At 40.5% G+C, this 144,179-nt stretch overlaps 2 protein-coding genes across 6 annotated transcripts; both read left to right on the top strand.

Moving 5' to 3' along the window:
• The first annotated feature begins 30,004 nt into the window (after positions 1 to 30,004).
• CHFR (checkpoint with forkhead and ring finger domains) lies at positions 30,005 to 69,454 on the top strand. Its single transcript, XM_031956428.1, has 17 exons — positions 30,005 to 30,548; positions 33,211 to 33,310; positions 38,126 to 38,235; positions 40,746 to 40,805; positions 40,941 to 41,153; positions 43,914 to 44,084; positions 49,246 to 49,405; positions 49,788 to 49,942; positions 50,056 to 50,218; positions 56,347 to 56,489; positions 61,006 to 61,128; positions 61,381 to 61,464; positions 62,421 to 62,491; positions 63,646 to 63,733; positions 66,598 to 66,705; positions 67,595 to 67,667; positions 68,873 to 69,454. Exons 1-17 carry the CDS (start codon positions 30,449 to 30,451, stop codon positions 68,913 to 68,915), a joined length of 1,965 nt encoding a protein of 654 aa, XP_031812288.1. The 5' UTR covers positions 30,005 to 30,448; the 3' UTR covers positions 68,916 to 69,454.
• A 5,378-nt stretch (positions 69,455 to 74,832) lies between these two features.
• GOLGA3 (golgin A3) lies at positions 74,833 to 115,582 on the top strand. Of its 5 annotated transcripts, none has more exons than XM_031955738.1 (25): positions 75,094 to 75,165; positions 76,655 to 76,855; positions 79,206 to 79,587; positions 82,359 to 82,640; positions 84,889 to 85,001; positions 86,231 to 86,913; positions 89,014 to 89,125; positions 90,168 to 90,474; positions 91,032 to 91,234; positions 93,893 to 94,030; positions 96,669 to 96,830; positions 97,246 to 97,614; positions 100,395 to 100,472; positions 101,264 to 101,527; positions 101,933 to 102,027; positions 102,540 to 102,756; positions 103,387 to 103,530; positions 103,893 to 104,090; positions 105,341 to 105,457; positions 105,696 to 105,835; positions 106,657 to 106,789; positions 106,952 to 107,074; positions 107,923 to 108,087; positions 108,845 to 109,005; positions 111,617 to 115,582. In XM_031955738.1, exons 3-25 carry the CDS (start codon positions 79,455 to 79,457, stop codon positions 111,822 to 111,824), a joined length of 4,545 nt encoding a protein of 1,514 aa, XP_031811598.1. In that variant the 5' UTR covers positions 75,094 to 75,165; positions 76,655 to 76,855; positions 79,206 to 79,454; the 3' UTR covers positions 111,825 to 115,582. The 5 variants fall into 5 exon arrangements, with proteins under 5 accessions (XP_031811654.1, XP_031811598.1, XP_031811715.1 ...); XM_031955855.1 differs by having other exon boundaries at positions 82,359 to 82,517; positions 111,617 to 111,824; XM_031955680.1 differs by having other exon boundaries at positions 75,151 to 75,165; positions 76,754 to 76,855; positions 111,617 to 111,824.
• The last annotated feature ends 28,597 nt before the right edge of the window (positions 115,583 to 144,179 follow it).

Genomic DNA, 144,179 nt, shown 5'->3' with positions numbered 1-144,179 from the left:
GTGGATCCTCCTCCCTGGAAGTTCTCAAGCATAGGTTGGATGATCACTTGCTCCCAGGTACGTCAATGACATTCTTGTTCAGGGACCAGGCTAAAGGGGATTCTTAACTAAGAAATAAAGGGTCTAGTTCTGGAATGCTTTGATGTTGTGAGAAAATTAGCTCTAAAGACGACATCATTTATGGGAACCCCAAGAGAGAAGCAAAGAAAAAGAAGCCCAGTAAATGTTCCTTCGGTCACAGATTAGAGCTAGAGTGGAGAAGGGATCCAGATCAGATATGGTAGCCTGCAATATTCTCATAAGCTGTTTATGCTGAATAAACTCTGTCTCCAAGAGATAACTTGGTATATAATAGATAACACCTTGTACTTAAAGTCAGGAAGACCTAAGGCCAAATGGATTGCTTTCATTCTATGTGACCCTAGCCAAATTATTTTATCTCTAAAATGAGGGGACAGGGCTTGATGTCCCCAACACCTCCATGCATACCTTCTCCACTCAGGGCATCCCTCCTGCTCCCTCTCCTCCAGAAAAGTAGAATCAACCCATCCTGGAGCATCCCTGGGCTTTAGTAAAAGACTTCTGTCTTACCTTGCTTGGTTCCAAGCTCCCACAGTACTCATCAATTCTATGTGTGTGTGTGTGTGTATATATATATATATATATATATATATATATTTTCTCCCCAACCTTTCACTTTCTAGTTCTTTTCTAACTCGTTTTCTCCTCCAATCAGAATATAAGCCCCCTTGAGGGTAGGGGCTGACCTAAAGTGCTTTTGTTTGTGTTTCCAGCACTTAACACAATGCCTGCCCTATACGTTGTATTTAATAAATGTATTATCTGTCTCTCTAAGATCCCTCCCAGCTCTCAGATCTGTGACCCTCGACATGAAACTGCCTTTTTGACACAGACCACTCTGTGGGAAGTTGGCTCGGTGTTTACCTTAATCACAGGCGTGGTCCCAGTGTGCTCCGGAACAATTTGCAGCCTGGGGCTTTGGTCAGTGGGAAAAGGTCCCTCCTGTGCTGCTCGGGAGTCAGGAAAATCTGGATCTTGGTCTACTTCCATTGCTGTGGCACATGCTGGGTAGGTCCCATTGCACAGCAAGCTGTGGATGAATATGGAATCAATCATCAATCAATTAATAAACACTCATTAAGCACCTACTACAAGCCTGGCATTGGGCTAAGCAGTGAGGATGCAAAATTAGGCAAATCTTGCCTTCAAGGAACTCACAAACTAATGGGATGTTCATCATGATAGCCCAGATTTCTTACAGAGATTTTCCCTGCAGCCTCACAAGAAAATATTCTTACAACTAAACCAAATTGGCTCCTTATGTCCAATACTATAAAACGAGTGTTAGAATCTGAGTACTTTGATATGATTTCTGGCTCTAGCAAATCATTTCACAGGGTCTTCTTCATCTTCAAAATGGGAGAATTAGACTAGTTGGTCTCTCAGATCCCTTCCAATTCTAAATCTCTGATCCCATCCAGACAGACTGATGGTACAAAAAGACAAATCCCTTACCCTGAAGTCAAGAAGAATTGAGTTCAAATCCACCCTCAGACAACTAGTGTGACCCTAAGCAAATCACTTAACTTATGCTTACCTCAGTTTTCTTATCTGTAAAATGAAATGAATAGCACCTCCCTCCTAGGATTGCATGAGGATCAAATGATATATATATATACATGGTACTTTGCAAACCTATTAGCCAGACAACACCAGTTCAAAGGATTCTCTCATTTCATCTTTTTGTTTAGTTTTGTTTTGTTTTTGTGAGGGGTAATTGGGGTTAAGTGACTTGCCGGAGATCTGAGGTCAAATTTGAACTCAGGTACTCCTGACTCCAGGGCTGGCACTGTATCCACTGTGCCATCTAGCTGCCCCTTATTTCATCTTCTTATCACAAATTCAGGGATTCTTGATTTTTTGTGGGTCTTCGCCTTCCCAGAATCATGTTTTTAAATGCATAAAATTAAATACGTAGAAATTTAGAGGAAACCAATTATGTTGAAACAGTTATCAGTATATATTTTTAAACATTTCTACATAAGTTATGTTGTCAATGAAGACTCAGAACAAATGGGAGAAAGAATCACAAGAAAAAAAATGAAAATAGTATGTTTCAATCTGCATTCAGACTCCCTAGTCCTTTCTCTTGGGGTGGATAGCATTTTCTATGACAAGTCCCTTAGGATTGTCTGGGATCATTGTGTTACTGAGAAGTGGTAAGTCTCTCATTGTTGATAATTACACAATGTTGCTATTACTGTATTACTGTATTCAGTGTTGCTGTTACCGTATACAGTGTTCTCTTGGTTCTGCTCACTTCATTCAGCATCAATTCATATAAACCTTTCCATTTTTTTCTGAAATAATCCTCCTTGTCATTTCTCATAAGCATAATAATACTGCATCACAATCATCTACCACAATTTGTGCAACCATCCCCCAACTGATGAACACCAGCTCAATTTCCAATTCTTTGCTACTGCAAAAAAGAACTGCTATAAGGACCAGGAGATCATTATATACTTCAACAAAAATACCATATGATGATCGATTCTGATGGACGTGACCCTCTTCAGTAATGAGATGAACCAAATCAGTTCCAATAGAGCAGTAATGAATGAACCAGCTACACCCAGTGAAAGAACTCTGGGAAATGACTAAGAACCATTGCATAGAATTCCCAATCCCTCTATTTTTTCCCACCTGCATTTTTGATTTCCTTCACAGGCTAATTGTACAATATTTCAGAGTCCGATTCTTTTTGTACAGCAAAATAACTGTTTGGGCATGTATACTTATTTTGCATTTAATTTATACTTTAACATATTTAACATGTATTGGTCAACCTGCCACCTGGGGGGAAGGGATGGGGGTAAGGAGGGGAAAAATTGGAACAAAAGGTTTGGCAATTGTCAATGCTGTAAAATTACCCATGCATATAACTTCTAAATAAAAAGCTATTAAAAATTTTTTTAAACTGCTATAAACGATTTTATAAGTCTATTTTTAGGCTTACATGATCTGATGCTAAGTGAAATGAGCAGAACCGAGAAAACATTGGACACAGTAATGACAAGATCAATCATGATGGACTTGGCTCTTTTCAACAATGAGGTGATTCAATGCAATTCCAATAGACTTGTGATGGAAAGTGCCATTCACATCCAGAGCGAGAACTATGGGGACTGAATGGGGAACAAAACACAGCATTTTCATCTTTTTTTGTTGTTTGTTTGCTTGCTTGGTTTTTTTCCTCTTTTGATTTGATTTTTCTTGCACAGCATGACATATATGGAAATACGGTTAGAAGAATTCCACATGGTTAATCTATGTCAGGTTGCTTGCTGTTCTGGGGAAGGGGGAGAGGGAGGAAAATTTAGAACACAGGAGTCTGCAAACTCTTTTTGTTTGTTTGGCAAATAAAAAAAGAGTTTAAAATATTTTAAAAGTTCACAAACCCCAGATTAGAACTCCCAACTCTATTTCTTTATTTAATTAAAAAAAATTGTTAAGCATTTACAATGTGTCAAGTATTGTTCTAAGCCCTGAAGATTCAAAGGAAAAAATGAAATGTTCCCATTGGCCATCCACACTGTATGATGTATGATACACCTTGCATGATGTGCTCCTCAGGTGTCATGAGTCCCAAAGGATGAACAGTGTGGCTCAAAGGAAAGAGCCTGGAATACTGAGTCAGCGAACCTGGGTTCCCATCCCCTCTCTGCCGCTCATTCATTGCCTGAACTCAAGCAGGTAGTTTCCTTTCTCTGGACCTCAGTTTCTTTCTTTGTAAAAGGAAGAACTGGGGGCAGCTAGGTGGTTCACTCCATAGAACACCAGCCCTGAAAGTAGGAGAACCCCAGTTCAAATCCAGCCAAGACATTTGATGCTTACTAGCTGTGTGACCCTGGGCAAGTTGTTTAATCCTGATTGCCTCGAGGGGAAAATGGGGGGGGGGGGAAAATTGTACTGGAGAAAAGCCCTCAGGGCTCTTCTCATTTACACAGCGAGATGACAGTTATCTAAAGGGAGGAAACCAAAGCCAGCGGTTGTGCTGAAGTTGTGGTTTGAGATTCTAATTGCTAACTTTCATCTTTTACCGGCATCAATAATACATGCTACCCAGCCCACATGTTCTTTCACCACTACGGTTATTAAAGCAATAAAGCAATATCAGAGGGGTTGTTACCAGGAGCTAATGGCACCTCTGGGGGATTAGCAACACCCAGGAGACATGTTAATCTTCTATATATGTATAAAGCCCCTGCCCCCACCCCTTCCCCTCCCATCATTTCATGAGTTCATTTTTTGTGTCTCCTAACGGCAGTTTCTCTCCGAGTGCCTTCTGAGAACAAGGACGCCGGGTTTGCTGGGAGTTGCTCTGCAATCAGTAAAAAGAACGCTGAATCTAGTTCTAGAGACCCAGGATTCAAATCCCATTCTGTCCCTTCTTTGTTAGTATGATCATGTTTCCTCCTTAGAAAGCTAGAAGGGAAAGTACCTTTGATGGGATTTGAACCTCTCTCTGGGCCCGATAGGTGAATTCTGTTTCCTTTCGGCATTCCCTCCAATCCTAAAAGCCAGTGGCTAAGAAGCCAAGCCCCTCAACACGGACTCTCCATTCCCTGAAAGCCTCTTCTTCACCCTGGCCATTTTCTGTGAGCTGCCCCATAAATCCCCTCCTTCTCTCTCTACCTCTCGCACTGGTCGTTGTAAATCAATCAACAATACCATAATCGACTGCAATATTGTTCAACTCCCAGTCTCTGTGACAGTGTGACCTCTGGATGTCCTTGTCTAGAACAGGGGTGATGTCCTAGGCATCTTTTGTACTTGTATCCCTAGTGCTTAGCACAAGGTTTGGCATGTAGTAGGTGCTTAATAAATGCTTTTCATTCATTTATCTATAAAATGATGACGTTTGGACTAAATGTAATCGGAATATAGAAATCAGAATATAAACATGATTGTACATGTCTAACCTATATCAGACTACTTGGGGATTGGGGAGGGAGAGAGAAAAATTTGGAACTCAAAATCTTACAAAGATGAAAACTGTTTTTACGTGTAATTGGGAAAAAATAAAATACTATTAATTGAAAAAAAATGAACTTGGAGTTAGAGATTCAAATCCCATCAATGGTACTTTCTATTGTTCTAACTCTGAGCCAAGTCATTTCATCTTGTACCTCAGTTTCTTCATCTGTAAAAAAAAAATGAGGTGAGTCCACTTGGCCTTTAAGATCTCTTCTGGCTTTATTATAAAATCAGGGGTTGAAAGTGGGAAGAGAAGAAATGCAAATTAAGACAACACTGAGATACCACAGCACACTTTCAGATTGGCTAAGATGGCAGGAAAAGATAATGATGAATGTTGGAGGGGATGTGGGAAAACTGGGACACTGATGCATTGTTGGTGGAGTTATGAATGGATCCAACCATTCTGGGGACAATCTGGAATTATGCCCAAAAGGCTATAATATTGTGCATACCCTTTGACCCAGCAGTATTTCTACTGGGCTTGTACCCCAAAGAGATCGTAAAAAAGGGAAAAGAACCCAAATGTGCAAAAGTGTTTGTGGCAGCCCTCTTTGTAGTGACAAGGAACTGGCAGCTCAGTGGATGCCCATCATTTGGAGAACAGCTGAATATATTATGGCATATGAATGTTATGGAATATTATTGTTCTATAAGAAACGACCAGCAGGAGGATTTCAAAGAGGCCTGGAGAGACTGACAGGAACTGATGCTGAGTGAAATGAGCAGCACCAGGAGATCATTCTCAACAATGAGATGATTCAGACCAGTTCCAATGATCTTGTGATGGAGAGAGCCATCTGCACGCAGAGAGAGGCCTGTGGGAACTGAGTGTGGAACACAACATAGCATCTTCTCTATTTTTGTGGTTGTTTGCTTGCATTTTCTTTTCTTTTCTCATTTTTTTCTGGTTTGATTTGATTTTTCTTGTGCAGCAAGATAATGGTATAAATATGTATGAATGTATTGGATTTAACATATATTTCTACCATATTTTAAAAAAATAAAGTGGGAAGAGATTGTCAAGGTTATTTACTCCATATACATACACACACACATATCACTTTACAAAGGAATCAGAGGTCCTGACTTCTGAGGTCACACAGTAATAATTGTAACTGCCATTTCCATAGCTTGCAATACACAATTACATTTGCTTCTTTGGAAGACCCTATAGGTAAAGCACTATCATTATTATTATTATTATTATTACAATCATTTTACAGAAGAGGAAACTGAGGCAAGAAAAGATTAAGTGATTTGCCTCATAGCTTGTAAGGAACCAGAGGCAGGGTTTGAACCCAGATTTAAGTCTGTCATTCTATTAATACCACTCATTCGTAGAGGTAGTAGAGCTGGCATTCAAACCCAAGCTCTTTTACTGCTCTAGGTTTGACACTGTGAACCAGTACTGAGGATTTCTAAAGGCAAGAAACAGCCCTAAGAAAGAGAGTGGGGGGCAGGAGGAAGGTGGTGACCTCCACCATCAATCTGCTTTCTAACCAGTCCCCAGGATTTCTCCTAGAATCTGGCCTCCCATTCATTCCCTAATCCATTCATTCATTCCAACCGTTTTAAAGAATCTGCTACAAAGGGCCACACTAGGCACTGAGAAGACACAATGATTATTAAGACATTCCCCCCTCCTCCTCCCCAGAGCCAGATGGTAATGGTGAGGGCTGGGTAATTGGGGGGAGGGGGCTCAGCTACAGGTCCAACTGTAGGCCCAGAGTAGGTCAGTTAGAGCAGTATATTAGAAAAGTCAGCTTCTTAATGGAAAGAGCCCTGGACTTGAAGTCAGGGGATCTGGATTCAAATCTCAGCTCTGCTACTTATTAGCTTCTCTCATTTTCTTCTTCTGCAAAGTGAAGTTGTAGATATAGATGAGGTCCTTGAAAGGTAAAAGGTAAAAAAAGTTAAAAAAAAAAAAAAGGAAAAGAATAACATCTAATAACCATATAATAAGAGTAATTTTTATAAAGTACCTGCTCTGTGTCAGGCACTGTACTATGAGCTTTACAAATATTATCTCATCTGAACTTCACAACAAGCCTTCGAGGCAGGGGCCACTTTGTTGTATTGTTTTTCAGTTATGTCTGGCTCATTTGAGTTTTTTTTTTTTTTTTTTTTTTGTTTTTTTTTGGCAAAGACACTGGAGTAATTTGCCATTTCCTTCACCAGCTCATTTTACAGATGAGGAAACTGAAGCAAACACAGTAAAGTGACTTACTCAGGATCAAACAGCTAGATAGTATTGTCTGAGGCAGGATTTAAACTCAGGGCCAGCACTCTACTGCACCATCTAGCTGCCCCAAAAGTCCTTCTTTTCAAGGAACCTGGAGGGATGTGATGTGGACACAGGTAAGAAAGAATATACATAACATTTGATGGAGGAGAAAAAAAGCATTGCTCACATAGGGAATCAAGAGGGTGGTTTGTTTGTTTGTTTAAGATTAAACATGGAGGTTCAAGGAAGCTAAGCATCCTAAGAGAAAGGGGAAATGGGGAGGGTGAGAGGAGGCAGTGTGCATTCCAGGGAAGCAGGACACCCTATATTAAAACAAGGTACCAGCAGTTACTGTGCCTTGCTCAGAGAATACCAAGGAGCCCCATTTGTCTGCAATGCCGTGCATCTAGGAGAGTGACGTGCAGCAAGCACGGAACCACAGATTGAAGCAAGATTGGGAAGGACATTAAATGACAAGCTGGTGAATCTGGGTTTTATCCTGGAGATAACAGGAAGCCTTGGAGGTGCTTGAGTGGAGGGATGGAGCCACACCTGTTTTTTAGGAAGATGATTTTGGCAACAGGACCAAAAAAGAGAGAGTCCAAATGAAACATGGTATGTTCAGTGCAGGGAAGAAATAATAAAAAGGTCTGAACTAAAGTGGAGGCTGCATGACTGTGAGACAGATATGAGACATAATGTGGAGGTTGACTCAACTCCACTTGGCATCTGATTTGATTTGGGGGGTGGAGAAGAGGAAAGAGTCAAGGATGATGTTGAGGTCATAAAGTGGGACAACTTGGAAGAGGGTGAAGCCATCAACCAAAGTAAGGAAGTTTGGAGCAAAGGTGGGCTTAGGAGGCAGGGGCTAACGAGCTCTGGTTTTGCAAGTTGAGTTTGAGACACCAATGACATTCAGCTAGAGACATCCAACATGTAATTGGTGACTAGAGCTCAGCAGAGAGATGAAGGTTGGCTTGACAGACTTGGGAGCCATCTGCATAGAGATAATAGTTGAACTCATGGGAGCTTCTCTGAGTTATCAATGGAGTATACAGAGAAAAGCAAAGAGAAGCCAGGATACAGCTTTTAGAAGTACTCAGGATGGAAGAGAGATAATAAGAGATAATAAGAATAATAATAAAAGAGTCTGAGAAGGAGCATTGAAAAAGGTGTGACTTAGTGTTAGAAGGCATCTAGTCCAACCCCTTCACTTAACAGCTGGGAAAATGGAAGCCCAGGAATAAGACTTCCAACCAAAATGGACAGCTTCCTTATCAGACCATCAGGATTCAGCAACTAGCCCACATTCACTTCCTCATTCAACTGGTAAGCTAGAAAGGGATCTTGGAAGCCATCTGATCCAATGCCATCACATTACCAATGAGGAAACTGAAATCCAGATTGGTTCATTAACTCATCCAAGGTCACAAAAGTCCTAACCCAAGTCCTCCGACTCTTGGCTCTGCAGAGCCAACATTCTGTCCACTGCCAAGACCTCAAGACAACTCTGCACAGCCAGTTCTATGATCTTTGTTTTTTGGATAAGTCCCCTGGGGTATAGATGTTCAAGGAAACTAAAGCTCCTAAGAGGAGGAGGGCTACAGAGCTCCTAGTCCATGATTAACTAGCTGATAAATCCTAACCCAGATTCTTCCCTCCAAGCCCAACACTCAACCCACTCCATCACACTGCCTCTCCTGTAGCTTCTCATTGAATGCATTCCCTTCCTAGGAAAGCAGAGCCGGCTCTCTCTGCTTTTCCACAAGGCAGCCCGTGTCACCTCCTTCTCCCGCTTCTCAGTGTGCACAGCAGTCATTTCCCTACCTCTGACAATCTCTCTTGTCTTGGCACCCCTTGACACTCCTTGGCAACCCTGAGAATCCCGTTTGAATCCCGTTTGTTTAATCCTCCCCATGGGGACTTAAGCCTGAGCTATCCATTCAGCACTGGGGGAGCCACTGAGTTACCAAGCGGGCCTTCATTTGAGATAATAATGCACAAAGAAGAGGCTGCTTTATTCTCTCTCTCTCCTACATTGGTTGGGTCACACCTTCCCCCACTATCAACCAGCCCAGCGAGGGAAAGCCTGGCCTCTCTTCAATTCTTGGGGGCATCCTGGCATCCTGCAGAGGAAGCAGGAGATGCCTGAGGGTTCCCCCAGCTAGGCAGAGGAGAGCTCCCAAGAGGGCCAAGTTTCTTAGCTTTCCTGTTTCAGAGGATGCCAATTTAAATATTATAAAAAAGGGAGGCTTGAAACCAATGCCCAGGGAAGTGTTCTCTGTGTAACTGAAACATCCCTCAAAATCCTTTCCTACAAGGGAGCCATCCTTGAGCACTTCTTAATAATAACTCCTTAGACTGTTTAGACACATTGACATTTTTAAAAATGCTTTCTCCCTTTTGCAAATGAAGAAACTGAGATTCACTTATAAGAATAGGTCCCATTCAGATAATGCTTGGGCAATTAGGGAGTGTAATGGATAGTTTGATGGAACCCAAATCCAGAGCTTCCTAGCTATATAACCCTGAGCAAATTAATTAACCTCTCAGTTTCCTTCTCTCTTAATATGGTAATAATAATAATAGCACCCAACTCCCAAGAGCGCTATGAGGTTCACATGAGTTAACTTTCTCAAAATCCTACATCAATATTAATGTTATCCCCATTAGAATATAGGGTTCCTTGCAGGCAGGGACCCAATTTCAGTCTCTTTTTTATTTTCCCCAAGCTTAGCACAATATCTGACACATATTAAGCATTTAGTCGATATTTATTGACTGATTTGTTGACTGACCAGCTGACCTTTGCAACTTGACCTATATTAGGATTCGATATTAATGAAATGTTTCATTTCTGTCTTTGCATCTCCCCGTGCTTTGCATACTTTGCCCATAAATAGGTGCTTAATAAATGCTTATTTATCATTTAATCATGAGATCATAGATTTTAAAGCGAGAACCTCCTATTTCACAGACAGAGAAACTGAGGTTTCCTTAGGGTCACACAGGCCAAACTGAGGCTTCAACCCAAAATCTTCTGACTCCAAACCTAGTTCTTTTCCCATCATACCATTTGACCTTAGTTCACATTCAATTCAGCTAGCACTTATTAAGCCCCTACTGTATGGCAGGCAACCTGTTCAGGAGCAGGAATATGAAAACATAAAACAAAATTGTTTTCTCAAGGAAGGAAATAACACACACAAATAAATAAACACAAAACATACACAAGTTTATTTACAAGCAATAAGAACCAAGGGATATGATGCTCACAATTTTTTGCCTCAGTTTCTTTAGCTAAAACAAAATGAGATAATTAGTGAATTGTCATATTCCTTTCCAGCTAGAAATCTATGCTCTTTCTGTCTGTGAGAGAAGTAACTGTGTTAGATGCTTGACTGGAAGAACCAAATCTTCCAAATCTAAACCCAGGAGTCCTTGTTTACCAAATGCTTGCTGATTGATGGGCCCATTTTACAAATGAGGAAGATTAAGACTAGCACACCCAAAGTCACATAGGTAGTTCATTGTCCGACTGGGACTTTTAACCAGATCCCCTGATGCGAAAAATCCTGTAGATCCTGCCTGGAGCCCAAGCTGTGTCTGGTAACACAAGGAGCCAAGATGGTGCCTCCTTAGCCTATCCCAGCATCTTTCCAGGTAACTGGGGACTGGGAGCAGAATCAATATAGGTCAAAGACCCGGTCAGATTCCGTGAATGACAACTTCTTCCACCAATCAGAGCACACCCAGTCTGTAAATCCGTTCTGAACCTCCTCGGGGGTCAGAAATAGGTTTTGGACCTGGGTTTTCTGATTGCGGGTCCTTCGGTAGCTTCACTCTGCCTTGGGGGGCTAAGATAAAGAAGAAAACCTATGGAGAGAGAATTAATGGGGGGAGGGGGCGCTAGAAATCAATGCTGAGGTAATCCACCAATCAGGGGCTGAGATGACGAGCCACCTGCCTGCCTCCCGACCAGCCTCTCTGATGAACGGTCCTGCCCTGGACCAGGACACCTAAAGGCCAACATTGCCATCTAGCGGCCAGATTTCAAAAGCATACCTGGTCAACCACCTCGGGGTTCGCTCTCTGAGCATTGACCCCGTTGGCCGTCTGGAGTGGTCGTGGGAAGGGGGGGGGTCTGTCCGTGCGCGGACAAATCAAACGTGGCGTCCATTCTCTGGACCCAACCTTTCCAGAAGCAATACCTCCAAATTCCATCATCTATTCCAGTGGTCCTCAAAGTGTGGTCCAAAGTGTTGTTGGGGTCCCTTTCAGAGGGTCCGCAAATTTAAAATCATTTTTTGTCTCTAATATAGTAAATAGCTATAAATATAACCCATGTGGACAAAAACTCTTTGAACAGATCCTCGCATAGTTTTTTTAACAGCATGAAGATCCTGAGAACAAAGGTTGGAGAACCACTGGTCTATTCCAAAGCTTCTTAAATTGTGCTTTGAGACCCCATATGGGGCCATACAACTGAATGCAGAATTCTGACATTATGAGTAAATGTTTGATTTGTATATCTATTTTATAGTCCCAGACACCCAAGGTCACATACTAATTTCTTGGACAAAAAGGGGTCTTGAGTGGAAAAACTTTAAGAAAGCCCTTGTCTATTCAATATCCATTAGTGTTTATGGGGAATTTTTTTTCTTTTTTAAATTTAATATACTGAGTTCCTCGTCACTGGAGGAATCCAACGAGATTTCTATTTTGTTTTCTAAAATGGTATCCTAGAAGTTGCTGACACAAAAAGTCTCCTAAGGTTTTAGTTCACCAAATCAAACATGGCATCCATTCACTGAACCCAAACTTTTTCAGAAGCAATATCCATTCGTGTTTATGGAGAATTTTTTTTTCTTTTTCAAATTTAATATATTGAGTTCCTTGTTACTGGAGGAATCTAACCAAAGGCAAAATGGCTACCTGTCAAAGGTCTTTTAGCAAGGAATCATTCATGGGCCACGAAGTGTACTAGTTAACTTTTAGGATTTGTGCAAAATCTAAAATCTGTAAAAAATATATATATATATATATACATATATATATATGTTTTTTCCTTTTTCATAGTTTTTTTTCCCTTTTGTTGTTTGTTCGCTTGTTTTTTTTCTTTGTCATTTTTTTCCTTTTTAATATGGAAATATGTTTAAAAGAACTGCACATATTTAATCTATATCAGATTACTTGTTGTCATGGGGAGGAGGGAGTTGAGGGAAGAAGGAAGACAAATTAGGAACACAAAGTTTTACAAAAATGAACGTTGAAAACTATCTTTACATGTATTTGGAAAAATAAAATACTATTGAAAAAATGTAAAACATGTAAAATCAATTTATAGGTTTTTAAAATTTTGACTTTTAAATTCTCTCCCTCCCTCCCTTTTCCCCTTTTAAAGAAGGCAAGTAATTGTATATTATTATCCATGTATATTGCCATATTAGTCATATTGTGAAAGAAAGACCAAAAAAAAAAAGAAAAATTTTAAAAATATAAAAATATATATGCTTCAATCTGCAGCCAAACTCCATCAAAGGCAGAATATGTACCTGGACTAATTTTAGGAAAAGGTCTTTAGTGATCCCATTGTCCACTCCACATAGATTCTGTAAAATCATGGAATCTTAAGAGATCTAAGATTTTCTAGTACATTTCTCAAACCATGTATGAGGAGTCCCTTCTCTAGGACCCTTGACAAGTAATCATTTTGCCTTTGGATTCCTCTAGTGACAAAGAACTCAATGTCTCATATGCGCATGACGTGGTTTCAGGTCCTCTGATCTTCCTGACCACCTTCCTCTAATTTCTCAATGTTTTCTCTTAAAATGTTTGGTTCTTAACTGAATACTACATCCCCAATGTAGGTTAACCAAGGCAAAGAGGTTCAGAGTACTGGAATGAGCAATTCATCAGAAGTCAGAGAGACCAGTTTCAAATCCCATCTCTACCCCTTTTTTTCCCTTTTTTTGTGAGGTAGTTGGGGTTAAGTAACTAGGAAGTATTGTGTGTGAGTCTGAATTTGAACTCAAGTCCTCCTGACTAAACACTGCATCATCTAACTATCCCTCTACCACTTTCTGCTTGAGTTACCTTGGGCAGGTGACTTAGACAGGAGTCTGGGTCCCCAACTATGAAATGCTGATTGCTCTCAGAGGTGCTATTCGGGTCTGTCATGATCCTCAAAGAAGTATTACTATATGTTTTTCTACACTCCCGAGTTGAATTTTTATCCTTGTCCTGAGACATGAAGCAACACAGATGAGTGAGTCAGGAAGCCCTGCCTGCCAAAAAAAAGGTCATGCTGATTTATAGAGAGCCAAGCCATTCTCATAAAACAGCAATCAAAGGGATGAAAGGATTGTAATGATTATCAATCAATCAATCAACAAGCATGTGTAAAACACTGAGCTGAGTGTTGGGGATACAAAGGCAAAAAAAAAAGGAACAGAACCTGCCTTTATTTTCTAATGGTGAGAAAATATTCATAAGCACTGCTCTTTTGACATACTGTCCTTTCATATGGAGTAGTTTGGCACTAAAAAGAGTGGGCAAGTTAATTTTTTATCAAGAAAATAGAATTAAATCAATGGCTACAGTAAAGTATTATCTCTTCTAAAGGTGAAAATTTGATGCCTGAAAGGAATGAGGAAAGAACTTTGGTTTAATTAAAAAACAGGTAATCCATGTGGAAAAAATAGTCTTCACGTGGCCTTTGAACAATATGGAGCAGAAATTGAACTGTGGCAAAAATATTTAAAAAATCAAGTCACTGTGAAGTGTACAAGGTAATGCCTCTTTTATATGCAAAAAAAGTTTGATGGCTTAAATGGGCAGAGAAATAATGTTTATTTATTTTTTAAAAACCCAATATGGTATAAATGAGGGGGGAAAGCAGTTTCCAAGGAAACATCATGTCATAGAAGATCATTTTAAGAACCTATAACTGGGGTTGAAGGATTTTTTTTTGTTTCCTCAGCTCATTTGTATATAACAGCTTTAAAACTTAAGAGGACAAAACATAGAAACTGAAAAATAATAATACACTGCAGACAAGAAGTGATTAAGTAAAGACTGCTGATTTCATGGGAGATTTTGTGAGTTTTAACTTTCTAAGTGAAAGATAAGTACCAGAAGACTCTGATTAAACCATTGAATTAGTTAGCAAGAGTTGGGGTAAAGAAAATGATGAATTTTTTGGGAAAAGAAAGACTCGGTAGGAAGTCAAACAGCAGCTCAGCAGGAACTATTTGTAGAAACCAGAAGCAATTACTTCTCTGGAAGAAAGCTTCAGTCACACCTGCCCTTCAAAGCCATTCATTTCAAAACAGGTGATGTCTCACAGAAGTACCTGTTGCTCTCTGCCTCTCCCCTCTGATTTGAAAAAGAGCAGAAAAGAGACAGTATACAATTATGGGAAAACATATGGAAGTCTATTTGGATGACAGACTGGTGGTCAGTGAAAAGATGGTGGGATTGGTTTGCCTTACCCACAGAGTTCATGTGGGCTTTTTTCCCTTGATCCCCAACTGGAAGATGGTGAGAGAAGAGTTGGCTGATGTGGTTTGTAGGGCTCAGAGAGAGCCAGCCTAATGAGCTTGGAAGATTTCTGATTTAAAAGGTTAACATTTTTCCTACCCCTTTTTAAGGGTGGTTGTTGTAATTGAAAGATCTTGTAAATGCTTTATGGATTTGAGAATAGAAGAGGATTTGTCTAGTCCCAACAGTTAGGACAGAAGTGGCTTTGTGTAGATCAAATGTTCCTGAATGGACCAAAAAACGTCAAAGCCTGCAATTCAGATTTTTAAATTACCCTGAACAAATGGGTTTTCCTTATTCATGTATTTACCTGCTAGATTTCTAGAAGTGTTTGCCCAGTCTCCCCAACAAATAATCAGTGCATTAGAGGGATAATACGAACCAGATTTATGTATGGAGCGGGATCTATTTATTGTTCCTTTATTTGCTTTAATATATGAGTACCTGTGATGTTATTTTTTTGTCCTATTGCTCAGTAAATGTCATGGTTAAGATCTAAATATGTGATAATTGGAAGGGACTGATTTTAAAGTCAAAATATCTTCTGGCTCACCAACTGGGCTTGGGCATGTCATCCTGCTGATGGTCACCTTCTCCTACATAAAAACTCCCTTGACATCATCAGTCAACTCCAACCAAGAAATCAGGATCTTCAACCTCTTAAACATAGAATATCCCATTGTTCAGTCACTTATATTCAGGAAAGAAAACACATGGAAGAATTTACAGTCAACAGCTTCAAGATCCAGGTTCAGTTTACTTTTCTCAGGGTTTGGATTGGCTGCTACTTGGAAGGAGTCAAAGTGAGGGAAAAGATGTACTCTCCCCTTGCTCCCAAACTCTATAAAGGCTCAAATAATCCTGACACAATCGCTGAGAGGAGAGGAAATGACTAAAGATTGGGTCATTTCTTTTTAAAGAATCACTGAGACCAGTTCCAATAGGCTTGTGATGGAGAGAGCCATCTGCACCCAGAGAAAGGACTGTGGAGACTGATTGTGGATCACAACTTAGTATTTTTATCTTTTTGTTATCGTTTGCTTGCTCTTTTTTCTTTCTCATTTTTTTGATCTGATTTTTCTTGTGCAGCATGATAAATATGGGAATATATATAGAAGAATTGCACATTTGACAAATATTAGGTTACTCAATACCTAGGGGAGGAGGAAGGAGAAAAATATGGAACACAAGGTTTTGCAAAGGTGAATGTTGAAAACTATCTTTGTATGTATTTTCAAAATAAAAAGCTGTAGGGGCAGCTAGATGGCACAGTGGATAGAAAACCAGCCCTGAAGTCAGGAGGACCTGAGTTGAAATCTGGCTTCAGATATTTAATACTTCCTAGCTGTGTGACCCTAGACAAGTCACTTAATCCCAATTGCCTCAGCAAAATGAAAAATAAAAAGCTATTATTTAAATATAAAAATAATTTTAACAAAGAACCACTAAGTCAGTTACTACTCCCATTTAGTGGCTAATATGGGGGATTGATTTGTCATCCTCAAAGTAACCAAATATCCACCCACCCCACCATACCATGTCTCTTCAGATGTCTGGACAAGAAGGAAATTTTACTTTATTTGAGTAAAAGAAATTAATCTAGGGATAATATAAAATATGGGCCCAAACTATCAGAGAGGTAAAGGAAAAATTCTGGTTCTGTCCTCACCCTACAGCTGGGAAATTTTCTAGTGCAGTCTGACATTCTTTGTTTGTAAGACACGAGCAATTGACTTTGCTGTGTCCATCTAGTTTATTGAACATAGAAAAGGAAGAACTCAAAGAAACCATCAAGCATCCCATTTTTAGGAGAGACTTTATTTACACTTCCTCCTACATAGCCTCCCATTTCTTCTGGAGTCCCAAGGCATGGATCGGTACAGTCAGCTCTTTACACATTGCAGCAGAATGAAAGCACCTTGAGAATGAGGACTATTTTATCACAATTTTGACTTTGGATTTCCATTGTCTGGAAGAGTGCCTGGTGGTACAAAGTCACAAGATGGGAGATTTAGAGTTGGAAGAGAACTCTGAGGCGATCTAGTCCAACCCCTTCATTTTATAGGTGGGGAAAAATGTTCCAAAGATTGAGCCAAGGTCCTTCAGAGAGCAAATGCTTAAGTTTATAAGACTAAAGAGCTCGTTCCTTCCATTGCAGTTTGGAGATCCTATAATTCTGATAAAAATCACCAAGAGTGAGAGTGAAGAGAAAGAAGAGAGAATCACAGGAGAAACCAAGAATTAAGGTGTAGGGCCTGGAATATAATCTAGCTAAGTGCACCAGGAAGGAATAGTAAAATAGAGAGAATAGTGTCACATGAACACATTCAAGAGAGGGTGTATAAGACTAGGAGGGGCTTCATGATGACAAATGTTACAGAGGAGTCAAAAAAGATGGGGGCTGATCCTCTCTGCTGTGTTGCCCTGCTTCTTAAACTGTGGGTTGTGACTCCATATGGGGTCATGTATGTGGGGGTCATGAAACTGTGATAAATTATCAATAAATATTTCATTGTTGAATTATATTATGCTACAACCCACCAGAAACTTCTAGATCTTTTTTGTGATAAAATGCAATCTAATCTGTGTCCAAACCCCTATTGTTGAAATTGATTTTTTGAGCCCAAAGACATCTCCATTTATTCCTTTTTATCAGATTAAACTAAACATTCTATTCTCATCCAACAAATTGAACCAAACGGGGTAAATCTCCAACTCTGAAATTTGAACCATTTATATCTTAATTGGTGAAAAAGAGAAAAAAAAACTTAACAAAATCAAATCAAAAGATTGAAAAAACTCAATACATTTCATTGGTGTCTCCTCCTAAATCAGTGCATTTCGGTAATGTCTGATTCTTCATGATCCCATTTGGGATTTCTTGGCAGAGATACTGAAGTAGTTTGGCATTTTCTTCCCCATCTTACAGATGAGGAAACTAAGGCAAATAGGGTTAAATGACTTACCAAGAATAACACAGCTCATAAGCTGAGACCAAATTTGAACTCAGGAAGATGAATCTTCCTTACTCTATACCCAACACTCTATCCACAGCATCACCCAACTCCATTTATTAAGCTGCATGACCTTTGGTTTTGTTTACTGAGGCTCTTTCCCTTAACCTTTCTTGCTCATCATTATGTACCTTATGTTTATTTAATTATATGTGTATTCATTGATTTTGATACCTCAACAAAGTTTAAGTTTCTCAAGGGAACGAACTATTTTTTTTCCTTCCAAATTATGCCCCCCTCCCCACATGGCTGATTGACGTGGGAGCTGCTTCTCTCTAGAAGTGCCATTGACCCTCCTCATCCTACCAGCTCATTCATGATGGAGTGCCCCTCTGAAAGGCCTGTCTGCCCTTCCTTCTCCCACTGATGAGTTCCTTCTAGAGCTCTATTTTATAGACAGGCCCAAGCTGGTTGACTTTCATTCTCCCATTTCTTTCTTCCTCTGGATTTCAAAACTATTCATTTCCTCCACCACCACCTTTTGGCAAGTTCATTTTTGTGTATTATCTTCTGATATTAGAATAAACCGTGAAGAGGGTAGGGAATGTCTTTCTGCATCTTTTTGTATTTTCAGTATTTGGCACTTAGTAGGACTTAATAAATGCTTCTTTCCTTCATTCCTAAATTATACCCAATATATAGAAGATCCTTAACAAAAGGTTTTTGAGTTTGCCTTCCACTAGGAAACATAGGAAGAATAGCAACACTGAAAGGTTAATGATTAATTTTAGACCAATTCCCACCAGAATATACAGTTCTAGATCTAGAACTGAATGGGACTAATCCTCAGATGATCAAGCTGGGCAATCTAAGCTAAACTTCATTTTACAGATGAGGAAACTGAGGTCTATTGAGATAAATTGACTTACTCAATGTCACAGAGGTGATAACTCTCAGGAAAAGGAAATCCGTTAATTCTAGAATTCTTTTCACTGTCTTATGCTCCCATCCTATAATCAGTCCATCAACATTTATTAAGTACCTTCTGTGTCAAGCATTGTGATAAGCATTATAGTACAAAAAGAGTTAAAAGGCAGTCCCTTCAAGGAAATCATACAAGCAAACAAACATGTACAAACAAGCTATGAGCCAGATTAAATAAGAAATAATTAGCAGGCAGAAGGCACTGAAATTAAGAGGGATTGGGAAAGGCTTCCTATAGAAGGTGAGGTTTTACTTAGAACTAAAGAATGGAAGAGGCCAGGAAGGTCAGTAATTGGAACAGAGAAAGAGGAGAGCTCCATAGGGAACCACCAGAGAGAATCCCCAAGATAGTGTTTTAGCAAACAGCCAGTTCGGTGTCATTGGACACAAGAGTATGTGTTTGACAGTAAGGTGTAAGGAGACAGAAAGGTAGCTGGGGACCAGGTTATGAAGGGCTCTGAATGCTAAACAGGGCATTTTGTCCTTGATGCTAATAGGGAGCCACTGTGTCAAGGGGTGTGCTGTGTCAAGCCTGCACTTTGGGAAAATCACTTTGGACTGAATGAAGAATGATTTGGAATAAGGAGAGAAGAGGCAGGCAGACCCACCAGCCGGCTGGTGCAATATTCCAGGTGTTAGACAATTAAGGCTAGCACCAGAGGGCCAGCGACATTAGAATGCCATTTTTGTACATGTGAATCCTTTCCTTCTTTTATGATCTCTTTGGGAGATTGACCCAGTGACAGTCTTGAATCAAAGAGTATGTACAGTTTTATAACTCTTTGGACTATAAATTCTAAATTGCTCTCCAGAATGGTTGGGTCAGTCTACAATCTGACTCTCAGAGAAGAGAGAAAGGGACAAATTTGAGAAATGTTGCAAAGGTAAAATCAATAGGCTTTGGCAACAGTTTTCTTGGTGGACAGGGGGGAGGAGAAATAAGAGACAAAGAAAAATACAGGATGACTCCTAGTCTCAGGGACTAGAAGGATGGTATTGTTTTTTACAGAAATAGGAGTGGGAGAGGGTTTAGGGGGAAAGATAGATGTATCCTGAATTTAAACTGAATGAATATATTTCTAATAATATATGTCAGCAGAACAATACAATTTAACAGATAGTTGTTTTACAGATGACTCTAAAAATGGAACAAAATGAACAAAAATCTACTTACTCTATATTCTACCTCTTCCAACCCCTTATTGGAAAGAATTTTAATAAATATGTATAATCAATCAAAACAAACACTAAAAATATATGTCTCATTCTGTACCCTAAGTCTATCTGTGTTTACAGGTGGCTTTTCAAGGATGTAACTAGAGACTTTGTCTCTGACCACAGGTCTCCAAAAGAAAGCCGAGCAGCAGAAAAGTCCTAGACCTTCTTGAACAGATGCTTCCATACCACCTGCCATCTGTCTGATCTCAAAGAGGGGTTCTGGGAGTCCCTGCCTGTCCAGAAGCTCTGAGAGAACATTGCTGACAGACATCAGAGGCAACAAATTTAGTGTGATCACATCGTGTCCTCTGATGTGACTAAGGACGGGAAAAGCCAGCTCTGTAATAACGTGCGAGAGAAATAGAGAGCCCAAATTAGATCCAGGAGGAAAGGTATTCTGCAAGTGCAACTGAGTTTTTATCTTCCTCTGCCTTCATTCTGACACTACATTAAGGAGGCTGACAACCAATGTCCCTGGCGGTCCAAATCCAATTTTGAACCAAATGGAAAAGATCAGCTTCTGAAGATGGGGAATGAATTGGTTCTGCCAGAAGAAAAATTAACCCTGAAACAAGTTTATCTCCAGCCAGTCTCTTAGGATAACTGCCTGGTGGCTGTTTAAAGGGCCTGTTGGTCTGATTTTGTTTGTGTCTTTTCTGAGCTGACAGAGTTCAGAGATTGAAATGGCCAAGCTGTAGAAGGCATATATTCCTCTCTCTGTTCCTCACTTATACCCTGTGTGACTCCTAATCAGGATTAGTTAGTTGGAATTGAGATGGAATGTTCCCAAGTAGCTATTTTCTACAACCCGTAATGCTTAAGCCACAATCCATAAAAGACCAAATCAAGATGGGAGCCCATTTGCCATTTCAATTCCTTTTGCCTTGGAGCACAAGGGTGGGAAATGGGGGTTAGGGAGACCTTCTTCTTAAAGCCCACATTCTCCACTGAAATCCTTCTCTGGTGCTTTCATAATGGAGTAAACCCTGGGTTCTTACACGCTAGACGAATATGGATCGTAAACTGTGACAGGTATAGACAGCTGGAAGGGTTTCAGGTCCAGATTTGTTTTCCAAGGACAAATTTCTCTAAGATCAGAAGGATTCTATCCTCCAGGGGACTATGGGATGATGAACTTTCCAGAGATACTCTCATAAATTGTCTACTAAGTACAAGAGAGGTTGTAATCTGCAATGGCAGAGGGAGAATCCATACCAACAAAATTATAGCTTCTTGAAAAGTTGAAGAAGAAGATATATTTTGTTTTGTATTTCCCTAAAGGCTCCACAAAATCATGCACTGGTTCAAGAAATCCTATATGTTTTTGTCTAATGAACAGCCTAGCCCAGTTCAGAAAGGCTCCTCTCTAGGCTGACTGGGGGAAAGTGAATCTATAAGCCAAAGCAACTCTCTAAGATTGTCTAAGTCAGACAACCAGTATTTATTAAACACTTACTATGTGATACCAGAACTAAGTGTTGGGGATGCAAAGAAATGCAAAAACCAAAACCAAACAAAAACAAGAAGCTCCTTTTTTAGTTAGGGAGGGTGGGGAAGGCAACATGCAAGCGATTATATAAAAAACAAAACACATACAGAAGATAATCAGTCGAGGGAAGGTGTTGAGATTAAGGAGGACTGGCAAAAGCTTCATGTAGAAGGTGGGATTTTAGCTGTGATTTGCTGGCAGCCAGGAAAGTTAGGAAGACTAACATGTGAGGGAGATTGTTCCCAGCATAAGGGGCAGCTGCTCTGAGTGAAAATGATTGAGAGTTGCTGTGATCTTTTAACAGAATGGGAAAGTTCACTGAAAAATACAGATCTGGGAGGAATTGAAATATAAGTGAAATTTTTGTTCAATCATCCAACTGCTGGTCCTGGAAGAATGTACTATTGAACATGAAGATACTTCTTGCAGTCAGAAGCTAAGGAATCCACACAGTCCCCATCAGTCTCCTGTCAGATCTGAACTTGTGAGTTCCCAATATTCAGAATTAGAAGGGATCTGGAATGTCAGCTCATTATTAGGAGAGGAACAATTTAGGCCTCTCCACAAGAATATAAGACAAAGATCATCAGCTCTGCCCATACCCACTAGGCTTAAATTATTGTAATTTTCATTTTGTATGGATGTTTTTTATACTTAGCTCACATTTATCTCTGAATATATTCCTGTCCTCTTCAGAGAATTATTCCTTGTTAAAAAAAAAAAAAAGTTTAGAAAAGAAAGAGGGAAAAGAGCAGCTTAGCACAACCAATCAATACAACAATGGTGTTTAACCGTCTGTTCATGTCTGTTCATGTCTAATGGTCTCATTCCTAAAATTAGAGAATTGAGTCAAATTTATAAGAACACAAGTCATTCCCCAATTGATAAATGGCTAAAGGATATGAATAGACCATTTTCAGATGAAGAAATTAAAGCCATCTATAGTTATATGAAAAAATTAGAGATTTAAAGAAATGGAAATTAAAACAATCTGAGATACCACCTCACACCTCTCAAATTGGCTAAGATGACAGGAAAAGATAATGATAATTGTTGGAGGGGATATGGGAAAACTGGGGCACTAATGTATTGTTGGTGGAGTTGTGAAGTGATGCAACCATTTTGGAAAACAATTTGGAACTATGCCCAAAGGGCTTTCAAACTTTGAGATATCGGTGCCATTACTGGGTCTGTAACTCAAGGAAATCATAAAGAAGAAAAAAGAATCCACAGTGATAGCAGGGTTGTATGATTATCAACTGTGAAAAATTTGGTTCTTCTCAGTGGTTCAGTAATCCAAGGCAATCCCTGTAAACTTTGGATAGAAAATACCATCTACATCCAGAAAGAGAATTATGGAGATTGAATTGTAAATCAACAATGCAATGTTCACTTTTTTCTTTTTTTTTTCTCATGGGTTTTCCCTTTTGTTCTGATTTTTGTGTTTTATATATATGTATGTATATATATATATATATAATACATGTTAATATACATGTATTGCCAGAAAAAAACATTTTTAGAAAAAAATGAGACGTTTATAAGAAACAGTGACAGTTAAAATTGTTTCAGCTTTCTGCTTCTCTTGGCTGCATTGGTTTTGCTTGTGCAAAAAACGTGTTAATTTAATGTAATCAAAATTATCCATTTTACATTTCATAACATATTTCTTGTTCAGTCATAAATTCTTCCAGAAGTTGCATTTCCTTAACTCTTCTCAGAACCAGGCTTGGAAGCAAATCAATAATCAATAAACATTTATTAAGCACCTACTATGCCAAGCACTGAGGATAAAAAAGTGGCAAAAAAATAATCTCTATTTTCAAGGCGCTTATCATCTAATGGGGAAAGATTATACGGTGTTGAGTTTTATTCTATTGTACTTTTCATTTACATTGTTGTAGATAATGTACCTTGTTTCCCTGGTTCTGCTTATATCACTCCTTATCAGTTCTTGTAAGTCTTCCTAAGATTCTCTGAATTTCTTCATATTCATTTTTTCTTCTAGTAAATTTATTTTTTTCCTAGTAAACATTTTTTTCTTATGGTCAGTAACATTCTATTATTGTGTATAACAACTCATTGGAAATGATGGTGGCAAACATAAATTCTCCGACACCTGTCTAGCAACTGTATCTGTAGCTGAAAAAAAAAAAAAGATTCTCTCTTCATCCTAGAAGGAAGCCAACATTTCACAAAAAGCAAAAAATATACATCGTTCTCAGGGTGAGATGGAATTTTGTAAAAGCAACTAGGAGGGAAGCAATAGAGGCACCAGGGGGCTCAGGACCACTATTATCATTTCTAATGCTAACTTCGGTAAGGGCTGAACTATGTAAAAGTTAATGAACAAAAAAGGTTGCTGTTATCTTGGAGGAATGTTTTTCCCTTGTTTTCTCCCAAGGCAGGTTCAAAGGAATTACTATCATAAAGTATATATTAAATATGAAAAAAAGGAATTACTATCCCCCATAAAAGACAGAATGAGGGTCCTAAGGGAAAAGTCATTCTCCTGACATGTCAAAGGGAAGAGTAGATTAAAAAATGGCTCTACCAGTATGGGGATGAGGGCCATCGTGGTGGTAGTAATTAGCTTTTCTTCTGACCCTAAAAATTCCAACTGTCAACCATTTGCCAAGTGATGAGCTCCTACTTTTGTTTCCTATGTTTGCTACCACTTAAAAAAAAAGTTTCCCTCTGGATATTTTGAAACTGATTAGATCTTTTTATCTGTCTTTTATCTTCTTGTTACAACTCCTCACAAGTCTTATTTTGAAGTTTCTTCATAATTTACGTACCCCTATTATTGTGGCCAGAAACAAGGGCAGAGTTGAAAAGAATAAACTCATCCCAGCATAACAGGCAGGGTTCCCGGAGTTGATGGAAATAAAAGGGATTAAAAAAAAAATAGATTTGGTGCAGTTGATAGAGCACCAGCCCTGAAGTCAGGAGGACCTGAGTTCAAATCTGGTCCCAGACACTTCACACTTCCTTGCTGTGTGACTCTGGGCAAGTTACTTAACCCCAATTGCCTCAGAAAAAAAAAATTGAGGAAATTTTAGCAGGCAAGGCATAGCTGTAAGCCTAAATCACAAGTTAAAATATTTGGAAGCAATTGGAAAAGCATGCAAAAAAAGCCAATCAGAGGATATTTATTAAGTATGTCAGGCTTGGAACAAGGCACCAGGGATAAAGAGATTATAATCTGCACCCCCTCAAATGAAATCATAGGCTGTTAAAGGGTTGAAAAGATTTTTTTTTCAAATGAGTTTCTAAAGTTTCCCTGTAATCATGTGCTCTCAGGAAATACAGTGAGCCTGTTATTTAAGGACCATCCAAGTCAACATCAAAAAGAATCATTATAAGGCTAGGTGACTAATTTATCACTCAGAGAAATTCTCTCAGACTCCCTTCTAAATAACAAAGGACTGTAAGTAGTCAGTGGAAAGAATACAGTTATTGATGAAGTTACGGATGCCTGTACTGTGGGAAAATATAAGTAAAAATGGTGTGCCGTCATTCAGCTGTTATTATATCATTTCAGTATGAAAGTAGGGGCTTAGTTGGCTTCTGACCAGTTTATTTCTGCCCCCTCAGTTGATATAGTTATGGTACCAATAATGTTGTGTTCTAGTAGTTCTTTCAATCGTGTCTGGCTCTTCATGACCCCATTTGGGGTTTTCTTGGCAAAGACACTGGAGTAGTTTGCTATTTCCTTCCCCAGTTCATTTTACAGATGAGGAAACTGAGGCAAACAGGATTAAGTGACTTGCCCAGGGTCACACAGCTACTAAGTGCCTGGATTTAAACTCAGGTCTTCCTAGCTGCCCATTGATCCCTTTATAAAGTATAAACAAGTCCCTTGGCAGATTTAGGAGACCCCAAGACTTTGGCCAAACAGGTATTTTTTGATTTGTTTAGCCTTTCTTTATGTCTTCACTACTTAATTCAGTGCCTGACACTTAGCACATAGTAGACATGTAATAAATGCCTACTAAATACTAAATAAATTGACTAATTGATTGAAGTATCAACCATCTTCAACTGTAGAGTTGATCTACAAACTTGTGAGCTTCAAATCGAGGACTCTAGCCAGAATGATACACTGCTGGGGCTTTGTGCAGGATATATTTGGAGCCCTCATGTATTTATAGGGACACACCATCAAGATTCTCCTTCTTGGATACCTTAGTGTAGAGCTGGGGAATGTCTGACCCACGGCCATATAAGGTCCATGAAATCATTTAATCTGGCCCTGCCAAGGCATCTGCAGGTGATGATGAGCAGAAAGCTAGATACAACAATCTCCCACTGCTTGAGTTTTTAATCTGATCATTTTGTATGGCTCACAAACAATGGTCCTTGGTGGGAAAAAAAAAAAGGTTCCCCATCCCATCCCTAGTGCATCCTTCAAGGATCCACTAGAGAAAAGAGCACTTGCCCCTTCTTTTGTTTTAGACTGTAATTGGGCAGTTCATTTTCCAGTATGTTTCCTTTACAAGTCAAACCAGTCTCTCTGAGATAACTTTTGCATGACAAAACCATTACTATATTCATTTTGAAGGTAGAAGCTGATATGCGCAGTGGGGATGTTGAATCCCTATAATATTAGTACCTAATGATTCACCTAGAACACACTGTGGCAGCTCATCCATGTTAATTTATTTTTCGTATTTTGCTTTTGAGTAGACCTAGGTTTCTTGCCTTATTGTGACATGAATCCAAATATCTTCTCTGAAATCTTTACAGCCCACAGGTCCAAAAGAGAAGGTTTGCCTAATGGTGCAGAAATCCTGAATAATCAACTCCAAGAGCTTCATCTTTTCTGGGGAGTCCAATACCTCTTTGAAACCTTTATGAGGTTATTTGATTTCCATTTAAACTAGCCTGTTGCGCTAGTGAGGCATGAATTTGAATCTTTGGTTGGAACGACCTGTGTGCTGTCCGGAGGTCCATTAAGGGGATTTCAGATGCCCTATGTGTATTTCAGGAATCCAGTGTAATTTTCATTCAGGACAGTTTGATTTCTCATCTAAAGAGTAAGGGGTTGACTTCCAAGTATCCCCAGGAACCAAAAACTCAGGGGGAGAGCCTTACTTGTTCTGGGAACTCTGTAAGAACCAGTCTTTCTTTCTGAGGAGGGAAAATTCGATTTTCTTTTCTCTATTGTCTGTGTCTTGGGGCAGACATTGGGAAGCCCCACAGGTAACCTATGAGAAATTGATATAATGGCTTAGTATCCCCCACAGCCCTGGAGGGCCCTCTCAAGTGTGAGGATAGGGCTTGTAACTTTCGCCTCCTTGGACCCAACAGGCTTATGTTGTTACATAATAACAACCTATAAGAATTTTGCAAAATGATACTTCTTTTTTAAAATAATAGCCTTTTAGTTTTAAAATTTTTTAAATTTTAAAAATACATGAAAAGATAGTTTTCAACAAACTTGAAAAACTTTGTGTTCAAAAATTTTTCCCCTCCTTTCCCCCCACATCCCAGCAAGTAATCCAAAATGTTAAATATGTACAATTGTTTTATGCATATTTCCATTTATCGTGCTGCACAAGAAAAATCAGATCAAAAAAGAGAAAGAATGAGGAAAAAAAAGCAAATAACAACAAAAAAAGATGAAAATATTATTTTGTGATCCATACTCAGTCCCCACAGTCCTCTCTCTGGATGCAGATGGCTTTCTTCTGTCATAAGTCTATTAGAATTGACCTGAATCGTCTCATTGTTCAAAAGAGCCTCTTCCATCAGAATTGATCATCATATAATTTTCTTGTTGCTGTGTACCATGATCTCCCGGCTCTGCTCATTTCACTCAGCATCAGTTCATTCAAGTCTCCCCAGGGCTCTCTGAAATCATTCTGCTGATCATTTCTTACAGAACAATAATATTCCATAAGATTCATACACCATAACTCATTCAGTCATTCCCCAACTGCTTAGCATCTACTCAATTTCTAGTTCCTTGAATTTACAGAAAGGGCTGCTACAAACATAAAATGATATATCTTAAATTATGTTATCATATATTTTGGGGGATGAGTATAATCCCCAAACTCATTAAGCCATGGCAGGTCTCTACCTTCATTAATTTCTGGAAAGTTTAATTATCCTAGTCAGTCAAGAAGAATTTAGAACTTACTACGTGTCAGATACTGTGCAATTAGTATTGGGGATACAAAAAGAAGCAAAAGACAGTCCCAGACCCCAAACAGCCCACAACCTAATGCTAGGCTTTCCTATAGCGGGGATAAGCATGTTAGCAGATAATGCTTGAGCCTTCCGACATGATTGAAAAAGAGCCATCCAGAATACTTGAACCAGAAGTGACCCAGTTGATTTTCTGGGCAGAGCAAATGTTCAACTGGCTGGGAGAGAAGTTGGAGAAGTTGGTCTCTAAGTAGTACATGGAATACATATGGAGGAATAAGGTATAATAAAACTAGAAAGATAGGAGGAGAGTAGGTTATAAAGGTTTGAAAGACAAACTAATTTTGTATTTAATCCTAGGGGCAATAGGGAACCACTGGAGTTCATTGAGTAGAGGGTGACATGGAACATGGAGATGGGAGAAGGAATGCAAAAGGAAAAGCATGAAGCCTGGTTTAGCTGGGTCAGAGCACCCTGACAAATACCTCCAGCACCTCACACCTGGATTATTGGAATACCTGGTGGGTCTTCCTGCCCCAAGTCTCTCCCCACTCCAGTCCATCCTCCATCCTGCTGTCAAAGTGATTTTCCTTTAGTATAGATCTGACCAAGTTACTCCCTCTTCAAGAACAGGGTTCTTTATCAACCCCACGATCAAATATAAAATCCTCTGTTTGGCATTTAAAGTCCTTCATGACCAGGCCCCCAGCCTTGACCTTTCCTGTCTCCTTCAGGACGTTTTTCTCAAACCCTCTTAATTCTAGTGCCTTTTCTCTGTTGATTTCCTCCAATTTATTCTATATATAGTTTTTTTGGTACATAGTTATTTCCATAGTATGGACCCCTTTAGAATGGGATCTCCTTAAGAGCAAGTATCTTTTGCCTTTCTTTGTATTCTCAGATCTTAGTACTTAGCATAGTACCCAGCATAAATGTTTTAGTCAGACAGTAAATTTTACTATTTGTTATATAAGTATTTATTATTAAATATATAATTTATTGTTAGTTGTAAATGTTTATTATACAATAGTATATCAGTGTAACTCATATCAATAATTTATTAATATTATTTATCTATAATTATTGTGCATGGATAACTTTAATGTGCAATTATACAATACTATATTGTCACGATAGTTTATTACATAGAATGTATTAATATCACTTATTTTATATTTCATTATGCACTGATGTTTATCATCTATAATCTGATGCATTGACTTCTATATAACCAGATATAATTACATGGTACCATTTCATTTAAAATTTCTGTATTATCACATATAAAACAATTAATATTTTTTATTACTGCACAAGCCCGGAAAGATAGGCTGGAGTCGGATTGCGGCTCTGTAGTTTGCTCCCGGGGCCTGTACTTTTGCAATGTCTCTCTGGACAGATTGCAGAACGAGGCAGCTACAGATCAGACCGGCTTCCAGGCAGCAGGATGGTGCGGTGGATGAGCAGCAGGCCTGGAGTCAGGAGGACCCCAGTTCAAGTTCGGCCTCCGACATGTATGTTGTGTGACTTAACCCCAATTGCCTCGCCAAATTGGACGTGACTGCGTAATGACATCAGAGATGCTCTGACTTAACCCCAATTGCCTCATCAAATTGGACGTGACTACGTAATGACATCAGAGATGGCTCTGACAACCCCAATTGCCTCACCAAATTGGACGTGACTACGTAATGACATCAGAGATGCTCTGACTTAACCCCAATTGCCTCACCAAATTGGACTGACTACACAATGACATCAGAGATGCTCTGACTTAACCCTAATTGCCTCACCAAATTGGACGTGACTACGTAATGACATCAGAGATGCTCTGATTTAACCCCAATTGCCTCACCAAATTGGACTGACTACACAATGACATCAGAGATGCTCTGACTTAACCCTAATTGCCTCGCCAAATTGGACGTGACTACGCAATGACATCAGAGATGCTTTGGATTTGGAGGAACCAGTTCTAGGTTCTCAAATTATGGCCGTGACTTAGGAGTCACGTGTAAATCTGTAAACAGCCTTCCAGCCCTACTGTGTGCCTATAGCATTCCTACTCTGATACTGGCTGGCCTAGGTTCATTCGTGGGGTCCCATGTGCCAAGGATTTTCTGAGCTCCTTCTTGCCCCCACCTCCCTCCACTGCTCCAGATTCTTTTATACTTGCCCTAATCTAAAATGGCCACCGTCCCGGCTTCAGCACCGTAAGCCAGAATGAACAAAGCAAAAGAGGCTCGTGCCCAAAACAAAGATGGCTTCCCACGCTCCTTCTTCCGCCCCAACCGGAGGCATGGGGCATTTTCTAGCATCCTCGCCGCTCATCTCTATGCCCAATTCCGTGCCCTTCTAGCCGCCGCTCTCTCATTAGGCCTCCGGGCGGCGGGGGCCCAATCGCAAGAGGTGTTTTCAGGTTGGCCCCGCCCCTCGTCGGATCAGCTGATGGGTTTGGCGATGTCTGTTGACAGCGGAGCTGGGCAGAGCTCAGGGCAGCCGAAGTACAGGCGCCGCAGCCCAGGCCCGAGCAGGAGCGCAGCCTCGGGGGCCCCGGGCTCGAGCCAGAGGCGCAGGCGCGGTGCCCGGCGCAGGCGCAGACCCAGCTGCCGACCCCGACGCAGCCTGGCTGGACCGAGGCCGGGCCCGGCCCGGGGCGAGCTTGCGAGCCGGAGCGAGACGGCAGAGGGAGAGCCCCGGGGCTGGCGGAGCAGAGGCCGAGCCGGGCCCGGGCCCGGAGCTGAGGGAGGGAGCCGGGGCGGACCCCGGGCCGGCAGCTAGGGGGCGCCTCCCTCTTCGGGGCCGATGTGAGTCCCGATGGAGCAGCCGTGGGGGAGGCTGATACGCCTGGGCGCCGCCGAGGGCGAGCCCCCCGTGCTGCTGCGGAGGAAGGAGTGTACCATCGGGCGCAGGAAAGGTAAGGATTCTCCCACTGGGGCCTCTGGCGCGGCCGCGAGCACTTCTCGGGCTCCTGCTGCGTGCGGGGGGAGGAGGAGGAGGAGGGCGCGGACAGAAGCCGAAAGAGCGAGCCCCTTCCGGGTTACCCGGTCACCCGAGCCGCGCATTCACCCTTAGCCTAGGCTGACGGCGCCTGCTCCCAGGGCGACGAGTTTCCAAGCCTGAGGCAGGTTTAAGTTGAGAGCCCGCAGCGTTATCCCGAGGCCGCCCAGATCCGCTGTTCCCGCTCCGCACGGGGCTGGCTTTGTGTGCATTGTCCGCGCGCCGTCTCCGGGCGGCTTGCAAGCTCCTCGAAGGCAGGGACTCTTCCGCCTCTCTCGCCGCGGCGCACCCTGCTTTGCAACAGACCGCCCGTTGTAGCCTCCTTCAGGGGGCGCTTCCTAGTAGCCCCGAGGGGCGGCCCTGCGGAGACAGAGGGGAGTTTCTAGCGCAGCTACCGGGCAGCCCCCCCGGGGGGACCCCAACACCGAGGGCCCTGCTCCCGGGACGGCGTTCCAACCCGCGCGGACAAGCGCACGTGTAGGAAAGAGAAATCGGGGTTATCGCGCGCTCCCTTCTGAGCTGCTGTTACCTGCGCCCAAACTCCATGTCTACCCATGATGCACTTGGAACGAAAAGATGCGGATTCCCAAAGTGACTTCTCCCTTGCTGTGTGAATGGGATGGGAAAAAAGGCACTTGGACATGTCACACGCAACACACGTGAAACCTATTTGTGAAACCTGTTTTATTCATTGTTATGGCTGGTAAATTTGGCCTGTCGAGGGAGCCCTGAAGCCTTTGCTCAGATCTTCCCCTTCCCCCCTTTTGCTATTTTCAGTTAATTGGCAGATCACATAACTATGGACTGCAATCCTTGACTTGCCTTAAGAATTGTCATCAGGCCCAGAAGCCGCCTGCCAGGAGAGGAAGCTTTTCCCCTTAATCATTCAGCCCAGTTAACTAACTAGTTTTTGGAATTCATTGCTTCCGATGTCTAAATCAATAAATCATAGACCAGTTATAGGAGAGTCGTCTCTCACTCACTCAAGGAGACAGTCCCTACTTGCAAGAAGCTTACTCGCTTACTAGCTTGCAAGATAAGAACAGATGGAGTGTAGCTACAGGTAAGAAGTACAAACAGACATAATTAGGAAGAGAAAACGCTCAACCAGCAGGTGATGCTTGAGCTGCATCCTAAAAGGAGGAGAGCAGAGGTAAGAAGGAAGTGCTTTCCAGGGTCAGAGGACATCCAGGGAAGCTTGGGTGCCAAGGTCGTGGAAGACAGTTGAGCTGGATCTCAGAGAGCAGGAAAGGGAGGAATCCTCAAGGAAACTGGTTGGGGCAGGCAATATCAAACTCTGCCTGGGCTAACAGAACCAGAGTAAGATGTACTTGGGGAAATGCTTAAGAAAATAAATAAAAACATAATACAACATAGATTATATGTCTTCGTGGTTTTCTGAGTCAGTATTATTTCTCTCCCCCCTAAAAAAATACTTTTTTAGGGTTTAAAAATTCAGTGGAGGAGTGGAATAGAGTCTTAGAGGCAATGGGAAGCTGTTGCAGTTGAGTAGGGGAGTAACTTGTCACATCTGTTCCTAAGGAAAATTATTTTGATATCTGAGTAAAAAAATGAACTGGAATAGGGAGAATAGGGAGAACTAGAATAGACAGGACATCCAATTAGGAGCTTGTTGTAATAAACTGGGTAAGAGGTAAGAACTCCTAAAGGCAGGTAGTGGTCGGATGCTGGGAGAAAAGGAGTCACATGAAAGGATGCCTATAGAGAAGCAGCAGGTTGGCCATTAATTGGATGTACAAGGTGAGGAAAATGAGGAGTGTGGATAAAGCCTAACTTAGCCAGGGAAGGATTTGGAAGAGGTCAGGCTTTATGGGAACAGTGGTTTTAGTTTTAGCCATGCTGTATTTGAGATGGATCAAGGTTAATTGTTGATGTGATAGAGCCAATTACTACATGGACTATCCCGGAGATAGCTTTATAAGCCTAACTAACCTTCTGAATACCGACATTTCTCTCAACACTTCAGTGGGTCGGAAAACAAAACAAACTCAGAGAAAAATTTGGAACTCCCAAGCCCAGTGCTCTTCCCACTCTATAACATGTTGTAAGATAGAGGAGGAGAAAGGAAGAGAGGTAGGAAGTTATTTGGATTTCTTCCTTCCTAGCAAAGGGAACATGAGAGATAAGTTCTCTTCATAAGATCATGTTTGTGTCTTGACTTGTATAATTTGGAGTTGTGTCCAACCATGTTTCAAACACTAAATCATTTCCAAAGAAGTTTCATGTTCAGAAGCTTAATCTAACTTGAATTTTGTGCGGTCATTTTGTTACAACTAGATTTAATGGGAAGTTTTGAAATTTGGAACTTTAAATCACTAAAGAAAAAAAATTTCAAGTCTAGCTTTAAAAACTAAATAATATACTAACCTTTTTACTTTTTTTGTAACTATGAACTGTTTGGTATTCTAACATACTTGAATATAAATATTTTCCTACATCCATCAAAGTAGGAACTTCCTTCAGAATCACATACCTTGACTGAAAAAAGAACATTTTATAATTAATAGCAATATTAATAGCAGCTTTTTCCTGACCCCCTAAAACAATCCCTATTTCAGGTTGTGACCTTTCATTCCCTGGTAACAAATTGGTGTCTGGAGATCACTGTAAAATAGTGGTGGATGAAGAATCTGGTCAGGTCTCTCTAGAGGATACCAGGTGAGCTTTCCTCCTCCCCTAATTCCCCCTTGAACTCTTATCCTATCTTAATTTGTGTGGGTTCTGGAGTATCGTTTAAAATAGGCACACTCAGTATGGACATTAAGAAAGGAAAGAAAATTCTGTATTTTCTCTTTTTTAAGAATTTTAATTTCCAGGAAATGCAGTTTTTTTTTTGTCCTATCATCTAATATATATTTTGTGTAGTTTGTTAAGGTAACAAAGTGAACTTTCAGGGTGAGAGCAGTCAGGAAGGCAAGGCAAGAAATTTATGAATGAAAACAAAATTCTGTTAGCCAACCCCTTGTAATCAATATTTAGTCTTTCTAGCTTTCAATGAAGTTTTTTAAGGAAGCAATGGTCTATATCAACTACTTCCCAAAAGCCTTCAGAGTAATTTATAGGATAAAATGCATACTTTTTAGCTGGAATTTTAGTTCCTTCACAATTTGACTGCCTCTCACCCTTCCCAACCTTCTCTCTTGGCACACATTATAGTGTTTGACTCTATATAATAATCAGTCAAACCAAAACTATAGCTCTCACTTCTGTTCACATGGGCTTGTGCTTCCACAAGTCTCTCCATATCTCTCCCTCTGAAAATATTTATATTTCTTCAAGGCTTAGCCCAGATGCTATCTCCTCCCTAAAATCTTCCCCTCATTGCCATTTTCCTTATTTTCAATTTTATCAATATCTCTCTTGATTTTTGGGATTTCCAATATTCAGTTTTGTAAGATTTTTGTGTTCCATATTTTTCCCCTCCCTTACCTCCTTCTCCACAAGACAAGCAATCTGGTATAGGTTAAACATGTATCTTAGTATATTTTCCTAGATTTCTTTGGAGATCTCCTTTCCCCTATTCCATTCTGTTTTCTAATTTCCTCCAATAAAAATGTATACTCTTTGAAAGCAGAAGTTGTGATTTTCATTTTTCTATCTCCCATATCCAGAACAGTGCCATATACATAATAAAAATACTTCATAATTGATTGTTGAATTGAACTTGGTTGAATTTTCTGGGTTTTGAGCTCTTCTAGGAAGATGATGTTCTGATAAAGAAGGAAAGAAACTAGCATTTATTAAGCACCAAGCACTGTGTTAATCCTTTACAAATAGCTCTTTTAATCCTTTTTTTTTTTTTTTTTTTAATTTAATAGCCTTTTATTTACAGGATATATGCATGGGTAACTTTACAGCATTAACAATTGCCAAACCTCTTGTTCCAATTTTTCACCTCTTACCCCCCCCCCCACCCCCTCCCCTAGATGGCAGGATGACCAGTAGATGTTAAATATATTAAAATATAAATTAGATACACAATAAGTATACATGACCAAAACGTTATTTTGCTGTACAAAAAGAATCAGACTCTGAAATATTGTACAATTAATAGCTCTTTTAATCCTACCCTGGGAGGTGGATGCTGTAATTATCCATCTCCAAACCTGAGGCAAACAGGTTGATATGTCTCAGGTCATACAGCTAATAATTGTCTGAGGCTGGATTTTTAAAAAAATGTTTACAAATACATGCATAGATTTTAACATTCACCTTTGCAAAATCTTGTGTCATAACTTTTTCTCCTTTTCTTCCCTGTCCTCATGCATAGATAGCAAGCAATCCAATATAGGTTAAAAATGTGCAATTCTTCTAAATATATTTCTATATTCATCCTGCTGCACAAGAAAAATCAGATCAAAAGGTGAAAGGGGGGAAAAAAACAAACAACAAAGGTAAAATGCTGTGTTTTGATCCATATTCAGTCTCCATAGTTCTCTCTGGATGCAGATGACCCTTTCTATCACAAGTCTATTGGAATTGTCTTGAATCACCTTATAGAAGAGAGCCAAGTCCATCACAATTGATCATCACATAATCTTGTTGTTGTGTACAATGTTCTCTTGATTCTACTCACTTCACTTAGCCTCAGTTCGTATAAGTCTTTCTGAGCTTTTCTGAAATCATCCTGCTGATCGTTTCTTATAGAACAATATTATTTCATCACATTCATATAGCATAACTTATTTAGCAATTCCCCAACTGGTAGGCATCCATCAATTTTCAGTTCCTTCTACTACAAAAAGGCTTGTTACAAACATTTTTGCACATCTGTGTCCTTTTCCTTTTTTAATGAACTCTTTCCGATAAAGACCCAGTAGGGTCTTCGAGAAGGCAAGAAAAACAAAACCCATTACAGATATATACAATGATGCAAAACAAACGTCCTCATTAACCATGTTCTTCCCTTTCTTCCCCCATTTCCCCCTATTTTCTCTTCTCCTTCCCCTCTCCCTGGAGAAAGGTAGAAGGAAAACTAAATATATTTCTATCTGAGTGCATCACTTCTCTGTCATGAGGTAAAGAAAAATAAACAAATAAAATGTTCTCCAAAATAATTGAACCAGTTCACAGCTCCAACAACACTACAATAAATTACCTATTTTCCCACATCTCTAATATTTGTCATTTTCTTTTTTTTTTTTTTATCTTGGCTAATCTGATAAGTGTGAGATGGTGTCTCAGAGTTGTTTTAATTTGCATTTCTTTAATTATTAGTGATTTAGAGCATTTTTTCATCTATCTATTAATTTGGCTTAGATTTCCATTTATCAATTGAGGAATAGCCCATATCTTTGTAAATTTCACTCAGTTCTTTACATATCTTAAAAATGAGATCTTTATTAGAGAAACTGATTGCAAAAACTTTTCCCCCAGTTTCCTGTTTTTCCATCTAATTTTAGCATGTATTCTTTCTCCCTCCAGTTCTCCCTCATCCATTGAGAAAACAAGCAATATAACCATTATACATGTGAAGTTGTGAAAACATTTCTATTATCAGCAATTTTTAGCTGATTTGTGTAAAAACTTAAATTTATGAAAATGTTCTGTTTTACTCTGTCTCTTGCTTGTTCGTTAATTCTTCCCTCTCCATAGAGATGAAAGGTAATTTCTTCCTTGCTCCACTAACTTACTTTGTGATATCTCCCTTCATGTCTAACTCATGCACTTACTTAGAACATACCTTCTGAGCTTATGTGGGTGTGGGATATTGGTGTTTATCTAGTTTCTACCAAATTACGTTCCAGTTTACCCAACAGTTTGTGTTGGAGTTCTGCCCCATTGTCCCCACTTTGCTGGGACTTTTGAGTTTATCAAACGTTAGGTTACTCTGTTCATTTGCTTCAGTTTAGTATTTCCCTAATCTGTTCTACTGTTTAGTTTCTCTTATTTCTCATCGGTGCCAGGTTATTTTGAGGATTATAATTTTGTGGTATAATAATAGCTAACATTTATGTAGCACCTACTATGTTTCAGCATTCTGGTAAGCACTTTACAAATATTGTCTTATTTGATCTTCATGACAAATCCGAGAGGTAGTTGCTATTGTTCTCCCCACTTTACAGATGAGGAAACAGAGGTAAACAGGTTAAAATGACTTGCTGACTTGCCCAGGGTCACACATCCATTCCATGCTAGGGTGGATTTGCACCTGACTTGTCTGCAGGCTTAGCACTCTGCCCATCGCACCCCCTTGTTGTCCCCAGGATAGCTTGAAATCTAATAATGCTTTTTTCTTTGACTTCCTGAATATTCTTTACCTTTTGCTCCTCTAGATGAGTTTTATTACTTTTTTCTAGTTTCAAAAAATAATCCTTTGGTAGCTTGATATGGTGCTAAATGAATAAATTAATTCAGGGAGTATTGTCATTTTTCTTACATAGACTTTCACCTGCAAGGGCTCTGTGCTTCCTTGCCCTCTGCTCTGTTCCCTGCATCTCTCAGTCCTGGAGATTGCCTAATGATGAGCAGGGAATAGTATAAAAAAGTTGCACCAGAAGCATAGCTTATGGGGGAAGGGGAAGTCAAGTTTTCCTAATAAGTGGGAAAAGCTTGATTTCTCAACTGTCGGGTGACAGACCGTTAAACACGACTTTCCACACTCTGGCAGAGTAAGAATTTTTCTCTTCTCTGGTCAGATAAACTGGAGACTCTATCCTGAACACCAAGACTGATCCAGAGAACCTGGTTATGTCCCAGCTTGGCTCTAGGTATTTGCAGGTCCTTGGAGAGCATCTCTGCTGAACCTGGTGGGGAGAAGGTCCCCTGGTGCTCTCCTCCCTGTTCTTGCCTCTTCAACATTAAAGCTTCTTTCTTCCCTTCATCCTATTAGTTGTCGAGCCTGGATTTTATCCATAGTCTCTCTTGGCTGTTAAATCCCTTCCACCTTTGCAATTCCTGCCCTCATCCAAGCTCCATTTTATCTTAGCTGGATTTTTATTCTCACTTCTAGGTCATCTCCCTGCCTCTCACCAACTTGTCTCCACTGCCAGGTCTGACAGGGGATATAAAGTTACTATAGAAAGCTGGCAGGGCTGGCCACAAGCCTATGGCCCAGGATGTCCATGTTGTCACCCCCATTAAAGTGTGAGCTCCTTTAGGACAGGAACTCCCTTCTTTGTCTTAGTGTCCCCAGCATTGATCCCCCGCCTCCGTGCAGAGGGAAGTTTGTGCTGAGCCTGCTGGAAGGAGGGCCAGGTTCAGAAAGGGAAAAAGTTGCACTGATGGGGTCTGATTCTCAGCTGGGCAGGAGTTAGCAGGAAGCTGAACCTGTGAATTGATGGGGTGATTCTGGATGTAAAGAGTCAATAAGAGAGGAGTAGTCAAGTTACTGTTGGAAGAGAGTGATAAGGAAATAGTTGTTGGATGGCTTTCTCCAGGTGTAACATTAATGCTGACAGCCCATGCCCCCAAAGTTAGCGTCCTTCATATTGGGTTTTAGTGTTCCCTAATTGTACTTTGTCCTCTTTACAGCACTAATGGAACTGTAATTAATAAAGTGAGGATAGTGAAGAAGCAGTCATATGCTTTACAGACTGGGGATGTCATCTACGTGGTTTACAGGAAGAACGAGCCAGAGCAAAGTAAGTGGTTTGTGCTTCAAGGAAGATTTGAACCAGGTGGCCAACCCCGTGGAAGGGACCGCCGAGAAGGGACTGCCAAGGAACGACTCCAGGACAGCCATGGCATTGGTAGCTCTTAAGCCATCCTGCAGCCATGTCAGCCTTCGGGGCTAGAGAACGTTTCTTAAACATGGCAATATTCCCGAACTTCTTGGGCTCCAGGGGCCCCTGGACTGAATATTCCCTCTACTTTGATGACCTTAGACTTCAGGATCTTTATCTGTCAGACTGAAGAAATGAAAGTAGCAGACCTCTAAAAGGAAGGCAGGCAAAGGAACAAGCATTTAAGTGCCTACTGTATGCTAAGCACTTTGTTTTTCTTCTGAGATCCCTTCTTTGATCCCGAGACAGTTAATGACTTTTGCTAAAAAACCCCTTCTCGCAGACAGCTTTCCCTTTTCCACAGTATTCAGTCTTTGCATGATTCCTTTCCTCTCTTGTTGACTGAGATGCACTCAGTCTCTACTAGTGCTGTTCCCATTTACATAATTATTACTTCATTCTTTCCAGTCCACCCTATTAGCATTTTCTGACCTAATGAAAGAAAAATGTCATTAATACTCATTCCTGGCAGCATGAGAGCTTCCCAGAGGCTTTTATGAGCAATTTCATGATAATGACATTGAAGCCTTCCCTCATCATGCTAGTTGGAAGAGAGTTTTCATGGGCTTTCATCCCAAGAAGACCAGTGGGTATTTCATTGATCTGGGTCCTTTTTATCACCCCTGCTAAATGATATGACTTAAAAGGATAGAGTTGATTCTTCATTTGTCTTTGTCTCTGACTTTTTTAGATGAGACACTTTATGATTCTGTGTCATCTCTGTGAAGTTAGGAAAGGTGATCTTGATCCGCCTATTAAAGGGGAAATGGCAGGCTTGAAGTCTGGACCCAAAAGATAGTTAATAATGATTTTGTCTTTAATTTGGTAGACCCATTAGGTGTGTGCCCCAACAACCAGTCCCATTTAGTCATGATTTTATTGGCTCCCTGGAGAGGGTGGAGAAGCTAATGATCAGTAAATTATACTAGGTGATCACTTGAGTTGATAATACTCTCCAAAATAACTATAAATTACCAAAGGGATTGATTTGAGAATTGGTTCCCCCAAAGAGATATAATCCAGTAGAAACAAGTACAAGATGTTCCTTGTGGGGACAACCACTACACATATTGATGGGAAAGGATTCACTAGCTATGAGTAGAAAAGATTATCATCCCAAGGAGCCAAATGGACCACAATTGTGACTTATTAAAGGGGATATGACCCACAAGGACCAAGAAATAACCTTCCATTCTACCTTGCTCAGATGTGGAGCGGTCGAGTGTCAGCAGACCTCCGGTCAGACCCTTGGGATCTCATTTCTCCTCTCTCCTTGCCCCCATCTCTTGGCTCTGCGTGCCATGAGTTTCTCCCAGCTCTGGTCCATCCTGCCTTCCATTGCCTGCATAATCTTCCCACAGCAGCAGATCTCATCATGTCACCCCCACCCTCAGCAAACTCTGGTGACTCTTCTCACCTCAGGAGCAAAGAACACAATAATCTTTGGTGGCACCCCCGCCATATACATACTCCTTCCTAGTTTTACTGTAAAGACTCTTGGTCATAAAGGCCTCGGTCTACCCCTGCATCCACGGCCATCTCGTCATCCTGATCGAGATCTGGCCACTGGTCCCCAATGGCTCCAGAGGGGAAAATGAGGCCGGGGACCAGAGCTCATGGAAACCTAATGCACTGCATGTCAGGGCATCTCCTCCCTGATGTCACAGCTTCTTGGAGAAGGAAGGACAGACCACATCCTGCACCCCAGTATCTTGTGTCCTGGCTGTGCCTCCATCTCTCTGCTCCAGGCATTTTCTCAGGCCCCCCCCACTCTCCCTCCTCATCTCATCATGTCTCAGCCAAGGCTTCAGCAAGAAGTGTTTGCCAATTGTTAATCTCAGTCTTTTCTCAGAGCTGATCTCCACTTTATCCTGTCTCTATCTTGTTTGTCCATCTCCCCCATTAGACGAGGAGCTCTTAGGGGGCAGGAACTGTCTTCTGCCATTCTTTGTATCTCAAGTGCTTAGCACAGTGTCCGGCCCCTGGTAAATTATATTGGCTGTATGGCACTTAGCATGTACTAAGTATTGGGGTTACAAATGAAAAGAGCTTAAAATCTGCTTAGGAAGGGAATGCACATGGGAAGTTTCAGCTTCTGGGTGGATAGGAAGGAAGAGCAGAGCTAGGGGAGAGGGAGAGGATCTGGGTGAGCACAGTTTGAGGGGTGGTGGGAGTCCAGGGAGCCTTTTGGTAAGCATGTCGTGAGCAAGAGATGGAAAAGTTTGATAACCACAGATAGGAACAAGAAACAGAGACATTGCACTCTTGTACAGAAACCCTTCTTTTGCCAAGTCCTGCTTTTGTGCAGCATTTTGAAAAGACCAATAGCTATGAATGTTTTTAATTTTGCTGATTATTTCTTCTTTTAGATGTTGCATATCTCTATGAATCTTTGAAAGCAAAGCCAAGCATATCACCAGAACTCACTGGTAAGTAAAACTTGGAACAGAACTGGGCCAAAAGCTAGGCACCCCCATCTCAGTAGAAGTCATTCAGATCATCTTTTCTTTGGCCTTTTCAACCTGATCCCTGCACACATGTTCCTTCTGGTTCTCTGGTTGCAGAGGCTACTGGAAGAAATGTGTGCAACGTGACCAAAGATACCTCAGGTTCAGAAGGAAGCAATGATACCCAGGTTATGCCATCCTTGCCCAATGATCAGTCTTGCTTTGAGGAACCACAGCCATCTACATCCACATCAGACCTCTTTAATACGTCCTCTACCTCTCTCCTGGAGTCTGCTACTGCTGAGCGGGAGCATCCCTCTAGACCTGGTGGTGAGCTTTTGGTTTGGGGGGAGGAGGGTAGATGACCCTTGTGAGAGTAATACAGTTGGGTCTCCTACCTGTCTCTCTTGTGAAGACAGGAAGGGTTTTTCTGAGCATTTGAAGGTATTGTTAGGCCCCATTCCCACTCTCCTAAAATGTATGGGTTTTTTTCCTATGGGCAGTGGAATCCTCCTGGAATTTAAGCTTCTTGAGATCAGGGGCTCTGTATAATGGGAAAAAAGTCTTAATAGCTTAAAATCACACCAAGACAGTTGGGATGCTCTACAGGTGTCAGAACCCTAGCTCCCAGAAAGATTATGTTGAAAATGGTAAGAATAAACCCATTTCTCCTTTTAGCTGAGAAGCCCAGCTGTGATAGAGCTGAGGCAATGCTGAGTCCCAGACATAGATTTTCAGACAGAAAGTCCATTCTTGCCCATCTTATCTGTGAGACACAACAAGGAGCTGTCTCCCCTCCCACCAGCTGTGGACAATTCTCTTCTTCCTGACCTTTCACCTATGTTAATAGCCAATTATTGAATTAGGACTAAGGTTTTTCCCCCTTCCTTTTCCTCATTTAGTAATCAACTTCTGTAGACTAACCATGTAGCCTTTGGAGTGCCGGGCTGTTAATGAGATGAAATATTGGGCACATATAACTGGGAAAGTTTAGATCTGATCAAAAGGTAAAGAAATTTTACTTTAAGTGAAATGATGGGTTCCAGCCCATTGTGTTCAAGTCAGACAAGTCTAGGTAGAAGTGGATTCCCCCTTTTGTCTAGGCTACCTTAGACAAGATGATATGGGTATGGATAAATCTCTTTGACCAGGTCTACATGATCAGTCATGTTCCCTCATTAGAATAAGCTCACCTCTCGTTACAATGTTCATTCTCTGATTATTTGTTAATGAGTTGATTTCCACCTTCAAATATACCCCCTTTTCCAAAGTCTTTTTAAAGAGATTAAAGGCCCACAAGTTGGGTTATGATCACTAAGAGGAACAAATGAGCCCATTTTATTGACTGTGTGTTAACTGTAGTTAATAAAAGTAATTATGATTTACCCAGAAATTCTGTCTCTTGGAAATGTTCACTTGCCACATCCTTTTCTTTTGTGTCCTTCATAGATTTATGGTGTTGAACACATAGTACTTATTGGATGAGTGACCCAAAGAACCATTCTGTTGTTAAATCCAGATTTGATCAAAGTGAGCTTTTTGTTCTTTCTGATGTCAGTTGTCTTTTGACATTTGCTTGATCCATAATAGTAATAATAATAGTAACTTTAAAAACATATAATACTTCAAAGAGAGCATCACACATCTCTATAAAATAAGAAATACTAATATTAGCTCCATTTTATATGAATGAAACTGAGTTTGAACAGCGTACCCATGATTACCCCATATTATCTGAGAAAAAATGAGACCCCAGTTTCCCTAATTCCAAACCCAGATGGCTAATTTTTTATAGTTAACTATAGTTTTATAGTTTATAGTTTTATAGTTGACTTGCTTTGATCAAATGCAGTCTCATGCTAAAGTATTAAGGGAATAATTGTTGATGTTCATATGATACTTTTGAGAGTCAGGAGACATTTCCTTCTAACAGATCTCTGAGGTGAATAGTTCTGTTATCCCCATTTTACAGATAAGGAAGTAGAAGTTACATTATTTGATTTGCTCAGGGTCACACAGATAGTTTAAAAAAAAAAAAAAAAGAGGTGGCGTTGAGGAGTCAGAGGGGGTTTAACTCAATTTTTTAAGTCAGAGTTGAGTATTTTTAAGATACTATGACCAGGCACTTTATTGAATTCAATTTTGCAAATCTGTTAAAGCCAAAAGTTACTGATAATATGTGACTATTTGAAAAATTAAACTGACCAAAACCTGAAATTCACCAAACAAGTTGTATAGAATCGAGAGGTGACTTTCTCTGTCCTCACTAGCTCATTCTAACACTCCCTCACAGACAGTGCAGAGCAGTCTATACTTTGAGCAAATTGAGTTGAGTAGCCATTTAAACTCTTTCTACAGAGCATTGTGCTGCTCACCTGAGGAGGAAAAAAATTAATTCATCCAAAAAGACATAGTCTGTGGTCTCATAGTTTATGTTTTAGCACTTGACATTGGCCCTTCTATATTTTCATTGGGCCTGTTTATGAAAATTGCTAATACCTGTGGAAGTATATTTGCTGTGATTTTGATAAAACCGCTTTGGGGGCTTTTATCTATCCTCTAGCCAGGTGTGTTAATCCACCAAAATCACTAAATCCAGCATTGCCTCTCTATTATGCATAATAAATGAATCTCTTAAGAAACAGTTTTACCCAACTGTGCTGACACTTTTAAATTTGAATAGAAAATAGAGATCCCACATGTCTAGCTTGCTTTTAGAGACTCTAAAAGTAGATGGCTTTCAACTAAGGAACATCCCAAGTATGTGTGTACATGTGTATATGCATGCTTGTGTGGACTACATTTGGTATTAATGACTGGTTTTTTAATTAGTGTGTGTGAGCTACATTATGTCAATACAGTTTGTCTCCTACTCATGTTTGGGACAGATGGTCCCTAAGGCCTTTTCCCCATCTCTGATCTGAGCTCCAGAAATACCTGACTGCTCATGGAAAGGCTCTCGTTGCTAAATTAAAACAAGCATGCACATTTGGGCACTTGGACTTGAAATGGGACTTTTTCTTAAAGAGGGTGGAGTAGTTCAAGTTAAATGATCCTTCCTCATTTCTTTTCTTTTTCTTCCTCTCTTAGGAGCCAGGTGTGTAAGCATATCATCACCTGAAGATCAGTATCAATTTGCCACATGTGATGATACTTCCAGCTTCTTATCAGCTCCTCTGGACAAAGAGGGAACCTCAGCTTTCCTATCCAAACCTCAGGACTGGGAAGACTTGGGGCCTGCTAAAAAGAAAATTAAAGGAGGTTAGATAGTCATTTTTCTTTTTTACTTTATCACAAACCTATTAATCGTCAGTAAATACATTTAGATATCTAAACTGTGATTTAAAAGATTGGACATGAAATTAAATGTTCATTAGTTCCAGTCTGCTTAAACAGTGTTTAATATGCATATTATCTTAAACAAGATGGGGGAAAAAATTCTCCAGTTTCCTTTATAGCATCTTCTGAAAATTTTTTTTCTTTTATTTATTTTTTCCAGATTTTGTTGTTAATATTTACTATTATCATCATTATTATTTACAGAGTTGAAGCCCATATGTATATTATTTTGGTTCTGCTTTCATCAGTATTAGTTTCTTGACAAACATCTTCCCATATTTCCTTATTCAATTCAGTAAGCCTTTATTAAGCACTTACGAAAGGCCAGATGATGTTTTCTTCTATTTTTCATGTTAATTGTTTCTTCTGGCATAATTCCATCAATTCTATGAGTCCATTCCTGATCAATGAATAATTGGGTTATTTCCATTTTTTTTTTTTTTTGTTGATAGTGATAATGCTACCGGGAATGTTTTTATACAAGTCTTATTTTTCTTGTTAATGTGATTGTGGGTTTTTTGCACCTTTAATTCAGCTTTATTTATTTTCAGATCTGTATTTTCCTTCAAATTCCCGCCTCACAATACTCTCCATGGGAAAATACAACCCATTACAAACATGTGCAGCCAAGCAAAACAAGTTTACACAAAGGCCATGTACAAAACAAAATGTTTCTGTCTGCACTCTGAGTCCCCCACCTCTCTCTGGAGGCAAGCAGCATGTTTTGTCATGAAAACTCTGGAATTGTAATGGTAGAATATGCTGATCAGAATTCCTAAGACTTTCAGTTATTTGTCTACGATATTGTTGTTATTGAAGAAATTGTTCTCCTGGTTCTTTTTATCATGCTGCATCAGTTCATACAAATCTTCCCAGGTTTCTCTGAAACTATGCCCCTCATCATTTCTTACAGCACAATAGTAGTCCGTCACATTCATAAAATATAATTTGTTCAACCTTTCCCCAGTTAATGGGCATCTCTTCAATTTCCAATTCTTTGCCATCTCAGAAAGAGCTGTTGTAAATTTTTGTTTTGTAAATAAGGATCTTTTTCCTCTGTCTTTGAGCTCTTTGAACTATAGATCTAGTATTTCTTGGTCATAGTTTCATGGCTTTTTGGACATAGTTGCAAATTGTTTTCCCAGGATGACTGGGCCATTTCCACCAATAGTGCAACACACCCTTCAAACCCCCAACATTTTAATTTTCTTTTTTTTATTATTATCTTAGCTAATAATAATGGGTGTGAGATGATAGCTCAGTTATTTTAATTTGCATTTTTAATTATTAGTGATTTAGAACATTTTTTTGCATGACTATTGATAGCTTAAATTTCTTTCTTTGAAAATTGTCTATTCAGGTCCTTTGACCCCATATGTTAATTGAAGAATAGTTCTTATTGTAAATTTGACTCAATTCCCTATATATCTGAGAAATGAGACGTTTTTTCAGAGAAACTTGCTTCAAAGACTGTCCCCAGTTTCCTTCTATTCTTCTAGTATTAGCTAAATTGGTTTTGCTTGTACACAACTTTTTAATTTTATGTAATCAAAATTGTCTATTTGATCTCTTTTCGACATTTATCTTATTTGGTCATTAACTCTTCCTCTATCTATAAACCTGACCAGTATTTTATTCTATGCTCCTCTAATTTGTTTATGATATTTTCCTTTATGTCTAAATCAGATACTCAAAAATTTTGAGTTTATCTTGTTATAAAGTGTAAGATATTAGTGCATGCCTGGTTTCTACCAAACTGATTTCCATTTTTCTAAGCAGTTTTTGTAATTCTTGCTTTAATAGTTGGGATTTTGGAGTTTATCCATTCTGTGGCTATTGTGCTCATTTGTGTCTGAAAACCATATGCATGATCTCTTCCACTCATCAGCTTCTTTGTGTCTTACCCAATATTGTAGAGTGCAGGAACACTGAAAAGATATACTTAAGGTTCAGTGTGATTAATCCTACAGCAAGGTGTTAACTCAGTGGAATTGATAAGACAATGGTTATCTAGTTTAGCAAGGTGATTAATAGTTCTCTAGTTCAGTATGGTAGATGTAATCTTACAACAAATAAAGGTTCCCTAGGATATAATGATTGGTTTATACTCAATATGATGAGTGGATTTAATTGTAATAGAGTGTATAAGGACCAATAAGGACTGGAAGAAAGACATTCCATCTCCCATCATCCTGGTGGCTCTCCTGCCTTCTGCATTCCTCCACCGAGACCAAGGCCCATCTGAAGGTCCCCCAGAAAGCTAGCCCGGCCCCAGGTGAAGGAGACAGACTATGAAGGAGATAATAAAGACTTTGGACTTTATTCCTGACTGAATGATTATTCTGCTGAGACCAAAGCTGGTCCCAAGGTCCTCCAGAAAGCTAGCCCAGTGATCACGCCCTTCTAAAACTTATGTAATTCCCTAATTATATTGATAATTATAGCTATTTAGTTTAGTTAGAGATTTGGTATTGATAGGCCCTTCTATTTCTCTCTCTGTGTCTCTGTGTCTCCCCCCCCCCCCAACTCTTTTATTGATTCTTTTTGTTCTTCCAAGTGAATTTTTTATCATTTTTTCTAGCTCTATGCCAAAAACCCTTTGGTAGTTTTATTGGCATGTCACTGAATAAGTAAATTAATTTAGATAGTATTGTAATTTTTATTTCATTGACTTGATCTACCTATGAGCAATGAATATTTTTTCCATTAATCAATTAGTAAACATTAATTAAGCACCTATTACATGCCAGGCACTTTGCTAAGTGCTAGGGGTACAAATAAAAAAAAAAAAAAAAAAAAAAGACAATCTTTGCCCTCAAGGAGCTTATAATCTAACGAACTGGGGAGACAATACACCAAAGGAAACTAAAAAGCTGTGATGTTGGGGAGAGATGTCTAATCATTGGGGCATGCTGAAGAAGGCAGCGCACTTCAGCCAGGTGAAAAATGAGGATGAGGCTGAACTGAATCTTCTCCTTAAACAGAGGTTTGAAGTTCATAGCTCTGGCCTCAGATCAAAGGGAGAGAGTCCCAAAGCTGATGAGAGTTTAGAGGAGGATGAGGTTATTCTTTGGCTCTCTTGATTTGTGTAAAGAGTTCCTGCATGTGTCTTACCAGATAAACTACTAAGTTCATACTTTATGTAATTATTTCATTTTTTAAAGTTTCCATTGATTTTTTTCTGTTTATATTACTATAGTATCTTGTGTATCCTTCTTTCTCCTCATCTCAGAGAGCCATCCTATATGATGATTTTTTTGGAAAGGGGGAAAGATTTAGCACAACTGATTAATATATTGAAAAAGTCCCCAAGCATGTGCAGAACTCCATGTTCTTCCCACTCCCATGAAGGGCAGATTAGGGAACTCTTCTCTCTTTTCATTTGAATCTCACTTAATCTTTACTGTTTTATTACATTTACTTTTTTTTTTTTTTTTTTTTTTTTTTTGGTGGATATGTCATTATTCTTTCATTTACATTGTAGTTACTGTGTATATTGGTTTTTTTTTTTTTTTTTTTTTTTTTTTTGGCTCTTCATTATGTGTCACTGCATACATGATTTCTTAGAGCACAGTAATATTCCCTTATATTTACACACCACAATTTGTTCAGCCATTTCCCAATTGATGGACATCTATTTGTTTCCAATTCTTTGCCACAGAAATCCTACTATAAATATTTTGGAGTAAACAGGGCCCTTTTTATTCATCAGTGGCTTCCTTGGGATGTAAGTTTAGTAATAGTCTCTTGTTCAAAGGGTAAAGACCTTTTACTCATTTTATTTGCATATTCCAAATTGCTTTCCAAAATGACAATTCCATTGTATAGTTCTACCAAAAATGTATTAGTAGCTATCTTCCCACAATCCCTCAAACATTGACTATTGTTATATTCTTTTGCCAATATGCAGAGCTGTTTTGTTGCACAATCACTTTATTATTAGTGATTTAGAATATTTTTTCATGTGGTTGTGAATCTTCACATTTCTTCTTTTGAGAACTGTTTGTTCATATCCTTTAACCATTACCTCTATTACAATTGGAGAATTGGAGAATAACCATAAAACTATATAAGCAATTAATAAATAGAAGACCATTACCTATTGGAGAATTGGTCTTCTATTTATTTATTGCTTATATAGTTTTAATAATAAACCCTTACCAAAGAATTAAATATTTTTTTCCTATTTCATTACTTCCTTTCTAATGCAAGATGCATAAATGTTATCTATGCTTAAGCTTTTCAGTTTCCAAGTTCCTTTTTTTTTTTTTTAAATAAATATAGTATTATGTTCCTTCATTTACTTTCATCTTTTTTCAAAGATGGCCCTTTTCCACCGGCTCTCTTTCCCTTACCTCTGATCCCCTCTTCTCATTTGTTACACCTTTTCCTTTAGGATTTTGTTTTTTAATTCCTTTCTTTCCTGTATAACCAAGCAGACATGGTTTTTCCTTAGTTAGGTAGATTCCCCTGGCCTCTCCTCCCTTTCAGCTAATCCTGTTCATTAGTTTAAAAAAAATTTTTTTTTTTTGCAGTCCTTTCCAAAAAAGGATTTCTCTGACTCTTTTCATTATTTGTCTTCTCTTACTGTTTATTCCAGATGCTCATTCTCTGATTCACAAGAGCCCTATAATTATCTGGTCTCTTTCTTTCCTCTGTGTTCCTCATGTCAGATTCCCTGGTCTGTATTTGAGGTCTCTCTTTTATTTACTTTCTGCCGCTGCCTTGTAGGGCTGTCCCTGTGGGTTCCCCTTTTCTATTCAGCCTCATTCCCAGCATTGTGCCTATGACTGGAGTTGACAGAGACTGCCCTGTGGCAGGGCCATTCCCGCCATGTCCTTAATCATCTAATCCTAACCCTAACCCTAACCCTAACCCATTCCTTTTCATGTGGACCTTTTTTTGGTATTTGCCTGAAGTCTTGTCCTTATGTCTATCTCCCATCCCCATCCCCACCCCAAGTGTCCCTGCCCTCAGCCACTTAGGGTCTCTCTAAAGGAGATACCCATGAGCCCCTCGGGTCCTGTAGTTCTGCAGAAGAGTCGGAACCCACTCTTACTGCTTACTGCCCTTTCTCTTCCAGATGGGCATACGAATCTGAGTCTGCAGTTGTCTGTTGCAGACCAGTGTAAAAACAGCAGGGCCGTTCCTGAGGAAGTGAAAGCAGAAAATATGAAACCAGACAAAATGGAAGAAACTCTCACTTGCATTATTTGTCAGGAGTTGCTGCACGACTGTGTGAGGTAGTCTGCTGCTGGGCTGGGGGATGGAAGGGGGCTGGGGCAGCTGGGACAAGACTGAAGGGAAGTTTTCTGAGAAATGTAGTACCGGGACCCACCTCTGTCAGGCTCTCTGGTTCAGGTAGCCCCAGGAGGCTTGTAGGGTCAGAACTGGGTAGACTCCTGGATGTTTTGTGGACTAGGGCCCCAACACCACAGAAGCAAAGGGACTTGCCCACAGTCGCCCATCTGGTATATGGGACAGCTGGCATTGACCTTGGGTCCTCAATTCAGAATCTGTGTTTTTTACCCCATCTTACCCCCTAAAATCAGTGCACATGGGCAGAAGCCCCCATCTGGGTGGCAGGCCTCCGTGATGAATGAGCTGTGTTGTCTTTATGTTCAGTCTGCAGCCCTGCATGCACACCTTCTGTGCCGCTTGCTATTCAGGTTGGATGGAGCGATCCTCCCTCTGTCCCACGTGCCGGTGTCCGGTCGAACGTATATGCAAAAACCACATCCTGAACAACCTGGTTGAGGCCTACCTTATCCAGCACCCAGGCAAGTACCAGGAAGCCCACCCCTGGCCATTGATAAAGTCGCTGAATGGCTGGAGGCCTGTCTGGGGGTCTGTGCTGCCTTCAGCTCTGAGAGAGTTTCCTCCTGAACCCTAGATAAGTGCCGTAATGAAGAGGATGTGCGCAATATGGATGCCAGGAATAAAATCACACAGGACATGCTTCAGCCAAAAGTCAGAAGGTCCTTCTCTGATGAGGAGGGAAGTTCCGAGGACCTGTTGGAACTGTCTGATGTGGACAGCGAATCTTCAGATATCAGGTGACCCCCCCTCTTCCCCTCCTGTCCCATCTAGGATCCTCCTCAGTGTTGGCCTGCAATCACTGATGTTTTCACAAACAATTCTTACTCCCTTTTTGGATTATTCATAAAATAATAGAATTAGAGAACTTTGAGATTACCTCTCCAGACCAGCCTTCCATCTGTTGGAGGCTCCCTTCTCAGCAACCTTTGACTGCTAGTCATCCTGCCTGTTAGAAACCTCCAGAGATAAAAACCCTCTACTTTCCAAGACAGGTCATAAAACTGAAGTACACATTGGTTAAGGAACTTGTCCAGGGATATACAGTGAGTAAGTGTCTGAGGTGGGATTTGAATTCAGGATATTCACCGGCCAAACTGGGCATGCTGTCTTGTTCTTTCTTTTGTTTAGCCATAATCTAATTCCTTTGTAATTTCACACACTGGTCCTTTTGGTCCTAATTCTATCCTTTTAAACCAGCCTGGACATAATATATAGAAGCCCAGAAGAAAGCTAATTTTGGATCTCATTTAAATGTTCTGCCTTTGATTCTTTTGACTTTATCACATATTGCTTTTTCAGACCCTTCAGAATCCAAATCTCTCACTTTCAGTTTGTTCCTCTTAAGGTATCACAGCCGGAACTGAACAGAGTTGGCTACCCACTGTGGCGTGTATCTCTTGCTTTGGAACTTTATGCTTTTTTGTCAATTCAGCCCAAGATTATATTAACTCTTTTTAGAAGTTACATTACTTGATTCATATTGCATATACAGTAAATTAAAACTGATTATTTCTCTTGTGAACTGATATTAAATCCAAATCAGCCCCATCCTGTACTTGGGCAGGTAACTTTTAGTTACATTAGTACATTTTACATTTTACATTTACATTTACTTCAAGGTTTTTTTGGTTTTGTTGGTGTAGGACTCAGCCTATTGTTGTAGATCTCAATCTATCTTTATTTTAGGAGTCTTTGAGAGTTGCTTAAGATGAAAAAAGCATTACCTAGAGTCCAATCTGGTGATGATCCACCTGAATCTTTTTTTTTTTTTTTAATGGCTTTTTATTTACAAGATATATGCATGGGTAATTTTTCAGCATTGATAGTTGCAAATCCTTTTGTTCCAACTTTTTCCCTCCTTCCCCCAGATGACAGGTTGACTGATACATGTTAAATATGTTAAAGTATAAGTTAAATACAATATATGTATACATGTCCAAACAATTATTTTGCTGTATAAAGAGAGTTGGACTTTGAAATAGTGTACAGTTAGCCTGTGAAGGAAATCAAAAATGCAGTTGGGCAAAAATAGAGGGATTGGGAATTCTATGTAGTGGTGGTTCATAGTCATCTCCCAGAGTTCTTTCCCTGGTCCACCCTGAATCTTGCTAGACTAGATCTTGTACAGTAGCTGTCCAATCATCCTAATAGTGGATATTTATTCTTATTATAGTTCATCTTTTTAGAGTTTGACTTTCCAGCCTGTTGAGATTTTCTCAAGTTCCAACCTATTTATATAAAATACTATTTATTCCTTCCAGTTTTGTATTACTACATATGTGGTAAGTGCATCATTTATAATTTGACCTAGATAAAAACGAGTGCAAGATTAAAGTCAAAAATGCAATCCTGTAGTACTTTACTACACTTTGATTCTCCATGTTGACAACTCTTGATTGGTACAATCACCCACCCACACTCACTCTGTGCACTTACCTGTCTTCCCATGCATCCTTCATAAAGGACCTGCTGATGTTCCAGAGAGACCTTCCTCTAGTCTTTTAACATTACATGCTGACCAGTTGTCTGTGTGCTGAAGTTGGTTAGCTCATTTGAAAGTTTGGTGATTTTAGCTTGCCAACATGTATGCTCTGATTAACTTAGGCTATCAAATGTGATGGGGGGAAAAATTTGTAGAAAACTCCTAATGGTGCCCATGAGAGCTTTACAATTAAACAGTGGAAGCAAGACAGATTAAATCCAGCAGCCTCTTCTCCCCAAATACTCCCTCCCTCCCTCTCCTACTATAATGCCTTGTAAATGCAGAGGTGTGACCCTTAGTTCTGCAAGATCAACCCTGTAGAAAACAAGTTCTGGCAGCTCCCACCAGTCTAGGAAGGCCTGGCATTGGCTTGTCTCTTACTTTGAGACCAGCCCAGTTAAATTCAGGGAGGTTTCATTACCAGAATGACCACAGGAGATGATAAATTTTGCAGTCACAGCAACTCTATCTAACTAATAGAGGGGATTGTAATCAGCATCAGTAGAGGGAATATGACTCGCACCCAAGAAATCATGAATTTTTGAGGTATTAAAGTAGATGAACTCACATGTGCAAAGGAAACAAGATTAAGAGTTCAAGGAAATATTATTATGTTAGGGTGATGTTCAGTGGCTAGGATGTTCTTCAGGTGTGGATGGAACTAGAAAAGAAAGTGGAAAATTGTGGGCTTATGAGTGATCTTGGAAGATTCTGGTCAGCAGTTAACTCTTGATACAGCCATGGTAGACCGTCACTGGAGACGCTCTCTCTTCCTCTCCCTCCTTCTTCTTTTCCTTCTCTCCCATTTCCACACTAGAAAAGCCCAACATTTGGTATAGATATCTATATGGAACCATATGTCAGTTCCTTCTATAAAGGTGAAGAGCATTTTTCTTCAAAGGTCCTTCATTATCAATATGAATATTCTTGTTACTCAAGGTACTTTAATCTTCACATTTATTCTGTATAATGTTGCTCTTACTGTATACAAAGTTTTCTTGGTTTTGTTCATTTCACTCTGTATTACTTAATGCATGCAAACACTCATGTGAGTCCATCTTTTTTCTAAAACAACCTGCTTGTCATTTTTTTTCTTTTTCTTTTTCTTTTTTTTTAATTAAAGTTTTTCATTTTCAAAATACATGCAAAGAGAATGTTTGTGGCAGCCCTCTTTGTAGTGGCCAGAAACTGGAAATTGAATGGATGCCCATTAATTGGAGAATGGCTGAATAAATTGTGGTATGTGAATGTTATGAAATAACATTATTTTGTTATGAATGTTATGAAATAATATTATTGTTCTGTAAGAAATGACCAGCAGGATGATTTCAGAAAGGCCTGGAGAGACTTACATGAACTAATGCTGAGTGAAATGAGCAGGACCAGGAGATCATTATAGACTTCAATAACAATACTACATGATGATCAGTTCTGATGGACGTGGCTTTCTTCAACACTGAGATGATCCAAATCAGCTCCAATAGAGCAGTAATGAAATGAACCAGTTACACCCAGCAAAAGAACTCTGGGAGATGACTATGAACCACTACATAGAATTTCCAATCCCTCTATTTTTGTCTGCCTGCATTTTTTATTTCCTTTACAGGCTAGTTGTACACTATTTCAAAGTCCGATTCTTTTTGTACAGCAAAATAACTGTATGGACATGTATACATATATTGTATTTAACTTATAGTTCAACATATTTAACATATATTGGTCAACCTGCCATCTGGGGGAGGGGGAAGGGGGGAGGAGGGGAAAAATTGGAACAAAAGGTTTTGCAATTATCAATGCTGAAAAATTACCCATGAATATATCTTATAAATAAAAAGCTATAATTAAAAAAAAAAAAAACCACATGCAAAGATAGTTTTCAGCATCCACTCTTGCAAAACCTTGTGCTCCACATTTTTTTTTTTATTATAATAACTTTTTATTGACAGAACCCGTGCTAGGATAATTTTTTACATTATCCCTTTACATTATTACTTCTGTTCTGATTTTTCCCCTCTCTCTCCTTCCACCCCATCCCCTAGATGGCAAGCAGTCCTATATATGTTAAATATGTCGCAGTATATCCTAGATACAATATATGTGTGCAGAACCGAACAGTTCTCTTGTTGCACAGGGAGAATTGGATTCAGAAGGAAGAAAAACAAAAATGCAAACAGTTTACATTCATTTCCCAGTGTTCTTTCTTTGGGTGTAGCTGCTTTTGTCTATCATTGATTAATTGAACCTGAGTTAGGTCTCTTTGTCAAAAAAATCCACTTCCAACAGAATACATCTTCATACAGTATCGTTGTTGAAATATATAATGATCTCCTGGTTCTGCTCATTTCACTCAGCATCAATTCATATAAGTCTCTCCAAGCCTCTCTGTATTCATCCTGCTGGTCATTTCTTACAGAACAATAACATTCCATAACATTCATATACCACAATTTACCCCACCATTCTCCAATTGATGGGCATCCATGCATTTTCCAGTTTCTAGCCACTACAAACAGGGCTGCCACAAACATTTTGGCACATACAGGTCCCTTTCCCTTCTTTAGTATCTATTTGGGGGATATAAGCCCAGTAGTATGTGCTCCACGTTTTTGCCTTCCCTTCCTCCACCTTCCCCTGGACGGCAAGTAATACAATTTGTTAAACATGTGCAGTTCTTCTATATACATCTCCACAATTATCTTGCTGCACAAGAAAAAATGATCAAAAAAGAGGAAAAAATGAAAAAGAAAAAGCAAGCAAACTAGAACAAAAAAAATGCTTTGATCCATACTCAGTTCCCACAGTCTTCTCTCTGGGTGTAGATGGCTCTCATCATCACAAGATCCCTGGAACTGCCCTGAGTCACCTCATGGTTGATAAGAGCCATGTCCATCAGAATTGATCATTATATAATCTTGGTTGTTCTCCTGACTTCACTTCCTCCTCGTTATTTCTTATAACACAGTAGTGTTCCATTGTGATCATTTGGTCATTTCCCAGCTGATAGGCCAGAAAATGAATCTTAAATTCCATTTGTCCAGCTGAGAGTTCTTTTGATTGTATAGAGGCTGGGTAAGACCTTCCTAGAACTTTTCAGGTTGGCTTTGTATGGCCCACATAGGTTTGGATCTGTGGGATTCTATGAGAGGGAGACAGCTGGGTAATAGGATCATAGATGTGGAGTTGGCAGGGCCCTCAGAATCCTCAAGCTTCCAAGAAGCTCCTACTCTTTGTCAGACACAGAAACCCAAAGAAAAGCAAGCACTAGTCACTGCTCTCAGTGAACTCAGTCTAATAGGAAGAAAACATGGAAACAATGATGTAGAAACAAGATACAGATAGGGTCCACTGGGGATACTCTCACCAGGAAGGCACTAAAATTCAGGAGGATTGGAAACAGCTTCTTACAGAAGGGGAGACTTTGACTGAGACCTGAAGGAAGCCAAGAGACAAGAAGAAGAAGAGAATTCTGTCTTTGAGAAAGAAATAGCCAGTGAAAGTGCCCAGGGGTGTGGGGGAGAAGTGGGGTATCTCAGTTAAGGAAAAGCAAGGAGGCCTTTATCACTGGAGCATGGAGACATCGAGGGACAATGGCAGTGAGGTATAGGAAGACCAGAAAGATCCACACGAGATCTCCTGGGAAGTCCCAGATGCCCAAGGGAACAGCCCAACCCACCCAGACATGCCCCTTAGGGAGTTGACTTTGGCAGCCTGCAGTCAGGAAGGGCTGGAGGACAGGACACCAGCCTGCAGGCCACGCAGTGGTGTGGACAGGACCCTGAGGGCTTGCTCTTGAGGGTGAAACCCCACCAAGGCAGGAAGGACCACACCAAGCTGTTGGTTCCACATTGAGGGGAAAGAAGAGTCTGTCTTGAGGGTGATGATCCTAGGTGACAGAGACCATGGTGGTGCTCTCAGAAGTGATAGTGAAGTTAGGAAGAGGGTGGGAACTGGAGCGGAGCATGGTGAGTTCAGTGTCCCTGGGCACCCCCTTCTAGATGTCTGTATAACAGGTAGGTTGGAGCTCAGGAGATAAGTTAGAACTGGATAGATGGATCTGAAAATCCTCACCCCTGGGAGCTGCTGAATTCACCCAGGAAAGGAGTGCAGGGGGAGAATAGAGGGCCCAAGACAGAGGTTTGGGGGTCCAGGCCCACTTTAGAGGTCAGGAAGCCACTTTAGAGGAGGGGAAGGGGATTGGCCCCCAGTCACAGAGGCAGAATTCACCAGTGTTCCCTCCTCAGCCTAGCAGATGTGACCGATCCAGTTGCCTCCAGGCTGGAGAGGAAGTGAAGCCCATGGACATCAGGGGCATGATGACATGCCCATCGTCACCAGAATCTGATGAGGGAGCTAACAGTGGGCTGAACACTGTTTGTCTTTCAGCCAGCCGTATGTGGTGTGCCGACAGTGTCCCGGTTATCGCAGGCAGGCCGTGCCACCCTCCCCCTGTCTGCTGCCTGAGAGGGACGGAGGTGCCTTCGAGGCCCCTGCAGATGCCCCCTCCACCTCTGCCAGCTTTCCTGCAGGTGAGTGACATCAGAGTAGTAGTCCCTGAGGCTCGGGATGTGCTGCTGCGGGTCCAGAGGTGGAAGCCCCTCTGTAGGTGGCACCATGGGGAGGCGAGAAGAGAGAGGGCTGGATCTGGAGTCACAGTACTCGGTGGGAGTCCGCACTCGGTCATTTGTCAGCTGTGAGACCATGGCCACATCATTTTGTCCTTTGGAGCTTCATTTTCCTCCTCTGTGAAATGGGGATCATTACAGCAGCACTGACTGCCTCAGTGTTGTACAGAAAGTGTTCAGAAACACAAGCTCTCAGGGTCAGGGAGGAAAGTCTTCCATTGGAGTTAATTTTCCAGGTAAATGATGCTTTCCTTTAAAAGTTCTAAAACTTGGTTTAATTTGACAGTTTTAATGGAAATCCTTTTGAAATGTGTTTTATACTTCTTTGCCTTCATCACAAGGGTGTTCTAGCTCTCAGTCTTATGATCGCATCCTGCTGGCTCTTGATGACCTAACCTGCTTATGTGTGCTCTTTTGTTTTTCTGTTTTCTTCTGATTATCAGCTGTCACCCCTTACCCCCATCATGTGGTTTCCCTTGGGGTCCTTCCCAATCCCTTCCAGTTTGCGATTTCTGACCTGCTTTGGCTTAAATAAACAAGCCAAGGCATCAAGAAAATGCATGCTGGTGGCCACATCCAAAACTTTGGGATGAGGGGATGGTTAACTGCCATGTTAACACATTTTTGGCCCTTTTGGGACTCAAAATGTTATTAAGTCCTTCAAATTCAGTAAGAAGGAACTTCCTCTTCCCTTCATTAGAGCCCCCTAAAAAAAAAAAAAATCAGCATGTGATAGCTTGTTCAGGAAAAGAGTACTTGAATCCTAAGAATAAATAGTGCTTAGGTGAATAGCTAATGAAACACACAAAGAAGTTTCTGAATAGCTTTCTTTCATTCTAAACTAAATTTTTTTTTTTACTTTTGATAAAGGTCTGACTTCCATTTTAAGCATTTATTGTCCAGTCTCTTCTCCTCCAATACCTGTCCTATGGAAAGTGTAGGTGTGGAGCTGGAAGGAGGTCAGAGAATAATCAGAATTCAGTCCAAGCCAACACATATTTAGTACCTGCTGTTTGGGCACTGGGCGAGGGAGAATGTTTAGACAAGATCCTGCCTGCCTGTGTAGATCCTAGAGTCTAGTATCTCTGTGGGACAAGGGTCTAAGAGGCGTACAGAAAGGTAAGGAGAGGCCGGTACAGCCGGGGGAGGGAGAGCAAGGATGTGTCAAACATAGGGATCAGCTTTCCAGCTGATCAAGGGCATGGTGGCAGGGAAAGCCCAGGGCACGTGTCAGTAATGATTGTACAGTAACTGCACTTATTATAGCGATTTAACAGTTAACCCATGATCTCATTTGAGCCTCACAAGAGTCCTGTGAGGCAGCTACTACAGGTATTATTATCCCCGTTTTACAGATGAGGAAACTGAGGCTCAGAGAGGTTAAATGACTTGCCCACAGTCATACAGCTAGTAAATATCAGAGGCGGGATTCGAGTCCAGGTCTCTGCTGACTCCAAGTCCAGCACTCTTCCCACTCTGCCGTTCTGTACAGGGGATGGTAAGTAGTCCAGTTTGGGCAGAGCCGAGATTGTGTCTAAGGGGAATCCCACGAGAGCAGATGAGTCTGTGGAGGGCCTGAGACGGTAGGATGAAAGTCGGGGCAGAGGAGACACAGGTGCATCAAGGAAAGGAATTGGCAGCCGGGCAAAAGCTGCGACAAGCTGGGGAGAAGGTCAGCATGCACTCTATGAGGGGCTAGGAAGGACGGTCCATGCTGGAAGAGGTCAGTGGGGAAAGAGGAGGTGGCCGGCGCCAGGGAGACTGATGGGACCTAGGAAGGGGAAGAACGCCAGGCTTTTAGAAATAAAAAGCTGAGTGGACATGAGGCTGTTGGGGGGAAATCTGAAGAGGCTCTCTGGGGAGGTAGTCAGGTTTAGACACACTGAGTTTTAGAGTTGCTAATAGGCCCTCCTGATAGAATTGTCCTGTGGGCAGATCTTGGGCTTGGGCAGATGGTGCTGGGGAGATAGGAGCTGGCCGGGGAGCCTGCGAGGCGGAGGGCCCAGAAACACTCACTATCAGGGCTTGGGGGTGTAAGTCCAAGACAGGCAGGCAGGCTAGACCTCAGCTCTGGCCCCGGGGGGCCCCCTGGAGACAGTCAGACAGACACAGTCCCATGGAGCACAGCCCTAAGTAAGTGGACTGGCCTTTCTCTTGCAGGTGTTTCTTCTACACCCTAGAGTTCTAAAAGGAGTCAGTCAGGACATTTGCCCTTCTCCACATTCTCCAGGCTCTCCCAGCTCTTTCCACACAGGGATGGGCAGTCTCTAGAGGCACTTGATGACTTGTTTTCATCAAGGACATCATGGCCTCACTTAGAATATTCCCTACTCACCAGCCCCCTATGAATCATCACTGCTCTCTCTAGTCCAGTGATCATTCTCCCTGGCAAGAAAACAAAAGTAAGAGACAATTTAAACAGAGCTCCCTTCCCTTCCTCTTCTGCATCAGGCCTTTCTTGGATCTCCTTTTCCCCCAAGGAAGTTTTAAAAAATACTTTGCTTTTATTCGCTTTCCTTGCCTGCCTTAGTTCATGCTCACACTTGTCCTTAGTTATCTACCCAGCTGCCATCTTTTACAAATGTCCTTCAGTCCAAATGTTTGTGCCTCTTTACACAATTCCCCTTCTTCTCCTTGTTGAACTCTTTGTCTTTACAAATCTTCAGAATTTCACTCTTTGGTTTTCCTTCCCTGCCAGGCCAACTTCCCCTTTAGAATTTCATGTTTTTTCCATATCTTTTGAAATCTGCTTTGTAAAAATCTAGGCTATGTGTCAGACAACGCTTGGTTTTTCTCAACTTTTCTACTACAATTTCTCAAATAGAATGGACATTACTTCCTTGAAAATTCTCATCGTTTTCATTTCAGCAACCATTTTTTCCTCATTTTTGTCGTTTATTTTTGAGGCAATTGAGGGTTAAGTGACTTACACAGGGTCATGCAGCTAGCCCTTCTTCCTTCTTGCTGACAATCAGATTTAAGACTAGAAGTTCTCACTGCTTCCTTCACATTTTTACCACCTCTCATAGGGTGTCCTCCATGCCTGGCCAAGAGCCTGTTATTTCTGCATTTTAAGGTTTGGTCAAGTAATTTATGTTTTATCCTCGGAAACTGTCTTCTAAACTAGCTGCTCCCTTCCCATCTGTGCTTGTTTTCTACTGGTGTCAGTCATGAAGATTCCCCTTAGATGCTCCAGGTCTTCCATTTGTCGGCCCAGTTGTGTTGTCATCAGCAGAGTCTTCTGGGATCTCCCCAACCAGAGGAGAGTCATAGATGGGGGGCAGATATGTGCCCTAAGGAACCTCGGGGAAAATAACCACTCTCTCTGATTGACAGAGAGCTGTCTCGGGACCACCACTATTCTTTCTTCTGAAAACTTCTGAGTGACTTTTCCTCTGACAGCTCCCCCCATCCCCTGATGAAGGTCAGCATCCCCCTTCTCTACCTCTGGAGAGCTGGAGATACTTTTTCTTTGTTTTCACTTAGAGGCCTTTTTTTTTTTTTTTTTTTTTTTTTTTTTTTTTTTTTTTAATAAAAGGAACTTTTCATTCTGTCTGTTAACTGCAGAAGGAAAGATATTCTTTGAACCTCATTACTCCATACTTTTTAGCATAGGTTAAAAATGATTTGGCTGTGGCTGAAGGCCAAATGTTCTCTGTGTTCTCTTGCCTACTTTTGTGTATGCGGCAGTGCTTCTAGTATATTTAAGTGTAGTCCCCAAAATACAGCTGTGGGGTATGTAGTAGATGCCCAGATACTTTTAGAAGGAGGTGGCTTCTCTAATCCATTATGGCATTGGAATTGTGTGGATCATTTTTCACATTTGAGGGAAAAAACACCTTGTTTCTCGGCAGGAATAACAACAATGATTTGTTTTCTTGGTTTGTAACTTTTTTGAGCTCATTCTGTCCTTTACATAAAGCAGGAAAATAACTCTTAGTATTCAGGTGATGAAAATCAGATTTCTGGATCCCCATTTAAGCAAGCACTTACTAATAAGCATTTGAATGTAAGGGATGGTGTTAAGTGCCAGGTACAGAGATGCACAGGACACAGTTGCTACTCTCAACCTTTTTATTTAATTTTTATCATTACATATATATATATATAATATAAATTATTAAATTTATGATCTGTGAGGAAAGTTAAGTCAGCTGTCAGGGTCTGTGATGGAGCTTGGTGTGTGACGAGTCCACAGGAAAGGGACAAAGTAGTAGGAAAGTTCTGGGGAAGGAAAAGCCACTGCTGGCTATGGGGAACATCAGGAAGCCCTGGCCATCACTGGTGCCTTGGAGGAAGAGAGGGGGTTGCAAGGGGCATTAGGGGGACAAGGGCAGGCACATGGTCTGAGGACAGCACTGTCTGGGGGGCTTCAGCAGTCGTACTTTGTGCTCAATTCTGACTCTGGTCTGTGATCCAGCCACCCAGGACTATGTGTGTCCTTCACAAGGAAGTCACGCCATATGCACCTGCTGTTTCCAGCCCATGCCAGACCGTCGAGCTGAGCGGGAGCAGAACCCGCATGTCGTTGCCCCCCAGCAGTGTAAGTGAGGCTGCTTGCAGCCCCCCTCTCCATAGGGGAAGGGCTCAGAAGGACGAGCCTGAACTTCCCCAGAGCCTTTTCCTGTGTCCTATAAACTGCCAGAAGTCCGATGTTTCCAGGGCCATTGCTGTCTGGGACCTCCGTGGGTGGGTTCGGTTTCTCTGGGTTGCCCAGGCCGGGCCCGTCACTGCCCCGCCATGGACAGCACTGACCTCATGGGCGTCTGACGCGTCTCTCCTTTGTGTCCCACAGGCGCCGTGTGCTCACAGCCCTTCTGCCACCTGTATTGGGGCTGTACCCGGACAGGCTGCTCGGGCTGCCTGGCACCGTTCTGCGGTAATGACAGAACTGAGGAGTTCCTCCGTCACCCAGGAAATGGGCTTTTCCTTTGTGTGTTTTCTCTCTGAGCTTGAGGGTGTCGGCAGTCAGTCCAGACACATTTATTAAGCCCCATATGTGTTAGGAAGTGGGCTGAGTGCTAGGGATGTGAAGAAGGTAGTTCCTGCCCTCAGGGAGCTCATAGTATGACAGGAAGACACCATGCAAATAGCCACGTGGAAACAAGCTGCGGCCTGGCTAAATGAGAGTCATCAAGGAAGGCACTAGGGGAAGGAAGTGGGAGGCAAACCGGGAGGGGACCAGGAGGGAGGAGGTTCCAGGAGAGCAACAGAGAGATCCAAGTTAAGGGCAAGCTGCATTTGTGACGAGCCAGGTGCCATTTGTTCTCTTTCACCTGTTATACTGTTTCTCCTAATGTCTTGCTGTGATACCTCATTGTAGTGTGATGATGATCCTGGAGTCTAAAGCCTTCCAGAACCATCCCAGTACTAAGGGACCTATCTAGCTAAGTCCAGAAAGAATGATCACCAAGTTTGATTAATTCTCCAAGATCATCTGCTGAGACTTCATTACAAACTCCAAAAACTCTTTCAGGATTGAAAGTTAGAATGGCTTGTTTGTCAGAAATCAGGATAGAGCCTGATATTTGGGAAACCATGAAATTCTTGTGAAAATGGGATTCCACCAATTTCTAGGGGAAAAAAGCTGCACTAGAAATGAAAGTAAGCGGGTTGCAATTTTTAGACCTGCCCACCCTCAAAGGAAAGTACATGAGAGACCTTGAAAGGCTCACATTTTAGAGTAAAGCATCAGGGAAGTCTTCTTTTTCCATTATTCACTTGGCTCTAGTTTTATCTGTTCTTTCCACAGTGATTACAAAATTGCTTGTCATATATCTTAGTTGAGCAATAATTTTAAGACACTTCATAATATATTTTCTCCCTTCTCAACAGAGATAAATCTTGGTGAAAAATGTTTAGATGGTGTACTAAACAACAACAACTACGAATCAGATATTCTAAAGGTATTCCTTTATTTTAAACATAAAAGGAGCAACATATGAAAAATAAAAAGTATTTAGTAATCACCGTCAGAGAAAAGCATAGAAAGTTACTCTACATCGATGAAGCTTTATGTAGACCTATCACTTCTTTATCAGCCACAGCTCTTCTCCACTTTAGTCTGTCAGAAGATTTCTAAATCACTGCCAGCCTGAAAATATCTTCTCTAACTTTCTGATAGTTTGTATTTACTAACAAGTAAATAAAATCAGTAGCCAGATTTAAATTTTCTGCCCCCTGATCTTAAGTAAAAATTGTGGGACATTAGAATGTGAAGGGAGTTTCCCAGAAGGCCAATTCAGAGTTCTCATTCTTGGCTGAAATGTTGAATGTTAATATGATAGTTGCAGCTTCTAAAGATTCATCATTATATTTTATAGAAGCCAAAAGCATACTTCTGCTTTAAGTTAAAAGCAAAGAAATTCCATTCTCAGTTCAATAATACAACATCTGGTTTTCCAGAAGAAGATCACTTAAAATGTTCATGGGCAGATCTGATTGCTTTCTAACATAGTTTGTGTTTGCTGCTGTTTACAATGTAAATCATAGGGAGGACGTCATTGAGGCAGCAGCATGGGGATTGATTGCATCCATTTTACAAATGAAACAGCCTGTGGCCAGGGTCACAGAACAGTTAAATGTCTGAGGCAGGATTCACACCCAGGACTTCCTGAGTTCTGGTCCAGCACTAATCACATGGGCCAGTGTGGAGAATATGACTGGTTTGTCTGGCTAAGCAAGAATACAAAATTTATTTGAGACTCAGAGGAGTCTCTGATCTCAGAAGAGAGTCCAGACGATGTCTACTTCATTTGTTACTGTCCTCACAGACTTCTCCAGTAGATAGATGAACTCGAGCTTTAACCAGCAAAGCTACTGTCATTAGTGCTAGTGGTCTTGGCCTTGGTCAGTTAGATGGTCCGTTCTCATCATGGCTGTGACCACAGTGGGCCTATCACAGCATTTTGTTTGGGGGCCATCTAGCCCAGCTCGTTTTAGCTAGCTCACTCTTTTTTCCCTCTCTCCTTCCTCCTTTTTCTCTTTCCCCTTTCTGTCTCTCTTTTTTTTTTTTCCTTTTTCTCTGTGTATATTTGATAGACTGCCTATTTCCCTACAGGCTTACCTAACATCCCGGAACTTGACATGGAAGAATGTGTTAAATGAAAGTTTGCTGGCTCTTCAGAGGGGACTGTTTCTCTTGTCAGGTGAGTGTCTCATTTTTGGATCATCTCAGATGCTCGATTTTCCTCCTTTGGAGATATGGTGACCCTTCAGGGAACCCCCTGGATGCTTGGTGGGCAACAAGCCTGAGATAGAGTGTAAGTTTAGGACAGAGGGTGGTGAGGAAATGGATATCATGTTAGACAGATCACGGGTCACTCACTGCTCTCCCCCAAAGCGCCCCCCGATAAGAGGCCCTGGTGACACTTCGTTATGCTTGCTGCTTTCAGGCATGTCTGGGCTGGCTTTTCATACTTTCTAAATTTTCAAAAATACCCCTTTCCAGACCTTGGCAGAGTGTAAGCTTCACTGTTATGGTGAAAAACTCTCAGTAAATTGTTTTTCCGGCCCACATAGCCCACGGCAGGAACCTTCCTCACTGTTAGGGGTGCAGAGCAAAACTACAGAGAGATGGAGGCTGCACAAGTGCCCAAGGGTTCCTTTCCAGAACCCGCTGGTTTTGGGGAACGTGGCGCCAGCTTAGTTCTGGGAGAGCCCAGGCCAATAAGGGCTGCCAACAGTGTTCCAGAAGAGTGACCCCAGCCTGGCCATGGAGGCCCACCATTACCCCATCAAGCAGCATGAGGTTATTTAGTGCCCCCTAGTGAGACACAACCAGCTCGTGCAGTAGACAAATGAATTCCAATCCAGCCCCAGGCTGTGCCAGCCCTTCTGGCTACCAGTTACGTAGAATGGGTATTGCAGGACCTCCCTAGCTGCAAAGTGCAGCAGCCCTGTTATCAGGATAAGGTGTGGTTCATGCTTGGTGCTGGGGCCCAGAGACAGAAATGACTCACAAGAGGAGATTATGCAGGCAGAGGCAGGCCCACCCAGGCAGGCACACAAGGCTGGGGAGATAAAGTGCCCATAGCAGGGAGACCCCAGGGTCCCAAAGAGGAGGCAGGGCTGTGGCCGGAGCCTCCAGGTGTGGCAAGGGAAGGCTGCCAGGAGGAGCCAGTGCAGGCTACAGGGTGAGGCTGGGGCGGGAAGGGTGGTGCCTAAGAGGAGTCTGCCTTTACTCAGAGAGCCAGTAGGGCCCCAGTGGCAGTTACTAAGGAGAGTGCAAAATATGGGCAGGATCAGTGGATAGAGGAGGGAAGGCCAGAGACAGGGAGATCAAACGGGATGGGGGTCACTGGTGAGAGGTGTTGGGGCTGTGGGAGAACAGGATCTGTGTGCAAAAGGGGGCAGATGGAGGTGAAAGTGTGCAGCGATGGAGGCTGAGGATGATCCTGGGGCTGCAAGCTTGGGACCATCAGGAGAGCGGTAGCGAAGTTCCTAAGAAGGGTACTTTGGGGGAGAGCAGTGAGTGACTCATGATCTAACATGATGTCCATCTCCTCACCACCCTCTCCATCCATTTACACTCTACCTCAGGCTTGTTGACCACCACCCCTGGCAGCCCATCACCTTTCTCACCCCAGTGCTGGACTGCAAATTCAGATTCATCTGTCTTGGTCTCTATCCCCTGAGTCAAGAATGAAAGATGTCTGTCAGTGTGGTTCCCCACTGCTCATTCTAGACTCCACATTCTTCTCCTGGCTTGACTCCTTAGTGAATCTCATCTTTGGAAGAACTCTGTCATTCCCCTAACTTTCTCAGTGATTGTAGTGTCTGGTCCATCATCTTCCTCTGGACTCGGAACTTGACCCCAGCATCAGTCTGACCTCTCACTCCCTTAATCTCCTTTAAGCTCACAGGTCTCTTCTGCCTTATGTAATACATACATCGGACCTCCCCATCTCCTTCTGCAAGCCTGTATTAAGTGCCTGCTGTGGGCGAGGTCACTCTGCTCACTCACTCTCCCAACCCAGGGCTCCCCTCCCTGCTTTAGTTGGCTCGTTCCTAAGGAGAATAAGATTGTATGAGCGAATCTTGTGCTATCCACCTCCTTGCTCCTTAAAATTTCTCACCAAGCGTAGTCACCTCCTCCCTTCATCCATTCACCTCACCAGAGCAAACCTGCCGGCTTCCATGACCCCCAATCCCTGCTGCGTCCCCAGCACCTGGTCACAGCCGTTCCTCTTTTGATTCCTCTTTCCCTACAGTTAGGCTCAGGCCTCTCTGAGGTCTCCTCCTTCCTCTCCGCCACTTCACTAATACAGCATCATCTCTGCCCCCTCCATTCTCTCCTCAGCCCCTTGTTCACTAACCCCACTGAGATCATCCAGCAATATGGTGGGTAGCCAGAGGCCGGATGATGTGAGTTCAGATCTGGCCTCCAGCACTTACTAGCTGTGGAGTCCTGGGCAAGTCACTTAAGCTCTGCCTTTGTTTCCTCCTATGCAGATGGGAATAAGAATAGAAGCTCCCTCCCAGGATTTTTTGAGACTCAAATTATTGTAAAGCTTTCAACACTGCCTGGCACATAGTAAGCACTATGCAAATGTTGTCATCATCATTAGTAGTCTTATCATCTTCTGTAAAGAACTACTTTTTTAGACAATAATAGCTAACATTTATATGGATTTTACAAATATTGTCTCATTTGATCCTTACAAGAACCCTGAAAGGGCAAATGCACTTATTATTCCCATTTGAGAGATGAAGAGACAAGCTAAGGGGAGGTAAAGTCACTTACTCAGGGCACCACAGCTAGGAAGTACCTGAGGCTGGATTTGAACTTGGCGCTCCTAAATCCAGGCCTAGTGCTTCGCTCTGTGATGTCTGAACACATATTCTTGAGGCACAAGCCACTCTATGGTTTGGCTTTAGTGCATTACTGACATTTTACCATGAATAAATACTATTCGTGATTTGTCAATTAGCAAAATGGTTGGAGCTTTGTAAAACATGACATTGCATGAGGATTATGTCTTGCTGATGTTTATAAGGATTTCTTTTCTAGATTACCGAATTACTGGAAATACTGTGCTTTGTTACTGCTGTGGCCTACGCAACTTTCGAGAGCTGACATACCAGTACAGACAAAACATCCCTGCTTCAGAATTACCAGGTGAGGAAAACTGCCTCCAGGCAGTGAAGTTGGCTGGTTTTCTTTTTTAAGAGCTATCCAGCCAAGACTCACAGGAACTGAAGCAAAAGTGAAATCAACAGAACCAGAAGGGCATTGTACACATTCCCAGGAATACTGTACAATGATTAATACTTAGTGATTCTCAGCAATACAAGGACCCAGGACATGTCTGAAGGATTTATGATTAAAAAATGCTTTCCCATCTCCAGAGAAAGAACTGACGGAATTTCAGTGCAGATCAAAGGATCCTTCTTGGGGAAGGGGATTTATCTTTGTTTTCTTTCACAACTTGACTTACATGGAAATATTTTGTGTGACTATACATGTATAATCTACATCAAATTTCTTACCTTCTATGGCAGTTGGGGGGAGGGAAAAGGACAAGGAAGTTGGAAGGAAAGGGAGAGAATATGAAGCTCATAATTTGAAAAAAAAAAAACCTTAAAATTTTTTTCCATGTAATTAGGAAGTAAACTAAAATGTTAGGGGAGAGGGGAGTTCCTCAGCTGCTTTCTGGGCTCCAATGAGACCAGGAGTGTGCCCGTTGTAAGAATGGGCTTGCAGCTCTGAGGATAGAAAAAAGGGAAAGAACTGCCTTCTTACTTTAATGCAGCTCCATCCCAGAGGCATGTTAGAGGCTTCCTTCATATCCACACCAGCAAAAATGTTTTTCAATAAAGACATCCTGTTGGGAAGGAAACAATTTCATTTCTCTTTACTGGGGCTTGGTGAAATGTTTTCCCAGCCAATGGATTAAATTCTCTTAGAAGCCAAGATCCAAGTTGTTACTAATGTTAATGTTCTCCAGGAACCTACATTTTGCTTTGTTTACAACAGCCATTAATCAGACTCTTTGGCCTTTTTTCAGGGACTGTAACATCTCGTCCTGATTGCTACTGGGGGCGCAACTGCCGGACTCAGGTTAAAGCTCACCATGCCATGTGAGTAACTGAGCCTGTGGATTATGGGTCTTAATGGAATATGCAGGGGAAGAGGAGGGTGCTGATTCAGAGACAGGTAGTGTTTTTTTTTATTCTAAAGTAGATTATTTGGAACCAAATCTGTGGGAGGTACCACTTATTAGGAAAACTAGGATGAAGAAAAATTTTAGGAAAAATGAGAGAATAGTAGAAAAGGTACATCATCCCTCCCTATGTAGGATTTCATTTAACTTTCCACATAATTTTTAAAGAGGAAATATTTTGGCAAAAAAATTATATTATATTATATTAAATTATATGTAACCATCTAATGTTAAGGAAAATGCTTCCAGCTTGAAAGCAGCTAAGCACTTCAGCCTGAAATCTGGGAAATGCTAGAGGACCTTCTGTTTTCCCAGCACAAAGAGGAAAGGGCAGGAATTAATTCTTAGATCTCTGCAATTGCAGTCAAGGTCAATGGAACAAATTAGATTGTTTCCCAGATTTTATAATGGGGCAGCTAGATGGCACAGTGAATAAAGTGCCAACTCTGGAGTCAGAAGGACTTGAGTTCAAATCTTCCCTCAGACATTTGACCCTTGCTAGTCACTTAATCCCAATTGCCTTGCCAAAATCACCAAATTTTATAATGAATCTACATCAGACTTTTGAGGAACACAAATATTTTACATATAGGGACTTCTTTGGTGATCAGGCTTTAAGGCTGGGAGTAGAAGTGGGCAACAGTGGTGAGTTGTCAGGTCGGTGGCCCTTGTCCCTCCTCACTACACCCACCTCATCTGTGTCATTACTGTTCTTTGTGTCTTTCTGGAAGCCAAAAACAAAATTAGTTTGTCTTAATTCTTTAAGGAGTAGAAGCCAGATGAGTGACTGTTGGGGAAGTTTGGGTTACTGCTGTTCTCTGTCTGCAGACCCCATTAGAAAGCTTCTAGAAGGAAATAAAATGTTCACTCTTTGCAATTGATAAGACATACTTGAATCCTAGAAAATCATCCAAAAACTTATGGAAACAATTCAGTCTTGGCAAAATTGCAGGATATAAAATAAACCCATACAAAAAGTAAGCTTCTAGAAATTTGAACTTTCAGGACTTGGACTCTAGAAACTGTAGGAAAAGGGTGTGGTCAGACCTTACCCAGCCCTGTGTAGTTCTGTGACTTTGTATGGTACCATCTTGTGTAACTCGAAAATGTTTCTTTTTGCAGGAAATTCAATCATATTTGTGAACAAACACGCTTCAAGAACTAAGCCTGGAAGTACTGATAGTCTTGGATATTTTTATGTTAAAAAAAAAAAAAAAAAAAAAAAAGTTTCAAGACCTCAAATACAGAACATAAATGTTTTCAGGGCATTTTAAAGTTCCCTCTTGGAGGGGAATTGGATATCTCTGCATCAGGTACTGGTGTGATTTTTTTTTTTTATTTTGTAGAGCTTTATACTTGAGTAAGACCTTTTTTAAGTAACCTGAAGAGCATTTCATGGTGCCCATCAGGCACACCATTGTGTCAGCAACAACACGGACTGGAAGACACACTCAGGACAGGCAGGAATGGCACCGATGGTCATGAGATGTCCTGAAGCTGAAGTGTTTGTTGTGCATCGGGTTGAGTTAAAGCCGGGATTGTCAAAGGAAAAAATTCAGCACCAACCACTCCACCTCCCACCCCCATCTCTTACAGATGAGAGCCTCATTTTGTTTCTTCTACCTTCACCAAAATGGTTGTTAGATCAGGAATCCCTTTTTACCAAGAATTTTGTATGGCAAAAAAAAAAAAAAAAAAAAAAAAGACAAAAATGTATCAAATACACTGTTTCCTTGTTGCTTAAGAAAAAGCAGCAAATGTTTACAGCCCATAGGGCATGCCTAGTGCTTTGCTGTAGGAAAAACAGTTTGACTCATGTACATGTGTGCGCGTGGGTGTGTGTGTTTTAGAGTTAGTCAGATGTTTTTCATTTATTAGAATTAAACCTCACAAGCAGCACAAATAATATAATGTATCATTTATAAGCCAGTTAGGAATTGGGAGACTGTTCTGTGTATAGGAAATGCTATGTGTGTCTTGTAGATCTTCACAATCACATGAAAGACCCAAACACTGTCACTGGCATAGATTCCCTCATTAATGGGCTGTGACTGGTACATGCCCCCTAGCATTCCAGGGAGGGACCATTTGGTAACACATAGCTGCCCTGTTATGAGTACTAATTATGCCACAAGAGATGGCCTTCCACATTGTTTAGGTTTATCTGATACCCCAAAATAAGAATCCTAATGTTTTCAGAAATATTTCTTTTCATTGAGCAACAGAGGTGGCCATTTCCTCAGCTCTCTCTCTGGAACTGACTTGAACAATTAGTCATGCCAGGCATTGGGCCCTATCCTGGGAGCACAGACAAAAACTGGTAACGTCTCCTGTTATAGGTAGCCCCTGAACATAGCACCCTAGAGAGAGAGAGAGAGAGGTGAGAAGGGAATCAATTCCAGGCTCTACCTCAGTAGTCCTCAGTCATAGGATTTAATTCTGCCAGCTGGATAGCCTGAATCTGCTTGGACTCCCTAGGAAATAAGCCAAACCAAATAATCTTTATAGTTCTGCATTTTAATTATGCTTCCTGTTTTTAGCCAAATTGAGACTTAATGAAAAAAGATACAGGAGATACTGCTCCCAGCCAGATCTTAGAGAACAAGGGGAAAGGACAAAGGTTCTCATTCTAGCCTGCTGCCTCTTACCGTCCTGGTTTGGGTATTCCCTTATTCCACTTTACGCACTGACTGTAGAGTGCAATCCCAGAGACAGTGGTTTTGGTCTTCATGCTGCACTGTGTCCAAGTCATTATCCCCCTATTCGGAAATCCTACACAGTGTCTTACATGTAAGTGTGCAAATTGACAGCTTCCTCCATATCCCAGCAAACAGCAATCTTACAGCAGCCTTTGTTTCCTACTTGCCCTGGTATCTTTTCTTGCATTAGAATTAAAATTTTATCTGGAATAATACTTGAACTATTGTTTTATGTAAAGTACATTTGTTTTCACTCTTTTGTTTTAAGTAACCTACTCCTGTTTTAGCAGTAACCATTTGCCCAAAAGCCTGTAAGTTCTTGCCTTTTCTCAGGAATATCATTTCCATTTGTCTTTTTAGTGTAACTTATGGTGATGGAGGCAAATCCTTTCTGTTACAGTGCAGAAATGTGCTTATTGTTTCCTTCTTTCTCCCTTTTATAACAATATTTTTTTCAAAGAAACCTGTTGCTCTGCTGAGAATTTGGGTGACCAGTGAGCTGATGCTCCCACTTCTGATGAAGAATGAATGTTGACATCCCACGTGAAGCTGCTTCTGATGGTGCTCCTTTGCCTAGAAGTTGATCTTGGGTACTGGGTCACCGTCAACATGTCACCTGGTTCTCAGAGCTTTCTTAGGTCACTTTCTCTACTTCTTCCTCTTTAGAAAATGTAGATCTGATTTTCTATGCATAAGATTGAAGTGAGTACAATGGGACAAAAGGTTTTCCCAGTTATGCTGGTCTGAAAATGCTGAAACAAAGGAGAACTCAGAACTTCTTTTAAGTGACTAAGAATACAGGGTGGATAGTTGACAGGACTCCTTTCTGCAAAGACTGTCCAGCAGTTGTTATTGAATGTGATTTTTTTCAGTACAGCAGAAATACACTCCTTTCACATCTGTCAAATCTGTCAACTTTAAAACACACCTTGGGAGCCTCAGATCCTGGCTAAGGCAAGCATGCTCCACAAGAATCCAGGATATAAGAGGGCCTTTTTGGTTTGTGATTTCCCTCAAGCTACACTCCCTCCTTCCACTGATGGCAAGAAAACTAACCTACCTTAACTACCATTGTTGTCTGTGTCTTTGTTTCATGGGGTCTTTTTTTTCTTGCACTGATGGTTGAATGAATGTGATTTATGGAATTTGTTGCTATTTGAAGCTTTGACCTCAGCTTTATTCAGCAGGCTTTGCCAAACACCTGCTGAGCTCTCTCAGCTACTTGTCACTTGGGAAGCAAATGTCTTTCTAGCCATTTGTCAAAAGGACTTGGGTCTGGAAAAGGAATTTAGAAATCAGTAGTCAAACCCTTTCATTTTACAGATGAGGAGACAAAAATCCAGAGAAGGAAACCTAGGATCAGACACAATAACTGGGGGTCAGAACACAGGCCCACAGACTCTGAAACTGTTGTTTTTTCTCTTCCCCACAATGATTTGACCATTTCCAATAAGACTTATTGGAGACAGAGTCTCCTTAGCTACATCACTTTCTCTAGGATTGACCTCCACAAATAGTTATTAAGTAGTGCCCAGGGGCACAAAGACAATCAGAAACTCCTTCTCTTGCTGTTGAGGAACTATAAGTGGCACCTGAAGTTAGCTCCCTGGAGAAACAGAGGTGAGAAGAGCATCTGTTCTTCCAGACACTTCAACTAGCCATTGTCTAGAGGTGCCCCTCACTGGCTTGAAGATTCTGTCATAGAAGCAAGCATGAAACATCATCTAGTCCTCCCCTTTAGTTTTCAAGTCCAGAAAGAAGCACAAAGAAGGGGAATAATAGATTTGATCATTTTAAGGTTTGCAAAGCACTTTCTTCACAACAACCTTGTTAAGGTAGGTGTTAAGATAGGTTAAGGTAGCATACATTGTTACCTCCATTTCACAGCTAAGATTTAAGGCTCAGATAGCATGTTAATTGTCAATTCCTTCTGACAGTCCAGTTTTCTCAGACCTCAATTCAACTTCCCTCTGGAACTAGACTTTTGTAAAGGGCTGAAACTGTATGATTGATTTAAACATGATGTTTGTTAACTCAGTGGAGTTGAGAAGACAATGGTTATCTAGTTTAGCATGGTGATTAATAGTTCTCTAATTCAGTATGATTAAATTAATCTTAAAACAAATAATGATTCCCTAGTGCTATGATTGGCTTATACTCAATATGATGAATGGATTTAATTGGGATAAGAGTATTTAAGAGGCAAGAATCAGACCTAGGAGGGGGACTGGAACAGACTCGGGGGAGACAGGACTGGAGGCTGGAGCACAAGCTCCTGGACTCAGGGATACTTCAAGACAGACCATCGTGGTGGTCCTTCTGCCTCCCCCACAGAAACCAAGACACATTTCGGAGGACCTGCAGAAAGCTGGCCCAGGACCCAGGCAAGGAAACTAGTTTGTGGAGACAAAGATTTTTGGGCTTTATCTCTGGCTATTCTTGTGGTGATTACTCAGCTGAAAGAAAGGCTGGTCCAAAGACCTCCAGAAAACCAATCAGAACTTTAGCCTAACCTTCATATTCATTCCTCTTTTCTCTCTCCCTCCTCCCCCTTAAAAGGAATTAAATTCAGTAGGATTAGCTGGATTAAATAGTATGTGCCAAGAGCTAGGCATACCTAGACAAAATGAGAAAAATGGTCCTCTCCCTGAAGGACTTTCAATGTGTCCACAATAAAACCATTGCCTTCTTCTCCATCCTCCCAACAATTGATGACTTCCTTCATCCCTCACTCCAACCAGTTGCCAAGTTTTAGTGATTCTATCTACACCACTCTTTGTGGCCTTTATCACCTCTTGGCTACTGAGAAAACCTGAGTGGCTAACTTACACTATTCTACAATCCATCCTTCACGAGGCTGCCAAGATGTGTCTTCTGAACAAGAGTTCAAAGGCTTCTCGTCGCTGCTAAAATACTATTTCAGTATGACAGTTGGAGGTTTTCCCACAACCTGCCTCAGACATTGGGCCTGAAATCAGGAAGGCCTGAGTTCAAATAGGACTTTGTGTGTAACCTGGGGCAGGCGGCTTCCCCTGTTTGCCTCAGTTTCCTCATCTGCAAAATAGGGACAATAATACCACCTTTCTCCCAGGGTCACTGTGAGATATGTGATATTTACAACCAGCTCAGCATGACCGGCACACGTTGGCCATGTCAGTGCTTACTTTATCATCCTTTATTCAATGTGTCGTCAGACTCTTGGAGACTCCAGATAGGGTTTTCTAGGAAAATATACTGGAAAGCTTTGCCATTTCCTTCTTCAGCTCATTTTACATAAGGAAACTGAGGCAAATAGGGTTAAGTAGCCTGCCCAGAGTCACACACACAGTCAAATTTGAACTCCAGTCTTCCTTATTCCAGGCCGGGCGCCCCAACTCCTGAGCCATCTAATGTAAACACGGGTTACTACACACTCAAATGGGTATTCCTTCAATGTCGCTCAAAACACTCCCGCCCTTGTCTGACGGAAAGGGCGCAAGGTAACGCAGGAACACCGTCAGGTTCCCTTCTCTCTTTACATCATGAGGTCTCCCCCTGAGTGCATCCAGGCGGGGTCCACCGGCCTGCGGCAAGGTTTTTGTTCCCCCAGTATCACATTCTGGAAAGCGCTCCTTCTCCTTCGCTTTTTGCTCGTCTATTTTCCCAGGCCCGTTAACACACCCCCCCCCCCCCCCCTTAGCGTGCCCTACTTTGCTTCAGGCAGATCTTGGGGCAAATGCAAAAAAGGCAGCACAAAGTAGTCTGGTGGGGAAGCTGGGAACCAGGTAAGGGAAAGCGCTGGTAGCTGGGGCGGGAGGTTTCCCTCCGACCAGGGCTTCCCGAAGGCGCAGTCTGCGCCGGGGTCCAGGAGCAGCGAAGGGGGGGCGGGGGGGGGGGAGGTTAAGCGCCTTCTCTAAGATTCAGCCTAGGACGGGCTTCCAATCCTCCCTCCTCTAGCAAGCCGACGACCGGCGCTCGTTAAGCACCTACTGTGTGCCAGGCACCCGGGAAGCTGCTCCCAGGGAGTGTGAAGGGGGCCATCCCCAGGATCGTGAAAGACTGACAGGAGGAAGGGGCAGGGGGCAGGTCACCACGCTCGCCCGCCCCCTTCCCCGCGGGGAAAGTCAGCCGCCGGAGCTTCCGCTCTGAACCGGCCAGGGAGGGCAGGAGGCGGCGCCGCATCCGCACCACGAGCAGCCGGGGAGGAGGTTCGTCCAGCTCTGCCGAGGAAGGAGCGCCCGGGGCAAGGCATCCGGGGGAGCCACACGGGGCACCCGTCTGGACGAACCGGCCCGGAAGCTTCCCTCCGAGCCCCCTCTGCTTCCGGGGAAGTGGCTCCGGCCAGCTTCTTCCTGTTTGGGTTCCGGCGGGGGCGGGTTCTCGGGTCTCTGCCTACAGAAGAGAGCGGAAGTTGTGCTCAGCCTGAAAGTGCCCCCCGGGAAGCACGCCCCACCGCTTTCTGCGTGCAGTCTGTTCCGGCCGGACAGAGCCTCCCACTCCGAGAGCCTTCGCCCCGTGGGGAGGGGCGAGGCTCGGAGAGGCTTCAGGGCCGGGCGAAGCCGGTTCCTGAGGACCCTCCCTCCGCGGAACGCCACGGCGGGGGAATGTTTCCTGGGGGGACGCGGAGCCCAGGCGCGCCGGCCCGCCCCTCCCCGCCCCGCCCGCGGCAGAGCCACGTCTCGGCCGGAGGAGCCGCAGAAGCCGCCGCAGCTCCAGCCGCCGCAGTCGCCGCCGGGGGTGAGGAGAGCGCCGGGGGTCTGGGGCCCGGCCTCTGCCGCGGCGGTGGCCTCCGGCTCCGGGGCACTCCCGGGGTCAGAGCTGGGGGGTCGGGGACCCAAAGAGGGAAACTGAGCCCGCCGCCCGCCGCCCGCCGCCCGCGATGGCTGGGCGCTTGGGCTCCGGGCCCGCTGTCTGTCCCCGGGACCCCGCTCCCCCCTTTGGGGATGGGAAATACACCAAAGACACCCCTTGCAGAGCGCTCCCAGACCAGAGGCTCGCCCGCCGCCTCTTCCGGGGCTGGGGGGGGGGGGGGCAGGACGGCGTCTGTTGTACAAGCCGGGAAACTGAGGCAGGCGGAAGTCAAGCGACTGGCCCAAGGTCACGCAGACCGCCAGTGCCGGGCCGGGGTCCCGCAGCCGCCGCCGAATCGGAACTCCGGGCGTTAAAGTTAATGCCCTCGGGCATGTGCCGGGGCGGGGGGAGGCCCGGGGGCGGGGGGAGGCCCGGGGTTCCTCTGCTGCTTGCTTTTGCCGCGAGGTCGGGCCCGCCCTTCCTCGCCGCGGGGTCCGCTCCCGTTCTCCTCGCCACCAAGTGTTTGTTGACATGGCTGGGAGAGGGTGACTAACGCTGCCATTAACTCCTGGCGCAGGGCGGCGAGCAGTCATGGAGACTGCCGGCAGCCCGGGACGTTTGGGGCGCTTCCCGCCGGCCTGAGGGACGATGGAGGGGCTTTCCTCCCTGAAGATGCCCCCGGTCACGCCTTGGGGGGGGGGGGGTAAGCGCCGTGTTTTGGAGACCCTGGTCGCGCTCCAGCTTTCCCAAGGTTTCCAGCTCTCTGGTTTGGGAGGGTCTCCCGGGGCGTTTTCCGTGAGAAAGTGAGAAAATTCCTCCTTGTCCTGCAAAGAAGCACCGCCCAGGGCAACCCAGAGGGCCTTTATTCGGGGTCTGCTCCGGGCTGGGCACTGTGAGAGGCTGAGGACCCTTGACCTTGAGGAAGTGCCGCGCCAGTGACAATTCCCACTCAGGTGCTGGTTTGAAAAAGAAAGAGCACAGCCTTAAGTGGCGGTATATTATATTATTATATATCATATATATATTATATGTCATATTATTATATATCATATTTTATATTATATTATATACCATATATTATTATATATCATTATTTATATTATATTATTATATATCATATTTTACATTATATTATATATCACATATTATATTATTATATATCATATTATATTACATAATATTTTAAAAATACTTTCAGATGTCTCTTTTTTTACTCATTACTTTTAAGAGAAGTTATTTCCAAAAGCTACATCTTGATCTGTGTTACATACTGTTTGGTGGCCACAGACTATGATTATTGGGCTTGTAGTTGTGTGTTTCAGCTTCGCTGCAGAATAATTTCTAAAATTCTGTTCCTACTTAATGGAACTTCTTAATGTTAAGCGTGTTCAGGTTCATCTTGTTCTAAATTTTTTGTTCATTCCTTTTTGTGCAGATTGCCAACAGGAACTTGGGACAAGTAATAAATTAAATTTAAGTAAACTTTACTGGAGCTCTTAAAACAGAGACTGAATTTATATTGTGATTGTTCCAGACAAATAGAAGAGGAAAAATGTTCCTTTTGCACTAAGTGTCTCTGCATTTGAAAATGGTTTATTCTCCACCATCATACTGTCACCAAGTATTTCTGATGCAGGTAGCAACCCTAAATTTAGTTTACCAGGGGAGTTAGAACATAGGGCTAGTCAAATGTCACTCTTCCCCCCACCCCCCATTGACCAGTTACATTTTCCAACAAACAAACAAACAAACAAACCTATATTCTATTTTAATCCTGCCAAACATTTCTTAAATGTGTGTCACTATTAAAAGACCAGCAGGATAAAAGAGAGTTTTATCTTTGCTGGAAAAAAATAATTAACAGCACTTGACCATTATGGCTGTGAAAGCACTTTATAACTAAGTTTAAAAAGATCTGTAAATTCAGTCCAACAGCTGGATAAACATTTAAGCATATACTGGGTGCTTGCATTATTAGGCTAGGCTTTGGGGGGAGATAGATGACGAGTCTCTAACCTTGCAGACTTAGTGGGGAGCTGTGATGCAAATAAATAGATAATACAAAAGAGTAAACCTAAATGCATGAGAGGTCCAAAGTATAATTGCAGATGTCCATAGTAAGTGCCGATTGAGAGGTGAGGAATGCTCCAGAAAAGACTGATGGAAAGAAGGGACATTTGAATCAAAGCAGAAATTTCAGAGGTTGTGTTAATGGTAGGGAAAAGAGGTGGGGGTATCCAGTTCAGGCAGAAGGAGGTCAGTAAGCCTAAAAGGACAAAAGCCTGCAGGTGCAGGCCGGATGTAGGGCCCCTGAACAAGTCCCTCGGGCTAGAACATAGAGTCCACAGAGAGTAGTAGTCTGAGATAAGACTCGGGAAGAGGACCTTGAATAGCAGGCTGAGTAATAGAAAACCATTGGGTGTATGAGGAAGGTAATTGTGCCTGACAGTGATAGCAAGGATGTTTAGATCTGGCAAGACCCTGGAAGCTCTTAGCATAGTTCTAAATCAGTGGTAATGGAGTGGAGTTTTTTACTTTGCTAGTCCTAGGGAAAAAGAGAAAAGGGTATGGATGCAAGAGATACTATTAGGGACAGCTAGATGGCTCACTGGGGTAGCCTTGGGCCAGGAGTCAGGAATACCTGAGCTCAAATGCAGCTTCAGATATTTACTAGCTGGGTAATCCTGGACAAGTCATTTAATTTCTTGTTGTAATCCATGGGAGGAAAAAAGTGGCAAATCTCAGCAGTATCTTTGCCAAGAAAAACTCCATGGATGGTGTGGTCCAGGGAGTCACGAGTCAAACTCGATTGAACAATAACTGAATAGGAGAGGTTGGGGGGGAGGAAGAAGGGTTAAAGAGATATCGAGATTTTGAACACAGAAAACTGAATGGTTGTGGCACTATAATAGGCAAGTGATATTCAAGTCACGAGTAGTAGAAGTTGGGTGAAAAATAAACTCATTTTTAAATGTAAGCTATCATCATTAATATAAAGGATGTTGGTTTATGGACAAGTGAATAAGGCCTGTTTCCTGTTTCTTTGTTCTTGGTGAAATGGAAATGAAACTTAAGAGATTTTTCTTAACAGTAGTAGGAATGATATTTAATGTAATGTCCTTTTAATCTTTTGTCCTTTGCAAAGAAAGAAGGAAATTATCTAGAAAAATTTAATAATGTTCTGGCTATCCCTCTTCAAAAATAATAATGCCAAGCAGTTTCTTTGTATAGTTTAACTTTGGCTCACAAGAGACTTGAATTTCCAAGGAAGCTTCTTTTTCTCTTTTGGGGGAAAACTGGTTTCCCCAGAAAAGTAGATCAAAAAACACCAACTATTAATTCTGAGAATGGTCTTTTCACCATCTCCTCCCTTGCCCAGCCCTTTGGTTTCTATCTGAAAGGGGATGGGGGGGCTTCAGGCCCTTCCTCCCTGTTCCCACTGCACCCCTCCTTTCTCCTGACCTCTCTATATTATCGTTCTCTATTTCTTCCACACCATGGGCCAAGTAAGGCACTGAATGCTCTTCTGTGACCTTGTCACTGCTGCTAAAAATCTGCAGTGATTCCCTTTTCTCTGTCCAAACTTACACTTGTGATTGGCATTCAAAGCCCTACCAAAGGAACCAAGCTTGCCCAGCTTTAGCTTGTCTTTTCCTTAAGACATTCTGTGTTCCCTCATGGGGCAAATCATTTAACCTCCAAGAGCCTCAGTTTCCTCATCAATAAAGTGGGAATAATGTCTGAACTACCTCCCTCAGAGGGCCACTGGGAGGAGAGAGCAAATAGGATAAGAGATCTAATCTACTTTATGATAAATCTCAGCTCTTTACTTTTACCTTAGATCACATTATTTATATTCATGGTTCATCCCTTACAAAATACTTGAGAGCAAGAACTGTGTCCATTTTCATTTTTGTATACTTATTGCCTAGCACAGCGTCTCGCATATTCAATGAGTGCTTAATTGTGTCCCTTGCCTCAAACAGAATCTCACCAACTGCTTGGAAATGCTAAATGTTTTCCTGAGAGAAGGCAGCAAAGGCCTGTTTGGTTGCAGGCTACTTGTGTTACTTCCTGGGCTCCCAGCTTCTGACTGACACTAGCCAGCAAATGGAAACCTTACCACTGTGTTTCTGAATGGCTTTTGACTGTTGCTGATGGAGGGGGCATAGCAGGCCTTGTTCTCAGCTCATTCATAAACTCCTATCAGCACCACTCCCGTCTGGGTCACAGCTATGATGGACTCTTCCCCAGCTGAGCAAAGTGGCCTGCTAGAAAGCAGATCTCTCAATGGCATCCCCGACCACTCTGCAACACTTCTGAATCACATGGGCAAACTGAATCAGGCTGATAGTGGTGAAATTCATTGTAAGTTCTTGATGGTAATAGTGCTATCTGTGTTAGTTAATGTTCTTATCTACCTGTTGGGATAAATGTTACTTAAATACAGAGTTATTTCTGGTGACAATAATATAATCCTTTTGTTTTGTATCAAGGTTTAGCTCTACAGATCATGAAATTTTATTGTTTATACAAGCAAAAATTGAAGTTCAGATGAATAAAAATTCCAAGAATTTGATTCTGAAAGTGATGAAATTAGGCAGTCCCATTACTTTTGATTATTTTAAAAATCCTCATTGAGGTATTTTAAAAATCCTCATTGAGGCAGTCTAAGGGAGGAAGGAGAATGATTTGAGTCCACTCACTTTAAAATTTACATGTTTTCAGGAATCCTCAGCCATTTTTCTAATTTGATGCTATATTTATATAAGTAATAATGCATATTAAACAAAATATGAACCACCCAGAATTAGTAGCTCCTTGAGTACTGAATTTCAGTCACCAGACTGCAGTGTTGATTAACTGTGTTTCCTTATGCTACCCCGAATGTGGACATTCATGTAGGAAAAGTAGAAACTCTTTGTGATCACATCACAGGCACAAAATTGAGATTGTATCAGACTCAAATTAGTTGGAAGTACTTTTTGTTTTTTGTTTCTTAATTTGCCCTTGTGATTTTGTTAGGTTGGTTACCAAATTCTTAATAATTGGGGATCATAGAAGAAAGATTAATCTCTCTTTTCAAATGACAAAATTTCATTAACTTTCTATTCTCTATGGAATTTATCCCATAAAAAGTATAACATTAATCCAGCTGAGGTATTGTCTATCTTTTTAGTTTACCTTTGGAGAATTGAAGTCTACTGATGTATCAAATATATTAAGACAATAAACTGAGCTTTCTACCTCAGCCACTTAAATCAATCACTTCATCTGTAAAATGGGATAATAATTTTATTACCTACTAGTTGTGAAAGTAGGGTTTTGAAAACCTTGAAGTTTAGTGTATGTGTGAGTTGTTATTATTACATCTTGCCAAAACACATAGGTCTTTCCTGATTCTTTTAAGAAGCATCTAAGTACTTCAAACTGTTTGGATAATTGTTGCTTAAATATAAAGCAGTTCTTGATGATGATACATTGGTCTATATTAAGGCTTTTCCCTAGAGATAATGAAGTTTTGTTGTTTATTGTATTGTTCTACTACACCACAAAAGTGAAACTTGAAGCGCATATGAGTAGAAATTCCAAGTTATTTATTTCCATAAAAAAGGAAATTCTTAAATCCGTTTCCTACAGAGTATGAGATTTTAGAACTCTGAAACACAAACAACTTTGTGACCTGCTTCTCATCAGATCATCAGAATTAAAAATGCATAAGGAATAATGAATATAGTGAATTTCCTAATTATTTATACTTGCTTGACTTCTTGAAAAGATGGCTTCAATGTCTGCAAAGGTTAATTTCTAAAATGAAACAAAATTCACTTAATATAAACTCATAGTATCAGCCCTTGTCCTCTTTATACCATAGACTCATCTGTACACAGAGACACAGGTACACTTGCCATTGTCCATTGTTTGAATAACATCTTTGCCTTCTGACTTGACTAAGATTTTGTCATGAATAAAGTTTTTAAAATTTCTCTTGAATTTTGCACGTTTCTATATCTAAAGCAAATAAAAATAAATTTTATTTCAAAGTCAAAACAAGTGTATATATTCTTGACCGCCCCTAGGGGGGCAACTAGGATTGCTAAGTACAACAATGGCAGTCTATAAAACTATTGTTTTGACTTGAGATACATATTTTAGGAAAATAGGTTGATTTAGTGGATCATCAGCTTGGCTCAGTGAACAGGAAACATCCAGTTCTATAGTGTCTGTGTCTGTATGATCTTGGGCAAATTATTTTGACTCCTCAAGGCTTTTATTTCCTATCTATTAACTAATCAGACCAATCTGCCAAGATGTCTTCCAGCTCCTTTAGGAGCTAAATCTCTGGTAGTCGCTCAGTATATGTAGATTGATGGATTGGTTTGGCAAAATGTATCAGTAACTGTAAATCAAGTAAGTTGGTTGACAGATCTCCTTGGTCCTAGTATTAACTTTGCCAGTATTTTGTGGATCATAAAATATCTCTGCTAAAATAGGGATAAAAAACTTGTACTTTAAGAGTGAATTGAATGGCTTAGTTTTTTTATTTGACAAAAAAAAAAAAATCAAACATTTCAGCAATTATAGGAAGCCATCAGACATGCCCCAAATCCGTTTAAAGGCCAACAAGCCGTAAGATTTTAGATGTATTTCCAGTGCTTCAGAAATTGACAATTTTGTTGGTCTGGGTTGACCTGCCAGTGGCAGGAGCACAATCCTGCTGTAGCCTAGAGGCTACAGGAGTCAATGTGACTCAAAATGCAACTGCCTTGGGGTTTGCCACTTGGGAAACATTCCAAGACCAAGCTCTGAGGCCCATCCTCACGCACCAAATATCCAGCCTATCACTATGTGACTTTTAACCATCATAGTCTACATTTCCATTTGCTTTTATAAAGCAAAGAAAATTTAGTAAGATTTCTAAGTGGCTTTATTTACTTAAATGAACAGAACTTTTTTTTTTTTTTTTTTTTTTAAGTAAGTTAGCAAGATGTTTACCTGCCTGTGTCCATTCAGCTTTCAGTCAGCTTCTGTTAACTTTTAAGTTGAATGAAATGATGAAGAAATTGGGAAAGGAGGGAAGCAGGGAATTAACCCACTAGGATCACACAATATTCCAAAGCTGCTTTCTTTTTTTCCAGGTGCCAGTATTAATGTTAACCAAGAGTCAAATGAAGAAGAAAACATGGAAGCACCCAGCAAAGGGGACGCCTGTCAGAATGGACCCACAACCCATTTCTCTGATCCTCCAATGTCTCTTGATCCCACCACCAGACCATTTGGTCCTGATCCATCTCCAGGTGTGGCTGGTTTCCATGACAACCTAAGGAAGTCTCAGGGATCTAGTGCTGAGGGCGTAGTTCTTAGAAAAGAAGCTTTGCAGTCTCTCAAACTCAGTCTTCCTATGCAAGAAACTCATTTGTGTAAGCATCTGTTTACTGTAGTGCCCCCTTCTCTCCTCTGCTGCATAAAGCTTTCACTCTTTTAAAAGACTTCACATGCTACCTGAGAAAGCATGCTAACTTTCATAAAGGTACCTGAGGGTGGGGAGTGGGAGTGGGAGGTCACAATTTTTTTTTTACTCTTTTAATTGCTTTTAAGGGATCACATTTATCAAATATTTGCTTTTTGCTGACTATGTGGGGGTTTTGTATTTGCCATATTAGCCTGATTCTATAGTAGATAAAAATGAATATGTTTGGGGAAAAAAAACACACAGTGTATGTGATATGGATAGTACTGCCTTAACTCCCCAGCTGAAGGAACCACACTCTCTATATTCACATGAGTACTGGTCTTCACCTCACCATAAAATTCTTAGGAAATTATGCTTTGGGCATCTCTGTGCAAGAAGAATTGATTGGAACTAGTTTCACCTCAGTAGAAGTATACCACAGGACTTGACTGTCATAGCTCCTATATAACCTAACAGAGTTTACAGGTAAATTCTGGGGGATCCTTGGTTATCAGGGATTGATTAAAATCTTTGCTAGTGTTACTTCAAGGTTTCAGAGATCTGTGCTTTGGTTGATCTGAATACTTCCTAACAGCACAGATTAATGATCTTGTAAGCCTCAGGAAATGGTCTGCATGATACTGGGACTGGGAATGAGCATCTCTATACTTAGCAGGGCTGGTCCTTGGACAGCAGCCATAAAAGGTGTCTGTCCCTGGGCCCACACTTCTTCTGTCTTTAAAAAAAACAAAAAACAACAAAAAAAAAACCCACTCATAATGTGTCTGAAAATGGCGCTTTGTATTTCTTTAAATGTAAGTTCTTTCCAGTATCACTACTTTGATAAGTCTTATCTTTTCTCCCCCTAATATATTACTCACAAATGAATACCACAGATTTAAAAATGAGAGGAAAAATCACAGATTTGATTGATATAATGAAATATCCTTTGCACTTCCACAGTATCTGGTCCATTTTCTTAAAACATTCAAAAAACCCAGGAATTTATCTGAAAATCATTGTCTCTGCAGATAAATGCTGTTAGAGAATGTTTCTCTTCCCTGTGCCATCCTAGGATTGTTCATGACCATATTCCTAGGATTATTCCCAGGTGATTAAGATCACAACAGAATTGGTTTTTCAGGCCTTCTCGTAGGCAGACTGCCTTTGTTGTTACCTTCATCTAACTTTAAGTTGGTCAGTTTGTAGCCCAAATACTTAAATCACTATGTGACTTTTAACCATCATAGTCTACATTTCCATTTGCTTTTATAAAGCAAAGAAAATTTAGTAAGATTTCTAAGTGGCAAACTACGGCCCACAGGCCAGATGCGGCAGCTGAGGATGATTATCCCCCTCACCCAAGGCTATGAAGTTTCTTTATTTAAAGGTTCACAAAACAAAGTTTTTGTTTTTACTATAGTGCTGCCCTCCAACAGTCTGAGGGACAGTGAACTGGCCCCCTATTTTAAAAGTTTGAGGATCCCTACTTAAAACAGTTTGTGCCTCTGACTGGGGTGTTTTTGTCCAGTTTATACCCAAAGCTTTTATGAATTCTGATTAGATATTACATAAACCATCTCATGATGTGACTCTTTGTTACAGGGATTCAGATAGACCATCTGTCAAATAATGTTTCCCAGAATGTATGTGTGTGTGTGTATATATATATATGTGTGTATATATATATATATATGTGTATATATATATATATATAAGTTAGAAGATAGCAGTTCTTTCTGTGTTTCAGCAGTAGCAGTGTAATTAGGTGGTTCCATTGGGCATTCTTCTCGTGTTGCCTGCTGGGAGCCTATACATATATAGCAATTTTGAAGCAAAGGTGACAAGATGGTGATGCCTCCCTTAAGATTATCTTAGGGGTCAGACAATGTCCAGAAATAGGCCATGGGCAAAAACTGGACTTTGAGCTTTATTTTATTGATGATGATTATTATATGAGGTTTTGGTTCCATCATTGCTGGATTATTGATTGAACACAGTAATGTGCTACCTGGGGTGGCCATGGGTCTCGCTGTCCCCTTCTTTATCTGCCTTTTGTATGAAGCTCACTGTGTTGTGGTCTGTCTCTGTATTTCGTCACTCATTTCTCAGGTGGTAACCGAAAGCAGAGGCACAAAGCTACTCTCTCCAGCTCTTTTGTTCTCTGAATTTTAAATGCTGTGCTTGTGGTTTAAAGAAACTTTTATGTACTCTAGGTTCAACTGAATCTTCACTTCCCTTGGAAAAAGAGGAACAGATCCGACTTCAGGCTCGAAGACGCCTAGAAGAACAGCTCAAACAGTATCGAGTGAAAAGGCACCAGGAGAGGGTAAGAACATGATCATGAATGAGACCCCCACAGCACAAGTTCATGAAAAATGAGATTGTCAAGGGCAAGAGTAAAAAGTAGCTGAAACTTACAGCAATTAAAGGCACGGACTCTGACTGAACATGATGCCCTTAATCAGGGCATGGCCTTGGGCCACAGGTCTTGGAGCTGCACCTCAAACCCCATAAAGTTCCAGGTTTTTTTGCATAAACTCTGTTTTGTTGTCCCATTCCTGACTTGTACATTAATTGCCCTAAACAGAAGACTTTTCTCTCTCTTAGCTGTCACCTTATTGATGTTCTATCTTCTCAGACTATTCAGATCTTTTCAGATCCCGGGTCTTTTACTCCTGCTGCTGTTGCTCTGCCATTTGTTGAAAAAAATGGATTCCACTCCATTGATAAAACTTGAAATGGTACAGGACCACATGACAGTGATTCTTTAAGGACCCCTTGTGGGTCATGGTCATTTCACTGAACCTTACTCCATCACCATGCCCTCCTATCTGGCCCTCAAGGCTATCATAAAGGGATGTGCCTGGTACTTGAAGGAGATCTAGGCATTCCTCAGGTACCTACTGACTCTCAGCGAGTCCCTCCCCCTTTTCCAGGCACTCGGAAACTCTCCTCTTCCTGATGCTGCCAGAAATCCGACGGGCTCCATGGCCTGTCCAGGTGCTGCAGGCCCTACTCTCTGGCATTTGTGAAAAATCTTTCTCTGGTTCTGATTCCCTTCCCAAAGGAATTGACAACAGCATGGGTTTGCCAGTTTAGCTTTTTTTCCCTTCACTGTCCTAGAAAGTTCCTTCTTGACTGATGACCAGAACTCCCAAGGGGCTGATTAGATGCCCATGAACCATGTCTTTCTTGTAGGTGCTGAGCAGCTCTGCTTTTTCTCCTTCTTGTTATTCTCACTGCTTACCTCAGCAGCCATGCTAGCCTAGCTTTGACTTCATCCTGGTTCCTTTTGTTGTCATCCTCCTTGGGCCCATCTTTGACTTATTCTGAGTTTTAGGTCCCTGCCCCAGCTGTCCTTATTGAGTGCCATAGCTCTACAATTGCTCCTAAGGGAAGTCTGCTGGGGTCTAAGCCAGTGATGGTGGAAGGAGCACCTCTCCCACAGCCACAGGCAAAAAGCACTCCTCCAAATAGTATTGCTATCTTGAAAGGAAGGGAACAGGAAGAAAGTCACAAATTGGTGCTTTAAATCTTCGTGTTCTTTTCTTTCAGTCTAATCAACCTGTATCCAAAAACCGACCTACCAGCACGCTGGACCCGGAGCTCATGTTAAACCCAGAAATCTTACCAAGAGCCAGCCCAGTAGCGATGACAAAAGAATATTCCTTCCTGCGGACCAGTGTCCCTCGGGGACCTAAAGTAGGCAGTTTAGGACTTCCAGCACAGCCAAAGGAGAAAAAAAGTTCCAAATCGAGCAAAATCCGGTCTCTGGCGGATTATAGAACTGAAGATTCAGACTCCGGGATTTCTACTGGGAACTTTCTGGCTCCTGACTCTGTCAGAGGCTCCCTGCATCACAGTAGAAGCGGTCTGGCCTCGGTGGTGTCTGAAATCAGCCTGACTCCTGAGACTGATGACCGGCTGGAGAATTCTTCAGTAGCCGGAGACAGCATCTCTGAACTGGACGGCAGTGAAGGGGGCATGAAGCTGGATGGCAACGACAGTGACAGCTCGTCCTACAGCAGCGTCTCCGGCAGAGGCACATACGGAATGTTGGGCACAGTGAGCAAGCAGGCGGCCTCCTACCTGGTCAATGGCCAGGAGATCAGCTCCGAGGCGATGGGGCAGTTCCCTTCCATTAGAGACGTCCTCCAGGCCGCCGCAGCCGAGCAGCACAGCCCAGAACCAGACGTCAATGGGGATGTGCAGAGTCGCAGAGATAGCATATCCAGCAGGTAAGGCCTCATGGAGGTCCCTCCCTGGGAGCTTGCCCTCGCTAGAGGCTCCTTCCTGCTCTGCAAGTGTGTGCCAGGCAGCAGGGGAACAAGGGTAGAGGAGAGACCCCCCCACCTCCCCCATTCTCCACTGACCCAGTAGGTCAAAGGGGAAGTTTTCATTGTGCTTCGTAAGGCTGTCCCTCTGCTTTGGGACTTTCTCAAAGGATTTGCAAACACGTATTTTCCTAGAAAGATTACAGGATCTAGAGCTTAAAAGGAATGTTGGAAATGATTTGGTCCAGTCCCCAAATTTTTCAAAGGGGGACACTGTGGGGCATGGAGGTGTTTCCTTTGGGCAGGGTCCTGCAGGTGGTAAGCAGAGGTAGGATTTGCACTTGGGTCCTGGGCCCCTTCCCCCACTGCCTCTCATACAGCTTCACTGACTGTTGTCAGTGCCCTCTGAAGCATTGCAGCTCCCCTTAATTTTGCTGTCTTGACATCTCGGCCCATTGCGCCCCTATGTCACCTTTTGGTTCCGCACTTGTGCTGGCTCCTAATAGTCCTTGTAATCAAGTCCAGATTCCCTGGCTTGGTGGTCAAGGCCACTTCCAAATTTTAAAATTGTGGAAATCTTTCTTCTGTCCCTTGTTAGACGTAATCTCCCGGAGGCAGTGAGGCTTCTCTCGGTTCTCTCTGTGTGTCCCCCAACACCAGTAGCAGTTCACTTCTCCACAATCAGCCTTACAGAGTCTAGGGTTAAGGAATTAGGGTTTATGAAGCATTTTCCCCACAAGGACTCCTGGAGCTAAGGGTCATGGAAGTGTTTCCATTTTACAGATTAACAAAGTAAGCCTCTACAAGGTGAGGGGCTCACCTAGGGCCCAGGCTCAGAGTGAGGCTGGCGTCTGGCAGACACCGCATGTGTCATGGACTTTGGAAAGGTTTCTTGGGCTAGGATGGTAGGGTGATAGGCCATCCACAGCCTGGATGTGAAGCGGGGCCTTGGCCCCAGGTCTGAGCACAGCCCTCTTGTTCCCACAACTCAGCCGGCTGGGACTGGACGGGATCTGGGGAGTGCACAGCTTAATGAATAGGTCAGTTGCTTGGCCACCAAAGGTTATTCCTACAGGTGTTTTATTCTATCCACGAGGATGTGAAAGGCCCGCTGGAGCATCCGAGCAGAGGGACAAAAAAGCCTCATGTATAGACTTGTTTCTCTGACCTTCAGATTCTTCCCCATGTAATGGAGCATTTGGTAAAGGTTATTTCCAAAGTTCATTGTTATGGCTGCTTGATCATACTTCATTTGTACTGGATCCTAGTACACAGAGAGAAAGACTGTTCTACAACCTATAAATTGAATCTATATTCAGATATAATTATTTGTTTAATTCTTTAATAATTATTTAAATAAGCATTTATCTTTATGCACTGCTCCTCCTTCTATATGGGTGACCAACCCATTGAAGAGCCAGAGGCTACGAGCCAGCATTGCTCTAAGATGGAGGCAGCCAGCATCCTCCCAGGGTCTCGTGTAACTCCTGGGATTTTACTGGACGTCAAGTCCTGCCTCGAGAATATCTTCTTGCCACTCCAGCAGCCAACCCCCAACAAGGCCCTCCTCACCAGCTACACAAATCATTGCGGTGGCCTGTAAGCAGGCCTCTGCTCTCTCCTGCCCCCAAGCCACTCTTTGCCCTCTGCACAAATTGGGGCGTGTCCCTCATCTGCCCCCAAACCTTAAATGGCTGCCTCTTTTCTGCTGAGGGAGCTCTGCCCTGCTTCAAGGTCCAGCCCCTCATGTGGCACCTCCTCTAGCAGCAACCTCTCAGACTGTAAGGGCCCCAAGGACTTGTTTCATTTCCTCCACTAGCACCCCAAGCTCTCGCCGGGCCTTTTGTTTGCGCTTAAGAGTTGTTTTGTATCCTAGTTATTTAGTAGATGTCGTGCGCTCACCCTGAGCTCCGGGAGGCTGAGGACCAATGTGTTATCTACACTGTGTTTGTAGCACAGAGCTCTGCACGCAGTCAGTGCTAAGTAACTGTTTGCTGAGCTGTCATCGTATAATATTGTCATTTACTGCACTGCCTCCCTCTGAAAGCATGTCTTCCCTTTCAGCATATCCATGGAGAGCTCTGTTGCTGGAACCCATGATGAAATGCTACAGGTTCTTAAAGAGAAAATGAGGCTTGAAGGGCAGCTGGAGGCCTTGTCTTTAGAGGCTAGTCAGGTAATTGGTCTATGTTGAGTCTTCCTAATGTTATATTGTAGTTCAGCTACAGCTTTTTGGAAAACGATTGGTCAGTGACTTTCTCACCAGGTCACTACCCTTTTCTTCTGCTAATCTGTGCACAGAGCTGAGGGGAGTGAGCAGGGCCCGGAATCAGAACAGATCGTAACGTGAGGCTGCAGCTACTTCATTTACTGGCCTCAGATGCCTTCTCTCTGGGTATTCATGTAGTATTCCATTAACATTAAGCACCTGCTAGTGAAACCAGGGGATACAAAGACATCCTCATAATAAAGTTAAATTTTAAAACTCTGCCCTCAAAGAGTTAAGGCTTCTTAGGAGGACACAGTAAGTATAATTATACTTCTGAGGAGTGAGACTCTTAGAGACTGTTGATATCTACTGAGGATCAAGGAGGAGGAAAAGTAATGATAGCCGGGCTACCTTTTTTGTTTATTTTGGGGCAATTTGAATGCAATGCCACTTTGGCCCAGGGAGGAGAGGGAGTTTGAGGGACTAATAATGTGGCACATTTGGGCTCCTTTCTCACACATTGTGGAGGGAACAACTTCATGAGAACAGGGGTTTCCCCTTGCCTCATTTCTTTTCTCCAGGCTTTGGGAAGAGGGGCTACTGTGGGCCACAGATTGATAGGATGATTGCTGGCCCTTACTTCTTTTCATCTCTGAGATTCTGAGCTTTGGTAGTCTCATTGCATGGTAGTTCTCCCATTCTGCTGATAAGGAGATGCAAGGTCCAACAAAGGCAAGTCATTTGCTGAGGGTAAAAATTGGAAACGCCATTCAGAAGTCTCCTAAGCCCTAATGCAGGGCCTAGAAATGGCAATTTCTCCACAATCTGCTCTGGTCTCACAGACGTGTCATCCATAACTGGTAGGCACTTTGAGCAGTATGTAGTTTCACAATACCACTCTCCTGGTTCACACTATTCCTGGAGATGGCTGTTGATTTAGATGTCCTGCTTGTAAGAAGTGATTTTTTTTTTCCTGAAAAGCTTATTTTTTATTTGGAAAATGTTTCAGGCCCTTAAAGAGAAGACTGAGCTTCAAGCCCAGCTCGCAGCCTTGGACACCAAGCTTCAGGCCCAGGTGGAGCAGAGCCGAAACAGCCAGCAAAAACAGGATTCATTGAGTTCGGAAGTGGACACCTTGAAGCAGTCCTGCTGGGATCTGGAACGGGCAATGACTGACCTGCAGAACACCCTCGAGGCAAAAAACGCCAGCCTGGCTTCCTCCAACAACGACCTTCAAGTGGCTGAGGAACAGTACCAGAGACTCATGGGGAAAGTGGAGGACATGCAGAAAAGCATCCTCAGCAAGGACAACACAGGTAGCCTTTAGATACTGAGGCTGCCCAAGCAACATGGGGGTCACACAGCTAGTTAAGAGCCTGAGGCAGACGAAATCCTGGAGCTTCTGGTCTCCCAGTCCAGGAGCAGTCTGTCCATTCTACCTGGCTGCCTCTAAGGCCTTTGTTTTGTAGCCTACCTGTGAAGAGCCAGTTGGCAAGGGGCACTGCATTTCTGATGCTTTATCTAATTTTCCTGTTAGGGACTCTGAGCTTGTGAGAAGATGTTCATACAAAGCCACAATACAGCATGTGAACCTCCTGTCAGGGCTTAGGCACAGGAGCGCACCCAGGGCTGCTTGTTGGGTCTCCTGGAGCTCCCATGCCGCTGCGCACCTGGGCAGAGGTCATGGCCATCACTTATAGCAAGCAACCAAGTAGAGGTCTGCTGTGATTGATTACAGATACTACTGACCTGTTCAGATAGACACTGTAGTATTCATGTAGGGGTGTCCACACATGTATGTGTTGTGTTGTTAGAATTCTGACATGTCAAGGGAGAAAGCTGGTGTTGACGTTGGTGTGGGCTTTGTTTTTAGTGCACGACCTTCGGCAGCAGATGACGGCTTTACAGAACCAACTACAGCAGGTTCAGCTAGAGCGCAGCACACTGACCAGCAGGCTCCAGGCCTCCCAGAGCGAGATCACCTCGCTGCAGAAGGTTCGGCAATGGTACCAGCAGCAGCTGGCCCTGGCCCAGGAGGCTCGGGTCAGGCTGCAGAGTGAGATGGCCCACATCCAGGTAGGCCTTTCCACTGGCTGGTCTGCTGCCTTGGCTGTTCCCAGAATACACACACACATCAGCATTTATGGCTTGGAATCAATTCTACCTAAATACAAATTGTATGCCTCCAAGTTAATGTCACAAGGGCTAAGAATTAGCTAATTTGTGAATGGTTCTCAAGTTTACACTTTTTGCCCAAAGGAGATTATATTTTTACTTTTTTTTTTTTAATTTAATTTTAATTTCTAAATTTTAATCTAATTTAATTTTTAAAAATAATTTTAATTTTTTAATTTTAATTTAATTTTTAAAATTTAAATTAAATTTAATTTAATTTAACTTTGATCCATTACTAAACAAAAAAGTTTGCATTTTCCAGTACTATTTGAATTTTCTTGACAGGGAATGACCTAAATTATAATATCTTGAGTTTCCTTACTGTTATTTCCCAGCTATGGTTTGAGTCTTTTAGACAATTGGTCTTTTTATTCTCATATATAATGTAGTTTTTGGTCTTGAAAGCTTGGTTCTTTGCTCAGCTGCCTCAGTGCTTGGTAAGCACAGTCCCTTTGTGGGTCATAGCACCTACTAGTAAGAGCCATAACAATCTTACTTTCTGTAGTGCTTTATAGGACTCATTTGCTTTTGTGTCCTTTATCATTTTCCATCCATCCTTGGGACCAGGGCAGTCATTCTCAAACTGGAATCCATTAGCCTTAGGGAAGTACCATAGAGTTTTTCAGTATTGAAAATGATATCAGACCTAGTGATACATCTGAATCCCTGCTGCTGAGGAGGCCGAAGCCAGGGCATTGCTTGAGCTTGGGAGCTCTGAGCTGTAGTCGGACATCTGCACTAAACATGACAAAAATTGGGAAGTCTCTGGGAGCAGGCTAACTGCTGGGCTGTCAACAAGGAGCCAGAAATTTCAGGCCAGAAATAGAGCAACCCACAGCTTCCGTGTCAGACAGCAGTGCAGGTGGGCCCAGGAGTGGGTCCCTTTCTGCCTGGGCCACCCAGGGATTCTCAGTCTTTAAAAAAGTTGAAAGAAACCTTAGAGATTTTCATTTTCCAATTCCCCATGTCATGAAGAACTACTCCCACATATTTATTACCTGGTCTCTGCTTGAACACTTGAGGGGAACTTACTCCCAGGAGACAGCATGGCCTGGGAGGTGGGGGAACCTCAATTCAAATCCTTCCTCTTACATTCCCCAGGGCAGGTGATTTGCCTCTCACAGGTAGGGGCAATAGTAGCAATAGTAAAGATTGAAAATACTCTTCAGAAGTCTCCTAGATCCTAATGGATCACATGAGGTAACAGGTGTGGAGCGTGCCTTGTAAACTCTAAAATGCTGTGTGTATATGTATGTGTTTGCATATATATTTATGTCAGTTGTTATTATGTAAAAAGTCCAATTCACTTTTGGTAGCCCTGTTACTAATTTCTTCCATATATTGAGCTGAAGTCAAACTCCCTGTGACTTCTTCTCATTAGTCTTAACTCTGCCTTTCAGAGACTTTTCCTTAAACAGGCCTGAAAATATTTGAAGGCAACAAGTATGTCTTCCTTCCAAGATTCCCTCCCCCCTTCCCCACCCACCCACCTCAGGATAAGTTCCTCTGTTTTTCCTTCTCTGACATTCTTTTCAGACCTTTCACCATCCTGATTGCCTTCTGGGAGCCGCTGGTTGATGTGGAATGTACCCCTCAAACCCAACCCATCTCTATTAATGCAGAGCATCCTGGGGCAGCCCCATTATGTTACTATAGAATTTTGAACCAACAAAAACTTAAAGATTTTTTACTGTTAAGCCCAAATTTATCCCATACTGTCCTTGAATTTTTTTTCTTTAAAATGTGAAACTTTATGGTTATGCTTGCCTAATTTCATTTAGTTATTTGTAGCCTCTAAGATAGACAGTACTAATTTGTATCAGTAACAGGAGTTCCTTCATCTGAGAGTTCTGTATTCGGATGAAATCACAAGTCTGATACCTATTAATAGTGTGATTCTAAGCAGATCTCTTAAAAATCTAGATTCCTTTGCTGCTCCCTCTTAGCTTTCTATCATCTACAGAGTTTTCTAAACATGTCACTTGTGTTTGAATCATTAATAAAATGTGAAACTAAACAGAGTTCTGGGGCAAGCCTCTACCATTCCTTTCCGGGTTTCAATCAGTCTATCTCTCAGGAACACACACCACATAAAGCACTTGTTAAACATTTTAATTCAATCCTTCCAACAACCTTAGAAGGAAGATGGTATGGTCTCCATTTTACAGGTAGCAAAATGAGTCCCATAGATCCCTTAACAACCCACTCCCACCCCCATCCTCCCCACCCCCTGCTCCAGAAAGCACTCTTTTTCCTACATCACAGTCACCTCCAAATCAAAGTGGGCACCTAATTATACTCCCACCATTTGAAAGCAGAAAGTCAGGCAAGTACCTGATACATTCATTCAAAGCAGCCAGGATCACCCAAGTGGTCCTCGGCCTGAGTCCTAGTATCCTAGGTTACTTAGAGTTGATTATATCTTAATAAGAATAGTGAGTGGAAGTCATTGAATACAGGTTATTTGAAATAAATTGATCAGACCCTTCAAGAAGATGTTTTTTTCCACTGTTGAATCCAATAACTTGAATTTCAGAGTCTTTTTTTTTTTCTCTCAAGGTTGGGCAACTGACCCAGGCAGGTATTCTCGAGCATCTTAAACTTGAGAATGTGTCATTGTCCCATCAATTAACAGAGACTCAGCAGAGATCCATCAAGGAAAAGGAACGGATTGCTGTCCAATTACAAAACATAGAGGTAAGAATTTGTCATGTGTTGGCTTTCCATTATCCTTTAGTTGCAGAATCAAGGAAAAATGCTGCTTCTAAGCGGGGATGAATTGTTGGCCCATCTGTATGCTGACCCTGACCTGTCTCTAGTGCCACCTCTCCTCTCTCAGTACTTTTGTTCCTTCTTCATCTGGGGTAGTTTTCAACCTCCTCTTCTCTCTCTCTCCCCTTTTCAAACTGCACCCCAGCCCCCAGCCCCAGTGCTTCTTGTATAAAGAATGTTCCCTGGAGCAGGTCTAGAAGCTTGAACCTCAGTGTCCCCTTAGATGCTGTGAGCATCTTCTGTATGGTGTTTTCATGCACTGCCATTATCATTTCAACTTAGGAAATAGAGTCTCGTGGTATGTTTGTTCTGGCTGTGGAAAGAGCTTTAGTTGTGTAAGTTAGAAGAAAAATGAGAGATACCAGGAGTTCAGATTGCTTTTCCAAAGTCTTAGATGCCATGTCATGTCAGACTATAAACCCAGTATTCTCTTGTTTTGTTTCCCTAAGGAAGAGTTGACTTGGGTGATCTCATCACATCAGCCATAGAAGGGGAGAGAGTCATATCAGATAGCATTAACTTCCTTTAAGAAACCTTTCATTTTGGGTTTCACATCCATGAATTGATCTAAATCAAGGTTTCTCAGCCTAGGCTCCATCAGTTTTTTTTTTTTTTTTCTTTTTCATTTTGATAACTATATTTTAGTGTAATTGGTTGCCTTTGTAAACCTACATAAAATTACTTCTCTGAGAAGAAGTTTGTTGGCTTCTCCAGAGTTTCACAAGACTCGGGCATAAGAAGGGTCAAGAGAACAACTGCTCGTATTGCCAACTGTCCTGTATATCTTCCTATACACATACCTGATCATTTTGTAGCCTATTTTACTAAGCCCCTATTTGTCCTCATCATACCTACCATGAATCTACAAGTTGCAAATCCCCTTAGCACACCTGTTCTATCTTACTTGGATTATAAGAACTGAATTTATCCTATTAAGGGTGTGGTTGTAGTTGTGATTTTGTACACAAAATGTGTATCTTTCAATTTCTGTCATTTCTCATCCATAGTATGTTCCACCCTATCCTAATTTATTCCCTCATCCCCCTTCCCCCAGATTATGGGTTACTGCTTCACGTTGTTCCATCTTCAAGCCATCCATCGCATCACTTCCCATCCTGGCCTCCACTGGCAGCTCCTTGACATGGTCCTCACACATAAGGGGATTATGGGGAGAGCTAGGGGCTCTTCATGTACAAAAAGACTAGTCAGTTGACAGAGAAATAAGAACAGCCTCCCCATGCCAGACTGAGCAGGGAAAACTTGCAAATTAGTTCTGATGTCTCTTACCTCTGTACATATATGTCTTATCCATCTCCCTAAAATGTAAACTCCTTCAGAGCAGAGCCTGCTTTGTCTTTTGTGTCTACAAGGCCTTGCATGTAGTATTTGCTTAGTGAATATTTGGTGATTTGAGTTGAATTGAATGTCTTCCTGTTTCCAGCATTTGTTTTGATGATCACCAGCACGTTAGTGCCTTTTCTGGGCATAAAAACATGTTAGGTTGAATCTGTAGGAAGTTTGTATTTCTTCCCACATTACTTTCCTTTGTCAGAGTTGTCAGGATCATTTGCATTTTATATCCTTAAGAGCATATTTATTGCTTTATTCATTGCTCTCTTTTCTGACTTTTGAGATCTCATAGAGATTCATCAGTTTGGAATTTCACTGCTTGGAATAATATTAACTACCAAATGTCATTTCTAGATCATCTATAAAAATATATGAGATTGATTCTGACATCAATCCCCAGGAAAACTTTTAGTACCTCTTCAATGTGGAAGTCATTGCTAGAAGTCAGTGCTCATTTTTGTTTTTGCCTCTTCACAGGCAGTTCTTTTTGTCCTTGGCAAAATAGTCCCTTAAGTAAGTGTTGGAGTTGATGGTGTTTGCTGTTTTTTTTTTTGTTTTTGTTTTTTTTTAACGTGGATGTAGAAATTGTCAGTCATTCAAATAAGTATTTCCACTAAGAGTGTAGTGTTGTCCAGAGATAGATAAAGGGAAAACCTTAGATTTAATCAATAAATTTGATACCCTTTTATCCATACACTCAAAAGAATTCAAGGAGATTTATGAGATTTGATTTATTTACCTTTAAAGAAATAAATATGGTACTTATATGTAGATTTGCTTATCAATTTGTAAATTGTCCTGCCTTTTTCTATTAATTTGACTTGCCAGTTTTAAAAATTAATGAGCCTCTCCATCTGGAGTCCCCAGCTCTTGTATGAATGGCCCTCCCTTTGGCCCCAGATTTATCACTCACCTTTAGGTGCTTGTGGCACTCTTGATTGTTTGATCTTTGGTCCCAGTGACACATCCTGGGGAAGTCCGGTGCCGTTTTGTTTGGGAGAAAAGTGTGTTTGTGTAAGTTAGAATATTCATCTTTTTTTCATCTCCCTCTCACTCTGCTTTGAAAGGCAAAATGTCCTCCCTGGTGGTGGCGCTTGCAGGTCCTGATATTTGCTCATCTTCAGAGAGATCCCTTTCCATGTGCCTGGACCCGGTGAGGGGCAGAGGGGCCACGTTGTCTTGTGTGTAACCCTCTCATGGCATTTGTGTCTAGGCGGACATGCTGGACCAGGAAGCGGCATTTATTCAGATCCAAGAAGCCAAGTCCCTTGTGGAAGAAGACCTGCAGAGGAAGCTGGAGGAGTTTGAGGATGAGAAGGAGCACTTACAAAAAATGGCTGATTCTGCCACATCCTTGGAGCAGCAACTCCAGCAGGTGAGAGTCTGGCTGAGGCTACACAAATGCTTGTGCCTGCCAGGCTCGTTTTTTGTTTTAATTTAATCATAAAATAGCAGAGTTAATTGCCACCTGCCTAGCATAAGCCTGTGTATAGAGGGCTCAATAATGATGAATAAGAGGGTCCCCCCAGAATTCTATAAGATGAGAAGTTACCAATGAGCTGGACTGAACTTATCACATGCAGTTCCCTCCATCCATAAGACCACAAGTTCAGTCCAGGAGAACCAAAAAATTAGGCCTGAGGCATGTACACAAATAAAGCATGATGGCCAGCACTCAAGCATGGGTCTGGTTTGGGCTTTGGGCCGGTGGATGGGCCTAACCAATAAATGGCATTCTTGGTAACCCATCCTGAAAGTGCAGACTTGCTTACGGCCTTGGTTTCCCACAGGTCAAGCTGACTCTGCATCAGCGGGACTTGCAGCTGGACGCCCTGCAGCAGGAGCACCTGGACCTCATGAAGCAGCTGACCCTGAGCCAGGAGACTCTGCACACCCGGGAGCAGGCCCTGGGCGAGCTGCAGACCCGCCATGAGGAGCTGCAGGCGCGCCTGGAGGAGCTCCAAGGGGACGTGAGCGCCAAAGAGGAGACCCTCCAGTTCCTTCAGAATGAGAAGATCGTCCTGGAGGTGGCGCTGCAGGCGGCACGTGCAGGCAAGGAGGAATTTGACCGCAGTGCCCAGCAGCTGGAGGAGGATGCGGACGCCACCTCGGAGCTCTTGGAGCAGCTCAGGCAGGAGATCGCAGTCAAGTGCAGCCAGGTACCGCCCCAGAGGGAAAGGGTCGTTTAGTTCATGTACAAGTTTCCTTGGGGAATAAGCAGCATCAGAGCTCTGAAGGAGCAGAGACTGGCTGGAGAGGAAGAGGCAGAGTTACTAGATATAGCTGTTTATAGAGTCAGAGAAACATGGAGTTCAGTTGCACTTCTTGCCTCTTGAGAACTGTTAAATTGTCACATTCCCTGCTGTTTGCAATTATTCACAAAAAGTCCCATGACCTCGTGGGAGAAACAGCATACCTGGAATAGAGACCTGAGTTTCATGTCTCACATGCACTAACACTGACACAGGACAGATTCCTGCACACCTTGGAGCCCCAGTTTTGTTATCTGAAAATGAGCAGTCAGTAAACATTTACTAAGCAAGTACTATGTACTGGGCACTGTGCTGAGCACTAGGGAGTCAAAAGAGACAAAAGGCAGTGCCTGCCCTTTAGGAGCATACGGTCTAACAGGGGAGACAAAAAGAAATCAAATATGCACACATGAGCTCTATTATACAGAGTTAACAGAAGAAAAGCACAGAAAGTAACAGGGGTTGGGGAAGATTTCCTGTTAGAGATGGAGATAAGCAGATGAAATGGAGGAGGAAGAGTGTTCTGGGCAGGAGGTCAGCCAGAGAGCATGCCCAGAGTTGAGAGATGGAGGGTCTTGTCTGTAGAACAGCCAGGAGGCCAGTGTTCCCAAATGGAAGAAACCTCTAGTTCAAGATATTGTTTTTCCTTTCACTGATGAAGATTGTGTCAGTCTCTCTGGTGCTTTGTTTTGACTTGATAATTGTACCTCAGTTCTATCTCTGGTATCAGAGCCTCTCTATGAAATAGCTCTAAGTCAGGAAGCAGGAAGGCCTTCAGTCTGCCCTCAGGCTTTGTCAGCACTATCAGAATGTCTGGGCAAGTTTATTAAGCACCACTTGCAAAGGAACTCACTGCTAGAAAAATAAAAGCAAAAGGGACATCCCACTTTATTTGTGAGCATGAAGTATCCAACAAGTACACAGGTAGATAACCTATGAGGTCATTTGAAGAGAGAGAGAGTTACATGGGAGCAGGAAAGACTTCATGTTGGTAGGGGACATTAAAACTGCGTGTCAGAGGTCATGAGAGAATCTTAAGAGACAGAGAGAGAAGGAGGAATACATTCCAAGCATGGGAGAATCTTGGTGGAAAGGCATGGAAATAGAATGTTGAATTTGAGGAGCCAGCTAGTAGAAAATAAAAATAAATGAAAGGAGGATAATAAGAAATAAACCTGGCATAGCAAGTGAAAAAGAGAGTGTAGAGAGTTTTGAATACCAGGTTGTAGAATTTATTTTGCATGCAAATAATGTTCCCATTAAACATGTTTGAGCAAGAGAATGACACTATAGAATGACGTGATTTTACCTTAGTTTTAGAAATATTAGTTTAGCAACTATTACTAGCCTTTGATGCAGTGACCTTACTATATTAGCCCTGTGTGGGATGTAGAAGACCCTTACCCAAAATGACTATTCAGAGATCACTCAAAATAGAAAACAGAAAGGTCATTTATTACACCTCCGGAGGATGAGCCGTTCTATTATGAGATAAGGGAAAGAGAAAACTCATGGTAGGAGGGCTAAAGTAGTGAAGATACACAGCTTTTATACAAGAGATTACATCACAAGTAAGAGAGCACTGAGAATGGGAAGGGGAGGCATCTAATTGATTGTTGCCATTCGGAGAGATTGGAATAGAAGGTTTCTGTTTCCCCAAAATCACCTGATTTCTAGGAAACAGAAAATCAGACCTTCAGACTTCAGATATAGCTGGCCATGGCTCAAATAAATATGGGCCTGCACATATTATACAGGTCAAGGGAAAACACAGAAATAATGAAAATAAGATACAGAAAAAGAATTCACACATTCCTGTAAGTTCTTCACCTTATCTCTCTATTCCACACAGTCCTGTATATCCCAAGGAACTCAAAAATAGGAAAGTCATATTTCTATCAAGAATATTCACAGAAGCACTTTTTGTGGTCACCACAAAAATGGGAAACAAAGTGGATGCCCATCAATTGGGCAATGACTGAAAAAAAATGTGGCATATTAATTTATTCAAAGATTATTTGTTTTTCAGAATGTAAAGCATTCAAAGAAATATAGAAAGACTCATGAATTTATTCAGAGTAAAGAAAGCAGAGTCAGGAGAACATCATATATAAGCACTCCAGTAATGCTGGTAAAAACAATATTTAAAAAGCTTTTAAACATGCGTCAAAAGTGATGACTGATGTTTTCAGAGGGCAGGTGATGAAACATATTTCACTCCTTCCAGTAGAGAAGTGAGGGACTGCAGGTGTGGAACTTTGCCTATGCTCTCAGACATGCCCACTGGGTTAGCTGGTTTTACTTAACTTTTTCTTTTGTACAAAGCAGGGTTCTCAGGAAATGGATAATATATTAGGAAATCATTAAAGATATCAATAAAACTTGTCAGTTTGTCAGCTTTGTGGAAGATGGATTGGAAAAGGAGATGACTGGAAGTAGGGAAACCAATTAGGAGGCTTATGGAATAGTGCAAATGAGAAGTGATTAAGCCCCAGAGACAGAGAGATGGTAGGAAAAGAGAAGGATAGAGTTAGAATGCCTCAAGGTTAGGAGTAAATCTGGGAGGCTGGGAAGGTAGGACAAGATAAATGGGCTTTGAGGGCTTTTTTCATGTTTGACTGCACAAAAACAGAACCTTAGTGGACCATGTCTCCCTGGTGTAACAGTATGTCTGTATTTTGTCACAGGTGGAAAACCTGCAACAAGAAAGTATTGCTCTTAAAAAACAGACTCAGAAAGTGAAGGAACAATTTCTTCAACAAAAGGTAGAGTGATGCTCCTCATCATATCCTTCAAATTCAAGTAACATGCTAAAATGTATATTAATATAACACACTATAGATAGAAACATTACTTTTTAGCTCATAATGAAGACTGACTTTTAATCCTTGGCTTCATTAGTTTTTACAAATAAATTTATAAAATGCATTTGCAATTTTGATTAATTTCTTGGTACAAAATGTCCACACCAGCTGAAAATCTGCTGCTGTATGTAGGATTTTTTTTCCCCTGAGGCAGTTGGGGTTAAGTGACTTACCCAGGATCATACAGCTAGGAAGTGGTACGTGGTAACATTTGAACTCAGGTCCTCCTGACTTCAGTGCTGGTGCAGTATCCACTGTGCCACCTAGCTGCCTCTGTATATGGGATTTTCTAGATGTTAACTTAGATAAAAACCGATGTTCAACAAACATTGCATTTGCAGGCAACCCAAGGGGTTGCACCACCCTTCAGTGCAACCAATAGCCCCTAAGAAGGTTTTATATTTCTATATCAGTATTTCAGTTTAATTATATTTGATTGAAACATTAAAAATCTGGTATTTATATATATATATATATATATATAATGTACATACACACACATACAGATACATGCATAAAGGTACATGTATAAAAATGTGTATATGCAAACTTTATCACAAGTTTCCTCCTTTAAAAAGTTGTTTATAGAGTTTGAGCATGGAAACTATTCAAACAAGAATTTTTAATTAAGAAAAGTCTCCTTAAGACATCATGTCCAAAGAACAGCCTATAATTCTAGAATGTCCTAGTAGGTGATGGTGGAAGCGTACCGGAGGGATGCAAGTTCCAAGGACCAGCTGATCAGCGAATTGAAAGCCACAAAGAAAAGACTGGACTCAGAGATGAGAAGTCTGAGGCAAGAATTAATCAAGCTTCAGGGTGAAAAAAAGTCAGTGGAAATGGAGCATTCCAAGTTACAGAAGGAAGTATCCCAAGTTCAACAACAAATGACTGACCTCGAAGGACAGCTCCAGCTAGTGCAGAGAGAACGAGATGAAATGGAGACACAGTTACAGGTTTGGACAGTACTGCCAGAGTTATCTCGTGGTGATTTCTGACTTGATTACTTAGGCTACCAAAAGATTTTTCAGAAGTATCTAACCCCTTAGTTGTTCCAGAGTGTTATCTTTTAAGAATAACTCCTCTAAGGTGGGACTCTCAGTACAGCAGGTAGCAAATGTCCATAAAGGAAAAACTTCATCATCTGAGACAGCAGATGACCTTCAAATAATGTTTAGTCAGCCATGTATATGTAGATGCTCAAGTGGGATTCCAGTGTATCTGGAATCATAAGGTTCACCCCAGTTAGCAAATCTCTGTCAAAATAGCATCTCCTAACATAAAGCCAATCACTGCAAAGCCTGAAAGATGGTTCCTTTCTAAACATCTCATGTTGTTTTTCCATCTCTCTCATTTTCAAGTCTTTGCAGTTTGACAGAGAACAAATGGCATCCCTTACAGAGGTGAATGAAGTTTTGAAACAACAAGTAGAACAAATGCAGCTAGAAGCAAGAAAGTAAGTATGCCCCTGGGCATGATGCTTTAGCAGTGTCTGCTCCCAGGGTAATGCAAGCATGGGAGTTTTAGATAAACACATGCCAGTGTTTGGGTGGTTGTGGTTTCATCACAAGTAAGTTTTTTTTTTTTAATTTATCTACCTATATGTGGACAGATACCTGTGCCATCTAAATATACACATAGATATGTATATGTGTATATAGTATGTATGGTTTGTAAGGAGAAGTATTTTTCCCCTAATTTCATAGAACCCTTTCCAAGGAGCTCTAAGAAGGGGAAAATGCAAATTGAAACCTCAGAAAACCTTGCATGTCTTATAATTGGCTTAATGAGTCACTCTTTGTCATTTCCTTCTTAGGATTTTGACCTTGATCATATTGTAACATGAGTTAGCCCAACAGGCCTTCTGAAGTTCCTTCTACACTCTGAGATTATATTTTATTTTATTTCAGTGTTTTATATTTTTTTAGGCTCAATTTTTTTTCTTTTTTCTCCTTTACTGTGCTCTAGGGCCATTACAGAACAAAAGCAAAAGATGAAGCGATTGGGTTCAGATCTGACCAGCGCCCAGAAAGAGATGAAAGCCAAGCACAAAGCCTATGAGAATGCAGTGGGCATCCTGAGCCGCCGCCTCCAGGAAGCCCTCACTGCCAAAGAATCCTCAGAGGCTGAATTAACCAAACTCAAAGCCCAGATCACAGATGGAGGAAACAGCCAAGCTCAGAATGTAGGCACATGTTACCTTTTCTCTCTCCCACATAGAGATATAGGGGGAAGAGCATCAAATAGCCCCCTCTCTTCTGGACCTAAAAGGAGGGTGGTGGGTCCTATGCTCTCTAAGGTTCCTTCCAAGCCTAATCTTCTGTTTGATCAGAAAGATGTACTTTCCCCCCTTTTATTGAAGTTAATTAGTGGACAAATTACCATTTCGATGTACCATATGCTTTCTTGGGATCTTCTGTACTGTTCAGCAGTCTCTGCTGCTAACAGGACTTGTGAGGGGGGCTTCTGGCAGCTCTGCCATATAGTAGTCTTGTTTGTAACATACAGGAAAAGCCCCTCTTGATTTCAGAGCTCTTCTGTATCTTTCACCAATTGAATACCAAATTGTGACCCATGGTTTTATTTGTTATAATATTAAAATGTACATGCTATGAATTAGTAAAGTTAAGCCCTTTTAAGCAAAGCTTCTAAGGAAATATATTAAAATTTGTATTATAATTAAAAATTAAGTGAACAGAACCAGGTCTTCCTCCTTATAACTGCCCTTGCTCAAAAAGAGATAGATGTGTTGAATGATTGTTGTCGTGTACCCTCATGAAGCAGGAAGAGCTGAAACTGCCCCCTCTGTATTCAGGAACGAATCCAAGTCCTGGAGTTGGAGCTACAGACTGTTGGTCACAGTAAGATGGTACTAGAGAAGGAACTACAAGAAATCATCTCCCTGACCAGTCAAGAGTTGGAGGAATACAGGGAGAAAGTCATTGAACTGGAGGATGAGGTAGTTGTCTTTGTTTTCTCTTGGGGAAGAAGAGATTAAGGGATGCTGTAGGGTGGAGAGTTTGGAATAGCAGAAAGATGGGAGGCCATCTTTGGGAGCATCAGTAATGCACTGAGTAGTGATTGCAGTGTGTGATGGCTCAAGCTGCTTTCTTGGAGTCTCCTGTGCTATAGTATTGCTGACTACTGTTTGGCATTCTGTGAGAACTGTAGTACCACATTTCTGTACATCTGTGACATAGTCTTGGTGCAATCTATTTCCTTGAACACTGCTCTGTGATAACTCTTCGTCTAAATAATTTACTCACCAAAATGCACAACCAGCTCAGGTCACAGTGGTCTTTTATTATGATTTTTCCTCAGCTCCAAGAATCCAGAGGCTTTAGGAGAAAGATAAAACGCCTTGAAGAGTTAAATAAGAAGTTGGCTCTTGAATTAGAGCACGAGCGAGGAAAGCTAACAGGTCTTGGACAGTCCAATGCAGCCTTACGAGAACACAACAGTATCCTAGAAACTGCATTAGCCAAGAGGGAGGCAGATTTGGTACAGCTGAACCTACAGGTAATTGGAGCTTTGTAGTAGGGGGTTGATTCTTAGTGATTTTAAAATCAAAACACATCTTTTCTTTCTTGGCAAAGCAATGGAGGTTACGTGACTTGTCCAGGGTCACACAGCTAGAACGTGTCAAGTTTCTGAGGCTAGCTTGGGTCCTCCTGACTCCAGGGCAGCACCACTCAACTTCACAAACATTTCTTTCAGAATAGTTAGAAGTAGAAAAATTGACCACCAGCTACAATTAAAATTGCTGTTTCTTCTCTATCCTTGTTAAGACAGAATTTTCACAGTGGGAATGAGAACATTTCTCTATGTATCCCAAGGCTATAGTTTAATTGGTAATTTTACTCAAAAAGTGTTTCTTAAGGCACAGCTTTCTCTTCTTGGACCAAATCAGTACAACAGACACATGAATGATTGGGTTCTTTATATTTGCTTTGAGGAGTGATTATAGCCTTGGTCATTCCTGAATATTTCCACTCGGCCTCTTTGGGTTTTTTTTTTTTTTTTTAAGTTTTTTTTTTTATTTAATAGCCTTTTATTTACAGGTTATATGCATGGGTAACTTTACAGCATTAACAATTGCCAAACCTCTTGTTCCAATTTTTCACCTCTTACCCCCACCCCCCACCCCCTCCCCTAGATGGCAGGATGAGCAGTAGATGTTAAATATATTAAAATATAACTTAGATACACAATAAGTATACATGACCAAAACATTATTTTGCTGTACAAAAAGAATCAGACTCTGAATTATTGTACAATTAGCTTGTGAAGGAAATCAAAAATGCATGTGTGCATAAATATAGGGATTGGGAATTTAATGTAATGGTTTTTAGTCATCTCCCAGAGTTATTTTTCTGGGCATAGCTAGTTCAGTTCATTACTGCTCCATTAGAAATGATTTGGTTGATCTCGTTGCTGAGGATGTCGGCCTCTTTGTTTGGAGGTTTCCCATATCATGGTCAGGGCAGGAGAATCTGAGAAAGACCACCCCTGCTTGCCCAGAACCTTGGTTGGGGCACCCGGCTACACAGTGATGAGTCGTTTTTATGTAGCTTCCCTGGGAAAGCTTTTAGCCTCTTCACAGAGACTTAGACCGCTGTGTCCCGGTAGGACATCAGTGTCCAGGTCCTGCTGAGAGCAGGCAGCCCCCAGTCTGAGGCCTCCGGCTGTGGCAGGGCTGGCACCAGCCCACGCAGCCCCTCACACGCTGGTATGACCTCTCACCACGGTGCTTCCCTCCTGTGGTCTAGGTGCAAGCAGTCCTACAGCGCAAAGAAGAGGAAGACCAGCAGATGAAACAACTCGTCCACACCCTGCAGACAGCACTGGAGAAGGAGAAGGCCAAAGTGCGGAGCCTCAAGGAGCAGGTGGGTGCTCCGGCAGATGTGGGGGGTCTGCAGGCTCCCGCTGCCTCCGGGTTTCAGGCCTCCTGAGGCTTGGCACTCGCAGATCTAGAAGTAATGCATACGGCGAAGGCTCTGGCAAAGGATTGCCCCTAAAAAGCCCTTTAGTCTGCACTGGAGTAAAAAGGTCTGTTAAAATGCTTGCCCATTTCACAGAGCATGCCCCTTAATAAGCTTCTGGGCCTACCTCCCCTTTCTGCAGGTGGCTGCAGCCAAGGTGGATGCTGGACACAACCGCCGTCACTTCCGAGCTGCAGCCTTGGAGCTGAGTGAGGTGAAGAAGGAGCTCCAGGCCAAGGAGCAGCTCGTGCAGAAGCTCCAGGCAGAAGCCGACAGCCTGCAGTGAGTATTGTCTGGCCAGCTGCGCCGGGAGTCAGCAAGATCCGAGTCCACCTGGGGCTCCAGCACATCCTATTTGAGTGATCCCGGACAAAGCCCTCACCTCTGTCTCCCTCAGGTCTCCCGGCTCTCAGAGGGGACCATAATGGCACCTCCTCCAGCAGGGGCTGTGAAATGGCGCTTGATCTGCGTCAGCCATTCATGGTGTCATTATTATAATTATTAAGAGATTCAGAAACCAGAGGCACGTGGCAGTTTCTTTTCCAGTCTTGGTCATTACCAATACCAACTGTCCTATTTGGACCAGGCTTTCCTAAGACAGGGCTCCTAGGCAGATTGGGAGGAACAGCTTCTGTCCAGTTTGGCCAGTGTTTAGGGGAACCCCCAAACCACTTTTAGCTGGCTTGATGAATGGGCAGAGTGTGTGGCAGGGTGCAGATGTGTGGGTATCACTCTCCCAAGTTAACTAGCAAGCATGTAATAAGTCACCCGTAAAACAGACCTGATGATTGGCCCAGCACAGGGGCCCATAGTCAGGCTCATCACAACGGGTCCTCCTCAGACTCCACAGCCACCTTGTTTGCTTACCCTGTTCTTGGGTCTGTGCACTCATAAATTCACGGTGGAGTCATTCATGCCAGCTGTGCTCTGGACGCAGCCCTGTGACCACCAATTTACGGCTTCTGCACCAGACTAAGTGTGGAGCATTCACAGAGAATCCAAGCACAAGGACAGCCATTTCTAGACTGGGCTTGGAGACTCTTACAGCCTAGAAGTGCAGATCAGCACAGAAATTTTGTTCTTGCTGTTATTTCCATCCCTAGGGCACAGGAGGGAAAACATTGCCAAGAAGTGTCCCAGTTCCAGCAAGAGTTGGCAGAAGCTCGGGCTCAGCTGCAGCTTCTACAGAAGCAGCTGGACACACAACTGGAGAAGCAGCCTGTTGAAAACCAAGAGGTAAAAACCTTAAAGAGTTACGTGATCAAACTGCCAAAGCAGGAGGTTATTGATTCCTGTGTCTCTCCTTAGATATAAAATGAATTAATAGACTATTAAGTGTTCAAAATGGGGTATCAGTCTGTTGTTCTGCTTTGCTTCCTATTTTCTTTCTCCTTTTAGGTTGAAGATCTCAAATGGGAGATAAGTCAAAAAGAGAGAGAAATCCAGAGCTTGAAGCAGCAGTTGGACTTGAGTGAACAGCACAGTCAGAAGGAGTTGGAAGGAATCCAGCTGGCACTGCAGGTAGCGGAAGCATCCCTGTGCAAGGGGCTCTGGCTAAGGTGTCCCAAGCATTACTCGCTGATCTGGCAGGTTCAGCAGAGAAGAGGATGTTTTCTGTGGTGGGTAATAGATGGAAAAGAAGAATGATCCTGAGCAGTCTCAGAAAGGGCACTATCAGAGTTTGGCCTTATCCTTTGTAATTAATCCACACTATTCCTGTGCAAGGGAAAAGGAACCTGCAATTGCTCAGATTGCTCCTCTCTTAAATCAGTGGCTTTTCAAACAGACAGAGGTAAAAGTAAATTTGTATTTGATGGAAATAGTCTTAACTTCTGCTCCTTTTAAAGTGAATATTGGGGAATTGTGTTAGGGTCATTATTTTGGAGAGAGAGATTGACAGAGTGGTTAAAAAGAGGGCTACAAAGCCTTGTGAGAAGCCCTGGCCCCTGCTGGCTTGGTGATCTAGGGAGTCACTCAAGGTCTTCGCTCAGGACAGCTGGCAAAGGTTTGCCATTGTAGAGGAGCCATCTACCTGCCTTGATAAAGCGAGTCTATTACAGAAACATTCTGTGTACAAATGAAATTATAGCTTCCTTCATTATTCCTGCAGCTGTTGAGATTCATCCAGTGAAGTGCACAAGTTCTGCTGATCTAACAGTCTGAAAACCCTCAGAAAGCTTTCCCTGGCAATGACTTGCAATGATGCTCCTTTCCTATGGGCAGAATGGGTATTGACAGTCCTGGAGCCTGAGCCTGGGACTAAGAATACAGACCTCACACAGTGAAAGTGGGGACTGCTTCAGCCCTTTGGGAATAGTTCAGCTTCTGATTTTCCACAGTGGCTGAAAAAAACTCACTTCTCTTTCCAGAATATTAAAACAGAGCTGGACATGGCACGGGAAGATCTTTCATTGACCCAGAAAGATAAATTCACCCTTCAGGCTAAGGTGACAGAACTGAAGAACAGCATGAAGACACTGCTCCAGCAAAACCAGCAGCTGAAACTAGACCTGAAGCACGGCAAGATGAGGAAGGTAGGACCCCCATCCTGAGCTTCCCACAGGGGGACTGGCCACACAGGGTATGCTGCAGGGCCTTGGCCAGCAGAATTGGGTCCCTTCTAGCTGCCAGTTGTATTAAGTGAATGCTAAAATGTCCTATGTATAAGAGGCATTGTGATGGAAATATCACGAGGACCACACCAGGAGCATATTCCTCTCAGCCTGGTGACAGTGGGCATGGCCAGCTGATTCTAGGTTCTAGGTCTCCTCATGCTAAGGAGATGGGGTGTGAGCGCAGCCCCTGAATAACTTTGGTTGAGGGCCATGAGACCCAGTCATTGTTGGCTTAAGGCCATGGCATTTCTGGAACCCACTCTGGGCAGTTTCTTCCAGTTGTATCATAAATTTATGAGGTAAATTGCTATAATTCATCCATCTGATATCAGCAGTAAAATGTAGGGGCACTAAAATGGTAAAACCTGACAACCCAATTGGATAAATAACATTTCCTTATGATGTCAAAGGTCCTTCACGGGACCTTATCTTCTGATTCATAACCAAGGGACATTATATTTAAGATCACAGGTTTTATAAATAAACACAATCCCTATGTATGTAAAATGCTTTGAAATGCTATTACTTGAGGGGGAGGGGTATCTAAACATGGGCATTGTATTTGTTGAACCTAGTGACATTATGCAGATTCAGAAAGCTTGGTTTTGCACGTCTATTATCATTCTCCCTCTCTCCCCTTGAAACATAAGCCCTAATGAAGTGTTTTGTTTTCCAGAGGAAAGAACTGAAAGGAGAGACCAATTCCAACCCCGTGACTCCTGTAAAAATTCCAGACTGCCCTGTCCCTGCCTCCCTCCTTGAAGAGCTTCTCAGACCCCCACCAACTGTGAGCAAAGAGCCGCTCAAGAATCTCAACAGCTGCCTCCAGCAACTGAAGTAAGGCCTTTTTATTCAGCCTTTAGTAAAGAAAATGGGGAAATTAGGGAATGTTTTCAAATCACTTATGCCAAATACCCAACAAATGGGTCCAACAGCCCAAAAATCTCCTTCCCTCCTGTCCCTCCATTACATTTTGCTGCATCTCACATAATAACAGAATTTTTGAGTTGCACAGGTTTGTTCAAGGTCCCTGTCTTCCAACTCACATCTAAGTAAGAGGATCCTCTATAACAGGTCAGCATCCCACTCTGCCAGACCTCCCCTCCTGGGGCAGCCCTGGCCTTAGTGGGACAGCTGAAATTGTCCTCTGTTCTTCATTAAGTACTTACTATGTGTGCACACTCAGGATTTAGAACAGGATACTCACAACTGCAGAGAACCTTACAATGTAGACCAATATGTAACACACACAACACAAAGACAGACATACTGAAGTTTCATAGGGATTCAGAATTAGGGAGATTGAGTAGGACCCTCCTCCAAGGAGTTTTGAGTTCTTTTCTGCAGAGATTGCAGCTAAGGGCTTCCAAGGCAAGAGGAGTAGAATGAGTGATGGCAGAAGCAAGCAGAGCCAAGGCAGAGAAGAGCAGCTGGCCTCTTAAATCAGCAGCCAGAGGTGGCACCAGCTGGGTCAGCCTCTCTCTGACACCGGCCCTGCCTTCTCAGGGGGACTCCTGGCCTCTTGTCTGCTTCAGGATCATTTTAGGCCACATGGTAAAGTGGCAAACCACCCCGTATCTTTGCCAGGAGAACCCCAAATTGGGTCACGAAGACTCAGATATGACCGAACACCACCTCCTATTTCACCACAACTCTACATCATTACATTTGTTTGCTTTTGTTTCTCTAGATCCCTATAAATTTTGTTTTGGTTTGCATTTCTTTGATTATTAGGGAAGTTGAAAAAAAAAAAAAGGCTATGCTTTTATTTCCAAAAGTTCTAAAGCTTCTAAAAAGTTTTTAGCTGCATTGAGAAAAAGAGATAAATAAGGAGATGGAGGGCACCTGAATGCCTGTGATGACTTCTAGTCACCAGGTGCAGATGAACTCGCAAGGTACTGGGAAAAGCAAGGCAGGCGTCATTGGTAAAGGGGTTGAATCAGTGATCTAGGGAATATTATGGGTCACAAGAGAAGGCTAAAGTAGGGTGAATGTCCTGATCTTTAAAAAAGGGAAGAGAATGAAATCTACTCATGATAGAATGACGGGTTTGACTTCTTTTGCTGAGTAGTTCTAGATCTTTTTATGAAAGGGATGGTTATCAAACAGAAGGAAGTAGAGCCAGCAAGAGCCAGCACTTAGTCCTTTAGCATTCCTGAAGTCACACCTAACCTAATTTCATTTCCCTCTTTATCCAGGTTATTAGGCTGTTCAGGAAATGTTGGAGTTGTCTTTTACCTAGAGATTAGCAAATCATTTGACCAAGTTTCATATACTGCCCTTTCAGGAAAAAAAAAAGGGGTGGTGGTGGTGATTTGTACTAGAAGATAAAGCATTCAGGTGGATTTAGAACTAGATGAAGGACCAGACTCAGGGGATGATTCTTTATTCAGCATTATCTTGGAAAATGGTCCCCAGAGCACTGTAGGTCTGCACTTAGCTTTTGGGTCACTGGCCTTGCCAGTGACTTGGATAAAGGTTTAAATGACATGCTTTTCAGATATACAGGTGGAAAAGAGTTGTGAGAAACAGTTAACAAATTATAATAGGATTCCAAAAGTTATTATAACCTAAACTATTAGGTCAAATCTATTAAGACGAAATTAATTTGTTTTCCTCATTTAATATGACAAAATGAACAAATATGACTATTTCTGTCAACATTAACAAAAAAAAAAAACACAAAAAGAGGATTGTTTACAAAACAATATCTAATTTTAAATTTTATATTAAATTTATGTAGCCAACATAGTTTTGTTTAGCTGTGTCCCTTTTTCTGATTTGCCTCATTGATGGGCATCAATATCTTATTACCTCTTCCTCCCATATATTCATCTCCTTCCCTCTATTCTTCCCCCAAGAAAATGAAAGTCCTCTCATAACAGATAAATGTAGTGGGGGGGGCGGGGGGAGGGGGATGGGAGGGGATCATCTCTAAAAAGAGTTTGATTCTTCATCTGCAATTAGTCACCTCTCTACCAAGAGGATGGAGGCCTATTTCATTGCCAATCCTCTGAGGTCATTGGGTGGTCATTGCATTCATAGCTATTTATCTGCTATTTATTCTGCTGTTTTCCTTTTTATCTTGGTTATTTGTGGGACAGAAGGATGTTGGGGGGTTTTATGTATACTCATATATTTTCCTGTGTTCAGCAGATGAAAAATATTAACGTATTATTTCATTTTTATCTAACTTTGGAAGTTTTTTTTAAGTGATTAACTATATGGTCTGGCTTAAACTTTATGTACTATATGGGATGAAGTTTGAGAACCCAGATTTATTTTCACCCATATCCAGTTCCTAAGGAAAGTTTTCTGTTAGGTTTAGAACCTAATATTTTAATTATTTTGCTAGAATATTATTATACCTCTTTCTGATATTCCTAGATTGCCTTCTTTTTGACAAAGTCAGTATTTATTCCTTTGATATATTTCCTTTTCTCAAAAGGCAAGAAATGGATAGTCTTCAGCGCCAAATGGAAGAACACACAATCACGGTACATGAATCGATGTCTTCATGGACTCAGATGGAGGGCCACTTAATAGACCTGGCAGTGACTTGCCCTCCTGCTGCCTCTCGGGACCTCGAAAACTCGGGCCATGACCAAGAGGAACAGAACCACCCCGCCCACACCCAGCGAGTGCTGGAGCAGTGATCCCAGGCTGCCCTTGGCTCCCTTCTTGTCTCTGAGTGGGGGAAGGACTCTTGTTGGATTACCCTTATTTATTTGACCGTTACTTGATGTTTTTTGTGAGTTGCAGTTTTGAGTTCTCCTTCTGCCTATGAGGGTACAGGAGCATGAGGGCAGAGTACAGAGGTCAGTCCTGATTACAACCCCACTCCTACCAAAGTAACTCCGACTCTGAGGGGGTCTTGCCTCTGATATTTCTTTACAGGAGTCTAGGTCCATCTTGAGGAATGCAAGGTCAGGGCAGAATTCTGAGAGATCCTCTTGGGTAACCCTCTTGAAAAAGAAATGTCAGAATTGTTGTCATCAGTGGAGACATCTGGCCTAGAGGATGCTCGCCCCCTGCCTCCTTTTCCTTCTCAGCTCTGTGGGAAGCTTTATTTCCCTGCAGAGAAGAAAACACTTATTTTGCACCTTTTACTTTATTTTTCAAATACGTTCATCCTATAGTTGGATGTCTATAAATAGCAAAAGTCATATAATTATTACAAAATCCCTTTTATAATTTAAAAATTACTTGGAATGTCTTTTTTGTTCTGTCTCTCTCATTGCCATGTTTGTCTGCTATTAGAAAATCTTGTACATAGAGTATTTAGGGAAGCTTACCAGTACAGGTAAGGCTTTTAGAGAAATAATTATTTTATTTTCACTACCTTTCAAACACAAAAAATGCCTATATGAAAGGGTTTGGGATTTGTTTTGTTTTTTCATCAACTTTCTTTCTTGGCTATTTGCAAAGCGCACAGAGCTTCATTCTCAGTGGGAGCATTGGCACAGATGCAGCCCACCTTGGCCGAAGCACCACAGTTCCTAACGGGGCAGGGGAGCCCCGGTCACCAGCAGATCCTGAAGGACTCTGAGGATGAGGGAGTGCATAAGAGGAAAGGAGAGGCGAGCAAAGGCTGGCAATGAGTGCGCTGAGGTTTAGACCTCAGACTGAAAGCCAGTACAGCCATTGAGAGAAACACCCTTCCTGCAGGCTGGACTTTATGAGCATGTTAGTTCCAAAATTTGTAGAAAAAGGCTCCTTTCAGTCTTTTTCTGTGCAGGAAGCAGTGTTTCCAGTGCAGATGAGTGAAAGAAAGTAAGGCACCAGGATCAGGGCAGCTTCTGATCCTCTTCTCTCTCCTGATTGCTCATGAAACCTAGAATTCCTTGATTTGCAAATCAGGCACTGGGGATGGGCCACACTTCACCCCCCTCACGTCATTCCACTCAAACTGAACACCATCAGAAGGATGCATCTGGAGGCTAGCAGTTTATGAGCTTTGCGTTTTGTTTTGTCTTATTCGCAAAGAAAAATCTAGAAAAAAATCTTGTAGTAAGTAGTGGGAGATTTTTGTGTTTGTAAGCTTTAGGGGAGGGAGGGAATAATCTGTAAATGGCGCTCTCAGGTGCCCATTATGCGAAGTAACTGGCCTGAAAATGATGTTATGAAGTGTTACTGATCAGTCCAGCTATGCTCATGTTTACGCTATATATGACAGAAGCTTAATTACTCTCATGAAGAAAACAGTATGGGATTCTTCAGCCGTTTGTGTTCTTAAAACTGCCTCTTGAACTATGTGGCAAGAGGAAATAAAAATATCCTATCGTTAGTTGATAAGGTTAAAATAACATTAATGTTAAATACACTTAGAGACGTTAAAAAAAATACTCCCATCAAGTGTTGCCATTTCTAAAGAATTGTCATTTGTGCAAAGGTGATCCTTGCTGCTAGCCTGGAAAATCATCCTTCCCAACAGATGCGAGCCCAGCGGCTCCCTTGCTAGTCTCCCACGACTCAGCCTTTTACACATGTCTCTCCCCCAGACCGTGTGGGGGTTGCTCCCTCTGGCAAGGCATGCTCAGGGTTCACTTTTCACAAAGGAAGAGAAGCTTGGTTACTTGTGTTGGTCAGGTGAAGTCAAACTTTTTTTTCCTGCATTTTCCCTTTTTCTGCTCTTGGTTACTTCTCGCATTCATTCCTTTCTCACTCCCTCCCACTCCCGCCCTAAGAAACAGGGTAATTTACTTGACTCTCTGCTCGTCCCAAAGCCCCAGCCAGTCCCCTCCCTTCTGGCTACAGGAGAATTCAGAGTCGAGTGTTTTCCCTCTGAACAGGATTCTCTGGGCTCAGGGCCTGCTGCTGGAGTGGGGAGGGGGCGGTCGGGGGAGCTCAGGATTGTGCTTGATTCCCTCTGTTTCCTACCCTTCCAGCTGCCGGATGTCAGCCCTTGTCCCCCTTTCCCTTTCTCCCCCAGTACCTGGGATGTCCCAGGTTGGGGAAATACGTCTGAGGTCTCTCAATGTTCCCTGCCATTATGTTTCCCCAAAAAGTCACTTTACAGAGGAAAATTGGTGCCTCCATAACACGGGAGATAATCTCCAAGTTGCCTACTTTGGAGTTGCGCGGGGGTCTCTTTGTTGCGAGGGACTCTGCTTCCTGTCGCTGTCTCACTGTCCTACCTCCCCCAGCCAGGGTCTAGGGAAGAAAGGTCGCTGTCATCCGCTCTTTCTTCAGAACCGTAGTTTCAAAATTGACTCATGAGTCCACATGTGGAAAGAGCAGGGATGATTCCTTTATAAAGCAGAGACTCCACTGGCAGCGTTCTTGTCGACATCTGTAATAAATGTGGTGTCTGGTGCCGAAGGGAAAGTTCATACTCCATGGAGTCGTTACTGAGTCTTCTAGTTTATTCCCAGATGTTTTGTGCAACCTGGTTGTCGTTATACCTTCTTTGGTACGCAACATCTCCAAGAAATACTGTGGATCTTATAGATTCATGAAACTTTTCTTCCCTCTGGAGGATGTGACAGCTGATTTTTATCTTGCCATAGGATGCAAAAGTGGCTGTTACTATGATTGGTATAGATTAGGTCCAAATTGTAAAGAGGTCCCCAAGAGAGGTGCCCCAAGGTGCATGTTGAGCGGTATGATTGGGCAGTGCTTCATGAAGTTTGCCATGTTGTTCAGCTGACAGTATCCATTTTCTGTACAGGTGAAGTTTCCCTGTATAAGAATTAGCAATTCAAATGGTAGACCTATAGAGCTGGTGTGGGTATGTGTGGACATTGTGAGTGCTAAAAAAAAAAAAAATGTCTTGGATGGATGTCATGGAAAGAAACCATCTGGTTTTTAAAAAGAGATGCCCTGGAGCCTCACTTTAACAACTCATGTGGCAGAAAAATGGGTGTAGACCCAAAGGTCTCATGCCTTCCTTATCCAAGGCAAGTTTGTGAGTGGAGGTATCAGAAGCACTGTGTTATATACCATAATCTCACCTCAACTATGGTCCCCACAGTAGGGGCCCAAAGATAGTGTGGGAGGCTCTAGAATTTTGAATGGTTTTCAGTTATCTAATCAGATATTCATTAGCTAATCAAAATAAGATTCACATACATGCAAAAAAAATTATTCATGCATACAAATTTGTTCATCAGGTTGGGGCTCTTTTTTGGTGGAGTAATTTGAGGAAAATGACACCATGTACAATGAACGATTATCTTATACAGCATGTTAATTAAAAAAGGTTTAAGTGTGCATAGGAATTCCTAAGTTTTGTGCAATAAACTATTTTTGGTAAAGGGTTTCATATTTATTTGGGGGGGATGCATTATAATATTTAATACAAGTTGTCTCTTATTGAGGTGTATGTTTTCCCCCACTCAAAAAATTGTTAAATGCTCTATGGAAATTCATTGATTTCAATAACAAATTGCTGTCACTCTATCAGTTTTCAAAATGCTTTTAAGTCTAATTTTTTCTGTTCCATTTAAACAACTGAAGCAAAACAATCTTGTTCTTATTTATTTCGCAGCCCCTTTGACTAGTTTTGATGATTTACACTTGCAACTGTATATAAAAACCAGGGATAAGAGACTGAGAATTCACAAGGATCCAGAAATATCACTGAACACATCCAAGATGGTAGAAGGAGGAGCAGTGGGTTCAACTTCCCCAGAATCCTGTAGAGGATAGACCCATCCAGAAGGGGAGTGAGTTTCCCCCCCAGGAGAGGTTGGATGACTCCCTGGTCAGGATGTTGTTGAGAGGAGTCTTGATCACAGAGAATTTAGTATCATCACAAACCCATCTCAATTCTTGGATTCCATGATTTTGCATCTAGAATTAAACGATGTAAAAAGCATGTTCTTCAGGACTGGGCCCTCTAGTCTAGTCAAGCTAATGCCCTAATGGGGGAAAAGAGGCACACGAGCAACTGGGGTATCAGAAAAATCCTAATCCAACATGTTAAACATGTAATTCTTTGTTTCCTTATTTATCATGCTGCACAAGAAAAGTCAGATTAAAAAAATAAAACAAAAGCAAACACAACAAAAAAAGGTGAAAATACTGTGATCCACATTTAGTCTTTCTGGATACATTAAATCCCACTTGTTGCTACTAGATCCCCATTAGTGTGTCATTCCATTTCTCTCCATCTCAGGTTCCCCATCTACAAAATAAAGAGGTTGAGCTTTATGGCGCCTGAGGGCCTTCCTAGGATCCTGCAATCTTCCTGGATGTCCCATAAGCATCAAAAACTAGAGATCTTTCCTCCAAAACCCATTTCCCTTCTGATATCCTCCATTTTCGTTGAAGGTACTTTAAAGCTTCCATTCCCTTAGTTCAGTGGTTCTCAAACCTTTGTTCTCAGTATCTTCATGTTGTTAAAAAAAAAAAAAACTATTGAGGATCTGTTCAAAGAGTTTTTGTTCACATGGGTTATATTTATAGCTATTTACTATATTAGAAATAAAAAATGATTTTGAATTTGTAGACCCTCTGAAAGGGTTTCAGGGACCCCAACAATTCTTTGGACCACACTTTGAGGACTACTGCCTTAGACCCATAAATTTGATATCCTCTATTCTCTTTGACCATTCATATCCAATCAGTGGCTAAATCTTGTCAGTTGTGCCTTTCAAACACCCCTCATATTCATCCCCTACTCTCCATTCACAATCCCTTCTCCCTTAGACCATTTTTTCCTTAATGGTCTACTTAGCTTTGTGTTGTCTCCTGCCTTATCCAACCTCACACAACTGCCCCAGAACCCTAAAACCTGGATCTGCCCCAATCCCTACCCTAACTAAAGAGCTCCCTCCAGGGGATCTCCATTGCCTCCTAAGACAAAACCTGAACTCTTCCTTGAGTCCTTCACACGCTGCTGCCAGCTTATCCCTGGGCTTATTGCACAATGATGTTCATCACCCTCTTAGGTTCCAGCCAAGCTGGCTTCCTTGCTGTTCCCCTTGAACAGACATTTGTTAAAAATCCATCAAGTACAAAATACTCAGCTAAGCACTGGAGATACTAAGAAAAGCCAAAAACAGAGTCCCTGCTCTCAAGGAGCTCCCCCAATCTAAAGCGAGAGACAGTAAACAACAACAAAATGAGAACAACGAGATACATCCAGGAAAAAATGGAAACCCTCAACAGAGGGAAGATACTGCAGGTTCAAGTTCACTCTGTTTAAGGCGATTCCCAATTCCTTCAGCTGTCAGTGCCCTCCCCCAAATCACTACGTATTAATTTTGTGCATACCTTCTTTGCTAATCTGTGAACATGGAATCCCCTAGCAGAACGTAAATTTCTTGAGATACTGGGCTTCACTTTTGTATCTGCGGGCCCAGCTTCTGATACACAAGTGCTTAATAGATGCTTATTGTTGATTGGCCAAAGTTGGGGTTTTTTTTTGGTTTGGTTTGGTTTTTGATGAGCAAGCATGATTGCTCCCCAAATTTGAGTAGCTAGATGAAGGTCCAGGCTATGATGAAAATGTCGTGCCCCCTTACTGCTAAATTAGTTGCCTGGAGAAAAGACAACCAGGGAATAGAATTACATTCGCAAATATTTGATTGTTGAGGAAAGATTAAACATCTGTGCTTGGGGGCCATGCTGAATTAGGACCAGTTGGGGAAAGAGAAAGAGAGACAGAATTTGACTTGATGTATGGGAAAACAGAGATGAAATAGAATTTCTTCCTCATCCATCTTCAAGAAAGGAACTAGGATTGAATGGCCACTTGGTGGCAGGGTTCCATAGAGAATGTTATGTTTCAGGACAAGGATTTACTTGCCATGATCTTTTTAGTCTATGAAGCAGACTTGGTAAGATGGGACTCGTGGCATTATATGGGTATGAAAGAGTCCATTTTGTTCAAAAGAATAACATTGTATTTTAAGAAAATGTACAGGGACATATTTAACATGTATAGGACTGCTGGGGGAGGGGGTGGAGGGAGGGAGGAAAAAGTCGGAACAGAAGTGAGTGCAAGGGATAATGTTGTAAAGAAATTTTTTTCAAAATAAAAAATAAATAAATAAATAAAATGTACAGGACTGAAGTCAAGTCCACAAACTTTTATTATTAAGCAATCATCAGGTGCCAAACCTGTGCTTAGAACGGGCAATACAAATATAAGTCAAAAGTAAAGCTCTCAAGAATCTCAAGAATTAAAAATGTGTTTTTAAAATAAATACATGTATAATCAGAATTTTTTTCTAAAAAAGCTTTTTATTTTTAAAACATATGCATGGGCAATTTTTCAACATTGACCCTTGCAAAACCTGTGTTCTAATTTTCCCTCCTCTTCCCACACCCCCTTCCCTTAGATGGCAAGTAATGCAATGTATGTTAAACATGTTAAAATATATCTTAAATCCAATATGTGTAAACATATTTATAGAATTCTCTTGCTGCATAAGAAAAATCAGATCAAAAAGGAAAGAAAATGAGTGCAAACAAAATGCAAGTGAACAACATCAAATAAAGTGAGAATGTTATATTGTGGTCCACATTCAGTTTCCACTCTCTGGGTGTAGATGGCTCTCTCCATCACAAAACCATTGGAACTGGCCTGAATCATGTCATTGTTGGAACATCACGTTCATCAGAACTGATCATCGTATAGTCTTGCTGTTGCCATGTACAATGATCTCTGGTTCTGCTCTTTTTAGTGCTATTCTAGTGGCAGTGCAGAGAGTTGTGGGAATCTCCTCTTTGGTCAAAGGTGCAGGTCCAAATGTGAAAGTGCAAACCCCAAAGTCTGTGGCAAAAAGGAAGTTTTATTTTTCACTAAGAAACTCTCTTAGCAGGCAAATCTCTTAATGAAGAAATTTGCAAAGAATGAGTTAACAGAAACCTATTTTATGAGCAGATCTTGGTGGCAGTTTGAGCTGATTATCAGACCAGGATCTCCCAATTGAAGGAAAATTACTTTGAATTTTTTTTTTTTAATTTTCAGAATTTAGAGTTTCCTGAATGGGGATCTGGCTGCCCAAAAGATCAGGGAGGCAACAAATGCATGATTTGCCAGAGATTTCTAATTGAATGATGTTGTTAATCTTAGGAAAACTGTCTGGAGTCTGGGAGACCCCAAATTTCCCTTCTTTTACAATCAAAGGGAATACAATTTTTACAGACTTCACCAGTGTCAATTTGCTCTGCATCAGTTCATATAAGTCTCTCCAGACCTTTCTGAAATCATCCTGCTGGTCGTTTCTTACAGAACAATAATATTCCATAACATTCATATACCATAATCTATTTAGCCATTCTCCAAATAATGGGCATCCACTCAGTTTCCATCAGAAAATTTTTTTTTAAAGAATTGTATATTTTAATTTGGGATGATGACACAAAAGAAAGGGGGGAGATAGAAAAGGCAGTTCTTTTGGGGTGAGAAGTCTCCCTGGGAAGAGGAATCTTCCAGGTGAAGGAGGCAGCCAAAGCATGATAGCAGTCCAGAGAGTAGGAAGGAAAAGAATGAGAGCCTGGAAACAAGAACATTAGGAGTCAGTTAATTTATCTCTCTCCTTTTTTGTAGATGAGGAACCAAGGTCCACAGAAGTAAATAAAGACTGTCCCAAAATCACAAAGGCAATGACATGAGCAAGATTTGAATCCAAATCCTCAGTAAGAGATAAAAACTATAGTCATGAGATTATACTACAGACCGCCTGGACAAAAGGAGGAATTTGTACACTATCCCTCCTAGTTTACAGTGACTGATAGGCTTCAACCTATGTTGAATGTCAAATTTTAAAACAAGGGTTCTTAAGCACTTTTGTGTGTCCTAGACCACTTTGACAGTCTTTGGAATCCCTTCTCAGAATTATGCTTCTAAATGCATAAAGTAAAACACAAAGGATTACAAAGGAAACCAATTAAATTGAAATAGTATTTTACCTAAATATTTATATACATATGTATATGTACACATATACAAAGTCATCATATCCATATATACATATATTTAATCATGTTTTCAAATACATCAAATAAAATACAAAAGATTATAAAAGAAACTAATTATGTTAAAATAGTTATATATATTGTACACATACATATATGCACATGTATGTGAGTGTGTACTTACATATATTCATATGTGAGTGTGTATAATCATGTTTAGAGACTTCTGGTTAAAATAAAGTGCAAAAATGAAATAATCTGAGTCTCATCATCCAAAACCTTCTACTAATATAGCGTCTCTGACTTCTAAGATTGGATGCTCAGTCCTTATACAAAGGTATTATTCAAATTATGGGAACTAGAATACTATTCCTTTTTCTTTTTCCATAAATATTATTTGTTACAAATCACATACACCTTTATTTCTAAGTTCTTCCATTATTATCGGGTCTTCTCTCTAGTCTTTAAAACATTTATTTATTTATTCAAAGTTCTTACTCATTAACTATATTCTCACTCACCAGACAAATGCCAATAATATTAAAAGAAAATATACTCATGAAAATTCAGCTTTTAGTGGAGCCAAAGTAGTGCAATAAAGGAAGGAACTCACTCAATCTCTCCCCTGAATCACTCCAAATTCCTTTAAATAATGACTCTAAGAAAATATACTCACTATTGTGAGTGATGAAGAAGACCCTTACCCAAAATGACTACTCAGAGATCACTCAGTAGAAAGCAGAAAAGTTATTTATTAATAAGTTCTCATGAGAATGAGCAATTCCACTGCAAGGAGGGAAAGAGAGAAAGCTCACAGTAGAAGGGCTAAAGATTTAGGAAAGATACACAGTTTTTATAGGTTTGGTTACAAAGGATTACATCATAGGTTGGGGAGCATTGAGAAATAGGGGCCTTCTCCCCAATTGAATGTTAAACATTGATGCCAAAGGCAGATTAGAACGGAATGGTTTGTTTCCCTGATTCCTAGAGGAATCATCAGTCAGACCTTCAAACTTCAGATTACTGAGCTGACACATTTAATAATCTAAATATTGATAACATTGAACAAGGATAAATGTCATCATTTCTGGTTAAGTAAATATATCTAGTTTTAAGTAAATATTGGCTTGCACACACCGTACTTATGCAGATCATAGAGACATAGAAATAATGAAAATAAAATACAGAAAAAGAATTCATACATTCCTGTAAGTTCTTCACCTTATCTCTCTATTCCCCACACTTTGAAAACTAAACATATTGAACTCATCAAAAACAGGATGTACAGAGACAACCTAAGGATCATAGATCTCCCAGTAAAGTATCACAGGACAAAAAGCCTTAACCCCATAATGAAGGAAATAATAGAAGAGACCTACCCAGAACTTCTAAACATAGAAAATGAAATTTCAAGAGAAAGAATTTATGCCTTCAGGGGAAAAAATAAACAGGGCTAAAAATCTAAGACACACATAGTAATTAAATTTAATGGTCCAATTCAGAAATAAGTTCTTCAAACAAACAGGAGAAAGATCTTTAAATACAAAGGAAAGGAAATTCAAATAAAGCAAGACTATTCTGCACCCACTAGAAAACATAGGAGGGAATGAAATAATATGTTCTGAAGGGCAATGAAGCTCAGGATGCATCCCATGGTAAACTTACCCCACATATCTGAGCTTAACTTTACATTAAAATAAGATGCAAGAGAGATACACACAAATATAAAGTAAAGATCGGGAATAGAATTCATTATGTAAAAAAGATCAGAGGGATTAATAATGAATATAATAATGAAAAACCCATCAATCACTATCTGAAAGAGATCCCAAGAGGAAAACTTATAGGAATATCATAGCCAAATTCCAAAGCTCCCAGGTCAAAGAGAAAATACTGGAAGCAAAAAGAAAACAATAATTTAAATATTATGGAGCTACAATAAGGATTATACAAGACTTAACCTTTACTGTAATGCCGAAGAAACTGAGCAAGTCAATATATCTGCAATTTGACCAAGTCTAGAAATAAAAACAAATCTAACAAAGAAAAGTTAGAACAGTCTGAGATAGAAAGACCGGTTCACAAGGACTGCTACAAGATGTGGCCTCTCAATAATTATAAACTTTAAAAAATACTTGAAGATTCAGACACAAGATCTAGTAGCCAATAGATGACCAGACCAAATACTTATTTGCTCAAGTATTTAGGATATAATGATTACTAATGACCAGATTGGAAGGGTGGGGAGCGGAAGTCGAACTAAATTTCACTCCAAGCTAACTAAATGGCTCCTATAGCTGAAGTAAGATCCCTACCCCACCCAACATTTAAAGTAGCAGAAATCAGTGGGTGGGTGGGGGAATCCCATAAAACCCACATGTCCAACAGAGCTGGATTTAAAACATATAATCCATTTCTATCTCATTTCAAATAATAAAACAACATAGTTTCTTTCTCTCCTTCTGGCCCCAGGTGGCCATTATTCCCAATGGACTTCTCCTAAGCCTCAACTTGGCCATACTTGAAACTTTCAGAAAAGTCCTTGTTATATACTTTAGGTAAAATTAGAGGCACATGACCTCTTATTAGAAGTTAACAGAATTTCTTTAACAAGCTACTGTTCCCTTAAGATCTTATACTTAAGGATAACCAATTCATTTCCCAAATTTAGAATCATCTTTAAATTCCTAATCAAATGTTTTCACCAGCTGGAGTTCAGTATTGAAATAACCAATTCCCAAATTTGATCATTGTTCTTAAATTTAACAGAGCTCTTAAATGAACAAAACAAACAAATTAAAAACAATTTAATAGACAAAAATCACACAGAGCACAACTAGACTGTCTAATAACATACAAGACATACAGAACCCTGATCACACTTAGACTGCACAATTACAACATTCAGTAGGACACTAACATTAAAGCCAAACCAAATGGCATTTTAAAATCCCCAGTCTTTGTAGATAGACCCCCAGAGCATGCAAAAGCGGGAGGGGCCGGCATTACTCTAACTAACACAGGATGACCGAAGCAGGGAAACTGAGTCCCATTTTCAAATGTATATACTTCCCACTCATGGAAGAAGTGGGAGGAGAAGCCAGAGCTAGGGTGGGGAAGGACCTCTCCTAGAAATGCGTTGAAATGCAAAGGATGGGCCTTTGTCTCTGGAAAAGGGTTGGACAGAAAGAGTTTCCTCAAGCAAAGCATCTGCTCCAGGAAAAGATTTTTTTTGAAGCAGCAGAGTGTCTAGATTGCAGACAAGTAAAAACTTAGTTTTCCAAATCTTTGCAGCTTCCCTTGAATCTCATTTAGAGATAGAGCCGCAGCAATTCCTAAAGAATTGTGCCAGAGCTCCCAAGAGCTCCAAACAACGACTGCAGTCTTGATGACTGCAGTGTCCACCACAAGATAAGGAAAGAAAAAGTCTTTTACCTTGTCCAGGATTCCATATTTCACACTCCAGTAGTGACCCCCACATCTAGTAGGCCACTCATCAACCAAGCAAATGCACCCCCCAAAAGGGCACCCCAAGTGACAACCACGTCCGGTTAGTCACTAATCAACCAAACAAAACAAAACAAGTCTTAAGATAAACCAGATGGTACCCCAAAAGGTACCCAGACAAACTTACTCTCCTGTGGCTGAAATGGGGTTGTCTACCATCAGGTTATTGTGGCTGGAAACTGCTCTCTTTCCTGGAGGCTCTGGAAAAAATCCAGGGGGGCCCAACCTCTACAAGCCAAGAATTCAGATTCGCAGCCCCCCTACCCAAGGCAGAGACCAAAAGTCTCATCTCTAATCCTGCTCATTTTCTAATTATCTCACTGGGGACCTCCAAATGTAATGCTGAAGAAACTGAGCAAGACAGAGATTAGAGACCAATTCAATAGTTTATTAAATGGAGAGAAATACTGGGACCAATGGATCCATGTTGATCCCAGGGCTAGACAAGACTATCATTTCAAAGAGTCTAGCCCCAAGTACTGGGGCTGCAAGCTTTTTATGGAATAACAAAAACAATGACATTACTGATATTCTAATGACATCTGAAATGGATAAACCTTTATCTTGTCAAACATTAAGGAATGTCTATAAAACCTTTATCTCAAACATTAAGAGGGAACGATTATAACCTAAGTCAGAATAACAAAATAGGACAGTTGGAGAAACTGGATCACAACATTAAAAGGGAACCTTGGCATAACATTATTATACTGAAGGACCATAGGTCTTGGAATATTATATTCTATAGAGCTGGGGTCACAACCAAGGATAACTTATCCAGCAAAGTTAAGTATAATCCTAAATTTTTAATTCATTAAAATTAATTAATGTTCATTAAAATGAACATATGTGTATAAAAACTGAAAGACTTTCAGATATTTGTGATAAAACCAGAAGAATTTAGAGGAAATTTTGACATATAACATCCAAGAGAAATATAAAGTAAAAATTAAGAAACCATTATAAGGGATTCAATAATGTCAAATCATTTACTTTTTATATACAAAAATATCAATTCTTTTATGACTGTCATTTTTATTTGTGTAGTTTGAAAAAAGGCTTGAGCTGAACTGAGTATAATGGGATTATTCTTTAAAAAAAAAACTGCAGGCAGAGAGAAAAAGGAGAAATTGTCTCATACAAATGAGACAAAACATGAAAAAATTGAAATACAGAAGAAACTAGGAGAGGGAAGGACAGGTAGTGCTGAAATCTAACTCACCAGAAATGGGTTTAAAAGGAAACAATATTATATATCTATATGTAAACATATATCTATATTATATATAAATATTATATATAGATATTATATATCTATATGTAAACATATAGATATATAAGAGAGTACAAAAGTCTTCTAAATTCAGAAAGAAACAAGAAGATAGGGAATGGGGTAGAGAAAGAGGAGAAGGGAGGGATTCTTGGAGGTGTAGATAGGTCAAGGAATAGAAGGGCAAAGTCATGGCTAGAAGTAAAGCAAAGCAGTAAGGAGGGATAGGATAAATAGGATGAAAAGAATAGTGAAGAATTATAGAAGAAAAATATACAAATAAATATAGTTTAGAATATGAATGGGATAAATTTACCCATAAAATGGAAACTGATAGCAGATGAAAAGTTTTAATTAAAAAAAAAAATTAAAAATTAAAAAAAGAAAAGTTTTAATTCAAAAATATTTCACTTTCTGGAAATGCTATAAAAGTGAGAGATAAACACAAACAAAATAAAGATCAGGAGTAGAATTTATGATGAAAAAAAAAAAGCAGGGGTAGTAAGCATGATCTCAAAGTGAAAGCTAAAATAGATTTAATCAAAAAAGAAAAATAGGGAAACTACACTATGTGTCAGCCATAAACTATGGTTTAAAGACTTATGGCATATTTTTAAAGAGACAATAAAAAAACTTACATAATTTCTCATCATTGCATGGCACTTTTACAAAAATTAACCATGTTCTAGGACATAGAGATATTGCAAACAAATGTAACATGACAAAGATAATTAATGTATCCTTTAAAAGTCATAACATAATAAAAATAGAAATTGGTTCAGGGACCACAATCAAAAATACAAGTCCAAATGTAGTCTTAATAATGAAATTCTAAATAATGAATGGATAAAAGAACAAAACAGAGAAATTATAAAGCACTGAAACTTTGAATAGGTGCTCTTGAATCAGATAACAGACAAGGACTCCATTAGCATATGTTTGGAATTGCTCTTCTCACAGCTAATCCTGCCTCATTGTTTGGGGTTAAGAGAATTGTAGGTAAGGATTAGGGGGTGGAGTGAGAGAGACAAGAGAACTGAATTTAGCAGGGAGGATGTGGAGGAGAGAGGTGGTGACCTTGGACTTGAGAATCTAGGAGCCTTGTGGCAGTTTTGTCTGTCTCCTTCACTTCTCCCCCTAAAGACCAAGGACTTTTACTTATCCTGGTTCCTGCTGTTCCTGAGGTCTCCAGGGAGCTAGATCAGACTTCATAAGAAACAACTATGTAAAATAAAATGATAATGCTAAAACAATATAACCAAATTTCTGGGATGCAACTAACGAAATTCTCAAAAGGAAATATCACATTCTTATAAATATATATTAACAGAATAGAAAATGGGAAGCATTAACAAATGGAATATTCATTTTTAAAATATGAAAGTGAACAAATAAAAGTAAAATAAGCCAAAAAGAGTAGATGTTGAAAATTAGAGAAAAGATAAGCTGGGAATAAATCAAAAAACCATGGAAGTGATAAAACTAAAAGCTGGTTCTTTGAAAAGATTAATAAAATTGATAAACTATTAACTAACTAATTTGATTTAAAAGAAAAGAGCAGAAAATCAGGTCCACAAAATAGCAAGGTGAGCAAGGTGAAATCTTAGCAAAAATCAAAAAAATAAAAAAAAATTTCAACATGCACAGTTACATGATTACAAACTGAGAACATGAAATTCTGGAATACTTTCAAAAACATAAAATATCCAAAGAACCAGAAGACCAAACACAATCAAATCAAAATAACTGAATCTAAGAAAAAGAACTAGATCTAGCTACCAAGTAACTACCAAAGAAAAACTCCTGGTCCTATGGGACTTAAAGGAGACTTACAGGAGAATTCAATAAAACTTTTAAACAAGTAACAATACTACCAAAATCAATATATACTTTAAATCAATATAAATCAAATTACCAAGTATAGAATCCAATAAAATAATAACAAAATTTATTTAGAATAAAAATGATCAAAAATATCAAGTGAAATGATTAAAAAAAGAAGGGGTAAAAGGAAAATTGTACTTTTAGACCTCAAATTATATTATAAAACAGCAATCATCAAAGTTATCTGGTATTGGTTAAATAATAAATAATGGATAATGGAACAAACTAGATAAGGGAGATTCAGAAGTACTAGAATTCAATAACCCAATGTCTGATAAAATGGAAAACATAAATTCATAGAAAAAAATCTCCTAATTTGATTTTTAAAAACTGTTAGGAAAATTAGGAAATAATCTAACAAAAATTAAGTTTAGACCAACAGTTTATATGATATGCCACAGTAAATTCTAAATGAATATGGGATCTTAATATTAAAGACCATAACATAAAATCTCTTTGCCCATGACTTGACATTATCAGAGTTATGTTATCCAGGCCCTCATTAAAATAGTCCTACTTCTCATTATATTATTCATTGTCTCATTAATTGTTAACCAGTCAGAGTTGATTTCCTCCTGTTGGGAACACCCATTCTTCCAAGAGACTTCCATGAGGGATCTTTGGTTTATAAGAAAAAGGTAAATGACCATTCTTTTGTTAATTATTCACTAGTCATAATTAATAAAATGATTAATTATCCCAAAATTATGTCTGTCTGACTTTTCATGCATCATACTGGACTTAAACCCTAAAGAAGCCATCAATAAAAACAAAGTCCCTAGATGTTCCAAAATATTTTTAGAATCACTTTTTGTGACAGCTAAAAACTGGAAACAAAGTAGATGTCTATTAATTGGGGAATGAATAAATAAATTGTGGTACATGCATACCATGGAATATTTCTGTACTGTAAGAAATGATGTTTGTGTGATGATTACAAAAAAGCATGGAAAGATCTATATGAACTGATGCAGAATGAAGTAAGCAGGGCCAAGAAAACAATTGTTTAGTCATTTTCAATCATGTACAGAGCTGTTTTTATATTGTTTCTTCCATTAGACTATAAGCTCCTTGAAGACAAAGACCATCCTTTACCTTTCTTTGCATTTGTAGCATTTAAGCACAGTAGACACTTGATGTCTCCTTGATGACTCCTTGATGACTAACTGATTCTATGTAAGTCCTTTACAAATGTTACTTCAGTGCCTTATTATGGCATAGTGGTAATCCTGGGTTCTTGAAGACTTATGCCAATGGAATATCTGTTTGGTTCTACCATGCTGGAAAGACTTTATGCCCTACAGTGGACCATATATCAATCATATAGGTCACAAGGGTCCTCAAACTACGGCCCACGGGCCAGATGCAGCAGCTGAGGACATTTATCCCCCTCACTCAGGGCTATGAAATTTCTTTGTTTAAAGGCCCACAAAACAAAATTTTTGTTTTTACTATAGTCCGGCCCTCCAACAGTCTGAGGGACAGTGAACTGGCCCCCTATCTTAAAAGTTTGAGGATCCCTGATTATAGGATCAACCTGATTAAGTTTAGAGAGGTTTATTTCCAGACTATGTATGGGTGACTGTAGAAGTGCTATGCTCGTTTGATGGAGAAAGCACCCATACTGATAAAATCATAGGTCTTTAATAGAATTTGCTTATGCATACACAGACTGCCCATCATGGAGCCTCCCTAAATTTTCTATCACATAGATTCTGATAGTTTTTTTAATGGGCTGTGAAGCTGGAAAGGTTGCATCTTTTTTAAATAAATGAGAATGTCCAATATTTTTCTGCCCTTTTCCTTCCTACTGTCTTCAGAGGATGAAGATCCCATTTCACTGACATCATGGCCATCATGAACTAGACCAGGTAATAAGGGAAGAATTGATTTCAAGCTTCTTCTTTTATCCTGGTTTTACCCCTCAGAAATGAGTCTGAGGGTCTTTTGTTTCTCTTTTGTTTCTTTCGTCCTCATTTTCAGCTGCCAGTGGTGATTCCCCATTGACCCGGGAGTTTTAGCCTTGTCAAGTTTGGAGACAAGATTTTAGGCAAATCCCAGCTTGCAAAACCTGAGAAGCCAGAGTCCCTGGTATTCCAAACCAGGGTGGGGAATTTGGATTGTGTGCCCTATTGCAGGGCTTCTTAAACTTTTTTCACTCATGATCCCTTTTCACCCAAGAAATTTTTACACAGCTATATAGGTATGTAAAATATAAAACAAATATTTACTGATAATAAATCATAATTTTGTAATCCCCACATTCAGTTACAACCCATATGGGGTTGCAACCCACAATTTAAGACACTTTGTTCTGTAGGAAACAAAGCTAAACTATGAACCTAATCCCCTTCCTGTCCCAGAAGTAGAGGTATAAGGTATAAGGGTAGGGAGCAAAATTATGCCTCTCATGTGCTCTGAAGTTTGTATATTTGTGATTATACCTTTAAAATAAATATTCCTTTGTTAAAGGTAGTCCAACCATTAGTAAATAAATGGAATTGGGGTACAGGGTTCCTCACATGCTACACTTAGGAAACAACCTAGAGCCATTTGCTGAGACTTTAGACTCATACTCTCCCCCATTCCCCTTAAGAATATCAGGGAACCCTGGGTACAGGTAAAAAAGCAATTTACTTGGCTTTCAGGAAATGAGGGCCAATTGATAATTGTTAATGTTGAAATAAGTAAATTCCTTGTATCACTGAATCAAAACAATACATTTAGAACTGAAGAGTACTTAAGAGTTCATCTAAGTTAAATCTCCCGTTTTCTAGATGAAGAAACTGGATTTGTTGAGAATATTATCTCTCTTCTACCTCCTCCCTTCAATAACTATGCAAATTACCCTAAGCTACTTCTCAAAATCCTTCTGAAAGGGAAGAATTGGCTTTTCCCACCATAGATTTTGTTAAGGCCCACTACATAAGCATTGAAGAAATTATTCCATGGGTAATGAGGTGGTCAGGCAAAGCCTTTGATCTGTTAGACTTTCTTTGGGTGTCTCTCAAGAAGCTTGGTATGGGGCTTATGGTGCAGTGGGGAAGAATATACATCAATGAAGATCAATAGAATCTATTAGAAGCATGTCCTATGACTAAATACACGGGAGCTACTCTAGTCCAAAGGCTCAACACTTTTATTCCTTTATTCAGCTCAACCCTCCCATGTAATAAGTATAGTAGATAACTCAGGTTTTATATTTAACTGTCAGAACAAAATTTCATCCTCCTGGGAAACAAGTCTATTTTTATGAGAGGTTCCCATAAGGAAAAAAGGATTGAATGTGACAATATCCCTTAAAAAAAAAAAAAAAAAAGAATCACATACTGTTCCTAGGAGGTAGTAGCCATGATCACTTTTCCAGACTCTAGTCCCACAGTTCAAATTGCTTGGCAAGAATATCTAGCTTGATATAATGTTTTTGCTAAAAACCCGAACATGTCTAAAACTGAACTCATCTTTGCCATCTCCTTTTCTCCTTGCCCCAACTACTCCCTTTTAATTCAGCTCCTTCCCTTTTTTTTCTCTTAATAATATTAAAAAAAAATGGTATATAGTCTTGGGTCAGTCACAATGACTGCTGGAAAGTATAGTTTTTCAGAAGGAGAAGCTGCAGGACAGGAAGTTCAGGAAGAACAATGGCAAGCAAAGAATACTGCTAACCCAGTTGACTTTACTCTTGAGCAGCTAGAGCCAGACTTGGCTTTCTAATCAGAGAACAAGGCACTTAAAAAGTATACAAAAATGACAATGTCTGCCCCAAGGTACTGCTGGGACTTGGTGAATTTTTTCATTTCTCACTCTACCCTTCTCCTTTTCCCCCCAGCTTCCTCCCCATTTACTTCCTGGTAAACCAGTATTTTTACTCTTCTGAAGCTTTCCATTTGTCCTTTTATGATGGACTTTTCCCCTCTTATCTCAAAAATAAACTGAGTTTTGTTATATTCTGAATGAGTGTTTTTGATAGAGGAATGGATAAAAAAAAAAAAGGGGGGGGGGAAATGCAGTGGCTAGAAGAGTTTTTTTAGAACAGAGGGACAAGTCTCTGCTCAGGAGGTAAGAAAAGATTTCTTCTCTTGTCTGAAATTTCTGAGGTTACTGAATTCCATGAATATTTGGCTTAATTATCTCCCTGAAACAGCAGACAGCAAGAACAAATATGAACCTACGACAGCAATTGTCCTGGATTTTAAAGAAAAAAAATTATATTAGACTCTCTGGTGAGTCAAGTGGGATCTTATTGTTCTCTCATCATTCAGACTGGATTAATCCTTCCCTCTTCTTTCCCTTCTTCATCTGGTCTCTAATTCTTTCTTCTCTGATTCAGAATACCTTTAGTATCCAGATTTATTCTTCAACTAGAATGTAAGCTCTCTGAGGGCAAAGAACATTTTGTTTTTAGTCTGTTTTATTTTCCTAGCAACTGGCACTGTGCCTTAAATAACTGTTTATTGAATTTAAATGAATTAAATTACCATTTTTCTCCATCTCCAGTTCTCTCTATCCCAATCTCTTTCTTCCTGGATGCACAAGTATTCTCCTGAATTATGCTACTAGATCAGTCTTCAGAAAATATTGCTTTGATAGTCACTCAGGAGTTTACCCAGTGCTCACAAAATAAAGTTCAGATTCAAAATAAATGCTTGTTTTTTATTTTTTAATTTCAAGTATCTATACAAGCACATAGCCTTGTTTCACTCCATCGGTGACTGGGAAAGCATGAGAAAAAAATCACCAATTGTCCAAAACTCTGGCAAGCATGACTTAACATCCTGATACTGTTGAACTCTTCTGGGCAACCAAATTTTTGCATAATTTTCCATAAATCCTCAACTTGTACTTATGGTCCTTATTTCAAGCCAGTTCAGCCAGTTTGCCCAATAGCCAAACATAGGGTCTCTCTGCCAGCAACATCAGAAAAGGGAAATTAACCAATCTTTTCTTTTTTTGAATTTCCTCCCCAAATATTTATTTCAATGATAAATTTTTAAAATCAACTAATTATTTTGGCACAGATTTCTCATTTTAAGAGAAGAAATAAAACAACTGATTCAGTCATAGTAAAAAATACAAACCATACTATACATTTATATGTGTATATGTACATATATATTACATGTGTTATACACATATGTATCTTAATCATATCACATAGTGTCTTTATTTTATTACATTGCAGAACACTGTCAAGAAAATCTGCAAAATTCATGGAGACTCTTCTATTAGCCAAACAATTTCAAAAAGATTAAACAAATTTTTCTAAGTAAGAACCTTTTCCCTGCTTATACATAATTTTCTACTTGGTGTACTCCCATACATGACATTCTATCTCAATCCTCAGTGCCCCAGTTGTCTAATATATATTGAATGATTCTCCCCTGGCATGAATAATAGTATGCTAAAAAATCAAAATAAACTGAGAGACAAAGTCCCAAGCACAATCCAGCTATTAGTAAGGCTGTTGTTCAGTCATTTTTCAGTTTTTTTCTGACTTTTTATAACCCTCGATGGAATTTTCTTGGCAAAAATACTGGAGTGGTTTGTTATTTCATTCTTCAGGTTATTTTAAGTATGAGAAAACTGAGACAAGAAGGCTTAAATGATGTAGGAAAATGAGTCTTCCTGACTCCAGGCCTGCTATTGCATCCACTGTGCTACCTCACTGCTCATTTGTAGAGCAAATTGATTAAGTACCAAATATTTGTAGAATAAGGGCACAATATTCTCCTTTAGGGATTCAGAATAAAAGTTACTTTCCATGATTGCTCTAAAGTGAAAGGTAACATTTAGATTACCGTCAGCTATCTTAGCTTCTGGGTACACAAATGACATTTGTGGACAGCCTTATAGAACTCCCTGGCAAGGCTTAAGTTGGCTGCCAAGAACCTGCGAGTTGTATTTCTTTTCAAGTTGGGAATAGAAAAAGCTAAATGAGATCAAGTCTGGAGGATGGGATTCCCCTTTTCCAACAAAATAGGAATTTTGAGAATCTCTTGAGAGAAGAAAGAGGAAGAGTGTTAGAAGGAGAAAGGGCCATTTCTCTCCTCCCCAAAACATGGAGCAGCATTGTGGCCTTGATATTTACAGGTCCCTCTCTCAGTGCTAAATCTCTTGGGGAGCTAATGAAAAGTGATCTTTAAGTAGACAAGCAGAGAGGAATGTGACTATTTTTTATTTTTATTTCTTTTGCAGGTGCTGGTTCTGGTAGCTGGAGCACTGAAAATCAGACAAAGGGAATTATAAAAAGATGGCTGAATAAGGCAGGAAATTATCTAGCTTTCTCAAATAACTGCCAAAATAACTTGAAATAATACTTTATAATGAATTTTAGAGTGACAGAAATAATTAAAAATTGGAATAAAGCAATTGTCCACTCTAAGACAACTTGGAAGGACTTTAGGAAAGAGTTGACCTTCTGGGTGGTGGTCAGTCCTGCCTTAAATACAGATACCTCCAGGCAGATACCATGATAGCAAGACAGCTGTGTCAAAGGCAATCTTAACTCCAGGAGCTTTCACCCCACTGACAGTGTGGGGGTTGGACAGCTGATTATTGGCAGATTATAGGGGCCTTCTACTAGTGCTAGATGTGAGGTCCAAGTGCACTGACCAGATATGGTCTCGAACTGTGGTTTGAGGAAGGAGGATCAAGCAGTCTGGTAAGTATGGTCACAGGAGAGCCTGCTTGTTTTGGTCACTTACAGAAGAATAGAATCCCTTATTTCAATTCTAGGACAGAGGAATGAGCTGATACTTGCAGCCACCAGTGGGAGCAAAGGGAACAAGAAAGTTTGGGGTGAAAATGATCTTAGTTAAAGCTCAGGATGTAGAGGAGTCCCTGAGGTCACTAATAAACTAAGTCATGAGGCAGAAATGTTGTGACTATACCTGGCTTTGGATTATAGAACATTGGAAGAATAAAGAAATCAAGCTCCCCATTTGAAACTCAGAAAACAATAGCAAAAACATCCTGAAATCTGGGTTACTATCTCCCACACCCGAGGAGCAGAACCCAAGTCTAACATAGAGTTAACCACTAAGAAAATAGGACATTTAAAAATGAGTGGAAAAACTGACCTTTGATAGCTACTATAGTGATAGAGTTCAGGGTTCAAACTAAGAAAGAGACAAAATAGCTTCTTGTAAAACTTTAAAGAAAAATGTAACATGGCCAGAAGCCCAAAAAGAGTTCTTTAGAAGAGTTTTAAAAGACTTTGAAAATTAAATAAAAGAGGTTCAGGAAAAATTGGGAAGGGGAAAGAGTGATGGAAGAAAATTATGAAAAGAAAACCAACCAATTGCAAAACGATCCAAAAACATATGAAAAAACAACTCCTTAAAAATTAAAATTGAACAAGGGAAAGCTAATGACTTCATAAGACATCAAGAATAATAAAACAAAATCAAAAGAATAGAAAAGTAGAAGAGAATGTGAAATCTCATTAAAAAACACAACTGACCTAAAAAAAAGATTAAGGGGAGATATGTAAGAAATACTGGACTATCTGAAACCTATGAACAAAAAAAAGACACTATATTTTAAGAAGTTATTAAGGAAAATTGCTTTGAAGTTTCAAAGCTAGAGGGGAAAATAAAAATTGAAAAAAAAATCCCACAGATTATTACCTGAAAGAAAGAACAAAATGAAAACTCATAGAAACATTTATATCTCAGTTTCAAAGCTCCTGCGATCAAGAGAAACTATTACAAGGTACTAGAAAGAAACAATTTAAATATTGTGGTAATATAATGGCTCACAAGATTTAGCAGCTTCTCCATTAAAAGACCAAAAGGCATGGAATACGATATTCTGAAAGCAGAGGATCCAGGTTTACAACCAAGAATAACCTACTCAGCAAAATTGAGTGTAATCCTGCAAGGGAAAAAAATTAATACTTATTTAATTAAAGGACTTTCCGATATTCTGGAGGAAAAGACCAGAAGTGAACAGAAAATTTGACTTACGAGAATCAGGAAAAATATAAGAAGGTAAATATGAAAGACTAATTATGAGGGATTTAATAAAACTTTTACTTATATGGGAAAATGACATTTGTAACTCTTAAAAAATGTTTTAATTGCTAGGTTAGTCTAAAAGAGTACACATAGGGATTTTGTTAATAAAATTTCAAGAAACAAAGTTCCAGATACAAAAAAATCAATCTATTGATTATGCTATTTAATAATCAATAAATTGAGGTCAATGATCTCTCTCAGCAATCTTAGGTCTTTTTGGCGATTTGAAATCCAGTGTTTTCCTTCTAAGAGAGACTTCCATGACCATCAAAAGCAACCCAGATTGGTGAACATTTAATGAAGAGGAAAGCTAAGGGCTCTCAATTCCTCCCAATTACTTCATCTTTGAAAGGGGAAGGTCAATTGGAGAAAAAAGCCTGATGAAGGTTCAATTAAGAGAACAAAGTCACATAGCACTAAATAAATAGATTAGTTTATGGAGTATTGTCATTTTTATTATATTCGCTGGGCCTATCCAAGAGCACTTAATATTTTTTCAATTATTTAAGTCTGACTTTATTTGTGTGGAAAGTTTTTGTACTTTTGCTCATATAATTCCTGACTTTCCTTTGGTAGATAGGTTCCCAAATATTTTATGCTGTCAACAATTATTTTGAATAGAATTTCTCTTTGTATCTCTTGCTGTTGGATTTTGTTGGTGATGTATAAAAATGCTGAGGATTTATGGGGATTTATTTTGTATCCTGCAACTTTGCTAAAGTTATGAATTATTTTTAATAGCTTTTTAGTAGAATCTCTGGGGTTCTCTAAGTACACCACATATCATCTGCAACGTACTGAAATTCTTTTTTTTTTTTTTTTTTTTTTTTTTAATTTAATAGCCTTTTATTTACAGGTTATATGTATGGGTAACTTTACAGCATTAACAATTGCCAAACCTCTTGTTCCAATTTTTCACCTCTTACCTCCCACCCCCTCCCCCAGATGGCAGGATGACCAGTAGATGTTAAGTACATTAAAATATAAATTAGAATGTACTGAAATTCTTAAACACAAAATAGAAAAGATTTCTAATTTCACCTCACTAAATAGCAAAATTACATCTTGGTACGCAACTTCTTCACCATTGTCTAACTGTTCCTATATCATTCTGAAGGAATGAGATACTTCAGAGATTTAATCTCATATGCTACAGTTCAAGAACCAATTTACTCTTATTTTGGCTATGGAAGGACAAGAAATTCAAGAGAAAATACTTGTCACTTAGAGAAATTTGGATATTTTAGTATTAATTTAAGCACTAATAGATTCAATATTTTAAAGACAAATTTCTACTGTTCTCTTGCCTAAAAAAATGGAAATTTAATATTAAAGGAAGAACCAGGGACATGGTTAGAACAGCATCAAAATTGATCCCCCAGGTCCAAGTCCAAGGGCACAGAATGACTCAATACAAATATCTCTGGATAAAGCATCCTTGTCTCTATTTGATTCCAAGTAAGAGTCACATTTAAGTTTGTGGCAAAGTTGCACTTCATTTGCAGGGTTCCAAGGCCAGACTCAAGATTTAACCAGGTAGGGAACAGTCCTGTTTAAAAGGAAGTAATGTAATGGGAAAACTGAGTAAAGAAAAACTTACTTTCAGCCATGCCAAAGTTGTCACTGATTTGTCACCTGTTCCCAGACTGCACTCCCTCTGGGCAGTTCATGACCTCCCCTTTGGATGGGTATTATTTACCTCAGGACAATGCAGACAATCAAATCTGAAATCAAAACTCAAAGGAATATCAGATTACAGTCCCATGTAATTAAACACATTTTAGGGCTAGAAATAACAATTCAGTATTGCAGCAATAAGTTTATTAGGTCTTTAAAAATTTAGTCGACATCTTTTTCTGTCCTTTTCTCCTAGAGCCTAAACTCATCCTGGTGTAAAAGCAATCAATAGAATAATTATAGTCTGTAATCTCATGCAGACAATAAACATACTGTTCATTGGAGTTTATTCAAACACTTAGAAGAATACTGGCCAATTGTTGTAAACCTCCAGACTAGGAAATATCCATCTCTTAAAATAGATTAACCTCTATAACAAAATAAAATCTCTAAGACTTGAATCTGGTAAGATTAAGCAGGTTAAAAATATAACTTCAGTACAGACCACTCCAGATATAACTTCATAATTTACAATAAAGTGTCCTAGATTACAAATACAATTTTAAATTATTCCTCCCTCTTGTTAAGTAATGTTGCAGTGGAGGAAGGGATTCAGTTTTCTAAAAGAGACAATGCAAACTCTCTCATAGAACTGACCTTGCTCAGGCAGATTACCTGGCAGATTTACAAATAAAGAGATTTATACAATGTCTTTCTTCCTCTCTTATTTATAAAGTAAACAAGTGGTATTCTTCCCTTTTGAAAATATGCTGGATTATATGACTCTTTCCAACAATGAGATGATTGATGACAGGTCAAATGATCTTGTGATCTGTTGTGACCTAGAGGTCACAACAACCAACATTTATTTATATAATGCTTGATGTGTATAATATAAAGCAACTCCACATGCCAATCACTATATAGTCAGAGTTTCTTACAAATGACCCTAAAAGGTGGTTTTAACTATTAGATGCTTATTTAACTCCACTGGTAGCCAACTAAGAAGTTAGGCAGTATGTTGTAAATGAATAGGAATACAAATTTATTTTTTCCCCTCTTTATTATATCTAGTTCTGAACTAAAATTAAACTATTGTACTTTAACCTGAACATAGGGCTAAATCTCAAAGTATGTCAGTCTGCTGCTAGAGTTCAGCATTCAGCACTATTTCTTAAACCTAATTCCTTCAGACTTTTAGAAAGGTTGGTAAGATCTCAGAATTCTTCAAGCCATTCTCCAAGTGATAAATGGTCAAAGGATATGAAGACAATTTTCAGATGGAGAAATCGAAACCATTTCTAGTCATATGGAAAGGTGCTCCAAATCATTATTGATCAGAGAAATGCAAATTAAGACGACTATGAGGTATCATGATACACCTCTCCGATTGCCTAAGATAATAGAAAAAGATTATGCTTAATGTTGGAGGGGGTGTGGGAAAACTGGGACACTGATGCATTGTTGGTGGAGTTGTGAAAGAATCTAACCATTCTGGAGAGCAATTTGGAACTATACCCAAAGGGCTATCAAACTGTGAATACCCTTTGATCCAACAGTATTTCTACTGGGCCTGTATCCCAAAGAGATCTTAAAAGAGGGAAAGGGACCCACATATGCAAAAATGTTTGTGGCAGCCCTCTTTGTAGTAGCAAGAAACTGGAAACTGAGTGGATGCCCATCAATTGGAGAATGGTTGGGTAAATTGTGGTATATGAATATTATGGAATATTATTGTTCTGTAAGAAATGATCAGCTGGATGATTTCAGAGAAGCCTGGAGAGACTTATATGAACTGATGCTAAGTGAAATGAGCAGAACTAGTAGAATGTTGTACACGGCAAAATCAATATTATACAATGATCAATTCTGATGAACATAGCTCTTTTCAACTTTGAGGTGATTCAGGCCAGACTTGTAATGGAGAGAGCCATCTGCATCCAGAGAATGGATTGTGGGGACTGAGTGTGGATCATAACATAGTATTTTCACTCTTTTTGGTATTATTTGCATTTTGTTTTCTTTCTAAGTTTTTTTTTTTCCTTTTTGATATGATTTTTCTTGTGCAGCATGATAATTGTGGAAATATATATAGAATTGTTCATGTTTAATATATATTGGATTACGTGCCATCTGGGGGAAGGGAAGGAAAAAATTTGGAACACAAGGTTTTGCAAATGTGAATGTTGAAAATTATATATATATATATATATATATATATATATATATATATATATATGTTTTGAAAAAAACAAAAAATAAAAAAGATCTTAGAATTCTGCCTTTTACAGATAACATTTTAAGGAGTCCTTGCTACACAAATCTTCACAGAAAATCATTATTGCTAATGTTTCTTAAGAGTTTTTTAATTGATCTTTTAAGAATGTTGACTTATTTCTTTAAGCTATTGTGAAATAAGAAACTATTCATCAAATTCAAAGTGTGTGGGGGTTTTTTTCTGGTTAACTTTGATTTATTATCTTATATAATTATGTTTTCCTTTTTGAACTTTATTGAAAATTTCAACATTAAAAAAATATTTATGTCTCCTAACAATTAAATCTATAAAACAAGAGCATCAAAAAAAGTCACTTTTCTAACAATATTTTTTTCTTTTTTTGCAATTGTGTAAAACATTTCCATAATAGTCACTTTTACAAGAAGAGTCAGATAAAAGAAAAAATTGAAAGTGAAAAACAGCATGCTTCAGTCAATATTTGTTCTTTCTTTGGAGACAAACAATATGTTCCATCATCAGTCCTTTGGGATTGTCTTGGATTGTTGTTTTGCTGAAAATTGCTAAGTTATTCACTTATCAAACCATATTGTTGTTATTGTGTACAATGTTCTTCTGGTTCTTCTCATTTCACTATGCATCAGTTCATATAAGTTTTTCCAGGTTTTTCTGAAATCATCTAAAAACACAATAATATTCCATTGCAATTATATATTCCAGCTGTTAGCTATTTCTAATTCTTAGCCATCAGCAAAAAAAAAAAAAAAAAAAAAAAAAAAAAAAAAACCCTGCTATAAATATTTTTATACAAATAGGTCCTTCCCCTCCCCACCCCTTCCTTTTTTTAAATTGTCTTTGGGATATATAATTAGCAATGGTATTGCTGGATCCATAGAATGACAGTTTTGCAGCCCTTTGGTCCGATTTCCAAATTGCTCTCCAGAATGGTTGGATCAGTTCACAACTCCACCAATAATGTATCAGTATTCTAGTTTTCCCACATCTACCAATTTTTTTTTTGGTCATATTAGCCACTCTGATAAGTGTTGAGATAGTATCTCAGAATTGTTTTAATTTGCATTTCTCTGATTAATAGTGATTTAGAATTTTTTTAATAGGACTATAGATAGTTTGGGTTTCTTTGTCTGAAAACTGCCTGTTTATATCTTTTGACCTTTTATCAATTGGGGAATGACTTGTATTTTTATAAATTTGACAGTTCTCTATATATTTGAGATTATCAGATTTATCAGATTTTCCCCAAGTTATGCTTTCCATATAATTTTGGTTGCATTGGTTTTGATTGTGCAAAAATCGTTACATTTTATGTAAACAAAATTACCTATTTTACATTTTTTTTCATCTCTCTGTTTTCTTTGGTCCCAAATTCTTCCTTTATCCATAAATGTGATTAGATAAACTAATCCATGTTCTCTTAATGTGCTTGTGGTATCACTCTTTATATATAAATCATATACTTACTTAGACCTTATTTTAATATACCATGTAAAATGTTGGCCTATACCTACTTTTTTATCATACATACTGTTTCCCAGTTTTCCTAGAAGTTTTTTTTATCAAATAATGGATTTTTGTTCCAAAGTTCTGGATTTTTCTTATACTGGGTTAATATGCTCTTTTACTATAATATAATTTGTACCTAATCTATTTCATTCATCTACCACTCTATTTCTTAGGCAGCACAAGATTAATTTGATAATTACTACTTTGTAATACAGTTTGAGATTTAGTAAAGCTAGACTACCTGCTTTCAAAATTTTTTTTCATTAATTCCCTTAATATCTTTTAGTTATTGCTTTTCCAGATGCATTTTGCTGTCTTTTCTAGCTCTATCAAACAATTTTTTGGCAGTTTGATTGGTATTGAACGAGATGAGGCGAGATCTTTCAAGACAGTTGTGAAAATCCAGTAAGGCTTCATCTCCTTCAGAGTTTGAGTAGTACTGAAGGACTTTGAAGATTGAGTCAAGGGCATACCTAAGTCCCCTTCATCAGCGTTTTCCTATTTCAGTCAAATATGGGCAACTATGTACTTATTGGTCAAGTTCAATTTCTTGGGTAGTTCCCTTGTTTAGAATGTAAGATCCTCAGCCAATAAGGATGAGGGTCAGTGGTAGGAGGAGGTATTTGAATTAGGGATTAAAAGTGTTGATCCTGCGCCCATGGGGCTTCCGCCCTTCGATTGTCTGCTCTATGGTTGGGACTGCAGTTCTCTCAAGAATGTATAATAAACTTTGCTTTGCTTCTAGAGATCTCTCCAGCTTTTTTTTATTAAATGGTGACCCCTCACCATTTCTGAACCACACAGTATGGTACTGAATCAAGAGACTAATTTAGGTAGGATTGTCATTTTTATTATATGAGCAATTTATATTTTTCCAATTATTTAGATTTGACTTTATTTGTATGAAAACTGTTTTATACTTATGTTAATATAGTTTCTGGGTTTGTCTTGGCAAGTACACTACCAAGTTTTTAATATTATCTACAGTTATTTTAAATGGAATTTCTTTTTCTATATCTTGCTTTTGGACTTATTGGTAACATGTAGAAATGCTGATGATTTATGTGGGCTTAGTTTGAATCTTGCAACTTTGCTGAAGTTTAATAATTTCAAATAGTTTTTTAGTCGATTCTCTATGATTCTCTAAATATATCATCTACAAAGAGTGATAGTTTTGCTTTCTTATTGACTCTTTTAATTTCTTTTCTTCTCTTATTGTTAGCTAACATTTCTAGTGCAATATTAAAAAATTGAAGTGATAATGGGCATCCTTGCTTCACCATGATTTTATTGGGAAGGCTTCTAGCTTTATAGATTATATTATAGATAGTTTTAGCTAAATATTACTTTTCATTTTAAGATAAGTTCCATTTATTCCCATGTTTTCTAGTATTTTAAGCAGAAATGGATGCTGTATTTTATCAAAGGCTTTTTCTGCATCTATTGAGATAATCATATGATTTCTGTTGGTTTTGTTATTGATTTGGTCGATTGTGCTCATAATTTTAGAATTCAAGTTCTTTGAAGGTAGGCTTTATCTTTTGACTTACTTTTTCACTATCTAGTATACAATAAGTCCTTAAGTACTTGTTGACAGGAAATTGTTGATATAGTTGTTAATGTGATAGAAATTAATACCAAATGTAATGTGAATTTGTCATTCCCTTAAATGATCCTTGTTCTGTCAGAAATAGGGGGGAAGGGGGAAGTCCTTGCATTTCTACTCTTTAAGATATTTACTCTTGATTAGGTTGAGCTGAACCACACTCTAGATCCCTCACCCAGGAATTTTGCCTTAGAGGGGAGTGGCTCAAACTGGATCAAGGCCTTTGATATCTTTGCTCCCTTCCATTGGGATTCGTGGCTCGAAGGACAAAACAGCCAGTATGAAGTGGTTTTCCTTGCAGGGATTGCTGAGGGTGGCTGGGATCTTGTGACCAGTCCTTGCTACTTTTTGTTACCTCCCCCAACTCTCCTATTTCATGGATCTCTTTGGTTGGAAAATCCACTGGACATCCCCCAGGGTGACAGATTTGCTACCCTGTTTTCACCATTAAAGATTCTTTATTCCTGAAATCATGGCTTTGATTTATTTTAGGACTTTACATTATGTACAAAGCCACTATATATATATTAGCTCACTTAAATTTCATAGTCTATGAAGTATTCATTATTATGAATACAGGCATTATTAATTATCCCCATTTTACAGATCCTCCATTGTACACATAATAGCTCATTTAAAATTCAGAGGTCTATGAAGCTTCAATTATTATTAATACAGACATTATTAATTATCCCCATTTTATAGATTCAGAGTCTCAGACATGTTGAATGACTTCCTCTGAGTCACAAAGCAGGAGAGAGTCCGGACAAGATTTGCTCTCAGGTTTTTCTGTTTGGAGGGAGGTATAGTATAGCCTTGATCTGATATTCAATATTTCCTCTATGAAGAGGTCAATATTGGTCATATTGTAATGCCAGAGAAACTGAGGCAGGAAAGAGATTAGAGGGTTTTCAATATATTATTAATTGGAGAATATAATTGACTGGACAGGACTCTCGTCTCAAACTATCCAGTCAGATAAAGATATACTGGGACCAAGGAAACCATGTTGGTCCCAGGGCTGGAGGAGACTGTCATCTCAAAGAATCCAGCATTGAATGGGAGGAACCCAGCTTCTTAAATACTCTTTAGAAACAAAGAACCAAGAAGCACGGGAAAACTTCTGTCAGGATGTGGGGAGACCATTAATCCTAAAAGCCCAGAGACAGGATGTCTGAATACCTAGAGATAAAGATGTCAGTGAGGTCTTGAGGGATAGTGTAAATTCTTGAGGACAGGAGGTCTGCTCTTCTTGTTTATCTTGCTAACAATTTATAACCTTAGAGTAAATGGTTCCCAATCTTAATGGACCAGAAGGGGTTTTTACAGTTTTAAGGAATTGAGACAGAAGAAACTAGTGCAGGGAAACCAAGTCAGAACAGTTAAAGAGAACTGTGGCATAACAATATATGTTTTTTCAATAGTATTTTATTTTTCCAAATACATGTATAGTTTTCAACATTCCCTGTTGATGAACAATTTGATATAGGTTAAATATGTACAATTCTCGTCAGATACATCCTATAGGGAATTCTTTTTATTTCAGGCAGAGAGCAGAGTCCTGGATTTGGAATCTTTATTACCTATGTTTAAAACTTGCTTCTGCTATCTATACTCTTTTGTGGGATCTTAGCAAGTCACACTCTTGTGGATTTGTTTTCTTCTCTAAAACGGGGAGGATAGATTTGATGATCTTTAAGGTCCCTTCCAATCAAAATCCCTAAGAAACTACAGACCATCTGAGATTCCTTTCAAATCAGACATTCTATGGTGCATCAATTCCTGAATTTAATCAATCAATTTATAAATTTTAAGCATTATAAATTTAACTTTAAACATTATACATTTATAAATAAACATTGCAAATTTACAAATTTTGGACATTATAAATTTAACTTTAAACATTATACATTTACAAATTTTGGACATTATAAATTTAACTTTAAACATTATACATTTATAAATAAACATTATACATTTACAAATTTTGGACATTATAAATTTAACTTTAAACATTATACATTTATAAATAAACATTATAAATTTACAAATTTTGAACATTATAAATTTAGCTTTAAACATTATATATTTTTAAATAAACATTTATAAAACACCTACTATATACCAGACACTGTACGAGGCACTGAGAATACAAAAAGACAAAAAGGACATTTCCTGTCTTCCAAGAGCTTACATTCTAACGGAGGAGACAACGTGCAAGCAGCTAGATTCCAAGCAAGCTATATACAGCATAAATAAGAAATAATTAAAAGAGGGAAAGCATTGTAATTAAAGGAGGTAAGGCTTGGGAAACATCACAATCGGACAACTTTTTACTCAGACTGAGTTGCAGAAGTGGGACTGATCTTCCTCGGGAAAGGGAGTTTCTGCCATAGGAATTTCCCTTATACTAATAAAAACATAGGTGTGGACAAAATACAAAAGAAAAACCAATCGTCATAATTATGGTCTGAATCG

The sequence above is a fragment of the Sarcophilus harrisii genome, chromosome 1, assembly GCF_902635505.1.
Source record: "Sarcophilus harrisii chromosome 1, mSarHar1.11, whole genome shotgun sequence".
NCBI lineage: Eukaryota > Metazoa > Chordata > Mammalia > Dasyuromorphia > Dasyuridae > Sarcophilus > Sarcophilus harrisii.
Note: the sequence above shows the minus strand (reverse complement) of the source record. Positions and strands in the feature narration are given on the sequence as shown.

Coding starts and splice junctions, on each gene's coding strand:
- GOLGA3 (XM_031955738.1), top strand. CDS start 79,455: ATGATGGACTCTTCCCCAGCTGAGCAAAGTGGCCTGCTAGAAAGCAGA. Junction 79,588..82,358: donor TGATAGTGGTGAAATTCATT/GTAAGTTCTTGA, acceptor CTTTTTTTCCAG/GTGCCAGTATTAATGTTAAC. Junction 106,790..106,951: donor AGCCTGTTGAAAACCAAGAG/GTAAAAACCTTA, acceptor TTCTCCTTTTAG/GTTGAAGATCTCAAATGGGA.
- CHFR (XM_031956428.1), top strand. CDS start 30,449: ATGGAGCAGCCGTGGGGGAGGCTGATACGCCTGGGCGCCGCCGAGGGC. Junction 61,465..62,420: donor CTGCCTGGCACCGTTCTGCG/GTAATGACAGAA, acceptor CCTTCTCAACAG/AGATAAATCTTGGTGAAAAA. Junction 66,706..67,594: donor CCCTGCTTCAGAATTACCAG/GTGAGGAAAACT, acceptor GCCTTTTTTCAG/GGACTGTAACATCTCGTCCT.